The sequence below is a fragment of the Enoplosus armatus genome, chromosome 13 (genome assembly GCF_043641665.1).
Source record: "Enoplosus armatus isolate fEnoArm2 chromosome 13, fEnoArm2.hap1, whole genome shotgun sequence".
NCBI classification, from domain to species: domain Eukaryota; kingdom Metazoa; phylum Chordata; class Actinopteri; order Centrarchiformes; family Enoplosidae; genus Enoplosus; species Enoplosus armatus.
Genome location: NC_092192.1, coordinates 9,836,015 through 9,976,626, shown reverse-complemented (window position 1 = coordinate 9,976,626; position 140,612 = coordinate 9,836,015). Strand labels below are relative to the sequence as shown.

Genomic DNA, 140,612 nt, shown 5'->3' with positions numbered 1-140,612 from the left:
CACCTACAGTTAACACGCCTCATTAAATCTGCAATCTGTTTCTACAGGTCATGTTGTGGGTCCAGTTCTGTGCCATTCGTTCTGTAACAGTCAGGGCCTGCCGGACATCAGCTCTGCCCTGCAACACCCTCAACGACCAGCTCTACTCCTCTCGTATCTGATGGGACTGCTGCTGTTTCTGGTGCTACTCTTCCCGCTGACAGACACCCTCTTTTATGGTGCCATTCCTGTCTGCAGCCTGGCCCCCCCCCCAACATCTGTATGCTAGATTAAATTAAATGAAATATGCTCACGCTCTTAAAACTAGTTTTTTAAACTCTGGATTTCATTTTGGTTTTCAAATAAAAGGCTATTTTTATATAAAGAGTGTGTGTGCATGAGAAGCGAATGATTCTACCACTTCAGACATATCCTGCATGGTCAAAAATATTTCCTACTGTATTGAAACACAACACCAGTACAGCTTTCCCTGGCTGAGAGAGAGAGATATGTTCGTGTGTGTGGCAAAGAAAAACAGATGAACTGTGAAAGCGAATGAGTGAAAAGGGAAGGCGGTGGAGGAGACAGCAGCAGAGAAAGACACATATGCAGACAGGGAGAGAGAGACAGACAGAAACACAGACACAGAGGGCCAACACACACACAAAAGGAACAAACGTGGAGAGAGACAGCTATGTAAAGTCACATTGTAAGGACAAATAAGGCTATGAAGTCAGACTTGTGAGAAAAAACAGTTACAGCCAGAAGCGGCAAGAGCAATGCCAAAAGACTTGAAGAGAAAAGGAAAGATGGAAGAGGAGGATGGGGGGAAACGTTAGAGTGTCCCCGAGGAAATGTAGAATGTGGAGAAGCAGAGTTGCGGAGAAGAGAGGAGGTTCAGGGTCAGTGGAAATAGTGAAGGTTTGAGACTGAGAGGTGAAAGGTTGTGTCAGACGATTGAGATTTATGAGACAGACTGATGAGCTAATTGTAATAACATTGTTTACAAGCCACGAAAAGTAAATTCACATATACCTCTGCAGATGCACACAGCTGTAGACTATAGTTACACATGGTGTATTTCATTTCCCTGCATTTGACACACACAGATATTTTCATGTCTGATCTTGATATTTTAACGCATTGAGGGTTTCTAAACTCTTTGTGTAAGAGCCAGGCTAGCTGTTTCCCCCTGTTTCCTGTCTTTATGCTAAGCTAAGCTAACTGGCTGCTGGTTGTAGTTTCATATTTAGTGTACAGACATGAGAGTCATATAAATCTTCTATCTGAGTAAGCAAATAAGAGTATTTCCCAACATGTTCCTGTTCCTTGGACTTGTTGTATCTACAGGTATGGACCGAATTCTCCATGACTTCTAATATCAACTAACTCTGGTCACAAACTGGGCTTTATCTTCTGCTCAGTGCTGTGAAATGTGGGACAAGGTTAGGTTTATAGGGATTAAGGAGGGTTTTTTTTTTTTAAATCTTTATTTGTCCAAGGAGAGACTGCTGATTTGTCATCATGCTCCCTGTCTGCTTCGCTTTCATACATTTCAGCTCAGTCATACTTGGGATCTTTCCAGTACAACAAAGTCTTCAGCTGCTGGCTGCTGAGAGTTTGGGGATTTGGGGGACTTTGCTGCTGTGGATTAAGCTTGACAGCAGTTTTTTGCCAGAAGCAACTGTATTACCTGTTTACCTCCCCAGTGTTTTTCCCTGAGGATTACACTGAGATCAAATCTAACAACCTCCTATTTGGCGGCCACTGTCTGAGACTGCCAGGTGACCTTTGCCTCACAGTTGGAGATGTGAAATGAAGACAGCTGAATAATACAGAGCAAAGAAAGGCAGGCTGTTGTTCGACTTCATAAACTGGTCTGCAGAAGATTTTAGCATTGTGCTTAAGGAATGATTGAACTTCCTTTACTGATGCTGAGTCAGGCACTTGACTGTTTCTGCTTCTTTTTTTCAGAATAGCTGGTTTGCGAGAGGCACACCGTGAAAATTGAGGTCAGGTCACTTGAGGGATGTGGATGTGGGGTACAAAATGTGAAGTTTCAAGAGGAGAAGACCTGAGAGAATATGAGGAAATGGTGCAGAGAGAAGTCAGACGTGTGGTGGGTTATCTCAAAGGTCCCACACGTCTGACGCCTGTCTGTCTCTGATGCTCTGTCGAGGCTTTGTGTCCCGTCCCTTTCTTGTGAAGTCGTCATCCTACTGTTAATGCATTTACCATTACACACACACACTCTCTCTGGAGAAATATGACTGTATCATGAAAGACACTACAAAGAAGTGTAAGATGTCTGTGTGTATGTGCGTGGCCGTGTCTATGGAAAAGCTGAGCCTATCATCTGGTAAAGGAATAATCTGTCAGGAATTATCCTCTCCCAGTGCTCTCTCCATCTCTCTTTTCTGCCTCTCAGCAGTTTCTTAAACCTTAAACAGTTTTCTGGTGATTTTCTAGCAGAGTTTCTGTTTGTCTGAGGTTTGTTTATACATGTGTGATTCTTTATGCACAGGAAACTCCAATTGCAGTCCACACGATCATGCATGTGTGTCACCCGACCCTTTGCAAGTCAAGTTGCTCTTTTTTTTTTCCAAAGCTAAAAAATGCTTTTTGGACAGAGGGAGTTTGGTCACTGCAGTTTCCATCAGCAGCCATGTTTGTTTTAAACGTGCCATGTGACTTCTAACTGGAAATCCAGTAGCAGCTGTTCACACAATTTGTTTCCATTTCTTTGCCAGTTTAAAGAATGCAATGCAAGAATACTTAAACATGAGAATGACTTACATCTTGTTTTTCAGAAAGTAAGTAAATGAAGATACAAATTAGATTTTCCGAACGCTCCTCGTGCCCAGTTGGTTGGCAGTTTACAATCTGAAAATCTTAAATTGTTCCACTGGAGCTAATCAGTGGATAACAGTAGGAGGCTGTGTTTGTAGTGGGCAGCTCCCAGGTGTGAACATGAGTGAAACTGGGCATGAAGGAATGAGGACATGGCTGAAAAGCATGCTCAGTAAACTATTCCACGGTTAAATAAAGGTTAATAGAGGTCACCTGGCATATAGACACTACTTAGACATAGCTCCGATGCAGGGTCACCATCTACCTCTAAAAGTGTCTGAACTCTTCTGGTTGACGGTCGAGGTAACTGTAGACTTCAACTGGCAGGGAACTATTCCCTCTGGACTCAACCATTCGACAGCGACCCCAGTCTGCTCAGATATTTGTGGTGAAGATTTGTTGACAGTCTGGGTGTGGAAGGAGGGCATTCATGTCTGCTATGAAAGATGAAACATATGGACCTTGTAGAAGAAGCGGATAAAAGTATCGTCTCTTTCCTCCACTCCACAGAAATCACCAGGAATGCCTACACTCCATTATTTAACCACAAGGCCGCAGCTAATTGCTTCAGTGTGTTTGTGTGCGTGTGTGTGTGTGTGACATAAGATACTAGTGGTTGGGGAAAATGAACAACTGACGTGTCCTGCTGTATTTGATATGGTACAAAAACGCTTCAGTGGGCCTGAATGGTACAAGTCTATACTGCACTGACCCAAGACAACGAGGAACAATGCAGTTTCCTTGACATCAGCGTGGAAGCTCGGTGAGCTCGGGAGCAGTGGCAGTCCTATTTATTTGGCCTGAAAGTCAAGAAAAACATTTTAACTATCAAAGCAGAGGCAGAGAAAAGCATGACACTTAAAATGAATTAGTTTCCAGACTGCTGGTCCTGCACAGCCACACGAGTTAGACATCCACAAACGCTCATGTAGAAACTGAATGAAATATATTTTCCATATATGCAACTTTAATATAATGACATACAGTAGATTTAGCAATGTATTGGAATAACATACAACAACTAGTATTCTAAATGTATGCTGCGTTTTCACTACATTTAACACATTTATTTAAATCAAACAATTGAAGGTTGTTATATTTGTTGTATTCAATAACAAATTATTGTACAACAATGACAATGTACATTCATGACAAAATGCTATGGTGTAAAAAGAATCTTTTTCCTACATTTAATTATTCAGGGATTGTTCACTCTTTTTCAAGGACGCCCTGCTCACACAGTTACACATATTCTTAATCTGTTTTTGTGCATTTTTAGGGCCAGCGCCTAATCATTTCTGCCACTTTCCAAAACCGACAATCTAACATTCACATCCACATCAAGATTGGCCAAGTGTGCAGAGAACTTTTCTCTCTAGTTCTCTTTCAGTCTTTGCACAACCATTTCTGTAATTTTTCATGTAGCTGTAATCCCTATATTTAAATGGTCATTACAACCCCACTGTCTCTCTCTATGATGGCTGGCTCTTCACCCTTCCTCCGAGTGTGACCGTTCGTAAACAGTTTTGCTTTCCGGCATACGCTAGTCCTTTTCTAGCATAACCAGGCCCTTAGTCTTGTCAAATACATGTCACATGTTCTTTCAGTGAAGGTAAAGTGCCTAAAGTGTATAATCAATCCAGATACCAAAGCTTTAGTGGCCACCAAAGAACATCAAATCAAGAACAGCTATTCAGCTGCAAAAAAAATTGAATTAGTGGTTGAAGTGAAATGGAGAGGCTTTGGAGCTGGAAGGTACAGTTCAGCTGCTTGGAAGTCAGAATCTGAGAATGTATCAGAGCCAGTAATATTATGTGGCAAGTGGCTAGGAGTCAAGGAGGTAGAGAGTGACCTAGGAGGCAGGGAATATAAAATCAAGAGATCTGTATGTTCCATTAGAAGTCTTTGGGTTGAGAGATAGAGCAGCTTGGAGGCACTGTAAGTACAATAATGCAAAAGGGAAGAATTAGGAGTGCACGACTATGGAAAGGAGAAGTTTTGTCTGTTCTATCAATTACATTTCTGGTATGTGTCTCAGGGGGGCGTGGCTGTCTGAGCAGGAGGAGGGGTCAACCAGCCTGAATGATAGAATAAACAGAGAAAGAGTGGGAGGTTTGGGGTGAAAGCTGGGGTTCTGGAGAACTAGCGAGACTAAAAGAGAAGAGGGGTGAGGAGGAGCAAGGAGAAGATAAGGAAAGGGAGGAGAGCAAGAGGATGCAAGAAAGGAGAGGAGGGACGGGGGGTGAAAGAATAATAAGGAAAGGGAGAGAGGAGACAGAGGAGAGGGGAGGATGGGGGTGGTCCAAGAAAAAGAAAATCAGAGGAAGACAGGAGGAGAATGAGGGATGAGGAGGAGGAGGAGGAAAAGGAGGAGGAGAAGGGGGTGGGGAACCAAAAGGCTCTTTAGGTTCTCCGGGATCCTGAGGTTTTATGTTTGTTCTCCCTCTAGTTCTGATGGTTGTTACATAACTGGAAAAGACTGCTGAATAGTTAGACTGTATATATTCTGTCTGCCAAAACCAACACGCCTCACAGCCAGCCCGACTCATCTGCCGAACACGGAGCACACACAGGCTCCGACACACATTGTTGCAGCTAATAATGGATCCATCTACACATGCCGCATGACTTTTCCATCTCATCATCCTGCGTTAGGAAGAGACAGCGAGTGAAACTTTGCTGTCAATTTCCAAAGTTTTTGTTTCCGCGCCAGACATAGAGGAAAGTTGCAGCATATAATAATGACATCAAGCTGCCTAAATTGTGTTGTGGCAGGTCACACTTTCCACTCAGAAAAAGCGTGATGAGCATTTATGTGAAGGGCTATTGTTTGCCAAAGCACTTTTCCACTTACGCTGCTTAGATTGTTCAACAATTCAGCCTGTTTGTGTGTGGTAGACCTTAATTTACAGTCTCTCGCCCAGTTGTTTGTCCCCGGCAGCTTTAAATCTGTAACATCAGAATCACAGCTATTGGCTTTCTTCAGTATTCTTTGGCTTTGCTTGCCGCATAGCTACAAGGAAAAAGAAAAAGATCTTATTTTTCTTTGGAAGATCCAAACTCAGCCTTTGACTTTGCACCAGATGTACCATTCATGGCGGACGGATCATGTGACGGCAGCGGAGGTACCCCCAGTCCGCACTCCTGCTCCCCAGCTACTGAGAGGTCAGGCTGATGCACATCTGGCATTTCCTGTTTCCTCTCCTCCATATGCCCTCGAGTAATAGCCACACACACACACTGAAGCACACTTACACACACGCTTAGACATCTGTGCCCAAGTTATTGTATAACAGCATAAGTATGAACTCAAACACACACACACACACATATGCATGGTCCAACAGGTATTCCCGTTCCCTACTCAAATGTTTCCATTGGACTGTAAAAACTTCCAGCTGGTATGAACTTGGTAGAAAGACAGAAAGCAGAGAAGAGTGGGGGTGTTGGCAGAAAAAGAGAAAATAGAGTGAAGAGTGGTGGTAAAGACAGAGATTAAAAAAGAATGAGATTAAGAGAAATATATAACAATGAGAGGCTGACAGAGAAACAGGAGAAATAGACTGAGAGACAGAAGGTGGAAGAGAAGAAGAAGAAGAAGAAAAGAAGAAGAAGAAGAAGAAGAAGAAGAAGAAGATGAAGAAGAAGAAGAAGAAGAAGAAGAAGAAGAAGAAGAAGAAGAAGAAGAAGAAGAAGAAGAAGAAGAAAAGGGGGGAGACAATCTTTGCATCTCACAGAGCTGACAAACACTTTCCACTGCTGTGGATGCTGTGCAGCATGCACTACTTGAAGCTGTGAGTGTGTGTGTGTGTGTGTGTGTGTGTGTGTGTGTGTGTGTGTGTGTGTGTGAGAGAGTGCACGTGTGAGTCTGAAGCCATAGGCAAGATGGGGGGACAGAATGGTGCCGTATGGTTTTCATAACTCTCTGAGGGTTTTTCAATTCTGCTACCCCCCCCCCCCCAAACTTGTCAAACCCTCCAGCCTTCCCTTACATTATACACTCACACACTTTACCAGCCCCCTCTTCCAAAAACACACAATTCTTTTTCCTCTACGTAGCCTCCCCCCCTTTCCACCCTCCCCCATCTTTCTCTCTTTCTGAGGTTCAGTCAGAAAGCCCACTTTGCAGAGGCAAGAAAGCCCCAGCAGGATCAGATACAGGAGAGGGTTTCTGTCACTGAAGTTCATCAGATATATATGTGGACTCTATTTAACTCTTTTGGACTTAGCTGAAGGGCAGATTGCTCCATTCAACAATTTTGAACCCTGGACTCCACTGGTACTTCACTGGACTTTATTTTGGACTGTACTGGACTCAACTGGACTTTCTAGGAGATTCCACTGGACTGCATTGGTTTCTATTAGTTTTAAACAGGCTCTGTGAAATCTGCTTTAGTGTGGCAGCAGTGCTGACAGCTTGCTGGTGAATGGAGTTTGACCGATTCTGCACTGTAGGGCTATTTGTCTAAGGGTTTGGGCAATCCAAGGTAAATTAAGGTAATCCGATGTCAGTTTTGGATTTATCTGTCTCAGATTACTTTGAGTAAACTAGAATTAGACCAGATGATTTATTTAAATGCACTAACAGGATATTAAAAAATCAGCCAGATTTGGCAAGTTTGTTAAATTAATAAAAGTGGGTGAATTTGGGTCAGGTTTGCTTGAATAGGAGGTCAGAAAAAATTGTTATTGTCCTTTAGGTTATTTATTTTGACAGTAAGGTTGTGGTACTCATTTGAATGTTGGCTTAGTTTAAACCTCATATCTTGGTGGAGGATGCAAAAGACCAGCATGAGTCTCCTGTGTATCCTGTGGCTGCTGACGGTCTGTCTCGGTCCTGGAAGCCGAGGCCAGAGGCTGAGGGAGTCGGAGGGGGAGCAGGCAGCAGCCGGGGCTCAGCTGGCTGAAAGAGACGGACTCTGTCACCAGGAGGGATGCTACACTGTCTTCCTCCAGAAGAGAACCTTCAGGGAGGCTGGGCGGAGCTGCCGGGAGCGAGGTGGGACCCTGGCAACGATGCACACCGACGAGGCAGCGGGTGTGGTCCATGAGCTGCTGTCCGCCATTGAGGCACAGGGGACCAGATCAAGGCTTCGCCTCTGGATCGGGCTGCACAGACCACCACGCCAGTGTTCATCCACCCGACCACTAAGAGGATTCGTCTGGGTCACAGGCAAAGTCTCACCTTTTTGACATTTGACCTTTCAGTGTTCCTAATATTGAGCATCATCACCAAAGCAGCCATTTCATTGGATTTTAATATCCGATCTCAAAATTGCCCCCAAATAGGGAAAGGTACATAATGGTATGTTTTTTCTTACATTTAAGCATTAAAGTTTCCCTCCCCGAGTCAACTTTTTAAAGATCATTGCACTCAAAGCTAAGTTTTGGACTGTGATCTAATGGAAAATCTGTTGGCAAGTATAACGGCTTAATCTGTTCAAAAATTAATTAGTTAGTTAATTACCTACTTGACTGAATTGGTTCTGGCAGTGTCTGTAGCCTGACATATACAAAACTAAATGAACCAAAGCTAGATTTGGGCCTATTTTTTCAACTATATTGTTGTATCACCGGTCCACGTGTTCAACTAAAATCTATAGACTTTTGTTAACGTCATTAAAACAATGTGAATCAGTGATTACAGCCATTGGGCCTGCTTCAATGTTACTACTTCCACACACACATATCAGTTGTATCTAGAGTTTATGAATGAAATTTCAGATTGTGGGATTAAACCATTGTGCTGGCCCCCAACCCTTACCTGTCAGACTTTGGCACCCGGGCCAGCCTCCAGAGCTCTGCACTGACGGGATGGTTATTACATTAACTACTTTTGTTTCACAGAGACAGAGCTGGCGCGACAGGGGAAGTTCAATCCCCTTTTGACCTCACTGCTACCCCTCAGCCTGATTTAGTCATTACACAAACCTCGCCACTAAAAACCAGATGGGTTTTTTTATCACTCAAAGTGTTTGCTTTGGTCTTCTGTTAGAAAAGACTAAAAGATTAGATTTTCAAGAGTTATGTGGCCAGCTTACTTGTTTTTTCCATCTGCTGATGATGATTGAAAGCTATTTAAAGCGTTGGTTCACCCCCTGTTTCCTCACTTGTCCCTAGTGGTATCTAACGATGCGGATACCACTTTTTATTTTATTGTATTTAACCAGGGTTTGACATAGAGATTTTTTCCTACAACCCAATACAATTAATGTGAATGGAAGATTCTTTGTGGTGCCCACAGTATTGGAAAAGTACTTCAACAACAGTATGTCTTTCAAGAAATAATGCCCTGGTTGCTCTGTATAATCAGTTGTGGATGTGGCAACTCCTGTGCTGACTAGTGGCCCCCTCAAATATATTCAAACAGACAATAATGATGCAGATCCCTCTGCTCTTTTTGTTACAAACTGTATATTATTCACTGTGGGGGGATGTGCCATGCAGTGTCAAGTCTGCCAAATCACGGATAAAAGGGCATCTCGTCTGCAAAACTACAACCCCGATATTCCAAAGGCAAATCTTACCATTTCAATACAATTGCAACAACAATATGAGCAAGATAAAAGAGGTGTTTTCAAAGCCCTTATGTGTAGAATTTTAAAATATCTGACTTTGGCGTCCCCTAGTGGTAGTATCAAAAAAGACACTGTGGCAGACGGCAATGCAGGCTGCTACATCCCAGAAAAAATGACAATGAATGGGTTGACAGCAACACATAGACCGCACCAATCGTGTCTCATTTTTTTTCTACAAACAAACACTTTTGCCATCATAACAATTTAAAAGACAATACATTCTCATAAAATAATTCTACACATTCTTTAATCATGATCTTCAGATGTCTCATATACTGTAGATCTGAAAAAGCAAATTAAATACTCTGAGAGAAGTTGCATATAGTTAAAAATAAAAGAAGGAAACTAAAAACAGGGAATTTCTACTTTTACTGACCTGGTCCTTGTCTTTATTTTTCCAACAGGAGACCAGGATGGCCAGTTCACTAACTGGCTCCGTGAAGACAGCCCTGGGACTTGTGCGGCCCCTCGCTGTGTAGCCATGACCGTCCATACCTCTGAGAGTGGACGTGAGAGCAGTGACAACTTCCGGTGGCTTGATGGCTCCTGCGCACTGCCGTTGGACGGATTTGTTTGCCAGTACAACTACAAAGGAATGTGTCCACCACTGGAGGACGAGGGTAGAGGTCCAGCGGTTTACACCACCCCATTTCACCTTGTCAGCACCCTGCTGACTCACGTGCCCTACGGGTCTGTAGCAGCTCTGTCATGCCCTGCAGACAGCTCAGACCCAGATGCTCGTGCTGAGCAAACAGTGCTGTGCATGGAGAGAGATGACGAGACAGTGGGTTGGTCCAGGGATGCCCCACTTTGCTCGTCCGGTGCAGCTCCACAGAACCAGGACTGGTGCAGCGGGGACCATGGATGTGAGCAGTACTGTCAGAATACAGACACAGACTACTATTGTTACTGCTCTGAGGGCTTTACGATAGATGAGGACGGGTACAGCTGCAAGCCTGACCCCCTGAGCCAAACGGACCCCCCTGAGTTATCCTCTGACTCCGCGGGTCCCACTGACCAGCCCCACATCAAAGACGTCTGTGTGGAGATGGGGTGTGAGTACGACTGTGTGGAGACACCTCGGGGCATCCGCTGCACATGCCCCCCAGGCTACCAAATGGGTCCAGATGGCCGCAGATGTTCTGATGTAGACGAATGTCGACAGCAACCATGTCCGCAACTCTGTGTCAACATCCCAGGCACCTTCCACTGCACCTGCAACCCCGGGTACCAGCCAGATGACGAGGGCGAGTGCATGGACATCGATGAGTGCCTCGATGAGGGTAGCTGCGAAGGCACTTGTGAAAACACAGTGGGGTCCTTCACATGCCTGTGTAACCCCGGGTATGAGTCGGGCAGTGAGGGAGAGTGTGTAGATGTAGATGAGTGTGTAGGGGAGTCGCCCTGCCAGCAGCAGTGTCTCAACTACATGGGAGGGTACCAGTGTTACTGTGACAATGGCTATGACCTGCAGTCAGATGGACTTACCTGCCAGCCTTCGCCTGACGATGAAGAATATTCCACTCTTACCCCTGACCCCAGTGACTCCGCTCACATACCTGACTTGGACCCTGACCACGATATTCCCTGGTCCACTTCATTCACCCCAGACCCAAACTTTGAAGCTGACACCAACTTTGACGTTGACTGGCTGACAGAAGCCCCTGAAGGACTCTCCCCTGACATGGCTCATGGGTCCGACAATCACCTGAACCAATGGGATGCCCTATCACCAAAGCGATATGAGACAGCTCCACCCACAACGCAAACAGACAACACAGGCAACGAAATTGATAATGAGGCTGAAGCTAAGAAAGGAGGTAGAGAAGCTAGTGGTGGGGTGGGAGCCGAGAATGTAAACGGGTCAGCCTCTGGGACTAGGGAGGGGGAGGGATCTAAGATGGATGGTACAGAGGATGTCAGTGGCATAGCAGAGGAAGGGGATGGATCTGATGCAGGTAAACGGAAGCATGACAAGAGCTGGCTATTGGTGGCCCTGCTGGTGCCTCTGTGTGTGTTCCTCGTAGTGATGCTGGCTCTGGGGATCGTCTACTGCACCAGCTGTGCTGTGGACAAGAGCCTGAGCTTCTCAGACTGCTATCGCTGGATTCTCCCTACGACGCCTCCTGTCAGGAGGGACGGCAAAACCCAAGCATAAACCCTAAAATAAACAAACACAGGTGCACGCACACTCACACAGATGTGCTGAATGCCCAGATGTCTGTTAACATTTCTCTTGTGGTGCAGGACTGGTCACTGAAACTACCATTTGGATATAGTACAGCTGACTGGCTCACCCATTCATCAAGGAAAACTTAATATTTTCTGTTGCACACCCTTTGTAAATAATTCACTTTCTCATCATGTTTTTAGACTTCAATAAAACCAATAAAGTGATGAAATACTGTGTGATTTGTAAGCGTATCAAGGTAATTATAGAAATGTCTAACAAGGGGATTATCAAATGAAAGTGTGTGTGGAAAGAATGTGTGGTTATGGTTTTATGGCACTATGACAAGTCAAGTCAATTTTATTTATACAGCCCAGTATCACAAATCACAAATTTGCCTCAGGGGGGCTTTACAATCTGTACAGCATATGGCCAAAAAAAACTAGACTTTGGTGATTTTCCAAAACCAAATTTTCACTTTCAACCAGAATACAAAGGGGGAGGGGAGGAGGAGGAGGAGGAGGAGGATGAGGAGGTTGGGAGGAGGAGACAGTTGAGGGGGGGAAAAGTTAACAGCTGCTTGCAGACCACGTTGCGCTGAGTATCACCTTGTGACGAGTGCCGGTTACTCCCCATATGCTTATTACCGATGTACAAGGTGTTACAGGTCCGTACGATGTTGAGATGTCTTCGGTTGTGGAAAAGGACGACGAGGATGGGATTCGAACCCACGCGTGCAGAGCACAATGGATTAGCAGTCCATCGCCTTAACCACTCGGCCACCTCGTCCCATACGCTGCAGTTTCGTAGATGTTGGTAATTATTTATGCCTGAATGGACAGCTTGTCATAAATCTTTTGTGTGTGGTGTTTCAGTCTAGTGTCCTAGTTTTAAACGTTCAGAGATCGTGCTTTTCAAGCTTCCTCTTGGTCAGAAAATGACGACGTGAAATGCTTGAAAAATCCGCCGCAGCTACTTTGTGATTGGTTACAATTTCTATCAACCACAATATACAATCCGTGATTGGTTGAGGGGCGGCTCTAATGTTGAATGAGTACAGGAAGTGTACAGCGTGAGACTGCAATTTGACGTTCGCTGGAGCTATTGAAGGAAATAAGGTAACAAGCTGTTGAGTTGGTATCCACCTTTTTACCTCCTGAAATGTAATACGTAGAAGCTAATCATTCATAGAAATGGGTCGCATAGTATTTGCGACTTAATATTTTGCTCACAGAAGTCGTGGCAGTGTGTTTAAATGCTCCCAAGCACTCAGCAACCGTCTTAGCATGCACGCTAGTAACGTTAGCTAACGTTAACGTTGAGGTAAGTTAGCGGTTTGCAGTAGCCTATAGACTAAACGTATTTCCAGTACTTAAACATGCAGTTTGCACTAACTTTGAAGGGGCACAAAAAGCGTGTAGCTTGTGGCATAAAGGCGCTTCACTTTAAGTTTTAAGTTTAATGGAAAGTGAAACAGTAAACTGGCTTCAGTAATTGTGAGTGGTTCCTCTTGAATCTGTGCCATGGTCGGTTATGATAGATCAAGGTTCAGGGACGAGCACCTGCTGTAATTTGAATAAACTTTTTGTAGGTTTTTGTCTTTGTCTGCAACCCAGGCTTACCTTTAACTTTTAACTTACCTTATCGTACTTAAACAATATCATAGACCTTTCATTACACTACACACCACTTCAATCACTGCACTTCCCACCCTTTGCTACTAGAACAAAGTATCTTAAAAAGATATAGGAAACAGCAGAATGCTATATCCAAATTGAATTGCCTTGACCAAGAATGCTAGGATGTGTTGTTCTTGCTGCTGTTTTATTTTTGTTCTAAGTTGTTTTTGTGACATGTCCCTTTGTCCTGTATATCATGCTGAAACACAAATAAAGTTTTCTTAACTTAACAAAACTAAGTTGTCAATAATTTTCATGATCAATTATTTAAGTATAAAAACTTTAGTTTCAGTACAACTGTTAAGTTGGTAAGTTAATAAATGAGCATTTGTGTGTTTGTACTTAGCTTAATCAGGTGTGCAAATCCTGGAACTCATTGTAAAAAAAAATGCTGTCAGTTCTAACTTGCAATTATTTTATTTCCTTATCCCACGCAGTACTCATCTTATTACTACCTCTCTTCTTTCATCTATATCTCCTCTCATTTCTTTGTCTTCCACCTCCCATTTACACTTCCTTACTTAATGTCCCCTACCTCATCTATTCCCCTCTTTTTCATTCTTTTCCCTTTCCCTCTCTTCGTTCAGTTCCTTATCATCAGTGTTAAACCTCAGACTAAAGATGGTGGACTCCCAGTACTACCTCCCAAATGACATTGGTATCTCTGCACTTGACTGTGGGGAGGCCTTCCGCTTGCTTTCGCCTGAGGAGAAGATGTACGCCCACTACCTGTCACGCGCCGCCTGGTACGTTACTGATCACAGGATGTAGCAAGTTCAAGTCAAGCACTATTGAAATCAATAGATGCTAAATGGAGTTACCTCTGTGAAAATGTATTTCTCACTCATTTTAAAGAATAAAGAGAACTGACACGCTGCTCACCAAAAATAACATTTGCTGTCTTAGGTATGGTGGTCTGGCAGTGTTGCTTCAGACCTCCCCAGAGTCTGCAAACATCTTTGTCTTGCTGCAGAAAATCTTCAGGAAGCAGACGCCTGCACAGCTGGAACAGGTCGCAACAGCAGCTGGACTCAGCTCTGAGGAGTACCAGGTACAGGTCTTTGTGTCTTTGACTGATTCTGGTTCTGTCTTGACTCACCTTTCACCCACAAACAATTGCAAACATGTGTAAAGATGTTCATTATGCCATTAACCAGATGAAAATTATTTTTATGATATTTTCTTGTATGTTATTTTAGGCCTTCTTGGTGTATGCAGCAGGTCTGTATGCCAACATGGGAAACTACAAGTCTTTTGGAGACACAAAGTTCATTCCAAATCTACCTAAGGTAAGGTGGCCTGCTGTGTCAGCTCAGATGCTTAACAGTTTTACAGGAGGTGGACACAATAAGATGAACACCTGTACAATTTAATGCAATCCGATACAACGCCATTTAAATATGGTCTCAAGAATTTCCACAGAGTTGAATCAACACTTCTCTTACACAGCATCACCATAAACACAATATGAATATTCGATTCTACAAGTTACTACTAATAAACTGACAATTCAGTGTATTGTGAGGTGCCCATGATCTGTAATGCTCCTTTACTGCTGCTGTGACATATTTTAAGATGTCTGCATCTGTGTTATGTTCACCCAGGACAAGCTGAAAGCTCTGGTGAGGGCCAGCCAGGCATTTCAGGAGCAGCCCACTGAGATGGAGGCTCTGTGGGACAGCTGCTCGTGTCTCATCTTCTCCCTGGAAGACAAACAGAAGCAGCTGGGGTTGGGCGACAAGGTGGGATCTTGTATCATTTGATGCAGAGTTCAGGTTAGCTTTGACAAAACTATTTTGTCTGGTAATATTTAATGACACATCCATCATGTTGCCAGGATTAGATAGATTTGACAAATGTTAAGAAGACATTTCTTATTCGCCATCATAAGTGCTGGTTTAGGACTGGAACGTTTTGTTCTCTTTTAAGTTACTTGTGTCCGATAAATTGAGTATTTTCAAGTAGCATGTCAAATGGTCTGCAGGTTGGTGTCTTTAGATTGGCCACCAACAACCCCAAACTTCCAGGGGGAACTACAGGTGATCCGGTACTGTGACCCCTATGAGAAAATACATGGCTCATGAAGTATTTTTGCTTTTCTTTTCTTCAGGGAATTACCACCTACTTCTCAGGAAACTGCTGTCTGGAGGATGCTGAGCTGGCTCAGAAGTTCCTTGACTCAAAAGTAAGCTGATTCACACCAAAAATAAATATTCTTATTTCCATTTTTCTTTCCCCAATCTCTGGTAATAACCTGTTTTTCCTTTTCTTCTGTACTCCATTCTGACATGTCATTCTCTTCCTCGTTGCACTGGATTTACTTATTTTTCTTAGTCTTCTCTCACCTCCTCCCTACATGTTGATAGTTCATCCTGTCTCTGTGTCTTTTCTCGCTCCTCCATTTATCTCTCAGATCACTTATTCTTAGCTGTGTTCTTGTGGTTTGTCTCTAGAAACTGTCTGCTTACAACACCCGTCTGTTTAAGAAGGACAATGGAGGTAAAGCCTGCTATGAGGTGCGCTTGGCTTCAGCTGTGCAGAAAGGTCAGAACTACAGTAAACTATGATTTATATGAGAACCAGAATGAGATTTATAAACATTTACAACAGCCATATTGCACTTGTGACAGATTTGGCATACATACTTTAATATGTATCACATGTCATGTAGATTCCACATGTTATGTTAAAAACATTCCAGCTTGTGAACTCAAATACATCATGATTACCATCTAATGGATGTTGAGAGATTTGTTTATGTAACCAATGTTGTTAACGATGCTACACAGTCAGCGATTAAAGCAAATGTACTTCACAGACTGTGCAGTGGATGGGGAATGCGAGTCATGCTGCGGCAACTTCAACTTTGAAGACAAAGAGTTCACTGTGAAGAGGGGAGACTATGCTCCTCTCATGGAGAAAGTCAGCTATTACCTCCAACAAGCACAGGTGAGAGCGAGGGATACGATACGTTAATGCAGAACTGTTTGGAACAGGAATAAAATCACCAACATATTAAGTTGATGGAGCAATATACATTTGTCAATTTTGCTGTAAAACATAAAGAAGTGTGCTGTAAAATAAATGTTAAGTTTTAGGAGAGGGAAGGTGAGAATGCAAAGATAGAGCCATATGTTTAGGAGGAGTGTGAATGAATGAGCTGATAACCTGAAAATAATCTTCCTGCCACAGTTCCACTCTTGAAAGTCTTGTTCTGTTTCCAAATACTTAACTCAGGCCTATGCTGCCAATGAGAACCAGAGAAAGATGCTCGAAGAGTACAGACGCAGCTTCACCTTTGGCTCGGTTGAAGCCCATAAAGAGGGCTCGCGCTACTGGATCAAAGACAAGGGACCAATTGTCGAGAGGTGAGCACACTCAAATCAACCAATCAAATGAACACATCGACTGTCCACAATGAAGGTTGTTCCATCATCCAGTACCTGCTTATTTAACACATTTGAATACTACTCTCTTGTGATAATCTCTGAAAACTTTCTCTTTATGCTCTTTACTCCTCGTTACTCCTTCACTCCCCCCTCCCTCTCTCCTTCTCTCAGTTATATAGGTTTCATAGAGAGCTACAGGGACCCATTTGGCTCCAGAGGAGAGTTTGAAGGTAACTACCACGGTGATCCAAAACAGTGATATTAACGTGTTTATTAGCTTGCAGGCTGCGATCCCATGTGCCTCTATAGGTTTTATCGCTTTGGTACAGAGCTGAAGACTATTAAGGGAAAAATTAACATTGTGATTGAGCTACTTAAAACCATTACTTAAGTAGATTATGTGCAGCTTTTAACTCCAGTAGGTAAATTGGGAAATAATGCATCATGTTAGCAGTGATCGCAGTGATTTTTAGAGGGACACAAACTGCAATGGAGGTTGTTTAATACTTGAAATGACACAATATTTCACTATTTAGCTGGTAGTCTGCTATCAATCCAGTCCATGGTCATGGTATTAATATACTTTCTGTACCCTCAAAGAATTAGGCTCATATGTGAATGCGTGTGTGTATATAAATAATTCAAATTACAGGAGGGTTTATATTTGTTTTTTGTTTCTGTCATTTCACTTCCTAACTTCGGGGTTGTGATGTCACCTCAAGGTTTCGTTGCGGTTGTGAACAAGGCGATGAGTGAGCGTTTTGGCAAACTGGTGAGCTCAGCAGAAGTCTTGCTCCCTGAGCTGCCTTGGCCCAGGGAGTTTGAGAAGGACACTTTCCTCAAACCTGACTTCACCTCGCTGGATGTCCTCACCTTCGCTGGGAGTGGAATACCAGCTGGCATCAACATCCCCAACTGTACGTATGCTGAGATGTGGACGTATACACTATGTCAAATTTAGCTGTTCAGTTGGTTTAAGTTTAAAATCTGTCTCACAGTATTACCCTTAAAAACAATGTTTGTGTGTTTCTGTGTGTAGATGATGACATCAGACAGTCAGAGGGCTTTAAAAACGTGTCGCTAGGCAACGTGCTGGCCGTAGCCTATGCTACACAAAAAGAAAAACTCACCTTCCTGGAGGAGGAGGACAAGGTAACGCGTGCTGCTTCCTGATTCTCTTACACGGCAGCTCTCTCACACACTGCCATAATTATACATTGCCACGTGTGTGTGTGTGGTTGGTTTTTTTTTTGCACTAGGATTTGTTTATCAAGTGGAAGGGACCATCATTCGAGGTGCAGGTTGGACTTCATGAACTGTTGGGCCATGGAAGTGGCAAGCTGTTTGTCAAGGTCAGTCAAACATACTGCTGCTGTACACTCATATAAGCACCAGAGAGCAATTAGCTGTGAGCAACCACAGTAATATTGAGTTTGAAAATATTTGCAATTAATCTGATATGATCTGTTGCCCTTTTACTTCCCTTGGTATGTCAGTAAAAAAATAATTTATGCAGTCAATATTCAAGGATTTAGATTTTGTTGATTTCTCCCTGTTAAAGTGTTTCATTTAAGAATCGTCAGTGAGGAAATCAAATCTGATTTGTGTTTGTTTTGCTTCATCTCTTCTTATAGGATGATAAGGGCAAGTTCAACTTTGACCAGAGCAAGGTGATGAACCCAGAGACTGGAGAGCCGGTGAGTTTGTTTGTGTGAAAACCTGTTTTTAATGTTGTCTTCAGTTGGCAAAAACAAACTGAAGGTATGAGTGTGTCTTTTAGGTGTCCAGTTGGTATCTGGGCAGCGAGACGTGGGATAGTAAGTTCTCAACGATTGCTTCCTCTTACGAAGAATGTCGCGCCGAGTGTGTCGGTCTCTACCTGTGTCTCAACAACCAAGCGCTCAGGTACGTCATGTTTTGCTTATAACCTACACACTCTGTCTATTTCTGTGAATTTGACATAGATAGTTACATATATTCATATAATGGAATGAAGTTCTTTAAAAACTATATGAACCCTGCATATGTGGCTCAGTAGATCTGTGTGAAGAATTCAAAATGAACAAACTCTGTTGCTGCTGTAATTTGCTATTAGATAGAAGTTTCTGAACGCTCTTGATTGGGGGGAAAAGTTCAACTTAATAGATGCAGATGTATTTTTTTTTTTTTACATAGTTAAGACTTCAAGATACATACAGAAATTTGTTATAGTCCAAAAATGTTGTTATAGACCCCCAAGTCTTCTAAATCCCAAACTTTCTTCAGCTGGGAGAACACTTTGTACGAAAACAACCCAAAGAGAGTGCATGTTTTCAGTTTGTTTGGGAGCCTTAATGAGCTGTTTAGTTCGCTTATACCTCTGGGCGGCTCTGTACAGGGGATGCTATGTTATTATTTGTGTCACACACAGTCTCACACTTTATTGATGACATTTTGGGGAAAATAATGAATGTTATTTAGGCAGTTTTAATGACATTTACTGGAATAGAGTGTTATTATTTCTGGTAAAGCTCACGTGATGTGTGGCCATGAGGGAGGCCAGCATGTTAACCTGTGTGTCTGTGTCTGTGTCTGTGTCTGTGTGTGTGTGTGTGTGTGTGTGTGTGTGTGTGTGTGTGTGTGTGTGTGTGTGGCAGTATTTTTGGCCATGAGGGCCAGGATGCGGAGGATGTGGTGTACATTAACTGGCTCAGCATGGTCAGAGCTGGACTGTTGGGCCTGGAGTTCTACACACCAGAGAGCAAGAGCTGGAGACAGGTAATCTGGCCGCTGTCCATAACATGCTGTCTATCTCACTCTTTACTTTGCAACATGTAGTAATGAATCATATAACTTTCATTTATACAGAACTTCAGAGATGCATGGTGTTGGGCGAACAGTGTTTACAAGACGAGTCAACATACAGACCATTAAGCATGTGTTTCTTACAACCTGACTGGCTCAGCTTTATGTATCTGTGTTGTTTTTATAATTCAGCTTATAGTAAGTCTGTCTGTGTTTATATAAGCGTCAGGAGATGTATACAGTGTACGTCACACGTATGCGTGTGTGTCTCAGGCTCACATGCAGGCTCGTTTCGTGATCCTGCGTGTTCTTCTGGAGGCCGGGGAAGGCCTGGTGGGCCTGGAGGAAGTGACGGGACAGGACGACAAGCCTGACGCTCGGATCACACTCGACCGAAGCAAGATCCACACTGTAGGCAAGAACGCCATCCACAGGTTCCTTCGTAAACTGCAGGTATTTCCACATTTCTGGCGGACAATTTCCCAGCAAGTACAACGTATTGAAGGAAATACTACAAATCCTGAAAATACATTGGAATCTGATAAAATGAAAACAACATACTGTAGATACATGTCACACTGGTCGTTATCTTTATTAAAATGATTTGATTAAAATGACAATTACTTGAACGTGCCCTGTGGAGTCTTTCACCCACCTCTATACCCAACATGTTGCTAACCTGATTCCATTGTTTTGTAGGTCTTCAAGTCAACCGCAGATGTGGAAGGAGGCAGGGCTCTCTATGACGGCTACTCCACTGTCAGCGACGCTGGTGCTCACAACTTCTTGCGTCTCCGGGAGACAGTACTGCTGAGGAAGGAAGCTCGTAAGATGTTTGTCCAGGCCAACTCCAGAGTCAGTGGTATGTATCTGTATCTGTACCTGTTATGGGGGTTAACACAGATGCACACATACAAACATGTGCACTCAAATCAGTCTTTACTCTGCCATTTAATTTCACGGCATCAGTTACATTACTGTGGTTTACGCTGCCAGCAGCACATTCACTAAAACAACAGAAATCCATTCGTCCTGATTATATTTCATGAAAAATATCTCTGTTCAACAAACGTCAAATGAATCAAAGCATGATTAGAGAGAACCAAAATACTTCTCCCCTTACCTTTCTGATATTGGAATTTGGGGGTGATGTGTCTGCCAATTTCAGCCAATCCCACATTTTCACTCATTTTACACAGTGATTGTCCAGCTGTGCAGAGATGACGAAGGAGCCAGGGTTTGAATATGTCTGTCAAGCTCTCTTTTTTGCATTTGTTTAACAACTATTTCTGTCACTTTTCATGTGAACAACACAATGAATGGCTTCCAGGAGAGACTGAAAATGAACGCATCTCTCCGCTATTTATGTCTCTCTTTAAACGTTTTTCTAGTGTGTTTTATCACAATGTTTAGTACATTGTCTCACTACCAGACTACAAACTGTAGCATTGCTCTCATACACAGTTACAGTTTGTGAATTTATCATCAGAACCCTGACATCTCTCATCATGTGGGGCAAATTTGCTGAACAGAAGGGTAATGTGACCGTATTTTCTAAAATGTGGCCATTAGGAACAGATATGAACTTTTTTTTCAACATGGTCTGACCACACGTCATACAAACTAGTTATTTTCTATTTTATAAGCTCTGAATTTATAATAGCACTACTTCATCAATACAATCAAAACAATAAATCACATTAAAAAAACCTTTTACTGTTACAAACTGCAATTGTAGACTGACTTAATTATTCATTTTGCGTCTGACTGTCTGTGTGTGTGGTTTCCAGGGGACAGCGCAGAGCTGGTGGAGTACGAAGGCAGCGCGGCAGGTTTGATTCGCTCCTTCACTGAACGCTTCCAGGACGACGCAGAGCAGCTGGAGGCTGACCTTTTGGAGATGAGCAAAAGAGACGGCCCCTGCTGGTGTTGATGGACGGATTATCTGCTCCTTTTTATAGGCTTCAAAAATACCAACCGAACCATATAACCTTTTCTTTAACCATTATGTGAGAGCAAACTGATTCTTAATGGATGTTAAAACACACAAAACTGCAAAATGATCCACGTCCTTTTTAGAGGACACTGAACAGACTAAAGTTTCATACTTCAAGTAAAGCCAAAAGACTAACAGATCTGCCAAAGACACCAGCCACAGTTTCTCCAGCCACGGTCCACTTTCAGGTCTGTCTTTGATAACAGGTTAAAAAACCAATAAATGAGCTGATACTTAACCACGCTATCACTCTTTTAGATGCATTTAGGAAACACATTTTTCTAATGAGAAGTATTAAACTATCGATTAACCCAACACTGCCTGACAATAAAAAATGGTTCCTGGGTATAAACGTGTGTAAGTGACTGTTAGTAGTTTTCAATTTCTGATCATGGCAAGGTCAAAAATTGACTTCAGATGTTCACAAAATGAACATTCTGACACGTCTTGAATGATGTCTATGAATTGATTTTCACAGTCAACTTTTGGCTTCTTCCATCTGTACAGCTTGTCCATTAAGATAAATGTTTGTTCAGTCTTGGGGTTGATGAGGATTTGACAGGTTAAGACTGTTAATTAGCTGCCATGACGGCTTGATGTTGACAGTAAGGCAAAATAATACATTGTGCTATTTTTTGTTTGCTAGGTTTGGAATGAAGAAGTCATGAATTAATTGACTATAAAATATTGCTGTGTCTGGAAGGCCTTAAAAATGGTGTATGTAAGAAATGTGGTGTTGAATCTGCACAAAAAAAATAAAAGTTTGATAAGATCTTAGCGAGGTTCTTTTTTCCGACCAGAACCGTAAGACAGTTGCTTTAATTTTTATGAAATTCACCCACAATCTGAGATGAGAGACATAAGAAACAGCCCTGATGATTGAAGTAGGACTTTTATCAGAAGAACACATGCTTAGTTGAAGTCTGAAGGTTTATATGTCAACATGTCTGCAGAGAAGAGTTCAATTCAGTCAGAAACTGAATTCTGTTAAATATATATCACAGTAGAACTTGAGAAAGTTTCAAGTCTGCAATTTAATTTTCAGAAAATACTGACATGAAAGGAAACAAATGGCTCGCTGTCAGGTAGGAAATCTGTTTGGGAATGCTTTAGAAAATGGTTGGCGATTGCACATAATAAAAAGTTAAAACAGGCAAAACAACTACTATCTGCATTAAAATGTTTGTTTTATAAAGCTTATTTAATTCAAATTCAGCTCTATTCTTAAATGATTTCATGGTAGGATGCTGTCACCATATCTACACTAAGTAACTCTACACAGTGCTTCATGATATCACATCATGTAATTCTGTTACAGTCTAAAATGTTTGTTCGCTAGAGGCTTGCACCGTTGTCCTGTTTGTGGGGTGAGTGAGGTGGAGTCTCTGCTGCTCCCTCTAGACTGCTGAAGGAGCTGCAGCTGTCTGTGTCATTTAGAGAAGCAGCATTCATCTGGAAGATCAGACCCCTTTCCTCATCCTCCCTCCTTTTGTGCAGTTCTTCATCATCTTCGTCCTCATATTCATCCGCACCTGCTCCCTCCTCCTCGGCCTCCCTCTCTGATCTCTGCTGATCTGGTCGTGAAGGAGCGGCAGGTGTGTGATAGGCCTGCTCCACCAGCTGAGCGAAGGATGGAGAGGTGAAAGGAGAGAGAGAGAAGGGGAGCTTAGGAGAAAGAGATGGGGACTGATAAGGCGAAAGAGAGGGCGAAGCACTGGGTGAGTCATATGGAGAGAGGGAAAAGGGAACCCGAGAAAGAGATGGGGACTGATAAGGCGAGGGAGAGGCAGAAGCACTGGGAGAGTCGTGGGGAGAGCGGGACGAAGATACTTTGGGGACAAGGGGAGGCGCAATGGGAGAAACAGATGGGGAGAGGTAAGGAGAGAGAGAGGGAGAAGCACTGGGAGAGTCATGAGGAGGCAGGGACGAAGATACTTTGGGGACAAGGGGAGGTGCAATGGGAGAAACAGATGGGGAGAGGTAAGGAGAGAGAGAGGGAGAAGCACCGGGAGAGTCATGAGGAGGGAGGGACGAAGATACTTTGGGGACAAGGGGAGGTGCAATGGGAGAAACAGATGGGGAGAGGTAAGGAGAGAGAGATGGAGGATGGGAGAAACTGATCATTGGAGAGGGCTGCATGTAGTCTGAGTCATCCGGAAGATGCTCCATTACTGTTGGTAGCTGAGCTGTAGCCTCCTCTCCCATGACTCCAGCTTTACTTTGGCCTGGTTCCACCAGTGTCAGAGGTTGGGGATGGGTGTCCTGAACTGTGGGATCAATCTGAGTGGCTTGATTTGGGTTCTCACCCTGTAACAGGCCCAGGCCTTCACCGGGATGGGTGGTTCCTTGTCCCCGTTTCCGGGCTTTACATCTTCCCTTGGTTTTGGGCATTAGAGGTGGTGGAGGAGGAGGAGCGAGCGGGGGCGACAGCAGGGTCGACGTCTCTGTGGAAAGCCGAACCTTGAGGCTGCGTTTGAACATGCGCCGTCTGGACAGAGCGTTCTGGGACTGCAGGAAAAGGGGGTTGATGAAACAGAGAGCGCCCTGGCCGGAGCCACAGTCCAGCTCTCCGGGGCTGCGCGTCGTGATCGGACAAAACTCATGGAACAGGGTGGGGTTGGCACCAGATTGCTTGGTGGCAGTGTCTGATTCAGGTCCAGTCTTGAGCTGGTTGTCTGAGTCGGGCTGGGGAGCTGAACCTGTCTGTGGGGCAGCAGAGGGCGGGGCTGAGGTTACAGGGTCTGGCTTCTTCTCCTTGTCCTTCTGGGGCTTAGGAGCCTCTCGCGGTCCACGGACATTTAGTTGGGAACTCCAGAATTCTATAAAACAATACAGATGGTTTTTTTTTCATTATGGTGAAACAGTGATTTACGCTTAATTGGTCCATTTTGAGCAATTACCATATATTCCTTTGTAATATTGATAATTTCATAAACTGTACAAAAATAATTAAAAATGACTATGAAATGAATTAATGCATTTAATACAAGAGTAAAAAATATTACCTTGACAACGTTTCAACTATCTTCTAAAAATTGTGTCATCCTTTTATCCAAAAAATGTTTTTAACTTAACTTGTTTAAAAGCAACCACCACACTTTACATGGTACATGTAAATGTATAACCCCCAAAAAACTTTTTTTAATATTGTTATTTTCTGTTTGATATTTTGAAATAAAGAGTATACTTCATGGAATATACTTTTGATTATAATTCATCAATAAAACTTAATTTCAACAAGTTTCTCTGTCTACTCATTCATCCTAAAAACAAAAATACCTACACACAAATATTCCCAGTGTTAATGTCTGTCAGCACTGGAGAGGTAATAACTGTATGTATAGTATGTGTGAGCCTTGCGTAAATAAATCCTTTAAGGTATGTATTTGAGGCTGAGGTTACAAAATCTGCTGTTCACCAACCTATTCCCATGTGTGAGATGGACTCGAGCTCTTTGTGGGACGTTGCCTTTGCAATGGCTTCAGGAAGCTCCAGAGGGAAGGGTAAGACATCCCTGACACACAGACGATACATAATAACAGTAGTTCGTGCAGATCAATAAATATTGACAGTGGTCAATCAAGAAAAGGAGGGGAAAGAACTGATAACATACTGTAGAGGAAGTGAAGGTAAAAGATCCCACAGGAGGCACAAGACAGCTGAGGAAAATGAGTGTGAGGAAGATTTTACCTGCTGACACAGTAGAAGGAAATGAGTCTCGGGAGATCTGGAAAGCTGATGGCTGAAGTCTCCAGAGACAGAGCTGTGAGGAAAATTCAAATGGAGGGGCAGAAGGGTTGTTAGTATCAACAATAGCATATGGTTGTGCTGCCTCTGGGGTAGATATTGTTTGCATATGAATATTAACATACTTTGAACATGGACACACTGAATGTTATATTCCTTTTGATTTGAAAGATAAATGTAATTACGTGTAAATACTCTGTAATACTGGAGCAAAGCTGTGTTAAAAGGGCTATACCAGTAGTTTTGCCATTTTATAAAGCGTACATACATTTAAATTGATTTTCTACATTCCAGGAACCCATTGGTTGCCATTTGATTCCAATCGGTTCAGCATTAAAATAAACAGAGCAGAGAAACCAGGACCAGTTACTGCACAATCTGTCAGCTACTTTATAAAATCGTTGGCAATTCTGTAAAGCACACATGAGTAGGGGTCAATGAACTGTAATAAGTATAGTAATTTAAACAGAGCTGTTTCAGCTTTGTACCTGTGGAAATCTGTTGAATTAAGCTCTTTGTTTTGCTTGGATAACCGAAGCAAAGTAAGTCTCTTATTTCCTGCAATTTCAACATGACAAGTAGCTAATCAGACCATTAAAACTCGTGAGGGTTCAGGAGTGTCTTACTCTTACTGGAGTGTTCCTCCCTGATTCCAAACTGCTGGACGAAGGACGGCACGCTGTCATCCGCCAAACGAACACACAGCACATTTCTCTGGGAGGTGCGAGACTTACGCACCAGGAAGGCCTGCAGGGCAACACAACTGACAATTGAGTGCTTGTGCGAGTGTGTAGGACATGGGAAGAGAAGGCAAGAGAGGTATATATGTGTAAGTCTGAGTGTATGTGGTTCTGACCCCTGGAGGCTCCCTCTGCATTATGTGCAGTGCAGTGGCAGGGTTGATTGACAGCTGAAGCCAGACAGGAACTGTGAGCAGGAGACGGTCCAGTACGCTGATGCTTCTCAGAGAGGCCCGTCCCCTTTGATGCCCCAAGAACTTGCGCTCTGACGGCTGGGTGGGCTCTGGGAAATCATACAGAGGTTCTTCTTGCTGTGCCATCTACACACACACACACACACACACACACACACGTACACACAAAAGTATACATGTGGTTATAACAGTAATTGTCCTATAACTGATCATGCACTATGGTGTACGCATGCTACAGGTGGTTATTATGTGTCCCTGTGGCTCCCATTCACAACAGGAAGATGGGTGGTATGGCTGCGCACACACATACACACCTGCGTAATAAATCTGCCTGGATTGGGATCAGCAAGTCTAGACTTGGTAAAGTGCAGCAGCTCAGACAGAGTTTAAATGAAATTCGGAAGGTATGGGAAACAAACTATAGACACACAAGCAACATAGACAAACGACACTTTCAATATTAAAAAATAAATACTGGTAATGATGTAGTTGGCTTAAGGCTGTCATTCTGAACATACAGAGCTATCTCCCTATCAAACCTGCCGCATTCCTGTAAACCTTGTACATTTCCTCTTCAAACTGTGCTGCACACACAGTCTTCAAGTCTACAATCACACAACTTCTTACATGTCCTTTAAACGTGTACTGCGCAATTCTCATTTTAACATTACCAGGCTCGTTGTTTTATCCCCTTCGGCTCCACTTTATGATGGCATGCTCCTTACTCCTTCCTTCAACTCCTCTTCGGCCTGTCATGACCTGTGTCTTTTCCAGATCCGGAGACGTCTCTCATGTTTGGCTCCTCCTCCCCTCCCACCTGATCTCACCTGGAAACACATGTGATCACACTGTGCGTCCTGGGCCGGAGCTAGACTCACGTGTCCGAAATTTGAACTTTTAGTATTGTGGTTATGCCTAACATTATGGCCGTAACAGGGCTAGCAGGGGTTTCATTTAAGTGTAATAGTAGTAGTGTAAGTTGTTAGTTTACAGCGGCCATCACAGATATAACCATCACAGTATTTATATTTATGTGCACATAGTGTACATAGCGGGTTCTCCCTAAGCACATACATTTACTACATTACTGCACAACCTGTGTTATATTTCATATTATATTTTATTCTTTTTGTATATATTATACATTTTTTCCAATATTCTTTTTCTCATTTCTCATTTACTTGTGTGCTCTTCCTTGGTACATATTTGTATGAGCATTGTTAAACTTAATTTCTCCTTTTCCACATACTATTATCAAGTATCTTAGGTCTAGCTAACTATACTTTCATTGGGAAACATCTCTAAGTCAAATAACCTTATGCCCAGAACATAACAAAAAAGATATCATGCGATGTGGTTTGAGAGCCGTACACTTGGTGGTCTGTGTAACTGTGGTGTGAAGAACCATCTTGTGCAAACCGGTGCAAACTTGATGAAACTGCGCCCCCATGGCTGCCAGAGCACCTCAAGAAACCGGAAGCGGATGTGAGGTTTGAAACACAGCTCCGAGACCGCGTTGGGTAAGAAGTCTATGTACTGTCATAATTCATTATGTTCACCTGTTTTGTAAAAGACTGAAAACGCGATATGATTGCCGGTAGTAAATATACTTTATCGTAGTTAATACCAGTGGTGGATCTCTAGCTTAAGCAAACGTTTTCAACCGCTTTTATAAAACCACCACGTTAGCGTTAGCTAGCTAGCTAGCTAGCTAGTTAGCTTAGCTAATGTTAGCTACGTCGTCAATGTTTGCGTTTAACAAAATGGCCAGTAGTGCCTGTACTTTTTACCTAACTGTTGGTCGTGTAATTGAGCCTACATTTTTTACCACATAACCAATATTATGTTACCATTTATGTATCGTTTATCTGGTATTAGCTAGCTAACCTAGCAGGTACACCGACTGCCTCTAACTTCATTGGATCGATTTTCGCCGCGAAAGTTAACGGGTTTATTAGCTTAGCCAGTAATACTTAACTAGCTAACGTCAATACGCTTCTTACACGATTTGTAAATTATAACCCCATCTAGCATTATCACTACGGCTGAATAAAATCAACTAAACCTATCAGCCAGTCGGGATTTTGCAAAAACGCGAGTTTTGTGTTGAGATTCACAAACTAACGTTAAAAAAATTAGCGTTACCCAGAGTATCACGCTTAATGAAAGCGTCCTGTTTACTGTTTTTTTGCAGATGCCTGGTTGATACAGAGATGAGCGGTGAGAACGTGAAGTTGTTTGTGGGGAACCTTCCTTTGGATGCAACTCACGACGAGCTAACGAAGCTCTTTGCTCCGTATGGAGAGATCAACACCTGCTCTTTGCTCAGACAATATGCCTTCGTTACCCTGAGGGGAGAGGGGGCAGCAGACAGGTATTCAACTTTTCATTACTATTATTAGATATTCTGAATGAATATTCTTGCATATCATGGGTGTAAAGTTATATGGTGATATAGCATGTTATATCTAAAACAGTTAAACAGGCAGTTTTTGCCTCTTTTGCTCATCAGGTTGCCATTATACCAGGCCAGGGGCTTTACTAAATTATTGTTAGTGAAATCAGTCCAGCCAGTCGGTTTTGTAATTTTTAACATACATAAAAGTTTATTCATCCCTAAGAAAATGTTGCTAATGATTCTTAGTATGAATAGGAAAATACATATGCACATATTATTCTGTATATATACTAACTATACATACATAGCTAAATATACATGTAGTGTAAAATCAAATGAAAATAGAAAACTATTTGTGTAGAGCACAGACAGGTGCAAATTACAAATGATGGTGTAAGTATCAAATAAAGTGCCAGGTATCATTTACTAGGTCATAAATTATGGGCAGTGAAAAACATTGTACAGAAAGGTAGAAAATGACAGTATTATTATGAACAAGCTACATAATAGTGGAAATTATGAAAACTTCACTGAAAGATGCATGTATGTGTTACAATGTGACAATATAATTAAGGAAAAATGTTATAGAAAGGTGAATCAGTGTTACTACATTACAAATGTTACAAGCATATAAATAATGGAGCATGTAAGGAAAGAAACGCTTAATTTAACGCCTAATATATGTTCATAACATTCGAGTGTAAGAGTTTGCCTTTGATTGAACCCAGAAATATCCTCAGCAGTTATCAGTGTGCAGCAGCCTGTTTACAAGTGAAAAAGCACACTGTGTGAGGTGTGAAAAACCTCAATTAGCTTTGAGCACTGTCTCTTACGCTACCAAAAGGCAACTAGAATTCTGATGATTGAAAAGATCAAACAACAAAATTATAGAATTTCATAAAGGTCTAAAGTTTGCATAAAAGAACTGACGGGCTTAGTGCTGGTGTATCTTAAAAACGGCATAACTTTTTAAAGGCTTTGTTTGGCTGAAAACAACTGGAAAAGAACTGGATCCCTGCAGAAAACTAGATTAGATCAAAGAGACTTTGGGTTCTTTTGTCTATTTAGAGTTTGATGCATGAAATTTCCAATGAAATCTAAAATCACTAGTAAAACAAAGACACTGGCAGCATTTGGCTGGTATTGTTTCATCTCTTCTATTCTATAAATTGTTTTATTCATTTTTAACCTCACCTAGTATCTGCAATATTAGTGTTAGTGTCGTCTGCTGTACACCGGATGGTGACTAAGATCATTCTTGTTCTCGCTCTCACAGGGCCATAAGGCATCTTGATGGCAAAGAGTACAGAGGCAGGCCCCTGGTGGTCGAGGAGTCTCGTGCCCGCCCACCCAACTCCACTAAAGTGTTTGTGGGGAACCTCAGCGCAACATGTTCAGCAGATGACTTGCACGGGCTCTTCTCAACCTTTGGAAGAGTTTTAGATTGTGATAAAGTCAAAGGTGAGTTAGAAAGCCTGTTGCCAATACTGACGGGACAGCACAAATAGGGAGTTTTCATTAGAGTTTGCAGAAGTCCTGCGAGAACAATTGCATCTTGATGAAGATCAAGTTTCAAGTGTTAAATGTTTGAAGTTAATAATGGCAAACAAAAAGTGAATTAATGACTCACACTAACACTGATGTCCCTGCTTCCTGTATACCCTACAGCTAGATTATGCTCAAATGTTGGCTATGCGTTTGTGCATATGGAGAGGAAGGAGGAGGCCCTGGCTGCTATTGATGCACTCAACGGGACCATGTACAAGAGCCGTCAGTTGGCCGTAGAGCTGTCCAAAGCCCAACCTTTGATCAACCAGATTGCAATGGCTGGAAATTTAGCCAACGCGGGCGGTGGTGTAGCAGCAGGTGGAGATGAAGGATCCATTAGTTTTTAAGTTTTTTGCATATAATTAAATGCTGAAAACAACCCATGTCCGTGTTCTCATCATGTTTTCTGCTTCCTTCTACCTGCAGGTGGCAGGGAGGGTCTTCTTCCAAGACCACCTCCATCACTAGAACATCACCAGAGTCAAGCAGCCGTGCTAGCAGCAGCTGCGGCCGCGGCGGCTGGACTACCCATACAAGTGAGATAATTCTCTAGCAGGACATCCACTATCTTGGGAAAACATGTAACTTATGATCTTTGAAAACTGAGACAGCTGTGGAAAAAAACCTCATGTTTCATCTGCCTTTGCAGGTTCAACAAAGTGTCCATAACTCATTCTACAACACCACATCCTTTGACCCCACCTACGCTGCTCTGAAGGGCATTACAAGCGCTAAAGGTGCAGATGGGGTGATATACGGCGCTCTTGCCAGCCAGGTGTATGGAGCCGTTGCTGACCAGGTGTACCAAGATATGGCCAATCACAATCCTGGACCCAGCGCTGTCGTTGAAGAAGTAGAGCCACAGACCGGACCAGATCCAACAACGCTTTTCGAGGCAGCAAGAGCCAAGTTCTTTCAGGAGGGACAGAAGGTCTTTTAACATTTATTTGAGTAAAAATGTATAATCTTCTTCTCCATGTATATTTTTGTGTGCCTTTTTCTATGTATGTTAACTGACATTGTGTCAATTAAAGGTTCTAGCAGAGCAGCAGGCAGGAAGAAAGGCAGCAGCTTCTTCAGATAACGAGCGGGACCGCAGCCCAATCCGCGGAAATCGAGCCCCCCTCCTCCCGGACCCTGTTCCGGGTTCCTTCGCTCAGATACGACCCAAACGCCGCGCCCTGCTGCCGACACCACCTGGAGCACCTGAAGAGCCCCCACCTGCCACCAACACTCCTGAAGGGTCAGATCCTGTTGCTAGGTACACATAACACATTTTAGTATGTGATGGAGGCAGAAGAAAATTAAGCTGCTGTTCTTCCAATAAGATGCCTTCTTCCACTAGCACATATAATGATAACAACTGCAACACTAATAATTTATTTACATTATTTATTTACAATATAGTTTATTTACAGTCAATGATTACAAAGTGCTTTACAAAAACATTAAACAATAAAGAAAACATCCACTTGTCTGTTATTTTATGTGAGATGTGATTTTTAATTTAGCTTTGTTTCTACTCTCCCCTCTTCAACTGTAAACTGCACTCCAGGTCGTACACAGAGTACTACCAGCAAATGCATCAATACCAACAGTATCAACAACAGTACCAGCAACAGTACCAGTACCTCCAGTATGCCTACACCAATCCTCCTCCTCCCCCGCCACCTCCTCCACCTCCACCGGCCACCACACAGGCACAGGCCTCAACCACGGCCACTGCACCCCCAGGGACATACTCGGCACCCCCGGCGTATGCCGCATCGGGAGCCTACCCACCGCCAGGAACATACGACACTTCGGGAAGTTATGACGCCTCATCCGGGAGCTACAACGCTTCATCTGGGAACTACAATGCCTCCTCAGGAAGCTATGACGCATCTGGAGGCTACGGGGCACCGGGAGCATATGATTCATCGGGAGCTTACGCAGCAGCGGGAAGCTACTCCACATCCACACCGTATGAGCAGACACCCGCACACGGGCAACCCATGCCCCAGCGCCATGATTACCCTTACCACACGCCAGAACCCCCTTATCGATAGTCCCACCCCCAAACACTCCTTCCACACTGCAGATGTGTGTGTGTGTGTGTGCGTGTGTGTGTGTGTGTGTGCGCGCGCATGTGTATTTACATAAGGGACAGTTTAAAGAGGGAAAATCAGAGAGGGCGCAAGGTTGTAATTTGAATGTGCTTTAAATCTGAAGCATCTCCCCCTCTCTCCATCTTAACCTAGTCTCTAACTAGCTTGGCTGTTGAGTTAAGTGGGTGGTTATATGAGTTAAGGTCTGTGGACAAGTGAAAATAAGTTGGACAGCTAATATTGGAATATTGTCAAGCATTCACAGTTTCTGTTAGGTGTTATAGAGACACAGCTGGTTCCTTGTTGAATGTTAAAGAGGCTTAAATGTTAGATTCAGAGGCCAGGGTAAGATCTCATAGAAGAAGCCCTTTGTTGCTGGATGAAGGCCTTTTATATACTCTACATAAAAATGCACGAAATATGGATTTCCTTGCAAAACTGCATAGAATAAAGCGGTTAAATTCATGACAGTAAATCGTAAAGTCAATTCATGTTTCAAGTAAAGTAAAAAAGAGTAAACTCATCTTGCAGTGATGGAGATTCAGGTCTGTAGGCACGTATTAACTATTTTAGAATATACATCCAAACCCACTTGTGTGGGCGTAGGAACACCCTGTGTGGAGTATGTAACAGGCCTCTGTTTGAATTTAGTTGCATTGACCCTTTTGTAACAGCCAGTCTGTTCTTCCAGACATTTAACCGCCTAATTGGTAATAAATGTCGACTAGAAGCAGAAATTGAGGGAGTGGAGAGTGTTTGTTAATCGACCAGACTGGTTTCACTGAGCTCACAGGTTTAGTGCTCATAAAGCAATTCACACTAATTTTTCCCCTTCTCAAGTTTGGATCTTAGAAATCGTTGATATGGCAAAAATCACAAATCGACATGTTGAAATTGAAGGTTAAACATGTCACTTAGTTTATGTTGCAACTCTGTTATCTCTTTATCATAAAGTGATTTTCCCTGCTGGCATTTAAGGTTTTCTTGAGCCTACCTGTTGTTTTCATGGTGTGAAGAGTGACCACAGAATACATTTGTTGTCCTCACAGGCCTTCCTGTTAAATTGGGAGAGTTTGCTTAATTTATGACGGATATTACCAGTTTGTGATTTATGTGTGCTTGAGGTTTCACAATTAGGAGATAGATCTTTTGACACAACTTCGATAACAACAGGGTAAAAATACTGTGCCGGTCCAAACATTTTCAGCAATTAACTTCTCTTGTAGCTCTTGTTCTCTTGTAGCGGTTAGCCATAATTTATCTTGTTTTCTTGCTTAGCCCAGGCTCTTTGTGTGACTCGAGGTCTACACAAACAAATCAAGGCGAAACAAACCGTTTCCCACTCTGAGGACTTAAATATATCTTGTCGAAGGTTGGTGTTTTCCTCTAAAACATTGCAACAGAATCCTTGTGTAATTTTGTAGTTATTCACCTTTCTTTCTTTCTTTCTTTCTTTCTTTCTTTCTTTCTTTCTTTCTTTCTTTCTTTCTTTCTTTCTTTCTTTCTTTCTTTCTTTCTTTCTTTCTTTCTTTCTTTCTTTCTTTCTTTCTTTCTTTCTTTCTTTCTTTCTTTCTTTCTTTCTTTCTTTCTTTCTTTCTTTCTTTCTTTCTTTCTTTCTTTCTAGTTCAGCTTTGTGTTGAATTGCTATCAGAGCTTCCTGTGTGAAAAGAAAGTTGAATGCGTCCACATCTTTAGGTCATTCTCAGTTGAACCCAGGTTTTTGATATTCTTTCAGACTGAAGAACAGTTGTTTTTTTGTTGGTTGTGTACACATTTGAATTTATAAAAGCCAGAGGAATGGCAGCATTGTTGGGCCAATGATGTTAAGCGAATCTGAGCATTATATATACTTAAATTTCCAATTGGGTTTTTGTAATTTTCTATCATTAGCTTTTTGTTCCAGTCTCAACAGCTGCTGTCATGCCTCTGCTCACATTGGAAACCATTGCTGATTTAGACATACTGTTGAAATACCAGAAATTGTACAATTTGGTACTCGTGTAAATACTTAAAACCTTATTTTACTGAAAAAGTAATGCCAACCAACATTTGGTTGAACGATAAGAATATTGACTGTTAATATTAAGATGAAGTGATTGTATTTCTTCCTAAACAGTTGGACATGGCGAAGAGACGATATGAAGTAGGGCAGTTGAGTCGTTGTACCGGCCTGTTTGTGTGGCAGTGGCTGAAAGGGATTACCGTCATGCTTGTAGCATGTAGTGAGTGTATGAACCAAACGCACCGTAAAGTCAGACATTTCATACGATTTTGAAATGCAGATCCTAAAAATTGGAGAAAACAGTGATTCACCTTTTGAGCTGAGAGCAGGTAGAAGTGTATTTTCCTCTAAATGCAGTGCAGTGGTGTGTTGATGTGTGTAGCGTAGGGTTATTGACTGAGTGGATATGAGGTGACAGTCTTGGTGCTGCAGGTGAACATGAAGGTTGTTTTGGATTTAGCAAAGGCTGCTGATTTTCCCGAGCAGCAGTGAGAAGGGCCGATGACCTTTTCCTTTTCCCTCTTCTGATATCACCAGGAACACACACCTCATTTTGACACAGGATCACTGGCTTTCTCTGCAGTCATACCACACCCAGACAACCCCACACTTGTATCTAGACGTATTTTAACTGGGTTCATTGCATTACTCACGTGCAAATGATACTAATGCACACCTGATTCCACCTGTATTTTATGACTTACAGCAGTTGTTCCGTTCGTGAATGTACCACACACTAGTTATTCATCTTATTTCTCATTCGCCACCTCAGTTGGTAGTGCTTTATTAGGTTTAAGTGACACATACCCTCTCTAAATTTCCACATTATTCCACCTTCTCCATGTGAACTGTTAGTTGCATGCCTTGTTGTTGCTGCTGCTCCAGCCACCTTCTTCCTCTTGCTGATTATTGCAGCTAGAGTGGGAGGGAGCCAAACTGAGCCCTTGCCCTGGACGTACGCCACACGCAGCTGTAGCGTGGGATGGGGAAAACAGCAGCGTTAGGCCTGAAAATGCTGTGGACGATGGGGTGTCCCCCCACTAAGGTAAACACTCAGACCACACACTCCTGCCCCTCCCTGAAACAAGTGTACACACTCACAAACACACACATACAGATACACCCAAGTCCATACTTCCTATTCCTTACCTGTCTTCAGGGATTTTTCTTTGTCAGGATCTCAGATTTTTTGGAAATGGATCCCCCATTCTTTTTTTAATGGGAGATTTTTCTGTTTTCAGGATTTTCCTGATCATATCCCTAATTTTTTCCCCCCAAGCATACTCTGCTCATACATTCCTGCTCCCAACATACTGACCGCTCACACACACAAGATTTGGAGGACACGTATACCGTCTTTAATCTAAATCTGAAGCAGTTGTGATGTTGTTAGTATATCCCGTATCTAACAGTCCGTCATTCAAGACTACCAGGCAATCACAGCCAGAGCTGGACGTGGAACATTTAGGTAGGATGGGTTGTTTTAGTTTTTGTAAATGCGCCCCTGGGGCCACTTCGGGGTTAAGTGCCTTGCTTAAGAGCACATCGGTAGGCCCTTCATTTCAGAGTTGAATAACCCGGCTCAGGATCGGTTGCTGGTTCAACGCTCGACTCCCCCCTCTCCCCTAAAACAACGATTTTTGATGCCACATTCAACTTGTATGAATGACAATGAACACAAATATAATCATTTTGTTTTAAATTACATTTTGTCCTATGTTCTTTGAAATGTTTAATTATCAATAAATGAATTTCAACTGAACCATAGCTTCTCTGTGTGAATATTTTAATAGTTTCCACTCTCACAACTGAGCTAATTTATGAATCAGTACTCAGGTACAAGCTAATTAATGTATTATTACTTATGAATGTGTTTGTTGAGTCACCAAATAACTATTAAGAGCTCAGCATCAGATGACGTTTTATTCCATTTTCTTCCAAAAACATCAACCTATGCTTTTCAAATAAAAACCAATAATTTGATAACAATCCAAACCTGTTGATAATTCAATCACTTTGATATACAAAAAAAGAAAATGAGAAGAAATTGAAGGTATGGAACCTCACTCCCTGCTAACAAGACTTTTTCATGGACACTGCTCAGTTTCATGCCCTCAACAACAATGAACAGTTTACAGATGGATACTAGAGTACTGAATGAGTGTAGTGAAGGCAGTATACACAATACTGAGGGTATACTGAGGTAATATAATGAGTAGGCCTATGGACGAAGGGTGGAGCATGAAACTGCATAGACATCATGCGCCTGTCACCGGCATAACGACATGGAAATGCAGTTTCTGTCCTGGTAACATGTAAGTCTGGTTTCCAGCCGCCAGATTAGTCCGTGAAGTAGCTTCAGTGATGAACACAAAGGTCTACTTTGTTAGTGATCCCTGTTGTAGTACCTGCAGACACTAAGTTGACTCAGTTAATGGTCTTGGGAGTCTTCAGTTATGCATAACATCTTGACTTAAGTTCACCTCCTCCTTGTTCTTTTTGTAAAGTTAGAGTGCAGGTAGAAGTATTGTGTGCGCTGACTATTTACGTAGATACCTTTTTTAAAGTCCTTTTTATTCAGCAAGAGGAACGCAATGTAAGAGAAAAGATTACTTTCTCTAACAGACTCACCTGTTGAAGCTGGTTTTCTCAAACTACTAAGTCTGAGAAACTGGTCTGAGGATGCTTTTAGGAAATCTGAGTACTTCATGTTTGCCTTTATAGCATTTATGCTGTGCCCCTTATATTGATTTAGCAGGGGAGATGAAAATTAAGCATGTCGTATTCTTGATAATTAAACTATACTACAAAAATGTACAGAGACATGACTGACAGACATGGGGAGACCACATTTTGTCGCAAATTTTACCCATCTGCACTTAAACAATGGGGATAAAAACAATATCATTGATCTCAAAACCCCTTGTCCAGGTCTGTACACCTTCTGGCTGAATTGTCTCAAAATAAAGTTGAAGCTTCTGGTGAATCTAAGCCTGGTTTCAGGAAACCAGTCCGTGCTTTAGAGGATGACTGGGAAAGAATAAGTCCAGTTGATGGCAACAGACAGGACAAGACTGGTCAAACACGTTAAAAACACCACACAATATGGACCAGACCAAACACATATTACAGTACTTTGACTTTCAATCACAACCTCCCATGATGCTGCTGGCATAGTATGAAAAAGGAGCGAGCATTCAAACACACGTATTGAAAATAGCAACGCTTTAATAAAGAGCGATTTTACAAGACTGCAATGTCTAGCTAGCTAGGTGATAACTGGCATTGACATCCATGGTGTTTTACAAAGATGCAGTTATGGTAACTAGGTTTGAAGTTTGATGGGTTACTTGCAAGTTGCATTTCTGCATGCGAGGCAGCCTTCAAACAGTTACAGACCCTACATTGTAAAACAGTTGATTATGAATGTCAATGAACGTTCATGTCAAGAGGTAAGTAAAAAATCTCATGGAGAAATTTCCTTAACATTTTCCAAACACACCGGTAAGTGAGAGTTCACACAATGGTCATGCTTTTACCGGGCACACAAGCCAATAAAAAGACGACACTTAATCATGCAAAAAAAAGACAGTTTCTTTGTCTCTAAAAATAAAAGAACAAAAAAATCCTTTTTGAGTTCTGATATCATCCATCCGTAGTGACCTTGAATAAGAAGAAGCTGCGCTTTGATGATGACTTTGGTGCAAAAAAATGTTCCTGTTTCGAAGAGGACAGACCCTGTCCTGTCCACTTCCTCGATGAAGACACTCTTGGTATAGACCAGTTGTGATAGTTTACCCATGAACCCACCCCCCAAACCCCACCCCTTTCCTCCTCGAGATGGACACAAACATCACAAACATCAAACCCGCCCACCCACCCATCCCTGGATGATGACACCTTCAAAATACAACCATTCAAACACAGATACAGCAATAAATTGTCCCACGTACAGTACGTCATCCAATGGGGCTTCGATCACTTTACAGAGAGCACGTCTAAAAACACATGAACGGCATTACCTATATACAGAGGACACAGTAACAGTCAGAGGTTGGCCCAGGATGGATCGAGCTGCGTCGTGGGAGTGAAGTGCACAATGAAAAGAGCATTCAGCTGACGGAGAAAGACAAACCACTGGAACGACGAGTAATGGAGGAGAGTGAAACGACAATTTTTCCAAAGGAGATATCCAAATGTCAGCTGGCGTCTTATTTAGAAACCTCAGAGAATATCTGCCTGCTTGGTGACGATTTCTAACACTGAAGTCTCGCTCTGCTGGTAGTAGAGTCGTAGCTGCAGGGAGATTGGTTTTTGCGTGGCCAGCAGTTACAGTTCAAGGGTGACGATACGATACGCCACCACACAGTCGCGATTCTCTGACGATTTTTGTTAGGAATCACCAGCATGTGCAGCTCCAGCTGTCTGGAGAGGTTTGAGATTCCAGGTCCGATGACTTGGGCCCTTTTTTCTTTTTTGCGTTTTTCGGCAGATGAGTGATCCTAGAGCCACCTTAATTTGATGTCGGGTTGTACAGACTGAGACACGGTCACAATAACACTCACTGCTAAGTTAGTACACGCTACCAGCTTTCATCTCTAACCGAGGAACATGACCCTGTTTATCTCTATGGGAAGGCATGTGCACACAAACACACATACAGTACATGTACATAGAACAGACAATCAATAGAAAACGACTTCATCCCCAATTGATTATTGCCCCTTTCAACTGTACATCCCAGCAATGATTTTAGGTTTTTGTGCAGCAGAGCGTTGTCCCCTCTTCGAAGGTTTGTGCTATATATATATATATATATCGTCTGTCTGTGGGTCTAACTTGACCTTGGCTCTGCCAGAAAAGCCACATTAACATTTAACGTCTCATTAAAGCCGTCCCGTCTCTGGCTGTCTGAATTAATCTGTATGTCGTCCCTACTGGCATTACTCCGGTCGTGATCGACAGACATTACCCTCAGTAGCTTTCAGGCAGTCTGGTCCTCATTTGACTCCCCCGACTGACCTTTAGCTGTCCTGTCCATAAATATTAACACTACATTAACAAACCCCCTCTGTGTTTTAGCAATGTCGTTAACTCCTCCGAGTGATGGTGAGACATATGCTGCGGCAAATACGCTTATCCAGTTCTTTTCTGGAGTGTAAAGGACTTCACAGGAGACTAATGTTGGACAGGACGAATGCTCAGGACATCATACCGTTTGGGAGTTAGACCATTTCTGATCGGCAAGACTGAGGATCGCCTCCTTACTAATATCCAGACGCCTCTCTATGTGGCTCTCAGTGCATTTTTCACTACTTTTAGAGCAGTACGGGTACAACAGAACAGGAGTTTGAACAGGTTATAAAACAAACGGGGAAAAAATAAAACATTCTGTACAGAAACCTGATGTGGACACACAAGAAGTACAACACTACAGCAGGAAACAGCTTCTAAACAGCCTACACAAGGGTGGAAAAGACGAGATTGTATGATATTGCACAGCTGTAGGGGAGCCAAAAAAAAGAACAAAATACACAGTGTGTACAGCACGTCCCCAAGTAGCAAAGTTAGTGTAAGAGGTTGGTTTACATCCAAATGCGATGCCTGGGTCTGGCTCAGTGCTTTCATCAGTTAGTTCCAGTGCAGTAACACATTGGTACCTGGCAACACAGTAATGACATCAGGTACCAAAAGAGAAACACGTACAGTACGTACCCTACACAGCCACGTCCATCCACACACATACACACAAGCGCGCCCGCTAAAATCTATCGTTCCACGCCGGATTCTTAATGTGAAGTTGGCAAGTAAGAACAAATGGAGCTCATAAAAGCATTCAAAACGGTAATGTTGATGCAGCACATTGAAATGTAGAAAAAGGGACACGCACACACGCATTCAAATCAATTACATCTGACATCAGGTGATGGATGACACGCAACCGGGAACCAATCTGAACAAGATGCTAAAATCCCCTACACAGACATACACCCTTGGCAAAGTTCACATTGAGTAAAGTGCCAGCAAACAATCCAATCAGAGAAAGAGACGCGTGTCCCCCCGAGTTTGATTCGGTTGTGGGATGGAGAGGGAAGTGGGTAAGTTTTTTATACAGGAAATTATTGGGATGAGGAGGTCAGGAGGTGGCAACAGAGCTTCTGCGCTTCCACAGAGCTGTCAGTCATCGCAGGTCGTAGTCGCCATTTGAATTGGCAAATCAAACAAGAGGATGAGTGGGACTGATGCGGAGCCTCTGGTGCCCCGGCATAATAGATTCAAAGACAGAGAGATCAGTAGCCACATGGAGAGAGGAGAGGAGATTAGAGAGTCAGGCGACATGGAAACAGACATTTCTTCTTTTATCCGTCCTCTGGTCCTCTCTCCGTCTTCCCCTCCCCTCCCTCTTCCTCTCTGTCCTCTTCTTTCTTCCTCTGGCACTGGATTTGGTTCTGGATTTGTTTTCTTCGACTCTTTCTCTCTCCATCTCTTTCCTCTCGCCTTCTCTCTCTCGGCTTTGCTGCCATGGTTACCACATCATCCCTACATGAAGTGCATCTGCAGAGGACGGAGGGGGGGGGGGGGCATGGAGAGTAATTTAGTTCAACAAAACACCTCATCAAGTGTTCAGGCATCTATTGACAAGCATATTACCTGCCGGTGTGCCAGGAAAACAGCTTCTCAGTATGCATTAGTGCTCGGTAAGCAATTATATTACACTGTTATGTTTTGAATAATTGGTCAAAACATACATGTTTGTTCTCCTGATAGTCTTGTAGCCGTACCAACTGATGACTACACGCTGTGAAAAACACTTTTTTATGTCACACTTGCTGGTCAATTTCAAAACGATCTGACAACATGATTCATCCTGCTTCTTGAAGGGTCCACAGCTTGAACGCTACTTATCAAATCGTTAAGAATAGCAATGAAAGAAGGCATCAATTACTCAAGAAGACTTGCAGACATGAAGCATACATGTTTTATATCAAGTTAGTCCAACACATTTCAGTCATTTTATGATGAAATCATTTAATTTACTCTTATTTGGTCTTCCCAGTTTTTCTCTACATTCCTTGCCTACTTCAGCTTCAGTTACTAATTTCCTACACTTCCCAGAAAAGTGTTCAACCACCAGATGATGACTATTGCTCCACAGCTACTACTTGCCTTTAAGATACACATCCACATAGAATAAAGAGCAGCACGTATCTATTTGGATTGTTTTCCCCCTCACACCGTCTTTATTGCCTCCTAAACATGTCAACATTTATAAAAGATGATTTCCTGAGAGATAGCTGAAAGTATTTTTTAGGCAAGTGCCTCACATTTATGTGTGCAAGTAGGAAAAAAAAGCTTCAGGTCATACTGATGTGTGTGGTGAGGTTAAAATGAAAGTGTTTCAGTAGCAACAGCTCGTAGCTCATAATGTCAAATAAACTAAGGTTTATGAAAAATTCTATTCTCGAAAATTGCTCTGTGTGTGATGTCAGATTAGTCTATAATTTGTCATGTATGTGTGGGACAAAGAAAAATACACAACGAAAATAAAAAAGGACACAGATATGCTGATGAAACACCACCAAACGCAATCTAACAGCATAACAGTATTAAAAAGGCAGATTGTTAAAGAAATAGTTTGACAATTTGTCAATTTGACATTATTTGCTGTCTTGCCAAGATTTACATGAAAAGCTTGATACCACTCTCATAAGGCTACAGCCAGCCGCCACTTAGCTTAGCTTAGCATAAAGACTGGAAACAGGGGAAACAGCTAGCCTGGCTCCGTCTACCAGCACCTCTAAAGCTCACCAATTCACGTGTTATATCTTGTCTCTTTAATCTGTACAAAAAGCAACGACAAGTTGTGGTTGAGGGCCAAGTCAGCTCTTTCCCCCTGTTTCCATTCTTTATGCTAAGCTAAGCCAAGATAACTATGCTGGCTGCTGCCTTACAGTATATTGAAAGGACAAATATGAGAGTGGTATCAATCTTCTCATCTAACTCAGCAAGAAAGGAAATAGGAAATGTCAGCATAGTCCTTTAACTACAGTATGTGGCATGTACTGTACACTAATAAATGTATGTCTGTGTGTGTGTGTGTGTGTGTGTGTGTGTGTGTGTGTGTGTGTGTGTGTGTGTGTGTGTTACCTGTGTCCCCGGGATGGGTCCAAAGGGATTGGTGGGTCTCAGGACAGGCTGGTTGTACATGACAGGCTGTGGGGGCATCATGGGAACGCCCCCCATCTGATGACTCATCTGAGGAGGGAGCTGGTCAGAGGACAGGTGAGTGCAGGTGGACACCAGGGAGAGAAAAAAAATATTTTAGATTTAGAGTAGATGAATTCCAGCAGAATGAATGATTTCTGAATGTATGACTGAGATTAGACTGGAAGATGCCGCTCTTTACCATTCCATACACAGGCACTTGGGGTGTCGTCATGGGAAAAGCCACTGGTGCTGGAGCCTGCACAGAAAAGGAACACAATAGACCACTTTCTGGCTGAGCTACAGTCTTTATCCTAAACATAATCCTGATACTGTCAGCTTTATGTCTAACCTGCCAAAGATGCCCCCCAAACAAAGACAGAAGTGCTTAGACTTTCTTAAACATTTGCATTTGTTTGCATGTGGCAAGACTGAGCTAATCTTGAGCAACAAAAAGAGGTGCAGCATTTAACAAGGTTGAATTTAGGGAGCAGATTGGCGGATGGTGATAACCACGAGGGATGAAACAACAATGCCAAGGCAGCACAATAAGCAAAATAATTCCCTTTTCTTCTGATAATTCATGTATCATCAACAATGCAAACTAATAATAAAAGTGCCACAAGCTTAGATTTTTAAAAAGCAAAGCAGGGAGGTTTCGGGAGAATGAAATCAGGTGCGGAAAGAAGTGAAGAAAGGTACTTACATAGCCAGTATAGATCATCCCATTCTGAGGTAGAGAAAAAGGGAGTTACAACAATAAAAAGCCAAGCTTGTGTCTTTTCTCTAAATGGGCAGAGACGATAAGTAAAAAGACCTTCGCCCATTCCTCATGTTCCAATCACTTCTACTTTCTATTGGAGTCGTGCCTCCGGCTTTCCGAGCCATTTGCTGAATAAATGAGCGGTTTGAGTTGAGAGGTCAATCAGTCGAAAATTAAAAGATGAAACCAGATTGAATGGAAGAGACGTGCGGATAATTAGAGTGGGACACAAAGGACGGAGGCACATTTGGGAGCTCCTTCAAAAGCCCTGAATGCAGCAGTAAAAGTTACGTTTGGCCAACAGGTATATTATATTATGAGTTTCAGTCCAGAATGAGATATCATATCATTAGGAGAAACTGACTTCACTGACAAAATGATGGATGGCACCTAATTAATATAATACAATGCGTCTTCAAAAGGTTTCTGCTAGAGTTCCCAGACAAAAAGCCCACATTTACATTTTTTAAGGCAAAACTCCAATCTGAGACTTTTCTGCTTTTTTCTGTTTTATATCATTATAAACTTAAATTCTTTGGATTTTGGACAAAACCGGCAGTTTGAAAACGACACCTTGGACTCCAGGAAACTGTGATGGACATTTTTCACTATTTTCTGATATTTTAGAGACTAATCAGTTAATTGAAAAAATAATCGTCTGATTTATCGATAATGAAAATAATTGTTAGTTGCAACAATAAAAAGATGACAGGGGCACTTAAAACTGTCATCTGTAAAGCCAATAACTGTAGACTTGAAGTTCAGGGACTCGGGGGTTCAAAGGTTTATTAATCTAAACTTTAAAGGTCCGGCACACCCACACAGGGGTTTTCTAATTACTCAATTAGACCTCTAGTCAGCGACGTGCCGCTCGTTACATGGCAGCAAAGGCAGTGAAACCCGCTTAAACGGAGTGCAGGTGGCACACGAGGCTGATGACTTTAATTTCAGCTTTCACAGAGACACAGAGACACTATGTTCCCCGACAACAAGTCGTGTGAAATACGGGCTTGTTGTTTGCACTGCTGTTTTTGTATATGTGGTATTTTACTTGCTGCACAGAGCAATGAAGTCAAGTCGGAATAAGTGGCACTGTCTTGAGTAGAGGTGTAATCAGGCAACATAAGTGAGTAAGTGAGTAAAAAAAACAAATATGTCCAGAACTTGAAGACCACGTGAATGTAGCTTTTAACTTACCATCTGAGGGATGGGCATGGGTGCAGGTGCCATGGGATGGGTGGTGTGAGTCCAGTTGGTGCTGGTGCACATGGTCTTCGACTGCCAGCCACTTCCTCCTGTTGGCTTCTTCTCTACCAGCTGACTCCACTGGAGCTCCGGCCTGATGCACACACACAAACACACACACACACAGTTTTTACAGGTAATGAAATAATATATAATTAACAGACGGCTGAGTCAAGACGTCAGGAAACTCGCACTCACTTTTTAGCTGGGTTCCCCCCAAACTGCAGATCTGAGAGAAGGAAAAAAAGCAATGTAACATCAGCTGAAAGGAAGCAACACAGCGAGACACGGTTAACGAAGCAATGACTGAATATGTATACTCACTACCAACGAGGTTGGCTAATGAAGAGTCCAAGTCATTGGGCAGCATTTTCCCAGAGTGCAATGGGGCTCCAGGGCTGTGAATGTGAGTGTGTGGGGCTGGCTTCAGCAGGTCACCTGACGTCCAAAGGTTACCATGGTAACATAAAGGAAGAAAAGAGGGGAAATGAGTCAAGAGAATGAAGCAACTGGACATCACTGTCACAGCGTATCCAGCTCTGAGCAGCGTGTGTTAGTGGGCATTTATTTGCATGCTTTGTTGTATGTTTGCATGATTATGTGTGTGTGTCTGGTTGTGTATGCGGGCTACCTCCCCAGGCATTGTTATTGTTGGGCACAGTGTGTGTGGTCTGGATGGGGGTGAAGTTAGGCTGCAGGGTGAACAGCTCACTGGTTAGGTTTGGCACACTGCAGGAAAGAAAATGAGAGAGGAGATTTTGTTTCTCATTTTATTTTTATGTAACCAGAAGAGATTATTCATTTACAATGACAGCCAGGAAAAAGGCCTCTTGTTGGACAACTGGGGTGAAGGGCTAAAATAAAAAACGAGAAAGACAAAACAGAAACCAATAAATACTGTAATATTGCACTTCAAGCTGGACAAACTAAACGTTAAGACTCACTGGTTGTTGACGGGTACGATGGGTGAGTTGGAGAAGAGATCTGTGGCCCCTCCGCTGCTGTTGGCACTGCCCACTGACTGGGTGCTGGGTGACACATTGGGTGTCTGAATGTCGATCACCTTGTGACCGTCCTCCTGCAGGGGAAGCATCAACAGTATAATAATAACATTTCCATGGTTTGTAAATATAACAGAAAACAGGATCTCTCATATTTAGTAGCGTAGCCATTCTAAATATTTCTAGTCCCTCTGCTTTTTATTTGTCCTGCTTCTATGCTTGACTGAAAAAAAAAATCCACTGCAGAGGCTCTTCAGATTGTAACTTCATTTTCATTCTCTGTGCAGCTCTGTACGCTACGGGCCAGCAGCTCGAGACAGACAGTGTATTTCGCTGTACTGCAGGATTAATGCACTTGTCCATTCAACAGTGTGGAGCACAAAAAGACTTGATGTACTGTTTTCTGCACAGTTCACATTCCAGTGTACTTTTTCTCACATAAAAGCAAAAAAACAGCTTATTTGTGGAAAGGTATGGGGTTCCACATTCAGTAGAGCATTGTTGGTGTGTAGTGTTAGCTGTCTAAACCTACCTATATGTGTATGTAAGCTACGAGTTTAAAAATGTCTTGCACATGTCTCGCCTTGTGTTGCTGCAGTCTGTTGTCTTCTGTCTTGTCGTCCATACGGCTGAGAGAGATCCCAGTGCTGGAGAGAGAGGACACCGCACTGGACAAGGTGCTGGATCTGAGGGTGACACACACACACACAAACATATTTCTGCAAAGCCTGCAGAATTGACACGGCTGCAATATTGCTTTGTTTTGTTTGTTTTGACTGAGTTGCACTTTATGGTGCTTTGTAACCTTTACTTTATTTTAACATGACTAAGAATCTGCAGCCACGCTAGCAGCTCTGTGAGGCTGTAATGCTCATTGTAAAGAAAACTGAACTGTCACAGAAACAAAGATTCATCCACTGGGGGCCATGACCGTCTGTACCAAATGTATTGGCAATCCATCCAATAACTTCAGTAATATTTCAGAATGCCATCTCCAAAGCAAGCTGCTAGCATGGCTAAAAGGTTTTCAACCAGTTATAGAAGTAATAGAGTATATAGAAATAGAAGTAGTTGAAGTACTTTTCATCTACTGGATGGGTTGCTATGAAATTTAGTTTGATTCTAAGATCCCGAGAACATTCATGATCCCAAGATGATGAATCCTAATGACTTTGGTGATCCCCTGACTTTTCCTCTCTTCCCCACCATGAGGTTGATACTTGTAGTTTTGAGAAAAATCTGGTACAGACACTCATGTTCCCCTCAGGATGAACTGTAATAACTTTGGTGATGGAGTTCTCATCTTGCGCCATCAACAAGTGAAAACTTTAATTGGTCTAATTCTTTAGTTAATGACCAAAAATAATGACATTCCCATCAGCCTCAGTTGTACTTTGTTTTTAGTGCCAACTAGCAAATGTTAGCATGCCAACACGCTACACTACCATGGTAAACATTACCTGCTAAACATCAGCATGTTAACATGCTGACACAAGCATTTAGCTCAAAGCACCACTGTGTCTAAATACAGCCTCACAGAACTGCTGCGGCAATAACACATAGTAATAATAATTGCAGTAGGACCAGCAGGAGTAGTAATAGTAGTACTGAGTGGCTGGTGCATCAGATCTGAGTATCTTTTTTGTGATCTGATCATACCTGCTGGCGGTGGAGAGGTCCTTGAGCTTCCTGCCCTCCAGAGAGGCTAGATGCTGCTCCAGAGCCTCCAGGAGAGAGCTGGGAGCCTGGGGGAGGGGGGGTAAATGGGGGGTGGGGTGGGGTTGACGGGGTAACATTAGAACCACAGCCAAGTGGACAAAACGGGACACACTGTTTTCTCTCACTCCCATCTCCTCACCTCCTCATTTTCTCTCACATTCGCACCGACACAAAGCAGCAGCAAAATTAAGACATCATCCTCAGATTCATTATCTACTCTACGACAGCTCTTTGTTCTTTTTTTTTGTTTTTTTTTTGCATTTGGTTTCATCAGGTTTGGTTGACCAGCATGCACACATCAGCCTCGGATCATGCAAGCGAGTCCACAGCGGGACTGACAGGTCAGGACAGAGCAGAGCATCGTCGCTGCAGGGCTCCGGAGTAGAAACACAACAAACACATTTCTGAACCGTCTAACGAGCCCATGCAGAGGCCAGCAGTGCACAAACGCTCCCATAAACACACACACTGACACACACGTACACATAAAGAAAATCACAGTCTAAAAATTAAGAGTTAACTCGTGGATTCCTCGTTAGGTTAAAAGTCAAATTAACGTTTTATTCATTTCATTTAGTTTGGAAATTAGGCAGCAACTAAAGAAAAGGAGCTAAGTACCAACATTTTATCCCACTGGAAGCCAAGGAAGTTAACTCCGTGAAATGTAAACGTCTGGTGAAAAACCAGGTATACACATTAAGCAGCTGGCCAGCACTCTTTATTAGAAAACAAAAAGGATGGATGGGTTCATTTTGACCACATGTGATACCACAGTTTTCATCGAGATCCTTACATTTCAGCACCAGAGAACACAATGCAAACACAACAAGCAAAGAAAAGATTTCTCATATACTTATTTTAAGGGGGAAAGAGAGTAAAATGCGAATTCTGGATATCCTTCGTCAGAGAAATCTAGAATATGCTAAAAGTTTAAAAGTAAAACAGACACATATCTAGAGCTCAGTATAGGCATGGGTCACTATGTTGTTGAATAAGGGCATATAAGGTCTTCATAAGCACTACAAACATGACATTAATTTAAATAAGTCAGCCCTTTTCAGTTTGTTACCTGATTTTTCACATTGTTAACATCCAATTATGTGTCCACTGAAAAGGAGAAGTTGCATTTGGGGCCTTTAGCATGATATGCAGTACTTATGATGGCATTATGTACACCTATCCAAGTCATATTTGCAGAAACCTATTTAATAAAAAACCATTCGCTGCTCTCCCCACAGCTAATGCAAAGGGACATAATCTTTTCAGGACAATGATTTGAACACTGCTTATATGGGCAAAACCCTATTTCATAAAGCTGTGCTGACTTATATGTATTATAAGCCTTTGAATGAAGAGACAAGCCTTGATATTTACACTGTGAAAATGCCAGAAAAGACTGCTGGAAAAATGCAGACAGATACTAAGCCCCGGTCATGGACATCTAAAATAGAAATATGCAGAAAAAGGCTAAAAAAAAAATTTGTTATTCAGCCGCATAAATGCTGCTTTCAAAATCTTACCTCAGAGTAAAATTTGTTCTGCAGTGATTCAGATAAGAATAAAATGAAATTCCTGCGCTAATGCTTAGAAATTGTGGGACAAGAAATGTGGTTCAAGGCTATTTGCAGGTCTTCATTTATTGTTTCCTCTCTATTCTAAACTCTGTTCAGAGAGAAAAGGAGAAAAGGCGAAGGAGTTAAGGAGAGTGAAGAAGAGAGGAGGAGGACGGGGCAGCTGCAGTGTGGGCAGGTCTGTAGGGTGAGTAGGGAACGGGAGCGTTTAGAATGAAGCATTATGGGATTGACTTGACGGATTTAAATACTGGTTGACTGACTGGTTGATTGACTGATTGAGATGAGATGTAGACTGACCTGTGTGAGATCGGGGCTGTCGCCCTGATCTATCCCAACTCGCTGTGTCACAAAAAAGGAGGGGAGGGGTAGGGGAGGGAGGAGGGAGGCAAAATAAAAAATAAACCAAATGTAATAATAAAACAAGGAATAAACCAAAAAACCCAACAGAGTAAAAAAAGGGAAGAGGCGTGTGAAGGAGGAAGAGGAGGAGGAGGAGGAGGAGGAGGAGGAGGGAGAAAGAAGAATCAAACCCAAGCATTCATTACTTCATGCAGTGGCTGGAAAGGAAAACAAATAAAAGACAACAGAGGAGGAGGGGAGGAGGGCGCATGCACACGCATACAAACACCTATATACACACAGTATATGTACACACACACACTTATAAGTACACACACACGCTGAGATCTGGAGACTGGTTTGAAATGAATGCTGAGCACACCGACTGATTGAACAGGCAGGGCGGAGAGGGCAGACAACAGGTCACGTGACTGCGAGGTAAGAAACATCCAAAAGGAAGACACTCAACTAATGTTGACTTTGAACAGAAGGACAAGGGAGGGACACAGATGACACACAAACAGACAAACACACATTTTGTTAGACAGGTAAAATGAATGGGTCCTTAAAGTCAACGTTAGTCTGTTTTGTTTTTTGTTTTTTGTTTTTGGATCGAGCGGCTGCACCCCAAACCTTCTTCCAAATGGGAACGAAACCAAGCAGAGAGAAAGCCTTTGAAGATGGCGCGTGGGAAAATGCTACGCAGTCTACAGAGGATACAACTGTTTATATTCACTGTCAAAGCCTAGCATGGACTGCAACTGTTAATTGGATAACAGCCATTATAAAGAAAATCCTTTTTTTTAAAAAGAAAATGGAGGAAATAAAATAAGAGGAAGAGGAGACAGAGATAGTGATAGAAAAAGAGCTTGCTTGGGCATGCAGTGCAGGCATGTGAACAGGCAGCACGCGAAGGGGTCCCTCAACTGGAAGCTCTACATGAGTGGCTCTCTGATAGGCTAAGACTCAGCCATTAATCATTGTCTTGGAGTAACCCCCTCCCCAGGTCAGGGCAAGAGTAGGACAGAAACAGGAGAAAATCTAGAGGCAAAAAAAGACTTGGAAGATTAAAGAGAAGAAGCCCCCCCCCCCCAGATACTGATCTACGGTCAGTTTCAGGTTTGGGAATATCGACCGTAAATCAGGATCCCGAGGGTAACAGTCAACAAGTCTGGAGCAAATCTCAACAGGTTAAAGTGGGTTTTCTCTGCAAATTCTTCTGAGAAAAGGGAGAAAATTATAAAAGAACATGGAGTTTATGTGTGGAGGAGAGGAGACCGTCGAGATTCGCTCCAGACAGATATTCTCGCCCCCTCTCTTGTTTCCTCTGTGGAGGAGCAGCACGACAAACAGACGTTACCTCTGCCACTTTGAGAAACTCGGACAGTTTGGTCATCCGGTTGAGGAAGGTCTTGTAGATCTCCAAAGCTTCTTTGCACTGGTTCTTCTTCATGTCAAAGTATTTCTCTGTGTGTCAGAAGCCCAGAATGAACATAGGATCAATATTTAGTCACAAATTAGGTAAAAATACGTAAATACTTGGTTAGGATTTATTTTAACCCACTTAGGTGCTAGACGATGATGTCAGAAAGCGTATACAATCACAAAAACTGCCTCTGGTTCTGATTTGATCTCTTTGGTTCTGATACCGGGTGCACATCTTGTGTCCATGCAGGCTGAAATAAATTCCACGTGGAGTCCCAGTTACTAACCATAGTTGAAGCATCTATCATTTTCTGTTGTGACTCTATTCTGTACACACGACATCTATTGCACGTCTGTCCACCCTGGGAGATCCCTCCTCTGCTGCTCTTCCTGAGGTTTATTCCATTTTTTCCCTGTTAAAGGTTTTTTTTCCCCTCATTTCAATCGAGGGTCTGAAGACAGAGGGTGTCGTAGATGTACAGATTGTAAAGCCCCCTGAGGTAAATTGTGATTTGTGATATTGGGCTATATAAATAAAATTGACTTGACTTGTTGAAGCACCTCGGATCAGGTCAATTAAGTATTGAATCATTTAATGAACTCGTCACTAAAGACTCACTCACTTATAGTCTTTAATTGGACTTTGAGAGACAGTCAGAGGAAAAAATTGATTTCCCCTTAAAGGAAGATTGAGTGGAGTCATAGTCTTGTGATCTCGACATCAGAGGCAGATTACTGCATAACCACCAAACGGACTCAATAGAGACTGACTCTGGTGTGGTGTATGTGTGGTGGTTTTACCCAGCATGTTGATGACCCCTTCGTTGTAAGCAGCAAACAGCCGTATGGAGTCTTTAAACAGCAACATGAAAGCTGTGTTGATCACTCCATTGGTCAGCTCGTTGGAGTTGGGCTGGAAACAGGAAAGAAAGACAGAAAGAAAAGAAAAACACTGAGATCAAGATACTGCAGTGACTTCCGCTGTCTTTTACTAACAAGTCTTTAAGTCAGTCATGTTTACCTGGAAGTCCAGCAGTGCATCCAGCTGGTTCTGAATGGTGGGCAGAGTCTTGATCAGCTTCTCTGTGTTCATGGTGCGCATCACACCGTCGGCCCTGGTAACAAACAAGAATACATGCACACAAACACGCATGCAACACACACACAGGACTTATCAGACCTGCAGACTGAAGTGCGTATGTGTGGAAGGAGGTCCTTTACAACCGAAAGGGGGGAAAATAACACCAGTACAGGCTCTTAGTGTGGATTAGGAACAGGAAACACATGTTGATTTGTTCATTTTGAAAGAAAAACAAACAAACAAAAGTTGAATTTATAAGCAAAAAAGGGACAAAACAGTGAGGTAGTTTGCCACTACAGCCTTATTTTGGTCTGGTGTGACCAGTAGCTTATGGTGGCTAATGTTAGCTAAATTGTTAGTTAACAAACTTTATAGGTGGACATTACTGGGTCTGACTTTATGACTCTTCTACTTGTGATAATGTTTAGCAAATTACATTTTAGCATTTAGCCTTTTTTAGCATTTACCATTAGGCTCACTTTAAGGAAAAATAGAAAATCTATCTGCTTTAACTGAAGTAGAGCATGGAAATAAAACTGCCATCTGCTGAAAAGTTGAAAATAATATTAACATCCTTTTTGGTTAAAAAGGCCCATAATTCTCCTCCATATGTAGAGTGTGTAGAGTTTGTTACCCTCTCTTCATCTTGGTGAAGTCCACTGCTGCTAGTCTGTAAGACATGGCTTTTTCATTCAGGTAGCGGCTGTAGCGTCTGATGAAAGTGGACATGTTATACCCTGGGGGGGACAAAGAGGGGGTGCTGCAGTTAGAGACTGATCACCTTGGCCTGTTCTCAAACCAGATTAAGAAGCCATAATCCCTTCCATATGAAGTGGACTAACTTCTCTATAAGCAATCTGATTTTCCGCAATGTGTCAAACTGGCCCTTACGCCATCTGACGTTGAGATTTATTTATTTTTATTCTCAAATATATTTAATAACAAAGTCACTGAGCATGTGTTTCCATTTTCAGTAACATGCAGCAGCTTCTTGTGCCAAACAAAAGGCACATTTGTCTGTAGCTTTTCAATCCTGGACCGTAGCCTTCCTTTGAAATGGTCTCATTGATAGAGTTACAGAGCCAGGGAGAGTCCGACATAAAGTCATTTTGTTAGACGTACAGCACTGCTGAGTATACAAACAGCCAAATGGCATTAAATCACCTTGTAGTGCAGCCTTATCTAGAAAGTTGTTGAGGTTGAAGAGCGTGTTTCTGGAGGCAAGGTACTGCATCAATCTCTGATGGAAAAGGACGGAGGAAAAAGAGTTAGTGACTTATCTCATGCTGTCAATATCAAGTCATGTCCACATAGACACAACAGCAAAGTGAAGAGTTCATTTGTAGACAGGAGATGCAGCTTTACAAGCATTTCACAGAGGCCGTGTTTGTTGACTTAAAGAGTCATGAAATGGAAACTTTGACTTCCTCGAAAACTGTAGCTGCCCTTTAGGTCAGGGCTTGACGCAGGTAACATAGGTGGAGTTAGCCGGTAAAATAGCAGATCACATGCTCCACAACAACCAGAAAGATGCAGAAAATCTAATGCCAAATACTGATAATGCAGCAGCTGCAGAACAGCAGTTTTACTTGTACATTTAACAACAACAATTCTTGCCAGGTTGGAGCAGGTCAACCAGCACATGTCGCGGCCCATTTTAGCATCGAGTGCTGACTCCAGCTACCCACACAAGTTTTGGCTCATCTTGCACAAGCATTAACAAAACTCCTGAGCAATAAAACTTCTTCCCCTGCTATCAATTTACAGAGCCTTTCTCTCTTTAAATGACGTCCCATTGGTTTGCAGTTTACAGCGGTCCCATTCCAGCACCCTGTTTTAACAGGAAATACATCACCTTACATTAAGGAAGTAAAGGTGCGGGGTCATGGGGCTTAAAACCTCACAATGTTTCTGTTTAGGTGAACAAAACATCATGTTACTACTCATGTTGCAAAAAGCTCTGTTGTTTGAGTACTTTGAGAGGGTCGGCGTGCCCGCTGTGATCTCTGCCACAGACTCCCTTTCTAGCCTGAGACGCTCATCATTTAACATATTTTTGTTGTTGCAAAAATGTTTTGGTTGTTGCTCTTGAAGTGTGAGCAGTGTCGGGAGTTGACTTCGTCCCGCCGGCCGTTGAAATGTCAACGGGGTACCTCATCACTCCTTGTCAGACACATGGAAGATACAGCTTCAAAGAAACTCGCTGAAAAGAGTTGGAGAGAAATTGCTACAACCTGGCGAGCAAAATGTCAGGACAGATCAACAACTCGAGCTAGCCGATTGGCAGAGGTTCACGTCGGTGTCTCTCTCATGTTTGTGTGTTTGGAGGCGCAGAGAGTATTAGATTGTACAAGAAATGTTTCATCCTTTTCTTGGCTCCTCATCATCATCATCGAGGGCTGAAAGTAACGATTATAACATTATTGATGAATCTGTCAATTTTCCAGATTAAAAGATGAATCATTTCGTCAATACAATTATGAAATATCAGAAGACAGAGAGAAATGCCAATCACAGGTTCCCAGGACCCAAGGTGTCTTCAGATTGCCTGTTTTGTCGACTGAAACCCAATTCAATTTACAATAACATAAAACAGTTGGGAAGCAGCGAATCCTCAAATTTACGAAGCTAGTTCCCTCAAGTGTTTGTCTTTTTGCTTAACAAAGGACTTAAATAATTAATAGATTATCTAAATTGTTGTTGATTGGTTTTCTGTAAACGTAACGTTTGTAACGTAAAAAGACATAACGTTTGTATGACTTTAACTCTCATCTGTAGCTTGTTTGAATGGAATTATTTCACCTTTCGTTATTTGTGACCTCAAAAAAATGAGAGAAAATCGATTGTGATGATAACTGACAAACTGCTTTCTTGTCATCATGAGAATTTGAAAATCAATCATCTTCGCGCCCTCTGGTCTTCCATACATTGGTGTGTTCAGCTCACCTCGTTGCCGTACATCATGAGGTGGTGTGTGGTGATGAGCGCTTTGAAAACCACTATCCAGCTGTTGCTGGCTGTGCGCTCCAGCAGTGTGTCTGCCAGGTGGGGGATGCTGACGTTCAGCTCATTGGTGCAGTGGATCAGGTCTGGAAGACACAAAAACAATAACATAAAACTCTCTGGACGTACAGAGAGAAGAGTATAAACAAGCAGTTATAGAAATAAGAGGGTAAAGTTGCAGGTTTGACTACTATCAACATTCATGTGTCCTTAAACTCAAATCCTGCCTGTTCAGGTACTGTAAGTCACTGTGAATAAAAGCACCTGCCACATGTCAAAATGATTACTTATATCCTTTGAGAGCTCACAGGTTGAGTAATTATGAATCGATGGAATGAGTGAACAACCACGATGTCTGCAGTCGTATCGACCGGTGCATTAATTTTGACTCACTCAATATCAGCACACAGATCAATGAACAAATGATTATTTAATAATGGAGACGTTATAGACAGATGAATCAGAACCGGGTGCTACTGTATCACAGAATCCATTATGTGGCTGTAATTCAACAGTGCTACCTACCTGCTCCACCAAAACGCCAATAAAAGAGCAACTCAGAAGATGGAAAGTTACATTACGAGGTCAGTCCTGTTCCACCACAGTCAACTCAAGGGACGAATAATTAAAAAAAACTGTCAATTGAATAGACTGATAATGAATAATGAGTTTTCTTCCAGGGCATCTTTGTTAGCGGTGGACTAAAGCTAAAGCTGGGTTGACCCCGGCGTTTACAACAATATGTCTCAAAAATAATTAAATGCAGATGATAGGTGACTCCTAATTCAGCAGTGAACTCTACACGTACAACTAGGACACATTGGTGGAAACACTGGCCTAAATTCTTTAAGGATTTCTCTGGTTTAAGATCAAAATGTGAAGTATGTTCTCCGTCTGTTTAATCTCAAAGATTTACTGACTCCTAGTTAAAGAACTAAGCATTACGGGGTTTTTTCTGTGAACATGACCTTGTGCGTTTCACAGTAAAACCCTTCATATAAATGGACTGTAGTGTGCACTCGCTGTATACTGGCTCTGTGTAATCTGTGCAGTGACATTCATTGGCAAGTTTAAGATGTTTTCCTGGATAAACGTATTACATTTTTCTCACTACTTTGCTCTGAAAATCCCTGTTTAGCTGAATAAACACAATGTTCCCAGTCGTACTTTAAAAACTGAGATTGTGCAGATAATAATATTGGTGTAAATCTAATTTAGTGATAGAACATTGGAACAAAGATGATAAAATAACACAGAAGGAATATATCACAAATGTGACCAGATGAGATGCAAACAAAGTAAAATATAAAAAACCTCTCATGTCAAAAACTTAAAAATCAAGATGAGAAGCAGCTTTACTTGAATTTGACAGCACAACAAGTAAAGTAGCTAAATTAAAAAGGCCCCGATGCAGAGTGAAACCACTGGGGGAGTGAGAGGAAGTGAACTTGTATTCAAAGACAGACAGAGAGAGAATTTGTGTGAGTTACTGCGAGAAAACTTCAGTCAGTTTGGTTTCTGAGGCAAACCCTTGGTCTGTTTCTTCCACAGGATCAGAGGTTATCAGGGTTTACTTGAAAGCTCTGTGATGTTTTCCCGCTGAAACGCTGGATACCAAAGAGTCCCAGTTGATATCACGGTTAAATGTTTAATGCATGTCAAAGGCACCCGGAGCACCCGCGATTCACCGCAGCTAATGCTTCAATCCTGTTCAGCTTGACTTTATTTTATGTTATTTTTGAGTGTGAAAACATCAGCGGCAGCAATGCGGCTTATAATGACTGTAACAATATTGATTATAGTCCGACTTTGCCTGTCTTTAAATATCACTGCAGTCAGACTGTCAGACTCTCACTTAGCGGCATTAACGTCATGACATTTGGTCTCCTGCGTTCCAAATATAAAAGTCTACTTCTAATAGCTGACAGTGGAGAGTGAAACAAACCCAGCACATGATTCCCAAACAAACACATTTTGAATTGAATTTTTGAAGCATATGTACCTGACTGCTATAAATCTGACCACTGAAGTACATAAAAATGGCTACAACCCTGGATTCTCCACTATTTATCCCTTTATCTCCTTCTTCTCTAATTAAATCTCAGGGCATTAATACCAAAACCGTACATGGTAATGGTAGAGTTCAGTCATGCTTTACACATTGTTAATGTTTTGTTTGTGCATTTCCTTCTGGCTCAATAGTTAATGAGACTTCATTGATTCCAACTAATTAATGTTTCTTGTCAAAAGTGAACACACACAAACACACCAGTAAGGTCGACGCGCAACACACTTTTAGCGTTACACTAGCGGGCGACCACTTTGGTCCAGACTGAAATATCTCAACAACTATTGGATGGATTACCATGAAATTTGGTACACACACACATTCATTCATTTTAACGACTTTTGTGATCCCTTCACTTTTTAATCTAGCGCCATTATATTATATTGGGAGGAAATATAAGGAAAGTAAGGAAATATTACATACTATAATACATTGCATACATAAAAATAGTACTGTAAAATCATTTAAATGTGCAGTTGGAATGTATTTCTGTATTATGTTTTCTATTCTGTTTACAGTTTGTTCAATTAACCAGCAAGAAAATGAGTCAAGAGTCTAAAACCATTCGAGTCTTAGGTCTATATTGGGCTCTGTTAGCTATCCGTCTTTAACGCTAGACAAGGACAGAATAATCAACATGTTAGCATTTAGCACAACGCACCACTGTGGCTAAGTACAGCCTCACAGGTTGTTTAAAGACACTATTTTACGTTTTGCAGAGTAATAGCAAAGCACTCATGCTTCTACTTCAGTACAATTACACCTAAATAAAAGAGCTTATTCAGTCAAATATCTCCATGCTGGGTGCCCCTCTTATGTATTCCTTCGGCGATCATACATCAGCTAGGATTTAATCATCGGTGTGTGACAGTGTAGATAGCCACAGGGATGTGATGAAGTATCGACTGTATGATTGCCAACTGGGATTATTGATAAGCTGCAGTCCACGCAGGATATAATGAACATCAATAACACAATTTAAAATATAAAACCAATGTCTTAAGGTATGTGTGACTGGAGGGACTTCTTCAGACAAAGACATTTACTGTAATGTAATAAAAACTTTATTCAAGATGTTTTAAGACCTCGGCTTCAGATAAAGGGAGTCATTTCAGGACCTGAAATTGCATTGAAATTTAAGGTCATCACACTGGTATTTCACTGGTATGAAATGCAATAAATTCTATTGGTGCGGCTTTATTGTAGTTTTTGTTATTCTCAACACCTTTTGTTATTTTTGCAAACATCTGCAATTCATAACTAGTACAGTCATGACACACAAACAAATCATATGCTGAATAACAAGTAACTGTGTTTTCTGGACAGAAGGTCATTTTTGGCCTGATTACTATTCTACGTGTGATGAATCTGGTCTCTATCGCCTCTCTCTACCATCTCAGCCATGCAGAATATTGCCTAGTGAAAGTGAGATCCCATTACTCCGTCTGTCATGCTCATCACTTGCTACGGGGTGGTAAATAATGAACATTGGCCGAATATATGTCACCAAACAGTCTGTCAAGGTCATGACACTACAAGAAAGAAAAAACAAATTAGATGAGACCTGCGTTTGCTCACTCTGAATAGCTTCAATGACCATCATTGCATTTGATTTATCACGTGTTCATCAGCAATTCGTCTTTTCTTCACACTGCGCCTGGCAAGGATGGATCAATAACAAGTTTAATAAATTTTAAAAGGTATCAAACCTCTCAGATTATGTAAATCCAGAACCACAGCCCAGGTGCAGAAACAGACAAACGTAGCCTAGGTTATCTGCAGTGGATATGACTTCAAACCCCACTGATGTGCTGCTTTGCTAGTATCCTCTGTTTCATTATATTTTATTCCTTTAGGCCCATTCTGTCACCCACATTGATTTTGTTCCATTTTCTGATGTCAGTCCTGCTGAGGGCTTTCATGCACCCTTCCATTACCTCAAAATACTGCCACTTTTTATGACCCTATTTAGGCAAGCAGAGTAAGAAAAGACCCTTAAATCCAACAGTGGTCTGTGTGAGTTGCACAAAGAGAGCGTGGGTCACACACATCTGAACACCTGGAGATCGACCCACAGTCTTGTACAGCTGACTCAGTTGAGTTCATTGCCTTTTCTTTGCATTGTTCTCCTCTCAGCCGGTCGAGGGATTCACTGACCTCCTGATCCCAAACACACTTCCTTCCTGTGTCTTTCCCCTAACCTTAAAAGTGCAGCCTCTGCACTCAATAAACGCCGGAGAGTCGTATGTTATATCATGTCCTGGATGGAGCAGAGGGGCCCCCTCTAAGAGGAAATAGAAAGTGTTTTATTGTGGAAGCTAGCTGTGTCTATTAGAACAGCTGCATCTGAATGGCTCAAAGTACAAAACATTCATTCAGCTAAAAATTCAATTCAAGCTTCCAGGGGGTGAATTGAGCCAGGCCTACAGTTTCTACTTCGGCACAGAGCTTTTTATTCCACTAATGATGAGAATAAGAGCCGGATCAGACCAAAACTGCCTCGTGTAACCCCCCTCGACCAGAATAAACCGACCCACTCTAAGAGAAACTTCATTGTCCTTGAGGCCGGTGGTATAAACCTCTTTATAATCCATTTGACAGATAAAAATTTGTCATGTAAATGCTCCGGTTCTATTTTTAGAAAATATGCTCTCACCCTTGAGTTACGTGACATTTAATAGTTTCTGAGAGACTCAGACTCGTGTCGGGTGCTGAAGGTGGACGACCTTCTACCATTTAATAACTGCAGGGGTGCCATGTTCTTATAAAACTGTGGCTTCTTATAAAACTGTGGCACAACAATAAACCAACAAACCACTTGATGCCCACTTGATGGTTATTTTCTTCAGCACTTATAACAATACTTTTCTTTAGGAATTAAAAATGTAATCTCAGTCAGTGTTAGTCAGCCAACGTACTGTAGAAATCCTCTAGTTTCCATCAGCCTCACATGTGGCTACAGCAGTATTACCACTGAAAACCTAAATAATTTGCTTTCACTGGTGGTCACCATCAAGATAAGGAAATCAAAGCAGCAGTGATTACCCAACGTTGCGATTCAAGGTTGACTTTTTTCATCGTAAGTGCATTTACAAACTTGCGTCTGGGCCTTCTCGGACACTTTGGTGGCCTTTTTTAGTGATAGTGATACCCCTAATTTAGATGTATCGTGTTGTGGCGCCCGGTGGCACATCTTGTGAGGGAGCCCAGAATTCCCAGTGTCACCTCTGCTGTGGACGCGACTGACTAATCCACTGCCAAACTTGCCGGCTGACTGGCTGGGTGTGTGGCTGGATGACTGACTCTCAGGCTGTTTGGCTACCCGCCTTGTTGTGTCTCTCAGACTGATTTATCCACATTTCCTCTTGATTAGCCATCTTGCCACCCCCCCCCCCCTCTCCCCCTCTCCTGTGTCTATGTCTGTCTGTCTGTCTTTCCTAGCTGCTTTCTGACTTGCCTGTGAGTGTAACTGGCAGCAGCATTGATTACGCCTGCTCTCCATCGATCATGTCAAGTAATTATAGTCAGGCAGAAAAGCCACCTAACCTAATAATCACTGGTAAAAATCTACATGTGAGGAATCCTCTTCCTCCATGTGTATATAATTGCTGCAGTTTGCACACACACAGGTAATTAGCAGAATGAGGAGATAAAGAATCTGTACTGACACCAGCATTGCTCTGCTTAAACGCCTCATTTTAACACCCACCAGCGGAGCCACAGCACACACACACCGACTCTCTCTCCTCCAGCACATCAGGACAGCAGGAACACACACACGTTAATGACAATAATGCACCAGAGGACATGACAGTGAACTTGAACGTGAAACTGTGGAAATGAAGGGAAAATGTTGATGGTGATGCTGCAGGAATAAAGCACACTCTGTACTGAAGTGTCTCCAGTTGCCGCTTGGTAGAGGCGTTAATAATGGATAGGCCTTACACTGTAAAGCGGCTGGTTGCAATATGATTAGCCTATAGCAGAGTGGCCTATTTCCCCTGAATGACATGCACTAACAGCACCTGGCTGATTGCCCCACGCCTTATATTAAAATGTACTGCCTGCATTAATGGCCGGACACGTTGCAAGTGTATCTGCTTTTCTGCGTAAATCCCATTTTAATCTAAGGGAATGTAATGGTGCCTAATTAAAGAGGCTGCAAACATAACCGGGCCGGATGAGGGAGAGAGAGAGGGGGGCGGGGAGGTGGTGGTGGTGGTGGGGGGGTGTTTATACAAGCTATCCTTTGTGAGGAAAGATGCTGGTAGCTTTGATGCATGCATGCTATCTATACAGTAAGCAGTGATGGTATGCTTAACCTACAGTCAAGGTGTTTCTTCTTGGGTCCGCTGACTTCATGCGTCGTGGCCTTGCAGACGGCTTTGCTGATGGCAGACCCGGTCATGCTGTGCTGCGCGGCGGCGATCCGGTCCGTCAAAGACTGTCCCGACATGTTACTGAGGAGGTGGTGGTGGTGGTGGACGAGGAGGCAGGCGGAGTGATGGTCGAGTCCGGGTGGGGGGATCCGGGGAGGACGATCAAAATGTCTTTAGCGGCAGGGAGGAGGGTAGTGCCCTCTGCGAGAATCGGCCGTCTGAGCAAGTGGAGGAGGAGGAGGAGGAGGAGGAGGACAGCAGCGTACACCGGCGAGGATCCGGTGGGAGAATTCATGCGGCGGCCAAATAAAACATAAGACGGTCACATCCAGGGAAGCATGGACTATTCAGTCGACGGCATCAGGATGAGCCAGCTGCAGAAATGAAATATTAGCCCCCCCCCAAAAAAAAAATCAGAGCATCAAACGCAGCTTTAGCAGGCTGTAATAATATAAGACAATGTAGGCTACAGTGAGCTGAAAGGTATCCCTGAAATAGCCGCTGAGATGCCGGCTGAATCCGAAATAACGATGGCAATAATCGAAAGACTACCGGTGATTATTATCACATCTATGCGGCATCCCCTATGACTGAAGACTCTTCAAAGACGATATGAACCAGCATTGTCCTTTCCCTTTTCCCCCCCTCTTCTTCGCCCGGTTTCTCCTCTGAATGTGCGCAGAGATCCGACCGCAAACACCCCTCTGATCCACACAGCACCCCGCGCTGGCTGCATCTACCCTCAGCCGCTTTTTTTTTTTTTTTTTTTTATCCCCCCCAGTCTTTTTAATCTTCTTACAAAAGGGTGTATTTCTGTGTTGAGGTTGCCGATAGGCCAATTCCGATTTTTTTTTCTTGTGTGTGTGTAAAATGGCAGTACATGAATCAGGTGACTGGGAAAGGAGGGCGATTGGGCCACTTCTCCGGGTCCGGGGGAGGGCATCTTAAAGCAGAAGGCTGCCCCCGGTTTTTCATGTCAAGGCAAGGCATCAGCTGGTTCATCACCTCGGTGCTCATGAGGAAGTGGGGGCTCAAGAGTGAGATGTGGAAACTCTCCCTGATTACCTGCTGTCCAATGAAATGTAGACACATAGGGAGGAAAACCCAACATCTACACATCATGATTCCTACTGTCTGTTGTAGCCTATTTTATAGTGATTTTTATGGCATTGCAGTATATTCCTATAAGACTCCCACAGTTTACAGTGATACCATAATGAAATCCCAGTAAACATAGCCTGTAACATGCCTGTGACGGTCCCCATATGGTGACATGTCTTGTGTTGCCTTATTCTATGATTTTACAGGAATGTTCCACTTCGTGTTCATTTGGTTCCAACAACATTCCCAGTATGTGTCTAATTGAGATTTCATGGTTAAGCAAACACCAGCAGGGAGCATTCAGTGATGGTTTATTTTAAAGACCAACATCTGAAGAGGGTTTTTAAAGGTTCTGGTAATGAGAAAATCATTTTCTATAGGAGCCACATCTTTTATTACAAGGAGTATTATTGGATTAGACAGTTAAAGACAAATTTACTGGGAAACTGTAAGGAAACGTTATTTGGAAACCTCATGGAAATGGTCTCTTAAACCTTTACTATATCTGTGAAATACTTGAGTGTATTTATACTCTTTTGAGGCATATGTGCAACCTCCTTCAGAAGAAAGTTGCCTTTTTTTTTAGTATGGCATAGGAGATACTGCTCTCTAGGACTGCAACTAACGATTATTTTCATTATCAATTGATCTGCTGATTATTTAGTTGCATTGATTAATTGTTTGGTCTGTAAAATGTCCGTTATAATTTCCTAAAACCCAAGGTGACATCTTCAAATGTCCTGTTTTGTCTGACCAACAGTTTAAAACCCTAGACCCAATTTGTTCCCCTCATGTATTAGCTATCCGAGTAGTTGGCGGGCTGCCATCTTTGTTTTGAATTCAGACAGAAACGTGCAACTTGGGAAATCGGTTAAAAATATATTTTTTTATCATACAGCAGACGGAGTACTTTTTCAACCAGATGGTTAAAAGAGTCTTTGAGGATTCTGGAAATACCTTCATTTTTAAACAAGCTTCAGGGGGTTTTCAAACATTGGAGGTTAATTATCTTTTAGAGAAACTGATGGTTTCCACTGTGACTCCAGTGTATGCTCAAACCATCCAAAAGATACCCAAGTTACCCACCCAAAGATATTCAGTTTACCATGATCAAAACAGAAGAAGCTGGAGCTATGGAATGTTTTTGCATTTATCTATAAAAAATTACTGAAACGATCGATTATAAATATAGTTGCCGATAATCCAATAATTGTTTCAGCCCTGTTGCTCTCTTTGTGAATCAAGTCAATGTCAAGATTTATTTGCAGATTTTGAGGGTGAAACGTGTTGACTTGAGCTGAGAGGATGTGACATGAATGAACAATGCTGCTGAAAACATACTACGTAGTGTACAGCATCACAAATGCATATTTTATTGCATGTAGTCTGGTCCACAGAGAATGCACTTACAAATGTGTTGCATTACAAGGCCAGGCTATTACACATCAAAGGGAGTGAAGTAAAATATAAAGCAAATGCCTAATTTGAAAACATGGAATTTCAAATAACACTCGAGGCAGACTCAACAAAGGCGGCTGTTCTGTCGTCCCTGCACTGAAAAGAGCAGCACATACCACGTTTCTGACTGCCAAGAAATTGATTTTCGGGTTGAATTTAACGCCTCATACCAACAATAGAGCCAATAGTTTGACAGTGAGTCAGGTTTGCTATCAAAGTTATTATATCTAGAGTGAAATATCCATCTTTTGAGGATGAAATGTCAACTGGTATAGACTTAAACCACACATACATACATGATGAAATGGAAATTAGTGCTTAACTATAAGGAGATGCTACTGTATATCATGAAAAGAGTATTGCTGGAAGAACCACAGATGTCGTAAAGTGGTTTACACTTTACTTCCGCTATTCCTAATTAAAGAGATTCTCACTCCCACTAATAGCTTTTAGGTGTTATCAACTCACTGAGCAGTCCATTTACTGGACATATCTTCGAAATTGACTCTTCTCCATTACCTCCACAACATTCATGTTTATTTCTGGCTACAAAGGATTCTTGTGTGTTTTTCTCGATTGCATGCCAAAAAACAGATTTTCCAGTCCTTTGGTTTATCATCCAATGTGAAAGAAAATGTCTTTACATATTAACAGGCCATTTATGAATATACAGGATGTATCCTGCTGTGTATTAATGTTACATAAAGGGATTAATATTACATAACGTGGGGAAATAGCTAGCTTTACATTTGCAGCTCTACAGGGAGGTTAAGTGACTGACTATGACTTGGCCAGGCACAGTAACTTCCTGGAGTCTCCTCTGGTTGTCTGGCAACTGCTCCGAGCCAAGAAATAGTCCCACACATAACGCTCGTAAAAAGGCGAATTGTTGTTTTTATGCTTAATTAAACAAACAAGATATGACGTGTTCATATGTGAGATTTAGAGGTGCTGGTAGATGGATTTTGTTTGGACAGAGCCAGGCTAGCTGTTTCCCCCTGTTTTCAGTCTTTATGCTAAGCTAAGCTAACCGACCGCTGGCTGTAGTTTTATATTAACGGAACAGATAAATCTTCTCATCCAGCTCTTTTTTTTTGTCAAACTACTATTTTAAAGGGCAGGAATGAATTCTCATGCTCAGTCTATAATAAACACATTAGATACATCTGAACAAATCTGAACGTAATTCTGCAGATTGAGCTGGAAGCCTGAATCTGCAGTCAAGTCATAGATCTCAGTCTCACTAAAGTGTGGGTGTGTTAGCTTTAGGTTCAAGCTCATCCTCAGCTTTCTCTGTATACCCTCCACAGGCTGCTGATTGTAATTCTGATGCTCGTTGTGATGCAGTGTTGATTAAACACTGGTAAAAATGCACCTTGTACAGTCAGCACTCATACAAGGCCCACAGTATGCATGAAATTAAGGACTCTGCAGACTTTTTCAGCATTTTTCAGTTTTAGCTGTTTTCATATCTCTTAAAGACTTCATTTTAGTCACTCTGACCTGACAGCAGACTGCGTGATGATGGGCTGAGGAAAAGTGCAAAGAATGTAAGAAGGCTTCATGATTTTAGTCTGTGTTCACACTACAGACAAAAGTGCCAAAGTTTTAGGAGCTGTCAGTTCAGACAAATGTCAAAGACACAATGTCAAATATGTTCAAAGCAACCACGAGAAGCATGTGTACAAAATAGGAGTCCATAGGAGGGACTGTAAGTTTATACTGATAATAGATATGAGTTACATCATAGAATGTAGCACAAAAAATGTGCAGTTTTCATGTGCAAATGTAATTACTTTAAAGACCTTTTTCATACCTCTAAAAGATAAAATAATACCGTACAATTTCTGTGGAGAAAAAAAAGCATGAAATAAACAAAAGTTTTACATAGCTGAGAAATATAAATCATAACCTATAACTAAAATATAAAAAATAAAAAGTTGACATATCAAGCTTTGTGTGCTAGATGTCATGTTGCCCTGCAGTGTGAACACAGCCCATGAACATTGGTACAAAGCTCTACCTGTTTTACATTTTCCTTCACTAATCACTGTAGCCTATGGTGATTTTTTTTACACACAGTCCCTGAGCCAAACTTATCTCTGTGGCCGTGGCCCCACAGCTGCTCACTTCCTGGTTTTCTGTGATTGGTCAGGAGTCACCATTTCATACATGACGAGCAGTTGACATGATCCTTCACGGTGTTGGTGTATCCAGACAGGACGAGGGAGCTGGGGTCTCGCTCTATCGTCGGGCTCTCCTCGTTGTTCAGGATGTGCTCTACCAAGCAGCGCGTTGCCTCCTCGATGTTTGCGTTTTCCTGAGGGAGGGAATAAAAGAAGACACCTGTGAAGAAATCCTGCACTTTCCTGCACACAGCCATAGTGGCCTTGCTCTAGGGATGGCACTGCCGTTCGATCGGTCCACCACTTTGGTCCAAACTGAAATATCTCAACGACCACTGAGTGGACTACCATTGATTTTTGTACAGACATTCCCAGAAGATGAGCTCACCTGACTTTTCATCTAGTGCCACCATGAGGTTGACATTTGTAGTTCAGAGTGAAATATCTTGGCATTCATCAGGTCAAAATTTCAATTTATCAGGTACTTTTGTTTATGACCAAACGCCTGCAAAAACAATGACATATCCATGAGCCTAGTGCTGAGTTTAGAGCTAATTAGCAAATGTTAGCATGCCAACAGGCTAAAACTAAGATAATGAACGTGGTAATCGTTATGCCTGCTAAACATCAGCATGGTAGCATTGTCATTGTGAGCATGTTAGCATGCTGATGTTAGTATTTGGCTCAAAGCACCGTTGTGTCTAAGTGCAGCCTCACAGAGCTGCTAGCATGGCGGTAGATACAATATACCGTTATGTACTGTTTGACCAAGACCTTTACTTTTACTGTTTGCCAGGTAAACAGGAATGTGTTTGCAGTGTGCAGTGTCACCTTTATGTTACACATTATTTCTGGGTACTGAGATGTAGAAATGTGCTGCCTGTTGTAGCCATTCGCCTAAGCTGTCCACGATTGTTTAATGCAACCTTTATCACAGTCAGAATGGAAAATACAACATATTAAAAAGTCTGATTTTGACTTAATTGACTATCTCCCTTTTCATTCTGACATTGCACACTAAACTAATGAGAAGCCAGGATGTCACACACCGTTAGAAACACTATTGTTTCTGTCCTGTCTGCTGAGCCTTCATGTTCACTAACTACACTACTAGCACCCTGGTGTGTAACTCATTAGAAGGGCTCTGGATGAGTGGAAAAAAACAGAGGGCCAATTCACACCAGACTGCAGACATTCCTCTATTTGTCTCTTGAGAGCACAGCAAATACTGTTTTCTAACATTTAGTGTTTGCGCGGTAATTTTCTGGATCATTTATTTTTACAGAGGGCTTCTGTTATCTAATAACATTACTGTTATTTTAGCCTGTCAAATGTGTAGTTAACCCAACTGTGTGGAGTATAGAGCAGATGACTATGATTCAGCGCCGAATTAATTATTTTAGTCTTTGCCTCAAGTCAAGCGCCTTTTCAACACAAGCACATTTAGGGGTTGAGCAAAAAAGCACTCTAACCTTTTATATTCCCGGCCCATATTTGGATAGAAATCACTAAATGATTTGTGAAAAAAGTGACTACCGCCTGAATCTAACTCCAAATGTTTTTTCCACTGATTTTACTTGTTCAGAAAGCTGCAGTAATTATCTCCAATGTTGCGCATCCACTGTCTCCCCTCTCGTACCTTTGCAGAGGTCTCGAACCAGCCAACAAAGCCATTCTCCCTGCAGAAGGAGTCAAGTTTGGGCTGCTGGGAACCCAGCTGGTCTGACTTATTGGCCAAGAGTACAGCTGGAACTGGCCTCCCATGGTTCAGGGTCACCTTAAGAGAGAAGAAAGACGGGTAACATGAGGGTTGTTCAAACTGTAATATCATGCAACTTACTTTTTGGGCTATTTAAAGTTTAAAACCCTACGAGAATTTGTTGTAAAAGTACGCTTGTATTATCTATCTTTAGGTATGTAGGGTATAACAAATCTAATCATGAGTGCAAGATACAAATTGTAAAGGTGTCAAGCTCGAAACGAGGAGAGCTCAGATTCAAGTTTTCACATATTTCTTTACATTTGATAGATTGTTAATATAATCATATTGATGATGGAGTCTTTAAGGCGTCAGTATGCTTCAACCGCAGTGCTTCTCGGATGGTAAAATAGCATCTGGAACCCCCTCCCCTCTCACCTTTTCTGATGTCATAACTCACAATTTCTGAAACTTTCCGAAGACAATAATACAACATGGACACCCACTTCATGCAGCGATTGGCCAGATAAATGAAGGTGAGAAAGTAAGCAGAGTTTAAACTTCATTCTCAAGCTGCATTTTTTCATTTTTCACACAATTACTTCCCTCACTTTTTGTGTGTACATGTGTACAACTGTTCTGACATGAGAAAGGTTTGAAGGGAAGGGGGTTTCAGACCCATCTGAACGCTTTAAGCAGTTCCAACGTAGTATCCTTTGACTCTTACTCCCTTTCAGTAGCATTACAGAGCAATCACAGACAAGTTGGGCTGGAAAACATGAAGGTGCTGCTGTGTGCAGGCTATTGATGTCACCTTACATAAATTTTGGGCATGCAATTACAACTACTTTTAAAGAGTCCTGCTCTTTGGAGCTGTCAACACACACTTGTGCTTCTGGCAGCTGTTAAATCCTTTCTTAATCCTGTCGCATAATCTCACTTGAATTTGTTCCTACAGTTAGAAAAGTAATGCACTCTGAATACTTTAATGACATTTTACAAATACAGTATGTGAAACCCAGACATTGAAATACTTCACTGAAAATTGAGGACATCTAGATTGAAATGTGGATAATGTATATGTGGCTTTGTGTGTTGTGAATTTTTACACCTCTGAAAGGGACAAAATGACAGGAGAGAAAGAAAGGTCTCAGTTTGAGCTTCTCCATTGGATGTTGACCAGAGGTGGGTCCACGTTAGACGTCTCACCTTCGAGTCCAGATCATCCTTCCACTTCAGCACGGCGTCAAACGTGGAGGCTCTCGTCACGTCAAACACCACCAGCGCTCCCACCGCCTCCCGGTAATAGACACGAGTCATGTTCCCATACCGCTCCTGTCCTGGGACGCATGGACAGCCATCAGACACACACATATTCATGTAAAGACACCTTTAAAGTCCGTGAAACTAAATCAACTCACAGCACGGTTTATTAGTGACAAATATTGGGAGTGTGAGTTTGTCTGTGTGTGTGTGTTTATTCTACAGTAGCTGCCATCATGTGACTGATATTATGAGCATGGGATCACTTGAGTCACAGCCAGGCACAAGATCTACATTCCTCAACCAGGCATGAAATGACAGGGAGGGACCCAGGCATCCAGTGGACAGACATGCTGTCACTGGGAGTTCACATCACTCACTGCAAAAATCTCCATCTTATAAAGTTATGCTTGTGTATCACTGAGTTGTAAAAGAATGTGTAATTTTTTGTATTCAAGTGAAGGAGTCTGTGTTATTCTGTCTTGTTTTAAGACAGTTGATTGTATTGAAAATCAGTTCATATATCTTACTGCACTGACAGAAAACAGGACTTTTAGGACTCACAAATTGCTTGATAAGTTGCAGATGTTTTGCAGTGCTGTCCAACAACCATTTTTCTCATGTTTAAATGTTTTTTTACAGGCTCCTTCTTTCCTACAACTGCCCTCAGATTGATTTTCACAAGCTTATTTCCAGAAGCAGCTTTAAGAACTTAACAGGTTTTCACAGCTGCTGAGGGTGAAACAAAAGGTTTTTGTTTCCAAAGATCCCAAAACACACACTCTCTCCTACAGAAAATAAATCCCAGTCCTGATCTACAGGCAGAGCTTTATAGTTTTAACAGTCACCTGATGCACAATAAGCCTGTAAACCAGGATGCATTACGTTAAAGTTTCACAGACCTGCTATGTCCCACAGCTGAAGCCGGATCACAGTGTCGTTGTCCCACTGCAGCACCTTCAGGGCGAAGTCCACCCCGATCGTGGCTCGGTAGTGCTGGGAGAAGATCTGATGGACGTACCGCTTGATGATGGACGTTTTTCCGACTCCCAAGTCCCCGATGACCAGGACTTTGAACAACAACTCCTGCTGCATGGCCGCAGCTCTGCAGAAAAACTACTCCTCAGTAGACCTTTGGAAACTTTACGAAGGATGCTGGTGCAGAGGAATCTCAACCAAACTGTAAACTATATTAAAGTTATGGACGGTAAAATAAATTGTATTAGGCTAGTAGAACATCTTCTTCCGTCCAATGCACTAAAAACAAACGTTATTATGATCCCAAGTCATCGAGATTTGCGAACGAAGCGGTCAAGATCTCCTGTGATCACCGCAGGCCACCAGTTTCATCACACAAGACAGTCTGGATCCGTTTACTTCACGGTCCACTCTCTGATCCTGTAACTCCAAGACCCTGTTAACTGCTGGTGCGTTTAAGCGGTCCTCGTAAAAGTCGGATTAAGAACCTGTAGTGCAGCAGAGGGGGTTTTCAGGCTCAGTAAGTAAAAGTATCAATACCACAGTACAAATGTACTCTGTTAGAGGTAATAGTCATTAAAATGTTAGTATGAGTAAAAGTAACTACAGACGTATTAGCAGCAAAATACTTAACGTATCAAAAGTAAAAACAGTCCTACTCATTATACAAAATGGCCCCATTCAGAGTTTCACACTATTATATTAACGTTACATTATTAGATTATTATTACATATGCATTAACATGTAAACAGCATTTCCCTTAACTAATGATAATATCTTAATCATCATATTTATATATGATCATTCATTATGTTTAGTTTGTAAAATCATTAATGTCTCTCTCCCATGGGTGGGGGTGGGGTTGGGATGGGATGTTGATTGATGTCATGTCTACTTCCTGGTAGTTTAGTAAAAAGAAGAAAAAAAGACTCGGTTGCTAATGTAACTACGTGTTGCTGGATGGTTTTTACACCAAAAATACCAAAATAATTGTGAACAATGTTGTAGGTTGATAATAATTTAAAAAACGAGACTAAACGAGTATATTCATGTCACGTCGTGATTACAGTTTTTTGTTCCTACAGCCTGTGAAGGCAGCAGCAGGACGCTGAGGATTACTGCTGCGCCGCTCTGTGTGCAGTTACGGTAATGGTGCTGATGAGGGCGAGGAGGAGGATGTGTGATGCTGCTGTTGTGTCCTGCTGCCATTTCATCCGCGGATCATCACGGAAACATCAACAGTCCTGCTCAAATTCACCCGCAGCTCGGATCATCTGTCGGTGTGCGCGCTCAACAGGCTGGTTTAAGCTTCAAAAACGGGTCAAACGTTGATGGTAGACAAGAGGCCTAGTTCATGTGATGCATGTTGTTGGTGCAGGTTATTCCTGTGAGCAATAACACGACCACTGCTGCTCTGGAGGATCCTTTTTAAAAGACATAATCACCGATATGGGGTTTGCTTTTTATAGGTACTGAGCTCTTAACTTTAAGGTAGGTCATTATTTACTTTTTTATTAGGTTGTTGTGCTGATTCTTAATCATTAAAGTAAATAATACTCAAACTGGCATTAGGCTAAGTGGGCTGGGCCTCATGATCCAAACAATTCACTCATCATTTTCTATGAACTTTGTGGGATATCTTATTAGGAGTGTGGCTGGAGGCCTACTAGGAAGCAGTGTCAAGTATCTACTATCAACTAGCAGCCATGTTTAGCAGCTATCTCTTCTTTAAGCTTATATTTGGCTAGCTTCAAGGCCTCATTGTGTGTTATTGCTGTATAACAATCAGTCTACTATCCACATGGGGGCTGACTACGCCAATGTTTATTGAGTTGGAGAGGAGTGGCCTCCCCCTCCCCTCCTTTCCCCTCAAATTAGATCACCCAACTGTAAATCACATGGACGCTGCTGAGGTGATTTGAGCCTGTTACGCTCTCCTCATGATGGGTGCCACAGTACTAAAGAATGATCCATGCGGTCAACGCAGTCAGTGGATTGAATGCACATTTGTGTTTAATCTGTTTAAACACATCCTTTGTTGTTTTGTCTCATTTATTGCCATTTTCCGTTTGAAATGTGTGACAAAAGACATCATGTTAGGATTCTACGTAATGTGGTTTCCTGCGATTTCATGTGTGGAAAAAAGATCTACAAATGAAGCATTAGTTCATATTTGTCCTAATTTACTCTTCCAGGGACTGATCTTGTTCTGGAGGAAAAACTGCAGCTGCAAGGTCAAGACAAGACCGTGTTTTAGATTTCATATTTTGTGAATATCATTGCTTTATCAACATTATATCAGCATCTCTAGCTAATAAAGCTCAATCTTCATTTCATTTTCATTTCAGTTTAGTTATTTCCTCAAAAGATTAGATGATTAGATGAACTGGTCAAGACAATCTAATATGGATTAGAGCTGAAACAATTCATTGATAGTAAACTCAGTATCTTTTGGTATTTGTCGGACAAAACAAGACATTTGAAGCCCGAATATGGATGATATTACTGAGTGAATGATTTTATTTTGTCACAGATTTTATTCTGGTGAGACATGGAGACAATATGGCTTTATCAGTTTCGTCTCATCGTCATCGGAGACTCCACGGTGGGCAAGTCGTGTCTGATCCGGAGGTTCACAGAGGGCCGCTTCGCCCAGGTGTCAGACCCGACGGTCGGGGTGGACTTCTTCTCCCGTCTGGTGGAGATCGAGCCGGGCAAAAGAATCAAACTACAGATCTGGGACACTGCAGGACAGGAGAGGTTCAGGTGAAGACAGGACGCTTTCTTTCTCTGTTCATCCACAAAACGGCATCTTGAGACATTAAACAGAAGTCACACAGATCTCTGCTGCTTATGTTTCAGGGCTTTTTTTCCTGCGTGTGTTTTAAGGTGACAAGCTTCTTTATCATGATCAACATGGGCTCTGTGGTTTATTTTGAGACACTGGTGATTGTCAATAATAATTAAACCACTGAATCCGCAGCTGAAAATAGTCCCCAACAAATGCTGTATTTACTCCTGTTTGAATAACGTTTACTAAAAACGACTGTGCCTGACTGATTTAAGAGATAAAAAAATGAGTATACATTCATGACCAGTTTTAACAATTTATATCTTCAAAAGTAACAAATGGACTTGGGGTAAGAGCCACAGACAGGGGAGGGAAGTCATAATTCTTAACTCTGTTTAAATATGCTTTTTTGTGATTTGGGTGAAGTGACCATTATTGAATTCGATGTGTGTATCCACAGCAGTTCAGACTGTGGCTGCAGCCCAGTCACCCCAGGAAATACATTCATATTGGATGAATCTGCAGCACATGATTTCCATCCGGCGCCATCCATCCAAGTAGTTAGCTCTTTATGTAGTGAAACAGAGAGGTTAGGGTGGTGGATAAGTGTGTAGACATTTGACTTTCATGCAGAAGACCAGAGTTTCCATTCCGTCACTATTACAATCTTTCACGAACCTTAACCAAGTGATTTAGTTGCCCAACTAACAACCTCTTAACCATAGTTAAAGGATATGGCTGGCAATATACTTCATATTGTTATTGCCAACAAATCCCATGAAAAGACCAAAAACAATGTATTAGTTCGTTTCTCAGTACTTGTGTGGCTCTCAGCCCATTGGTTCCTACTGAAGACATAAATCTTTCAAAGCAGGTCATCGATTTATATATTTGTTTAATTTGGTGGGGACTATTTCCTGTGGCGGGTTAGTGAGAAGGATGGTGTATGTTGCATCAAATTAAAAATAAACTACAGTGGCCGTGTTGGAACATATCACCCAGTGGCTCATTGATGTGACTTGTTAGTGGGATCAATTCATTGTTGGTTTTGGGCTTTTCATGGAATTTGTGGACAATAAGAAAAATTCACAGTCTATCTACTTATCTGTCCAGGTCTATCACCAGAGCTTACTACCGTAACTCAGTGGGCGGACTCTTGCTCTTCGACATCACAAACCGCCGCTCCTTCCAGAACGTCCACAACTGGCTGGAGGAGGCCCAGAGCCACGTCCAGCCGCACAGCATCGTCTTCCTGCTGGTGGGTCACAAGTGTGACCTGGAGGCCCAGCGTCAGGTGACCCAGCAGGAGGCGGAGAAGCTGGCAGGCGCCTTCAGGATGCGCTACGTGGAGACATCGGCACGAGAGGCTATCAACGTGGAGAAGGTGCGGATGAGATTTTGACTTTTTCATCGCAGATACGTGATAATCTGTGATTCTCTTATTGTGTGTTTGGCTTCATCAGCTTCAAGGCAACTTCTGAAACAAATCTTGTGGCCTTTCTCAAAGGATGGAGTTGCTCAGTTCAGTTGTCAAGGAGATGGTTATTTGTTATCATGTGGCCTAAGTAAGACATTTATGCTATCACATTGATGTAATTGCACCATACTGATATTTAAAAATACTATACTTTCTGTAATGTGTACTTTGACGTACCCGTGTACCTGGACTGTACAAAAATGATGATGAGGAGGGCTAAACTCTATGTTTCACTTTTTTAAAAAGCAAAGCCCTCCCCAGAGTTATTGTAGTTTCCTTTGGGTTCATTTTTCCATTTTTAACTGAAAGTACACAAAGAATTTAAGATGGCTTACTTCAGTTTAAAGCTTAAAATGTTAATGGCATGATAATTTTCACAGAGCTCAATAGAAGTGGAATTAGCAATTAGCAAAATTATGGCAAACATAACTAAATGATGCATCCTGTTTACAGAATATTCCCGGCTTTCCTTATTTTCGAACCAAGAGCTGTCATCGACACATTTTACTGTAACGTAGTGCAACTTCCTGTTAAGATGCAGAATAAAATGCCCTTAATGCCTTTTGCCAAATGAACATTTCTATGACCGTTTATGATCCTTCACAATCTGGTTTTGTTTCCTTTTCATAAGGCGTTTGTGGATCTGACCAAGGACATCTTTGAGCTGGTGCGGAGCGGGGACATCAAGATCCAGGATGGGTGGGAGGGAGTCAAGAGTGGATTTGTCCCCAACACCGTTCATTCCTCTGAGGAGGTCGCCAAGGGCAGCCGGCAGTGCTTCTGCTGATTCACCTGGGTGCAGCATGTGGGGTGGCAGGTGGTAATACTTCAGTGGACTCCATCTGCAGGAGAGCTCTCTGGCCTTGGCTGCACTCAGGCCAGTGTTTTTGGGGGACTCGTAATATTTCCCTGCTCAGTTACACACTTTACTTCTATATATAAGACACTGTTTTAGCCTGTTTATGGCTCCAAACTTAACGACACTTTGTCGATGTTCCTTACAGGCGTAGAAGCACAAGAAGCATCCTAACCCCCTCACTGTTGTGTGTGCATGTGTGTGTGTGACTGTAATAATCCTGCGGTCTTTGCAGCTTTACTGCACTTTCGGCCTTTCCTGATGTGTACAGTTATACTCCAGTGGCCAGTTATGTTGTAGGCGCACATCTCTTAAAAGACTGATAACTGTCCCTGTAGTGTGTTTATGCTCATGCTAATTTAAATCTGAATCAGTGATGCCAAGACTGAGCCACGCCTCTTCCTTTTCATGCATAATACTCAGAATATGTTTCAACCTTGTACAGACAATATTCAGTGAGAGCGATGAGACAGAAAGAGTACTGCACTGAGTGGAAGATAATGAACTCAAATGGAACCAAAGTTTGAGATACTGACTCTGTCATGTTTGTTTGTCTGACTGCGACCTGCTGACGACTGCTGGAGAAAGAGTTTGCACTGTGAAAATGTCCTCTGGAACATTTGCTGTTTGCTGAAAGGAAAAGCTACTGTAGCTGCTCACTGATAGCCATTATAACTTCATCACTACAAGGATTTTCTTTTTTTATCAATATGGTAAGTACCCAGCTGTGTTTACTACTCTGTGTTGGTTTACTGGTGAGAACAGTTAAGCCTTTTGTATGGAACCCCAAAGTGTTCAATATTAAATAAATACAGGAAGACATTTTGAAATAAATAATCATATGAATAAATTGTGTAAAATATATAAATTAACCAACAATTCATTCAGCTAATTCCACCATTCTTATTCTAATTTTTTATTTTTATTTTCAAACGTCTGTTTTTATTTCATAATGGCATTTTTCCTCAATAACGATTTATTTCACATCACATTTTATCATTATGTGACAGTCTTTCTGTGTGGTTTCCATCAGGAGCTAGCTAACAATGCTAACACTATCTTTTCCTTTTGATGCTGAGTAATAATTTAAGCTTTAGGCTTGGTAGTTAGGTAGCACGTGCCGCCTTGATAAGCTAAGCTAAGCTATAGCTTTAGTTACTGAGTCTGTATACTCTAGCTAAGAGAAGCTAACTGGCTAAATTTGATAGCAGTTGTTGAGCTAGCTTAAGAGAGGCAGGGGGAATGTGATTGGCTGAAAGGTGAGGGGTCGGTGACAACATCACTGTCATGAAAAGTGACATTAGGAAATAAAAAGTGCTGTAAAATGAAACTGTAATTGAGAAAAAAATGTCTATGAAATATAAACATACTTTTGAAAAGGGCATTTTGAAATAATAAATATATATTATGAAATAAAATTCATATAACTCCAATGAGACTGATATCTGAAAACTATTTTAAAAATATTGTTTGATTTATACATTTTATGCAATTGATTCATGTAATTATTTATGTCATGATTACTAATTAATTTATTAAATATTGAACACTTTGGGACTCCATACATTTTGTTTGAATATGAAGCCTGCTCTTAAACATTACACGACACCTTCAGGTCATAATCTCTTCTCACACACAATCTATTTATAGATTACATCCATATTTATAATCAATGCATGCCTCCATTTTAACTCAAATTTTCCAAAGAAAGAAACGTATTTTTATTTTTGATAAAAATGTAAATAGCCATTTCACTCAATAGCCGTACTGGAAACTCATCAGAAGGTGTAGAATTAATGAAGTGTCTATGTTGTGTATCTGGGTCTATGACAAAAAACATTGACAGTGAAGAAATTCGGATTATTTGAACCCACCTGCAATTACACAGACTTCAGGTCAGAATGGTGGCATTAATATTGATTAATTCATTCAACAGTTTAGAAAAGGTGAGTGAGTTCATTTATCTGAAGTGTGCAGTGGAAGTGTCTCTTTCGAGTGCCTTTTGGAGGAAAGAAGCCTAAACACACGCAATCAACTTCCTGTTCATACAAACAACTGTGTGAATATTAAAATCTAAACTGTAAGGTGGCGGGAAACACATTGGTATCACATGTACGCAACCTGTAAATAATTTATTTGAAACCAAACCCTGACAAAGTTGACTGTTCGATGTTGTTGTGTCTCTGGGATTATTATAGCACAAGTGTCATCAATAAATAAATGCCTGGAGACATTAATAAAGATTTGCCTTGTGCAAAGATTGGAGGTACGCTGCTCTTTGTACCATTAAACTGTCATAATGTTGGGTCACATGCAGCAATGGGTCATGGCCACATCATGACCAGATTGATGTAACGTGGTGTCCGGCCACTAGAGGGCAGCCTTACTGTGTGGAAGAGGGAGGTGGAATGTAACTAAGTACATATTTGATGCTTTTCCTTTTAATTATTTTAATTTATTTGAATAATTGTAAGGTTTTTCTGGCTTTTTTTGAGATTTTTCTGCATTGAGAACTTTTACTTTTAATACTTTAAGTACATTATCCTGATGATACTGACATACTTTTACTTTGCATTTTCAATGCAGGACTTGTTTTGTTTTTTACGGTGTGGTATTAGTGCTTTTACTTATGTAAACGATCTGAATAATTCCTCCAGCACTGGTGGCAAAACTGTGGCCCATTCCTACGAAACCTTCAAAAAAAAAAAAAAAAAAAACTTAAACAAAATTTAAAACCACTAATATTTGCAACAATAAACACATTTGGAACATGATGTGTGGGGATTGATGAAGGTGTACGTGGGTTCAGTTGACAGGGCCGGGGGAGCACCTTAGACCGAAAAGGTTGGGAACCACTGCCTTAGGCTGTCTTGACTTAGGTAATGACACAGGGACACGTCAATTTGTTATTTACTCTGGTAAAACAAAGTTGTGAGTGATGGCCTTTTGTTGCATAAATGACTGTTGCTGTGTTCTTCTCCATAAAATATTGTGGTGATTGTTCTTAGTGTTTTAGAAAGTGGACTAAAGCAATTGAATAAAATCTAAAACTGCTAAAACCAACAACATAATTAGAGATGGGGATGTAGATGAATTCTGAGTAGAGATTAATGCAGTCCTGTCGCTGAAGGATTTATGTCAGAAGTTGCAAAGTTAGTAAAACAGCCCGAGGGTACGGACGACTTGTAAACAACACAGATGATAGTGTTAACATATGCAAGTGAGTCACCGGTTACTCACAGAAAAACTGGTAAAAGGTTGCTTCAACAGCCTCTGGCATGCAGCTCATACTGAGAAAACGTCTCCATCTTTCTTTCAATAACTGAAGAGTCACATAAAACACAGAGACGTTCCAGCTGCCATAAGCATGAATTATTTTTTATTAAAAAAAACCAAAAAAAAAAACAAAACACTGAAAATACAGTTCATTTTATACATGACAGCCATATGTACAGGATATAAAACAGAATGACAAACATACATCATTGCTGTTTATGTGATAGCACTGAGAGGGGAGATAGTATAGATTTGTTAAAAAAGGCACAAGGGCTGGATATGAGCTAAGACCTCACAACACATAACCTTTTAATGTTAAATTAACTCTTCACTGGGGTCCATCACTGGCAGGCAAGCAAGAGTTTAAATCTCCAGTGAAAGAGAGCAACTCATGAAGTATTTGAATAGACCGAGACGCAGCCGGACTCTTGCTTTTTTTTTTTTTTTTTTTTTTTTTTTTTTTTAAACCAGCCCTGGTGCCTTCCTCAGGCAGACGGATGATTCTTTAGGCACCAGTTTATTGATTCATGTCGTCTAGAAACACTGGCTGAACCCAAATCTACCTTTACTGTACCCTCCCTTCTCCTCAAAGAGATATGTCAAGCTCTGACATGAGCTTTTTCTACGCAGAAACAGTGAAGATGCTATAAGCATCTGCAGAAATGATTTAATAGTGCATCCACCAGGAGCATTTTATTTGAAAAAGGGGACTAGGATTTGTATAGTTTGGATTTCAGCAGCATCAATTGTCAAATGAAATGCCTTCAAGTGTAATTTACAAAAGAAAAAAACATCTCTTACCAAATTATACTTAAGTCATATTTAAAGAAAGTATGTTTTTATAATTTACAGCATTATAGAAATAAAGATATACTTTTAAACAAATACTGTACATTCTACAGTAAAACACTCAACTAGAACAACAAAAAGAACATGTTATTAATAATAAGTTATGTTGACTCCATCGGACTGGGGTAAAAACACAATTAGACAATTACACAATTTAGAGACCAACTTTTAGTGGTCATTCTTTGTTTTGGAAAGCCCAAGTTTCCAAAAACACGTTCATTTGGTCAGGAATATCACAATTTGCAACAAAGAATTTTTTTTTTTTTAAAAAGGGGAAAAACAAAAAACATTGTGGAAGCAACAAGGGAGACCAAGAATATCAGCACACTAAAAACTGTACATGTAACGATTAAAATACATCTAAAAAGCATATTAGTTGATTGAGACTGATATGAAATGGCAAAAGAAAGCTATCCCACATAAACAATACTATAAACATTTAAATATTAACAGCTTTATCAGAGAAAGTAAATAAAAGTAGAAAAAAATAAAATAATAAGTTGAATAAAATAAAAGTGACAGACAGACAAAGCTGCCAAGAACAAGTTTCAATTGAAACTCAACAAGAACCTTGGTGAAGTCTTTTCACAAGGAAAAAAAAAAAAAAGAAGGTGAATAAGATATATTTTAGTGGCGATGAAAGACGGGCCTTTATTCTGAAAGAGACCCCCAGCTCCCAGACACCAAGGTGGATCCGACAGAGGTGGACAGATGTTGATTAGAAACAACCACTCATACTGTATTGACTCAATGTTTAAAATAATGCAATGTGATTAATAAGCTTGTTAAGTGCAAATCTATCAACCTCCTCAGATCTGCAAACATATCTGGGTACAGCCGTGCAAAGCGTTTGAAGCAGACAGGTGCGAGTATGTAAATGAAATTTGGAAACATTAACTAGATGAATAATTTAAAAATTCATACAGATCTCTCCATGCTTACGTTGTTTTGAACTCTTCTATCCAACCAAATATGGTCAAATGCGTGTATGAAAGTATGTTTGAGTTTACACTATAGCAAATACCAGAAAACACAGCAGGGATGAAATCTTATAACTCCTGCTTTCTTTTACGTTTTTTGCTCAAATTTATGGATTTCAAGGCCCTTTTTAGGTTGAAAAGTAGTTTGTTGCAAGTTTTGGCTGTTAAAAGCTTTTTCCAAACCATTTTAGTCATCTGGTTTAAGGTTATACAAAGGCCACAAAATGCCTGCACATATATATGCAAGACAAAAACACAACATGGATAATTAACGATAAGCAACTAATATCCATTTTAAAAAAGGGGCTGTGTACACATACTGTATGGCTGTACATCTCTGGGAGCAGGGGGGCACAAAGGCGATAGTGTGTTTAAAAAGTCCTCTGTAAACGCTCTCAGCAGTCTCAGATGCTGAACCGTGTGGACATGTCGACCATGTACTACTGACCTAATTGCACCGAGGCCCTGACTGACGCTGTAAACCACACAGCTTCAATGCTACCCTGTTTACACACAAACACACAGGCTGGTGCAATAAACTAAACGTGCTAACCCTACCGAAAGCTACTCATGTTTAGCTCACTGATCCAAGCGTACTGACGATCGTAAACTCACTGGCTCAAGTCATATGTTTTTTTAAACGATGCAGACAGCAGTCCTTATTCACCTCTAGTGGCCACGTGGCTCCACACACAGCTACAGCGCACCAACAACGGAGATGGAGCAAAGACGAAAACAGTTAAAAGTGTAACATTCTTCCAGTTAACGGCTTCAGATTACAGAAAACTTCATGGAGGAGCAACTCTTTGTTAGTTAGGTCCATTCAACGCGTGTGTTATAGGCAGATCTCCAGAGGGCTAAGGCTAAGAACAAACAGACAGATTAAAGACAGACACATGGGCCAGAAAGTGGCTCTGTCACAGTGTCTAGCCATCAAGTTAATCAGCCTCCAAGTCAGAGGTAAGATGTGTGTGGTGTTTTCTTGCCTCTTCTTCCTTTTAGACCCAGAGCTGCGTTCCAGGCCGCCTACACTGCAGCAGTTCCATCAGACTGCCAAAGTGAGTGTAGATGCTCTGCAACACTCCCCAGGTCTACGTCAGTCTGTATCAGGGGCTGCCTGCTTCCATGTCGCTGTCATCGGGAGCGCCTTTGTAAATCGGGCTCTTGGTCTGCCTTGCAGGCTCGTATTTGCGCGGGGTTGACCTGTTGGCAGCTTCACTGCTGTTCTTAATACCGTAGAAGAAGTAGATGGCGAAACCTGGGAAGGGAGGAGAGAGTTAGCAGTTACAAAAACAGTTGCATGAAAGTGTGGCACTAGAAATGAAAAAAAACGCTGCAATTAGTAATGTTCAAACTGTACCGATTAACATCCAGACGGCGAAGCGGCACCATGTACCCATGTCCAGCTGCATCATGAGGTAGATGTTGACGAAAACACTGAACAGGGGCAACCAGGGAAGCAGAGGGACCTTGAGAGGACAGAGAAATGCGTGGTGAGGGTGTGAAAAAAAAGTCAGCATTACTACATTTTAAATCAGTGTGCCAGTAAATAAGTCGGCAGCTGAGAGGCTTCGATGCGTACATCAGCGTAATAATGCCAAAGACTCTTTGGTCCAGTTCTGAGGGTTTGATCATTACCTTGAAGGTGAGGGCCTCTTTGCTCTCAGGCTGCCTGAAGATGATGACGACACAGACGGCACAGAGCAGAGTCAAAATGACACACGGCACCACAACGCTTGCCTGTCCGGCCAGCAGCTCTGTGAGACAGTTGGCCAGGATAATACACAGTACAGTGATGAGAACCGCTGCAGGGAAGAAGAAAGAAGGAGAAAGGGTTACCTTTATTACCGTACATTTGTCGTATTCGTTGTTAAAAAGAACACATTTATCAGCCAACAACAAGTGCCATCTTTAGCCTTTTCTCAGACATACTTACAAATAATTGCAGTGGTAGCGTAGACAATCATCCCAGAGATCTGTGTCGGGGTCTTTCCACTCGGGCAGAAGAGCAGCTTGGCGGTGAAGCTCTCTCTGCATGGCTTCTCCATGCCGTACTCGTCGCCGCTGTCCCCTCCACTTACGGCCACCTTCTCCCCTTCCACCAGCTCCACCAGCTTCTCCGTCTGGCTGGACGAACTCAGGGAGCCTGGCTGGTACCTGTGGAGGGAGGGAAGTGTGTCAGAGTGAAAAAAAAGAAGAAGAGGGAACTGACTAGAAAAGTATAGCTAGAAAATAGCTAGAAATATTCGCTGCTTACAAATAAAGGCTTTCATAAAAATGGATGTACATTCTTCTGCAAAACATGCTGTTAGTTCTGTTTAACAAGTCCAATAAAACTTGTGCTTTAGCTGTACACAGATTGTGATAAAACTATGCTTTTAAACTGGCTTCATGGGTACTGGGCAATGACATTAGTACAGCAGCTGCTAGAGAGCACTTAACACATGATTACAACTTCAGAAGACTTAATAACAGAGATAAAAGGGGCTTACCTGAGGATGAGGACACAGATGGCCACCAAAGAGTACGCCAACAGGGTTCCAATAGACATGAGGTCGACCAGAGCTGCCAGGTCAAACAGGAAGGCCATCAGAGCTGTAAGGAGAAGCAAAACCAGTTTTCTTAGAAAGTTTACACTGTAACCCATCTCTGATTGTCAGAAAGTCACAAAGATATATTTTAGGCTGTGACCCTGGCATGGGGTAGACACAGCAAAGACAGCCTCTGTTGGCCTGAAGCAATGAACATACAGGACAAGAAAGATACAAAGATAAAAGGAAAAAGGAGGAAAAAACGACACGAAAAATAGACAAAGAGAGCTTACCTGCAACGATGCCCGACACAATGGTAGCCAGGAGGGGAGTCTTTGTGCGAACGTTCATCCTGGACAGAATACGGAACAGCAGCCCGTCCTCTGCCATGGCATAAATAACACGGGGCATGGGGAACATGGAGCCTAGGAGACTGAGATAAGACCAATAGTTAGTATTATGCTTCGATATTAAAAGCTTTACAGTATTATGTAAAGAAACATATCAAGAAAACAGTCTCCTCCCTTACCTGGTAGACAGAGCGCAGAGAGAGCCCACAGCCACGATGTATCTGGCAGGAGCCCAGCCGACGTGGGTGAAGGCCTCGGGCAGAGGACTCTGGGTGTTCAGCTGGTAGTACGGCATCATCAGGGTTAGAGCGGCAGACACACCGAAGTAGGCGAAAAAGCAGATCAGCAGTGAGGCCACGATGCCGATAGGTATGGAACGCATGGGGTTCTTTGCTTCCTCGCCTGAGGACAACACGGGAAAAGAAACAAAAAAAAGAGGATTAACTGATAAGAAGTGTTCACAGGAGACATGGGGAACAGACAACCAATCATGTATTGCAACAGGTGAGATTTGATGTCTCTCGCAGTCCCCTAAAAAGTTACATAACAGGGGCTGCGTCAGATCCCTGCACTGTTTGAAGATGATGTTGCAATATCTCCGATGTACTTATGTAATGTTTGAATGGAACAACCAATCATCAAAAAGTAGTTCCAGTCTTGTGTGTGTGCTATCCAAACATTTGTGCACATCTGACCGTAAAAGGTCAACAAGTTCCCCGTGTCACAGAAGACACAAAACTGCATATTGACACAAGAAAGACGAGTCTTTGGGGAAACAGTCACAGAGAGAAGCACTTGTCAAACAAGAAACTCAGTAACCGTAAATAAATAAACAAATAAACCTCTGAGCAAGCAAAAGCACACAAGATCCTGACTGTATGCATCGGTGTGACTTATAGTTGCACAGTCGTAACCTTCCCCTGGGATGTTGTTTATAACGATGATCTATGTATCATCAGTATATGTCAGAAAGAGCATTTATCATGGAAATATTAAAACCACTCACTTGTTGTGGCGATGCAGTCAAAGCCCACAAAGGCGTAGAAGCAGGTGGCAGCACCAGACAGGACTCCAGTGAGGCCAAACGGAGCAAAACCACCCACACCAAACTCCTCCTCAACTCTGAGTGGCGGAAGAAGAGAGACACACAGTTTAACAATCAAACACAGATGAGACAGTAAAACTAAAGTTCATTTGCTGACAGAGGCGGCTGTCAATTACTGACTTCGGAAGCCTGCTGCTGTTGGTGTGATTTATGAAGCTGATGTAGTCTTCCTCCGTCAGGTTCCAGTTGTTTGTGTCCCCCTTTACAAAGCCAGAGATGATAACGAAGCCCAGAACCACCAGATTGATGCCCGTGAAGATCTTGTTCACCAGCGCCGACTCGTTCACGCCGAAGGCCAGAAGTCCTGAGGGCACAAAGTACAGGAAGAGGGGAGAGGATAGGAAGGGAAGGGAGAGAAGAGAGATTTAATATTTCAGCACCAATAACAACATGTCCTGCTATGTGGGTGGATGTGTTCGTACTTCATTATTTCCAACATAACCATCAGTCAGCGACACCAATCCACCAATTATTTCTTTCTAACACAGCTACTGGCATGCCACACTAGCTGCAATATTAGTGTGACAACTGTTCTGGTTGTTATGCAATGTTTTTAATGAAAAGCTAACAATGGCCATGTTAACATGGGCTGCAGTAAAAAAAAGTAAAAAAAAACATAAGATTACAGAAAAGTGCATGAATAAGAAATGCATTTTCTTCTTTCCCTATTGTATCAATCATCTCACAATCTCTCATTTATCCTGTAACCCCCAGAGAAGATCCCGACCCCGACGCTGGGAACCACTGAGCATCAGAATCAGAATCAGAATCAGAAATACTTTATTGATCCCCGGGGGGAAATTGTACAGCACCGGTGCTCCCATTCCAGAGTAGGAAAATAGCATAATTTAGAACTAAAGGTATGTACAAAATATAAAAATAAGAAATAGAAAATAAAAAATATACACATTTACAGTATTTAAGTGAAGTGAGGTAACTGTAACCGGCTGCATGCACGTCGGCGCATGCGCTCATCATAACGGCTGATGACGAGCAGGGCTAACTCACCAGTGAGCAGCAGAATGAGGATGAGGGCGAACAGGTCCGGGTACTCTGCCAGCACCCCCCCTGGCACCTTCATTGTCATGGAGGCTTTAAAGAAGTCGGAGATCTTTTGCTCAACCAGGTTGTCAAAGGTTGAGCTCCATGCCCGGGCCACACTGGCCGTACCTAAAAGGAGAAGACAGAAACTTAAATAAGTCAACAATGTGGCGACGGGAAGTGACTTATTCATTCCATGGTTCTCTATATTCTTACGTGGGATTTTAGCAGTTAAAAATGTATTAAACTGATTTGTGTTGTTGCTACAGCAAACACATCGTAAAAAGCACTACAACAACTCTGCTGAAACTTTAGAAAGCTCACCTATCACATAGGAGAGGATGAGGTTCCACCCTGTGATGAAGGCCCAGATTTCTCCAACCGTCACGTAGCTGTAAAGGTACGCAGAGCCTGTTTTGGGGACACGGGCACCAAATTCTGCGTAGCACAGGCCGGCCAACATGGAGGACAGAGCAGCAATGAGGAAGCAGAGGACAATGGCGGGTCCTGCCTTCTCTCGGGCGACCTCGCCAGCGAGGACATAGACACCGGCGCCGAGCGTGGAGCCCACCCCCAAGGCAATGAGGTCCAGGGTGGACAGGCAGCGGGCAAATTGGGACTCCTCACTAGAGCAGTTTAATGTCCGGCGACGCAGCAAGACTTTGCCAAAGTTGGACAGCTTGGTGGCCATATTTGCTGTGACTGTGTGTGGGCGCTGAACCAGGCTATGTGTTTTAAATCCTTCTAGTGTGGGTGTGTGATTGACACAGCTTAAACAGAACACGTGTGACTGGACTGAGAGTAGAAGTACTTTGAGCAGATGGGTAGGTAAACCAAGTACTTGTTTATTATTGGTCCTTTAGGTGTGTTGCAACAGCCACTCGAGCACACAGAACAGGAAGTGGCACGTCTGTGGTCACAGTATTTCACAGCAGCAGATTAGGACCTGTGAGAGAACACGACAAGAAAACAAGAGCTCAAAACAAGGAACCATTCAGTAACTGCCAAAGCTTACATGTCACACAGTTGTGGGATTATAGCATCTTTTCTTTTCAACAGTGAACACTTTCAAGGAAAGGCGCAACGTGTTCCCTCCCACCCGGGCTGTACAAATCAACATGACAACTTGGTAGCATAGTTTGTCAAGTTTATTTGTATGGTCTGATATCATACACATGTCTCAATATGGTTTAGGTGCATTTCAGGTGAACGCAGGTAGCACCAGAGATGTTGGAAACTTCTCTGGAATATTCTCCTCCTCTTCAGTATAAAAAAGAGATCAGTCAGCAGGTTTAGAGAGACAATAAAAAATACACACTTCACTACATGTGAAGCCGTACAAATACCAGTTATGTAATTTCCCGGAATTCATACCTCCACCTCTTACAGCGTAGTAACATATCATGAGACGCAGTGGGGCACAAAGACAAAAGAAAACCTAGCGCTATCCTACTAGGCTTAAATCTAATCTTAATTTTGCCTCGACAAATAAACCCACCATAGTACACACCCATATAAAAACAAAAGAACACCTAGCTTAATTCCTCACCAATCCCTTACTGCGAGAAAGGGCACGCCACTACTTGTGTTATGTTTTTCCAGCAGATAGAGGCCGACAGGGAGAAGCCTGGGAAAGCCAGTGGCGGTGGAAGTAAGCTAATATCAACAAGAGAGAGGAGGACAGTGTGAACCAGCAGCTCGATAAGGTGAACCAGTGGCACTGGGAGAAGGTGGATGTACAGATGAAATACACTGCATCTATGAAAACTAACCCTTACCCTATATAAAAACCACAAGGAAAAGGCTTTCATATATATTTCTGATATCTAGATCTACAATCTAAGCGAGTGACTGCGGTAAAAATAATGTGAACCTAACAAACTTGTGGCAGTGTGATAATAGTTACTGTTCCTTTAAATCGAAATGCAGTGCGTAGTTGTATTGATTACTGTCCCATGCATTATCAATGATTTAAAACGAAAAACGCAGGCAAAACCATCCTCAAGGACAACGGCAACACATTTTTACGTCACTACTAACAAGCTTTTCAAGTTCGGGAAAGGGTGAATGATAAGGATTACACAAGTTTCTGCAAAACACTTGCACACACACACACAGGAAAAGTTCATAACAGGCCAAGGACGCATAGCACAGTACAGTACATCTCGCCAGGACAGATACGACGTTTTTCTGTTTGTCTTTGGCGGCGGTGAGATTCCTGGACGGATGAACACACACGGGCAGACTTCACATAAATCACTCAAATCAAATTTAAAAATTGAGGGCAGTTGTGTGACACTTGAGTGACTCAAACAATGTCAACAACACAAACACACTCCATAGAGAAATGTTGGGTGTGAAACGTGGACCAGGTCCAACGACATAAAAGTTATTTGAGGCAGTGGACGCTACGATCAGGATGGGAAACTTTAAAATGTGAACATCTACCAGGACTGACAGAGAAATGTTTAAATTCACCAGCCACTCAAGAGTAAACTTCCCACCCTGGCTACTATATTCAACTACATTGCTTAGTGCCATTCAAGACTTTAACGTTTGGATTTGTAGAGGTGATATGGAAAATGTTTATCTGTTGTTACATCATATTTTTTTACTCCATGCTGTGGGCTGTGGAGAGAGAAATCCTGGCGCTTAAACAGGTTAGACTGGTGGGTTTACTGCTCTGTGTTGTGTAGCTGCTCCTGCTAGGCTTGTTTAAATGAACACATATGAAAATACAATAGATTATGTAACTCTTACATACCTTTCCACAGTAAATAACTTCTTTTGACAGAAAGAAGGAGCCAAGACTCATCGTGCTGTACGTCCTTGACTCGGTGCTTTTTGGAAAGGGACCGCAATTTTAATTATGAAGAGCCACAGTGCAATGCTGAGACCAAATCTTTGCACATAGAGAGTGTGTGTGAATGAGTGAGTGTGAATGTCTGTCATTAACAATACAGCATTTGTCTTGGTCAAAATAGCAGTGCATCGTGTGTTATCTTACTCCATGTTTTAACACATTTTTTTTTTTAATTGTGGCGTGTGATATCCAAGTTTGATTACTTCCCACTTTCTGCAGCATCACAGGGATTATTTAGCCTTTTACAGTACAGTAATACAGTAACTGTTTGAATTGAAATGTAAAATGTCTGAAACGCATTATTATTTGAGGTAATACATGTTGGCACATGCAAGTCATGCAAAGCCATGCTTCTAATGCCAAGGGCAAGGAATGTTTATCTTATCTGCAAATACTACACTATTTTTATGACTACTACAACTACCATAGCCATGACTAACCATTAACAGTTTAGTAAAAAGGGCCCATGACAATGGTTAACTTCATAAATCATAAAATAACTCCACTAGCCTGAAAAGGGGAATACACACAAGGATCAGATTTTTAGCAAATCAAAAAGGCTGAACTCCGCTGACTGGTATCAGTATTCAGTGGGACCGCATTGCAATTTTTCCAATAAGAGGCTTGAAGTCAGGATTCAGGGTGCAGAGCAGCGTCAAAGGCAACGTTGCACCGAGTCTGAAGCTATTATTGCAACGACACCCGATTCCTCCGTGTGAGTGCTGAGAAGGCGGACAGGCGTTTCAGGTCTGTCAGTCACTTCAACGGTCAGACAGCAAAGAGAAGAAGTGAAACACTAACCCAGCAACAAAAACCAGGCCGACTGCGTGGCACAGTGTGGATGTGAGAGTGTGGTCGTCTACCTGGATCAAAAATGCCTTTTCATACTCATTAAATGGGTGAAAACATAGATGAGGAGGCAAAGAGTGCCAATAGTAAAACTACTCTCTGTTGTGCTGAAGTTTTTTTTTCTTATCTTGTGTCTAGTTAAAAAGGTTCTGCTTCAGGTTGAACATGCTTGCTCCCCTTTTCCACTTCAGGAACTTAATGAAACATAAAGCTGTTGGCACCAATTTTGCTTTTATTTCTATTGTGCATTTTCACACTTTGGGGAAATCCAAGAATTACATTTATCCCTGCTCAGGAGGTCACACAAATTTAACTTCCAGGTACTTTCAGGTGGCGGTGGTGAAAAGATGGAAGCTGGAATCAGGCGTAAGAAAGGAAAACATGTATCAAATGATACTGCAGCGTGGATACACCTCACAGCAAAACAGTTGTAGGAAAAATTAGGATTATTAAAAAATTAATAATCAAAGACACGACATGCCTAGTGGCACAATATACAAAACACAAAGTGGTCAGACAGCGTTTTGGGTTACTAACTAGTTTGTATTTCTGGTACATAAAATGCAATGAGAAAGCAAAGAGACCTAGCGCCACAACCTCACAAAGTTCACAAGTTCAGTTTATGGTCACACAGTGCGTTTTTAAAAAGGAAAAGCTGTAGATTATGTTATGGTCTAATTTTGGCCTGTTCCTCTTCATAGCACACAGGATATAAGCCCTCACAATGTTTCAGTACAATGACAATATTCTATTAATACCATAAAAACAACATAACCTATTTAATCAAAGCACTTCTAGTCTTACCATTTCAAAAGAGAATATCCTGCCTAGTACAGTTAAGTGTTGGGAGAAAAAAGACAAACACTGTCAAACAATGAAATAAAAACAGCAGAGAGCACCCGACAACCGCAACAATAAACATTCAGCCCTCTGAAGACTGATGGGAAACTGGTATATGGTGGACAGCTCCCACTCCCTACTTGGTGTGACATTCCAGTAGCATTTTCCATCGCACACCAGGAACTGAGATCTGAGAGTGTCAATGTTGTGTCAATAAACATTTATTGCTAAACTACTGTGCCCAGCTGGCTGTGATCTCCTCGGGGGTTCGCCCAGCACCGCACATACCTTCACTAAGCAGGACAAAAGGTGCGTAAGTGAAACTACGTGAAAGATGTAAAACACCCAGAGAACCTGACAGTGGGACAGCCTTTCAAAGCAAGACTTTCTTTCGTGTCCGCGGACTAAGTTGTGGCACAGTTCCCACCTTAATGTTACAAAAAAATGCAGACCTGCTTGCTGTGTGACCTCACTTAAGGGTGGTCTCATTAAAGCGATGCTAGAGGCACCTTCACCCTAGCCGATGCCTCCGTCACGTCAGCTAGTTGCTAATCTTTTCCTTGTGGTTTTCACGAGGGTGCCCTGTGCGTAAGTAGGGCAGATTTATGCCAGTTTGCACAGAGAGGTGTGGCTCAAAAAAGAAAAAAGACAGTCTGCAAGCTCCACTACATAACAGCCCACACACACCCACATGAAAGGACTCGTGTGCTACCTGCAGCCATTTTATGTTCCTGTCACACATGACTTTAAGTGTGAACAAGGAAGATAAATTGATTTCTTTCGTATTCTAGTTTACTAGAATACACCACCACAGTATTTATCTTGGCGGACTATGAGCAACAACTGAGAGTGCTCCGGTTACAACAGGCTTCAGGGATAATGGTCCTGTTACTTGACTTAGCATTGCTGCAACTGCTGCCACGGACTCTAAGAGGATTATTAGGAGAAGTAACAAACCTGCTAACCTCATTATAGCTTGTTGCTTCTACCCATATAAACAGCGCATGGCTTTGTTTTGACCGCGCCACCATTGACAACAACAACAACAACAAAGCTCTATGGTCATTTGACCAGACCCGCAATGTTATTTCTGCTACATCATAGTAGCATTAACATCTAATATCTAATTATTCATCGCACAAAAGGTACCTTGCCTTTAGCCACAAAGTTCTTCACAAATCTGCTCCCAGGTTAAAACAAAAACATGAATTATTGCAAAATTCTGAACCTCACAGTCCTGATATCAGTCTCAAATTCAGAAATGTAATTTTTTGTTTTGTATTAAATTCTAGGCACCTGAAGCTTTTGTCTCAAGAGTAAAAAATAAAACTTGTCATTTAAAAAGGGGTAATATATAGATATATTCAAATATTTACCTGTACACGTGCGTGTATTGTGTAAACATGATGTATGTAAACTCAGATGTTAATTTGCATTTTGTATTTCTTGTCTTATTCTCAAAATGTGCATGGAAATGCTGTTTACAGTTTAGATTGATTGAAAACCCTGTATCCTGTTCTTAGTGAAGTGTACAGTAATTTGTGGGGCCAGCAGCTGAACAAAGGGAACACCGTGTTCAGTGCCCTGCAGGGCTAAACATCCATTGAAAGGAGTAAATGTGACCTTGCATAACAACCCTGGAAGGCACCCCGTATCATGACTGGCTGTACAGAGACAGTGAACCATTCTTCAGGTCTCACACAATGGTCTTCCAGGTGTTTGAAGTTATGAATGGTACGTCTTTTGAGCCAGAAATATATGTTTGTATGTGTAAGGTACACTGTAGTTTTACAGAAAGGCAGTACGTGTTTTTGTTAGTGTGTGTGTGTGTGTGTGTGTGTGTGTAAACTCGTGTGCAAAGTATGTGTGGACAGACCGACCACTGAGATTGAACCGAACGACCCTTTAAGTCACCTGGCTGCAAACCACCACTCCTGCCAAAAACTGCTCTCGCTGTGAGATGGAATGTGACAAATTAACAATCTGTCCACTTTCCCATAACCAGAAGTACAAATCTACACATCATAAAAGATAACCTGACAGCCAGGATGTGGCAACCAAGCTGCACCACAGCACGGGTCAGAAAGGATGAGGACACGACAGCAGTGTTCAATGTAATTTTTCCCTTCAAGTATTTAATTGTGCTCCAAAAAATTGGAAACCAGGTTACCGCATTCCTCAGCTTCTCCCAGATCATCTATACACAATTAAAACACAAAAAAAATCTCAACACAAGACACAGACATTTAACCAAATCTGCCAATTTGTCATATCAAAATCTTGACTTGATCATTTTAGATGCTAAAATGCACCGAGAACATCAGACGCAGACCCTCATGTGAAGGCTGGTTGCTTCAAGGAGGTGGCGCTGAATGACACACTAATTAATTTCATGCCTGAAGATGGGCTTGTGCCCGAAACATCACGTGGTGGTACAGCGTAATAAATGTTCATGGGAGCATTATCTAGTGTGCGGACTTACATATAATTCTTCCCATGCACCCCTCATCCATCACGTTTGGATGTGCATGCTTTTGTAAACTTTTTGCGCAACATCACTATTCCGCCATTTAACTAGAAATAACTTATTAGGCATGTCACATCTCACTCAGTAATCCCAAGAGGTAGGATTGCTCAAGAGGATGTAACAATTGCAGTGCAACAGGCCTCCTCCTACAGTACACATTTACTATAATGTTGTTATAGGCTTAATTACAACTTGGCGATTGCGGACACAATAATGTACCGAGCACTCACACATTGACACACTATTCCTGGTTAATTGCATATCTGGTAAAATGGTCATAAATGGTATGGAAATGCTCAAGGAGGGTGTTAACAGTTACAGTACAATAGATGCCCAACACAGACTATTGTGCTTTTATGCTTAGGTGCCAGTTTATTATTAGGTGTGTCTTGCTCAAACTAACACCACAGCCCTGCAGCAAATTTTACCTTCATGAAAGTTGAAGTTTTTGTTGAAAATCAGAGGTGTGTCTAGTATTTAGTCTAAACCCAGTGATGTAACGATATATCCCAGTTTAATGCAATACAATTTAACAGCACTAAAATTACCATAAAGTTGGATCAACCGCTCTCAAAAAACTTAACATTACAATCTTCACGGTAGGATTTATTGCAGGGTTTTTGTATTAGACTGCATTATTATTGAGTATTATTAAGAGGTAGGCAACTATATATGTACTACATCCCCCCTAGAGTACACCAATAAAAATAATATGATGTGTTTTAAGGTGTTCATGTGCAAACATGCAGATACTACGGGCAATATGGGCATGTTGTTGCAGCTCAACTCAATAATAAAGAAATTAACAATCTGTATCTGCAGCAATGACAGGCTGTGACATGCCATGACAACACTTGACAAATCCAGCCTTTCATTTGGCGGTCAGGTGTTTTGTCTTTTGCTGTGTTGAGCTGAAATTGTAAATTAATCCTGGATTTCAAGAATGTAACGTGGCATGTGGATGCCTGGTTTGTCCAGCTACCTCTCCACTCCGCCTCACCCCATCAAACCACCTGACCATCGCCAAGCAGGTTCGAGTCACATTACACATCTCTCTGTTCACCGCCACCACAAAAATGTCATTACGGCTGATACAAGCGTGGTAACACCCTAAACCCAGACAGTGTTTCCGTGCACATTTCCCGGAAGATGAATCACTTTGATGGCAGTCGCGGATGTTGGACTGTTAAAGCTATATCAACGGACACTCAAAATAGCCTTACTTGCGAGCCGTGCCGACCAAACTGAGCGATGTTCAGCTGTCCTTCTAGCGGAAAGTCCGTATGTCAGGCACCGAAACACCAGCTAGCTACGTGGCTCCTGTTGGCTCTCGCGTGGTGCTAATGCTGCCTTCAGAGATTACGGAAACATCGTATTTGCATAGTGTACACACACAACTCGTGCTTCTGTCGCTTGTCTTGAGCACGATTTTAGCAGTCACAGATGATAGCCTTCGTAATTGAATTTAAAAGCGATGAGTCAATTTCGTGTCAGTATTTAGAGATGTAGCTTGTATATTCACGTGAGCATTGCATTACCGAAATTCTGCGCTTTTGAGGGGTCTTTGAAAGCAGCATAACGATCATCCCACGCCTTGGTAGCACGCCCTACTAGCGGGGTGAGCTAGCCGGCTCGGGCCAAAACAATGAATGAAAACCCCGAGTGCTAACACGGAAAAGTGTCGTGCCGTGTGTTTAAAAAATAGAAACCAGTTTACACATGTCCCCACAATGGTCACCTCTCATTAAGTGTCCCGTTTCCACTTTGTTTTGGTTTCCCGTGTACGCAATTGACTCCCCGAGTCCCCGCTCAAAATGAGCAATAAAAGCCGCCTTACAAAGTGTAAACTACTGAGAATAAACTGTACACGTGTGTATAGAAACATTCTTCGTTTGTTCTCAAACATGAAACACAAAGTGAAGATGAGGAACGTTATATTCTTTTTAAACATTAGTGTGCAGATACAACTGACAACACACGAGGGGGGATTGCATCAGTCCTTCTACGAGTATAGTAGTAAGTACGCGATACAAGCGGAACAAATGTCGTTAACGTTACACACCTATTCGATAAAAAAAATTAATTACTTTGTTGTATCAATGAAACACGATTTAAGGCAGTACCTTTAATGTCTTCTGGTAGATTATGGTCAAAGGGCGCAGACGGAAGAGTAGAGATGCTGTTGCCGTGGTCGCTGATGAAATATCCCGCTCGGTCGTGAGTGCGTGAGGTTTTCACCAGCTGGGAGGGGCGGGAAGTATAAACAAACTGACGCACCCTGGAGGTGGAGCTCTCCACTCATGAATGGAAGAATAGACGTAAGAGATCTTTTCCTCTCTGATAAGGTTGCAGTGCACTGGTCAACATATAGGAGAGCTAGAGACGAAGAAGAAAAAGACATGACTTCAAAATGTTTGAGACCGAAAGTGCACGCATGTGAGAGAAAGGTATGTGCTGTGATGTGTCGTGTGTGTGTGTGTGTGTGTGTGCTCGCGTGCTTTCCCGTAGTAGGAATGCCCATATATGGAGACCGAGCGTCAGTTTTCTCCCCCCGCTGACAGCTATGTATAGGCCCTGGCTCCAGTCTCTACACTATATCCGCTGTCGCTTTGTTCCACAGATTAAAAGAAAAGGAGGGAAAAACCAAAGCATTTCTTTCATGTGCATTTGCACTCAGTGACCTGAGAATGCTGGAGGGTCAGTGGTGGTGTCAAACCATGTCATTTTCAGCATTTTATCCCTGTGTCACCGACTGACTGAAGGCCCCATCATGCAAAGTCTCATCCCGAATCTGGCCTGGGTATGATGAAATTCTGTGACGTCTTACACCTGAATGAGGGGCCATAAAAATGTAAGACCCATTTCAAAACGATGCAGTCTGATGCAACTCAAACACTATATGGCATCATGGTTTCCAACAAAAAATGTACTACTGAATATAGCCTGACCATAATATTTTTGAGACGGATAACTTACATTTGGTTTTTAAAGAATACAGAATATGTATGGACGGACATTTTGCAGTTGAAAAATAAACTTGATATAAGATAAATAAAATGATGTCATGGCAACAGTGATCTCCTTCAATTCCCTTCTTAAAACATACTGCTATCGGAGAGTCTTTCCTGATTTTACTTGTGCTTTAATTTTCTTTGCATCATTTTTTGACTCGCCTGTTTTATTTTGCTGCCTTTATGAAGCCCTTTATGAAGCCCTTTGTAAAGTGGATTTTGAAAAGTGCTTTATAAATAAAGATTATTATTATCACTATTTCTTGACTACCTAAAACATTCTCATCACGAGGTACATTTAGTAGCATATGATCGTATCACACCATCTTGTAGATCACATTTACATTTTTCTGAGCACTTTGAGGACTTGTCATCCATGTTGGCTTGAGATTGAAAGTTAATTCTCGACTTTGGGAACAGTAGTCGACAAAACAATCTCATCACAAGGCAACATCTGCTAAGGACATCTGTCCAAGGTCAGCCTCTTCCTCTAAAATAACTGAAATATTCAAACATGTCTTTTATGGCTGCCATCAATAAACCATTACACATGGAGGAACTATAGGTTCACACTAAACCTATATTTTTATACCTGAGCTGTGGATCAAACCCTACAGAGATCATGTTCATGGACCGGGGTCACATAACCTGTGTTGAACAATTGTTTGTCCAAGGTCCTTGTTGTGGAAAAGGATGTGTCAGTACTGGACTTGCTAAACTAGCACAAGGTGTCTCCTTTTTTCTCAGAATCACCCCGCAGTTTTTGCAACGATGGTTACAGGCGTACTTTCTGTATTATTAATGAGCACAGTCATTCAGACTTAGTTGGGATGTGTTGCAAGACAGTGAAATGGAATGGAGAAATTTGTGATTTCATGTAAAATGTATAAATAATTTTTATTTAAGATTTTTTTTCCCCTGAAGAATCTATTCTATAACAGAGTCTTTGCTGACAAGATCAAACTAAAAAATGTAATATAAAATAAATCAAACTATGTTATGGCATCACTGTCTCTTGACTACAGAAAACATTTGTTGACAAAACAATCTCATCACAACGTCCATTTAGTAGCTGTTCTCAGCATTTGATCGTACAACACCATGTTGTAGATGCTCAAATTTTCATTTTTCTGAGCACTGTGAGGACTTGTCATCCATGTTGGCTTGAGATTGAAAGTTAATTATTGACTTTGGGAACAATAGTTGACAAAACAAAATCAAATGTCAACTAACTAGCTTTTTCAGAGCTTTCAACCGCATCTCACGGTCTTCATCAGCAAATGGAGCTGCCTCAGGTCAGCTGAGTCATTGAAAACCTGTTCTAGTCAACATCAGTACACCACTGCACAGTAGTTTTCTCTCTGGAGGTTCACCGGTTTAAAAACTCCCCTTATTATACAATTTTCCGCTTTTACTTACCTTAAGTAGCTTTAAGGTTGTTAAAATCATCTTATTCCACTGTCTGACGTATTTTGTATTGGCTTCCATTGCCATCAATAAACCATTATACATGTAGGAACTATAGGTTCACACTAAACCTATGGTAATGTATCAGAACTTATTAAATCACTTTTGTTCACCTTTTTATACCTGAGCTGTGGATCAAACCCACATTACTCCTGTAGAGATCTGGGTCGTGGGCCGAGGTCACATAACCCGTGTTGAGCCATTGATACCTATGGAAAATATGTTTGAATGTCTGGACTGGATGCATCAGTCCTGGACTTGCTATTTTTGCGCTGATGGTTGCAGATGTACTTTCATTATTAACTAGTACAGTCATACAGAGTTCATATGTTGCAAGACAAATAAAGGGAATACAACATTTCAAAACAGGATGTTGATTGATTTCAAAATCTGCCCTGTGGGCCCTTGTTGACCCCCTGTTTGACTTGGTTAAACGCTTTTTTGTTTTTAGGAAAATGCACCATGTACATTTTGACCTAACTCTTCTACAAAGCAAAGAGAAATTAAGGGCCATACTGACTTTTGAAACAGGGTAATCTGTGTTTGAGAAAAGGTGTGTGCAAGCCAAGCCATTGAAATGAAATCAAATGCTCTTTCTTTACTGTTCAGTTGTTGTTGGTTATTGTGACTTCTTTTCTTTTTATGTGTAAAGGTTTGGATTTCTTTTTTACTGTTTCTGTTCCTGGGAAAGTCTGAAAGTATTTTTTTTCTCGCCTTGGACTATAACCAGAGGTAACTTTAGATAAAATGGATTTGTAAATTGCATTTTCTCCCTCTCCACCCATCGCTCTGTGTCCGATGGTACTATAGTAGCCACTCGTCTCACCTTTTGTCCTTGCCCAGTCACACTGCTTTGGGTTGCTCTTTCAATTTACTTCCACTTTATCAAGCTAACCCAACTGGGTGTCTCTGCAAACACAGCAAGCGTCATGGCTGCACACTGGGCTCCAGTGTTAGAACGGCTAACAAAACACCACCTAATCTCTGCCTTGGCCCACTGTGCCCATCCTGTCTGCCCACTTTCATTACTCAGGATGAGGCCAGCACATCAAAGCTCACTAGTTTTGTAGGTCACAGCGCTCACTGATGAGGAAGGTCAGGGTCGGTGCATGTGTCCCAGGCTTCCTATGCATTTTTTTATTTTATTGTTCATTATGTTTTTGTTTCACTGGATTTCAAGTATTATTAATCTCTATTTACTAGATTACTCTTCACAACCATTTTAACACTACATGTGAATGGTGAGCTGTAATTTAAGATGTAGCATAGAACAGCATTTGTTTACTTCTAACTACTCATACATACACACATATTGCATGTTTGTGTCATCCTGTAAGAGGGATCCCAACTCAGTTGCTCTTCTGGAGGTTTCTTACTTTTTATGGGTGCAACACAGGTACTGAACTGTATGAAGTGCAACTCTGTGTAAATCTATTGTTTATGATTCCTTCTTCAAATTCATGTGGAAGCCACAATTGGATCCAATTACAGTCACGTCTACTTTGGATCACCTGCAGGTCAAGATCTACATCACAAGATCACTATTCTGGGACAACTTTAATCCACCTGTGGCCAGAATTCCTCTTCCCCTGTTAATCCCTGTATTTCCTGAAGGAGAACTACAACAAGAAAAAAGATTAGAGGACTTTAAGGATTCATGTTTAGTGAAACAAAAAGACCTAGTGTTGCCACTGAAGTGCCACAACTTCCTTGCTTCCTTCCTGCCACATAAGCTGTATTCTTCATTTACTTCACGACAACAGTGCTCAGGGTAAATCTTTTTGTTTATTATGCATAAATCCTGTTTATGAACACTATAAAAGGTGTGTTTTCCTTATTGATGTGTTTGTCAAATATAAAGTTCAGTAACACATTGCTGCTTATAACGAATGGGAACAACCCGGAAAGTGGAGCGTGTCACACCAATGCATTACTCTGGTGGTCAAAGCAGCTAAACACAAAGCGCTCAAATATTTCAGTTTTTTAGGGACTGTACAAAAAATATTCAGCGGGAAGAGGGGGTCAGAAAGAAGGAAAAGAGAGAGGGTATGATGTGTGCACACAAGATAAAAAATATCACCTTATGGGATTTTAGAGGCTCTGTAATGGTCTAACCTTTTTAGAGAGCGGGGGAGGATGTTAAATTTTTTGGGTTATTCTCTCAATTAATAAATTAAAAGGTTTGTCTATATATTTTTTTCAAAGTCAAGGAGAGAGTTCAAAGAACATTAAGACATTAATAACAGTGGAGACAAAGTGAAACATAATGCTTAGCCACCAGGGCTATGTTCCCCTATATGCAGTATAAGCAAGTGCAATGGGCCCCCCCAACTACCAGGGGAGCCCTGTGCGGTGGTGTTTTGTTGTTGTTTTTCTTTTAGCTCAACTCTATATTGTGCTTTGTGTTTATAAAAAGCTTTATAGTATGCCTAGACATTCATCTTCGTTCAGGATATCAAAATGACTGGGGCTCTTCAGTCCCTTACTAACCAGTCCACCAGTAAAAAACTATTTTAAACAATGTTTAAAATGCAGTGAAATCTTCATGTACAAGTTGTAAGACTTATGCAAAATTTCCTCCAAAAATTATATTCAAAGTTCTCAACCCCTTCTTGTCCTTTTCCCATTTAATTCACCCAGATCCCATGACTCTCTGATCTGTCTAAATGCTTCTCAGTGTTATGCACTAATCACAAACTGAAAGGTGAGTTTAAGTGATTTTGCTTCCGTTTCTCCTCTTTAAAACTGAAAAGAGACATGCAGACATGACACAGCAGGCAGCAGGAAATTTAATTGGTGGACAGAATTAACAAGGAAGTTCCCTCGTCACCCATTGTGGAACTGCAATGATAACATGTATTAATACACTTCACAATAATATTGATAGAAAGAATTAAACAGCTGAAAATAAGTGCAGAATAAGCCTTATATCAGATCAATAAACCAGATGCTGATTACGCCTTTAAACAATGAAATATTGTTCATATAATGAACCTCTTGTCACAGTGCTTAGATATGGTTATTTACCTAACTGAACATTCCCAATAGCTGATTTGACAACATACAGCCAATGTGTAGGCATGAGGATGTAACTAAGACAGCAAAGTTAAAACGATTAATCATGAAACAATCCTGTCTAAGATCATGTCCAGAACATAAAACTCAGGGGGAAATATATTGACAGGAATGACATGTCACTGTCTTTTTCATGATGCTACATGTTGCTTGACTTTGGGAGGTTATCATCAAAATCACATCTCCGCTAGCGAAAGAAAACACTAATCAAAGCAGGAAATTACCCTCATTTTAAACTTGATCGAATCAATTAAAAAGACATTCAGAAAACATAATAATCATTGTAAAAAAAAATCTATCTATGACAAAAGGATATATGGAACATGTTTTCTTTTTCACTGATTACTGAATCCAAATAATGTACATACAATATGTGGAATGACTGAATAAAGACACGACATCAAACAATTTATAGATTGGATCTCTTTAAGTTTCGTCCAGGAGCAATAGTTGTTTTTCCTACACCGTTGATACTTATCAGTTCTGACATTTCCACTGGCTTTGTAATGACGTGATGTAGAAATAAATGTACATGGGGCAGGTGCAGCAGTCTGTATTGTCTTTGCCATAAGAGAGAGAAAGAGACACACAGTAAACATGAGAAATCATTTACAGACATGTTCAAGCTTTAAGTGGATGCGGTCAATGCTGTGAGTCTCTTTGAACACAATCTACACTGACTTATGTAATGGCACAATATTACAATATCATTCACACAAAATATCACAATATGAGAGTCCATACTGTACAACAGCCCTCTCTTTTTCAACTACTAATCTTAACTCAAATAAACAAATTCATGTTTCATACTTCTGCAGGAAAAACAAATATGCAGACAGAATGAATATCCGGACTTTAGCAATACACTCATTCAGTACCCTAGATGTTTTGCAAGTGTCATTAATTCCTGGAATAAAACCAGACATGCTGACTCCTGCTCTGTCGGAGTGGCGTCAATTCCATTTTTAATTTAGCCACGTCAGGAGGTGGAGTAGAGGTCATTACTCAAACCACATGAAAACATGTTTCTTAAACAGATCTCTGCCTCTATTAATGCATTTAGATTGACAATATTTATAATTGACTCTCATTCAATCAGGCAGACAGGTAAAAGAAATGACGGCAGCTCTAATACGAGCTAAACATGGCGCATTACACAGATCCGCATGCAGTTTTCATGTCACGGTGTCAGAACTGAACAGACATTCCCTGAGCTGAGGGGTTACTGCGCATCAGACTTCACCAATAAGCATCATGCAATGCAATGCAGATGTTTGTATCACTAATGTGTCATGTCAATTTCACGTTGTTTTTTTTTTTTATATGCCATGATGCTATTCATGTGTTTCAAGACTTGAATGTGACAAATATGCACATGCAAACTGTGTCTAATGAACTGTTGACGTTGGTAGACTCAGATGCAAGAGACAGGTGTAACTTATAACGTAACATAATAATGCAGTATATATATATTAATATTTACTTGGTGGCAGAATTAACCACTTTGTTTTTCAGACATAGGCTTATCCATGTCTGAAAAAAAAAATTGAATTTAGGGCAAATAAAAGATCTGAATCAACAGACTGAACAACATGATGGTGATCAGAGGGATGTAAAAGTAGTATAAGTTGTCAGCGAGACCGACACACATGTATTTGCAAAGAAAGCGTGCAAGTTTGCCATGCAGCAAATGATTAGTGTGGTTGATAATGACAATGTATCAGAATTAGTTTGGACAGAAATAGCTCAAGAATAGCTCTAGTCATGGTCGATGAACAGTACTTATTCCCATTAAACAATAGTTCACATAACTCAAAACACTAGTGGAGGTTTGTGTTTCCACTGATACTGGTGGACTGAGGAAGTTCTGCAAACCAGTTGCTGTGAAACAGTTGATGAACACTATCACACTCATTACCAATTAGAAACTTTTAGTTTTTACATTCACGTTTCTCTACATGCTAGATAATGGGTAAAGCAAAACTGGCTTGCTGAATGTTCTTTCCTCTGCACACACACTATGGTTACTCCAACATTTTTTGGGAATAACTGGTTATTTTATTAGACAACCAGGGGACTATGTGTAGCACATTTACAAGGTAAAATGACACATTGCAATCAGATAATTTACATTAGCATTGTTTTACTCAAGTATTTGTGAACTATGGCCTTTGGTCTTCACAGTGCCCATGCAGCCCCCTTTCCCTTCCAGAAAGCTCTTAGAAGCGGGATAAAATAAAGCAAACTTACTTCATTCATACCTAAAAAACAAAACAAAAAGAGAACAAAACAGGATCAGAACTCTGATTTTACAGTCTGCATTATTTTACACATTAGTGCCAACACTCTTATTTAGACATTATTCTACTTTATTCACATTATATTACAATCATTAATATATAACACTCATTGGGGAATTACTGAATGTATCACATATTATTTTCATTCTTGAAAATTGTGATTAAGAGCCAAATCTTCACGATACAACTACAGAGGGGTGCTTCCCTTATTGTACAGTTATAAAACAAATGCACAGGGAAGAGAGGAGTCACAGAGTTGTTTGAAACATTATCAACATGTCCTGATGTATAGTAGAAGAACATACTGCAACCCCAAGATGAAATGAAAATGACTTTACAATGATATATATATAGAGTGAGAGAAAGAGAGAGAGACAGATACAGCAGAAAAACAGACAAAGAGATTGAGAGATTGAAGACAGGAAGGAAGAGGAAGGCATAACAGTCCAATCTACACCCCAGAGTTTAACCCCCACCCGCCCCCCTTCCTCAATAACCCTAGTGTCATACTTTTCCAGGAATGTAGTTACGGTCAATGCTTTCCTCTTGCAGAAACATGTGAAGACAGCGCTCGTTCTGGGCCAAGGGGTGACCTGCAATTCTACAGAAACACACACACAGACGGACAACAGACAAAAATTCACTCAATTCAAATGCTTTTCATGGAGGCTGGTGAAATGCAACTGTGGATTAGCGAGCTGACGCACAGACGCAGATTAGGTTAAGCCTTGTGTAGGGCTAGACATTTTTGGCAATGTCTGGTAGTCTTGTAGCTCCTTTGTCAGCAAGCCATTACAATTCCAAACTCGTATTTACCACATGAACACATCTTCATGTGACAAAAATGTTAGCTCAGTTTGCACCGAAAAACACAACGTTTGTATTTTAATTCAGGGCTGTTGAACTGACTGACTTGTTGATGAACTGTTCCAGTCCCGATCGCCGCTCCTCAATGAAGGACTCCTCAAAAAGGCCCTCATCTCCGCGGAATGGCAACTGTCTCTTCAGGGCTTTGCCCGGCAGAGAGGGTACTACAATCTGAAGGTGCCGTGGGTCAACACAAACGATAGGAAAGATGAGAAATATGCCACAAACATATGAAATCCAAAGTCAAAACTGAGATTCAGCCAAGCAATAAACTTATTTAGGATGGCAGTGTCGAGGCATGTAAACTCTGAACTAACTCAGCACAGTTAATAAGGACACCCCGACAACACTAAAGACAAAACATACAGTGCAATCCTACTGCTTACTTTATGTGATATTATCTATGTAGGATTACAGTTTCCCCCCTGTAACACTAACATAGCCACTCATCGGATCATTGTAACTATTAGTTTGCAGCAGCCAGCCTGCTTAAATCATAAGCCTGAAATACACCATTATTGCTCACTCACCTTACTGTCTCTTTCCAGCTCATTCTTTAACCACTCAAAGTCACTGTATCTTCTTCTCACACAGGAATCCTTCAGTTTGAAAATGGGAAGGTTTGTCTACACAAAGAAGAAAAAAACACAACAGCACTTGATTTAACCTAAATTCAATCATTTGCAAATGTTGGAAAGAGAGAACAAGGTCTGCTAAACAATTGGCAGCTATCATGAGTGCTGAAGGTATTGTGGAAGTACCTCAAGAGAAAAAGGTGTTGTGTGACAAATACAAATATCTCTTACCACCATCATTTTACTAAATTGTTGGCATGAAAGTCATCAGTAAGACCAGCACGCTAGTTTGAGAATGCAGTCCCTTTTCTGTGTAAACCTCTACCGTTTTATTATTGGTTAATCGTTTAGTTTACAGAATGTCGGCAAATGAGAAATTACCAGAGTGCAATGTGTCGTCTTAGAATTGCTTGTTATGTTACAGTCCAAAACCCAAAGATATACAATTTACAATTAGCTATTTAGAAAGCTACAAATCCTCACATTGAGGCATCGAAATTGTGTCAATTGATTTACTGTCAATAAATTTATGGATTAATTGTTTTAACTGGCCATAAATAATTGAAGGAGATTAAATGAATGTTCTGTGCATAAATATTTAAAGGTTAAATGATTATTAAGCGTATTCACAGAACACTGAAAAGTTTTCAGTTTGATTAAAAAGGCAGATTCTGTGTGCAATTGACACCAATTTATGAAGTGATTCATTCATTTAAGTATCTTCAATGTTTCAGTGGTTGTAGAATGGGTGATCCGTTTGCATGAGGTTCCCATGATTCACTGCTGTGGACAATGCTATCCTGTGAAGGTTGGCGTATGTCAACTAGACTGATCTGGTTTGTTTAGGTTTGTCTTTAATTGTGAAACAGCACTGGCTATGCAACTTCACAAAAACTAGTCAACCCCACCTCTGACCCATGAAACTGTCACACAGGGTAATACACCTGCATGAGTCTATGAATGTCCAAAAAAGCCATTCAGATGGTGAAAACAGTAACTTCTTCGTATTATGGTGAGCACCCTCTCCCAGGAGACAGCCACAAACACCACAGAAACAAAGATCTGTAGCCAAGGCAAGCCCATTAAATAGAAATTACGCAATAACAGTGTTAGCATAAGCTTCCTGTCTTTACACTTAGTAAAGCTGTGTCAGTGATTTTCTATACCTCACGCTGACAAACTTAACTGCCAGTCTACTGGAGGGGGAAGTTAAACTCACTACTCCGCTTACTACAACCACAGTTATTATTTGATTATTGATCATTATAAGTATCGTATAACAACCGATAAATTAAACGTAATTTACTTTATTCCATTTCTCCCGTTTCCATAAAATCAACGACATTGTTAGCATTCCTCATTTAGCTAACGTTACAGTATTAACTTCTGTTTTGTTTGTCGACAAACGTACTTGGCATTACACATCTGTATTGGCGGGCAGTGTTAAATTAGTCCTCATTTTCTTGACAACGAAAGTCTAAGTTCAAGTAGCGGTTAGCTTCACGGTGTCTGCTGGGACTCCCTCTTTTCCAACTGTCCTTATGTTTCATCCCGTTTCACTGGATTTAAAGCTAACTAGCTACATAGCAGTTACTTTAAGGCACATTTAGCTTAGTTAGTTATCTATAACGTTAACTTTACACCAGTGACATGGCTTAAAACTGTAAATATGCTTTCACCATGTATGCTGGAAGTCGTTGATATGTCCACGAAACATGCCAACCTAAATGCTAACTACATCATGCAATCTCTGGCAAAACCACAAGCCAGGCCTCGGACAATCCTCGGTCCTTGATTTTTACTGGCACGCCATCTTGAGCCACTCCAGGCGCCTAACGTCAACGTCACAACCTCGTCCCTGGATTGACTTCGGCACAGCGGCTAAACATGCTAACTGGCTAGCAAAAACACTGTAATTACCAGTTAGCTTAGCGAATAAAAGCTAACGCTGCAACAAGGTGTTTTCGGCTTGCGGTTCGGACACCTACCCGCATGCGAACTTCGTAAGTTGTGTAACGGTTCCGTCCAACTCCAACGATTTGTGGATCATAAACGTCTATTTCCAGAAAATTGCTGGGGGGGCCGTAAGCATCCGTCAGGTCCTGGGGCTTGGAATTCAACCGGCGAGTGTCGGCCACCGAAGGATCTGACATTTTGTCGGGTGGTAGTTTTTGGACGACCAACGGCGAATTAGCGTCAAACCAACTAAATGCACAGTAAAGTCTTAAATCTCATCTGAAGACATCAATTGATTACGATAGCTGATCGGTTCAGCTAGGGAAGTAGCTGACTTGTGTCTCTCTCTTCTTGCGGGGGCCAGCCGCCCTGCGCCCTACCCTTCTTGAATCTGAAAAATGCGTTGCTCAGTTCCGTACTGTGTGGGACACTGCACTCCCTCTAACGGACAAGGAGATAACTGGACAGGGCAGACTGAACTAGGTTACCTTAATATCAAACGTTGCAGTTGTACAATTCATGTAACAGAGCTTTTGACGGAAATAAACATGTATATTTATTTATCAAAAAACAGAAAGATATAGCAAGGACGAACAGCTGAGTCAGTCTTGGTTATTATGTCAGATATACTGGATGGAGGACACAAACACTAAAATACAAGTAGGTCACAAAAACAAAAACGTCCCACCAAATTGAAAAAGTGCATTCAAAGATATTAAGATAGGTTACATTCGAAATTATATGAAAATAATACAAACATTATGAGGCTGGGATGAAACTATTCTATTAGTATTGAAATTATCACCACATGAGACTATATAATGTAATATAGTGGTGTCACTTTCTAATGAGACACCTTTTATTACAGGGTTTATAAGAAGTAACTAATGGCTTAATTAATGCTTAATAAATGATTTACTAATGCTTTATTGGAAGACCTTAATAAGAAAACATTTTGGGTTGCCAGGTTGTGAAAACTCCCTTTGGCTGGTGTTTAGCCTTTCATTTAGGTAATAATGCAGTTATAAATATAATAAGCCATTAATAGATCCTAATGGATTTCTCGCTTTCTAATAAGTCATTCAGTTTGCATTTAGAAATGTTGATAAGTTGTTAAGAAATAGATTTTGGTCTATTGTAGATATAGCATTAGTAAGTGATTGTTTTTAACCATTAATAAAGCCAAAAGTTTATGAGTTACATCTTATATTTATGTGTCTATTTGGATGAACATGTTGTTATTTAAGCATGTGGGCTTGTTTCATTACATAATGTCTTACAAAAGGTTAAATATGAAAAATATACATGAAAAAATATAAATGAAAAATCAACACATATATCAATACACATCAATATTGCCAAGCTGGATTTAGGCAGCAGAATAAAACTTCAAAATGGCAGATAAAGAAAAATGACCTGAATGAAGCAAAAAGTCAGTGATTTTACAAAATGTATCATGCTGTAAAGAATGAAGTCCTGCTTGTCATTTAGTAATTTTAGTGTGAACGGAGCTGCTCTGGTGAAGTTACATTCCCTGTTATCAGTGACACAACAATGAGGCTCAGTCGTGTGAAATATTTGTCTCATAATAAACTTTATGTTTGAGAAATAACTGATATGTGCTGAGTTTTTAGGACTTTTACTGCTGCTTAAACTAGAGATTGTAAGGAATGAGAGAAAGTGGATGCTTTAAATACCTTTTGTCTGATATGTGAGGGGAACTTCAGTTTGTTGTCCAAGTGTAGTGAAATGTACAGACCACTGATGAAGGGAAAACTCTGCGGTACAGTAAATATTGGTGCCTCAGAGTGGTTGACAAGTCCTTAATATATGTTTTAGATAAAAGAGATTTTAAATTGTCCTGAGTTTATTTTTTTACCTTTAGCTACTGCATCAGGTTGTTGGTATCCTAAAACATTAATAGCTTTAATTTATGCTTTTAAGTGCCTCAAACGGATATCTGGTTTCTTATCATGAGGGGAGCCATGAGGCCATACATCATTAACCCATGCAGGAGATGTATCGGTATTACGAAATTCTGGATTGTAAAGTTTCGGAGAACGAAACCCTGACCGAGATGCCTCCTAAACCTGCTCTGCCTCCTCGGATAAGATGAGAACCGTGGAGGTGGAAGAGGAGCAGGGGATAGACAGGTCTGGCTCGTCCACAGGGACGGAGGCGGAGCAGTCAGTTTGGTCAGTGGTGACAGAGAAGGTGGAGCTGCCAGAGCTTTCGTTGTCAGACTGGGAGACATGGCAGTACTCGCGGACAGGACAGGCGAGCTCATTGTAGTTAGTCTTAAAACTCTCTTTCAGGCCTTTGGAGAGCTGAAGCCAATCCTTTAAAAAAAGAAAACAATGTATGACTTGTTTTGTAGTCACCTGACATGATTGTACATTTCTGTCACTCACTGTTCCACATAATGGGCTTCCATCAGTTGAATATGAGCATTGTGGATATTTATATATATTTATATATATACTAAAAGATTGAGTATGAATAAAAACATTTTGTGTGACCGGGAATATCACAAAAACCGCACAGAGATTTGGATGCTACTAACCTTGATGTCGGTAGGGATCAGGGATGGCTTGGGAACGATGAGGAGGATTCTGATCCTGTATGGGAGGAAGGCACATTGTCACTCTCAGATGATCTTATTAACAGCTCATATACATTACTTTTGTTTCCTGTAGCTAGAATACAAAATATTACCTCTTACATCTCAAATGATTGAAAAAATTAGTGAAAAGTGAGGAAATAGGTACACATTGCTGATACTCTGTGGCTACACTATAACCATAACACTGCCCCTATTTACATATGACATATGGGCCAACCCACCTTTCATGGTGCATCAACATCATGACCATGAGGATGAGGGTGATGGCACCCACCACACACAGCACTGGGGTCCACACAGACATTGAACCATCCACTGGATTAGGGTCTGTCAGGGGGAGAGAGAGGTGGATTGTAATTGCAGATGCTTATTGTTAAAACCGCCATTGATGTTTAATCATGTTTGCTATCTTGAAAATATATTTCAAATTAATGGAGGACATTATGTAGGTCAAATAACCCTGTGCAGATTTAAAGGGAAATAAGTATGTTTTTTACCGCCCCATCGCCGATACCGACCATTGTATACTGTAAATGGGCTGATTTTTATGAGATAGGATAACTATTGCTGGCTCCTCAAGTATTCCTGGCTTTGAAAAGTAACAACTTGTATTGTGTTTGGGAACTAACAAAGAAGAGTTCATACCTCTACCAACACTAGGCATCATTGTCAAAATGCTAAAGTTGGAATTCATCAAAAGACCTTAAATCAGAATATGTGCATTTGTGAACAGATTTAAGCTTTCTATCTGATAATTAGTGTAGCGTCGCACAGCCATTCAGAGCCATCTTTTTTAGTGGCCATGCCCGTTGCCCCTCTATAACTGTATGATGTTTTGGACATCTATTGAATGTTTCTATGGGTTGCCAGTACAAGTCAGTGAATACTTAATTGTCTCAGTACAAGCTCCTGTAAATTTCTGTATATCCAGACATTTTGTAATTTTACCCGTGCTGTTGTTGGATCCCCAGGCCACAGGCTCACTCCAGTCACTCCAGAATAAAGACTCTCCACAGTTGTTCCCCACTCTGCTCCGCACTTGCAGCTCATACCGGGAACTGCTGGAGGGCAAGTTGATGCAGTAATTCGGCCTCCCAATACTGACCTTAGAAGTCTGTGGACAGCAGGATGGAGTTGAGTAAGGAGATGGGCAGAAGACAAAAAAAGATAATGAAGCAAAGAATGAAAAAGGAGGATGAGAGATTGACAGATCTCTTGTCCCTTCTGATTGCCTACCTCCCAGTTCTTGTTGTTGGTTCTGAAGCGAACCTCACTCTCCACACACTTTGCAGCAGTCTGGTTCCAGTAGAACCACAGGTTAGAGTCGGATTCATTCTGGACAGTCAGATGGGTTGGTGGATTTAACTTGACTGGAGACGACAGACCATTCAATGATAGAGAATATACAATGTGATGACAAGGTAATAGGGCAGACATATACATATCCTAATACTAAATACTAGCATTGTTTTTTCTTTCCTGGAAAATGATTATATGTTTTAAGTTAAAGTTGTGCTGCACCAGTAGGTGTAACAAACCATCTCTCCTTCTTTAATTGGTTTACTAGTTTGAATAGTTACTCCCAATGTTACGTTCCCCAGTAAATAAGCATACCTTTTGATTTAAGATCATGATCCTTCAGGTAACTGTTGTTGCCATGTACCAGTTTGGTGTAAAATGTGTTGAACCTGTTGACTGGGTTGTCATAGGGCCCGTTACATCCAGTGTTTGTGCTGCTCTCTGACAGATAGGTGGTACACTCGCTGATTTCTTTGACACTGTGGAACCTGTACAGAAATCACAATTTAGTCATTCGCACTTAATCATTAGGTCATCTGCGTCGGGAACATTGGAGATTTGTTTATTAGGCAACATAAAAGGCCACATATCCTCTCAACCCGGGTACAAGCCTAGCTAAACATATTCCGGTATAACAAGTTATACTTTTCTTGGTGATGATTTCACAGATTATTTCTCTGTAATTTGCGACATTTAGATACCAGGGCCCATATTTATCAAACTAAAGTCAGAGTCATTCTATCAGAGACAAGGATTTACCCTAAACCTGCCACATGTTCATTCTTTAAGAAAAACAACTTACTTTTAGTACTCAGTGATTTGCTATTCAGCAAAACATGTAATTTTCTAAAATGTTAATTGAATTTGTGTGAAATCTTTATGTCACCAGTAGCAATTAACATGTTGAATTAACAACAATGGAAACATACAAAAATAAATAAATAAACTGGAGCAGAAAAGAAAGGTACATCAGAGAATTTAATACCACACTGACAGTTGCAGACCATGAGCTTTATCTGTTTGTTAGGGTTACTGTCACTAATTACGAACCCGCTGTAGAAGGTGTAATTGACCTCTGGAGTCCCCTGCTTATTCCAGGAACAGTGAACATATTCCAGATTCACCACCAAACAGTCCACATCTGTCAGAGACACAAGAGGGGTGAGACCAACATAAAGAAAATTAAACAACAGGGTCACACATGTGTATAGTATAGACTAATAGTGTCCATCCACTCACACACACACACACACAATAAGGAAATGGAGGCACAATGACGTGATGAGGGGAATTTACACAAAAGCCACATAATCAAGGAAGTAAGGCTTTACTTTAAACTGAATAATTCAATTTGATGAAACAAGTGATTTTTTATTTACAATATTATGGCTTGATCATATTTCAAAGCAGTTGTGCCATTCCCCCCTTTCTAATCTAGATTTTTAGGGGAAGTTATCAAAAGTACAGATATAATCACTCGTACATTATGTACATAGTAAAGATGTTTGTTATTATGGATTTTTAACTAAAACTATAGATATAAAAATTACAAAAAAAAAACAAGTGAGCTACTTCATATCATGATAACCAAATGTAAAACAATATGATTAGATCTGCCCTTCAGCAAATTGAATAACTGCTCAGACACACCCAAATAGGCTAGAAACAGTTATTATTAGTATCATTATTTGCCTATAATTCAAATGTTTAAATTGTTTAAATGTTCTTACCAGGTGGTTCTTTGGCAAACACATGCCCTGTCAGACAGAGAAGCAGAAGCAGTTTGTTCAGCATCGTGGCATACAGAAACAGGATGCTTTCAGCATGGGCGCAGTTTGACTTCTGAGTATCGATGCATATTCAATTTCACTTTGCTGCTCCTGACGTGACTCTTGTGGGTTTTAGTTCCTGTCACAGAAACTGTAGAGATAGTGGGCTATAACTCAAGATGGCAGTTAGGCCTTATGTTGTATGGCTGTAGTGTAAAAGAACACATAGACAATCTGTTAAACAAAACAACAACAAAAAAATGAATATAGGTGAAACCACACACTACGTTTACTTTGTCATCAGTGGCAATCACAGGACACACACAACTGTGAACATTTCTAACGTGTCATTTTTAGTCACTTATTACAGTTTTCCAAGAGCTGCAAAGTGTCTGCAATAGAAATTTGCTTTCCTGCCATTTAAGGAAGTGATCTGAGGTGGTAATCTCTATAAACAGATTATCTGCACATGAATGCAGAGTTGCTGAGGTGGAGGCAGAAATCATGGATGTCTTAAAATGTGGGGGAGTGTATTGAATACAGTGTGATGACACGGGAGGTAGGGCAGCAATTACTGGCATTAAACAAACTCTGATAAAGCCCTACAGGAACTACAATTATAAATTAATATCTATGTATTGGATTGACACATTCCTGATTTGCAAACTTGAACAGCTTTAAATGTCAGATAATGAAGTCAGAACATTTTGTTGTTGATGTCTCCAAGTCACCATCAAATGAAAAAGGACTTTTTCTTCACATTGTTGACATAATTTAATTTACACATTCCTAGTAGAGCTGTTTAGGAACATACAGAGATGTGTCCTTTGTTTTGGCTTTTCCTTTTTTTAATATTTGGTGTGTTATGTGTATGTTGTTTATGACAGAATCTAATCAAATCAAAATGTGCACAAAAAGGTTTTGAATTTAAATAAAATTGGTTACGTGGACAGTGTATCTGTGTTGCATCATGTCCACTCTTTTAACAACAATTAGGAGCTAAAATGTATGCACTGTGAAATCAGATATGGGTGTCACTTTCTGTGTGTGCTGCTCCAAATTTGAGATGTGTGGGTTTAGTTTCCTGTCAGGAAACTGCTTCAGTAGCTCAAACTGCTACTGCTTCAAAAATAAAGATTGAGACATCTGAAGTGTGCACAAACATGAGTAATTTAAGACATACTGACTACCTATCTTTTAGTAATCTGTATTACATGCTGTACAATTCTGAGTAGCTAATCCTTCCAATAACTGAGTAAGTGATGACTAAGACTCCTGTTTTGTTAATTTAACATATCTATTGGTATATTTTGGGTGTAGCTTTCAAGAAATAATAAGTGAATAATAGAACAGAGCACATGCAAAAACACTTTTGTTTACCTCAGATGGCATGCTTACGACTTGTAAGCTTATCAAAATCAAACCCAAAATTCTGATCTCAGTCCGTTCTGTCCAAATGTCATAATATACTATTTTAAAATCATAACTGCATTGTGAAATTTGCTTTGTAATATGTCCCAGAACACAAACAAATTTGCCAGTGACCTTTTGCTAACTATCAACCCCCACATCTGTGATGCTTCAGCTCATTTCCAGTTAATCGGAGAGGGTTTTTTTGTGTGATAATGACTGTGCTTTCATTGCTCATATGGGTTTTTTCTTTACATAGAAGTTGCAAAGGCATTTTTGCTCATCTCTGACTGATACTGTCTCTGTGTAGCCACACACCGTCCAGTTACTAATTCATCAGTTGTGAATAATTACATGGTCAAATGAAATACTTTGAAATTAAAAATATTTAGAAATGTAAACATGCTAGTACTTTTTGAAAAGAATGAAACTGAGGCTGAAACTATATGTTAATATTTATAGTGCATCAAAGGTTATTAAAAAGCCTCCTGGTGCTAAATACCCTCTGATGAATCGGATGTATGATGGTGCATAGACTTCTGCGGCATAGTCAAGACCATCATAGCTGCATTCAAGTAATAAGTAAAGACCAGAAATCAAGTTAAAAATCAATACAATGACCAAGTGGGTGAGCAAGTATTAGAGGAGCATTAGACCAATATTTAAATATTTGAGTAGTAGTTGGCTGTCGTTGAAGCAAACAAAGCTACCAAGTTTTTTTCTCCTTAGAGATCATCTTACATATAAACAAATTAAACAATTTAAATTTATGACAGGCAGAGCAAACAACAATAATAATCTCAGTTCATCTAAACATCCAAGTGAAGTCTATTTTACGTAACCTCTTTAGCTGCATCTTAAAACCTTTTGTCATAGATTCTTGAGATATAAAGCATGGCAAACTGCTCCTGTAACATATGGATCTATTAGTTGTACCTTTACTGTTTTTTTTCGTAGCACTGGTCTTTGGTTGAGGTAGCGCAATATCAACCTCCCTCACCAGCCTTGTTTGATAAGTGTGTGTATTTCCAGAAAGTAATATTTTCAAATACAAACAATATGGTTGTTTCAAAACTCTTATATTTCTTAACAAAGTGAATAAACTACATCTGAACCTATCATCAACCTTCAGCCATGTGAGATAAACTTGCTCTAAATGAACTAATCGTGCTGCTCTATTCCGCACTAACTGAAGCTTTTCCAGCCTTTTTTTTGGCAGCACCTGACCAGATTACCAAGCAGTAATCCAGATGAGACAATGCTGCCATACATTATGGCTTGTATCACCCGCAAGGTGCAATTTGGACTAAGAAGTGAAGTAAATATGGTATTTACTTTTATTTACAGAGAAAACATCAACTTTCCAAAACATGACAATCAAGAAAAAAACCTCAAAATTAGACCTAAGAAGACCCTTGTTAGGCTTTGCTGTGAATGTGATTCTGTATGTGTGAGTGAAGGAGTGCATGTGTGTGATGGTTATGTGATTAGGCCTATAAGCCAGCTTCCTTCTGTGAAATAATACTTTTTCTTGCAGATGAGACTTGCATGGCTACTCGAATGATCAATTGTGGAAGCATGTCAATAAACAAACTCAAAGCGCATGTGAAAAAGATTCAAAAAAGAAATGAGAAAGTTGTCCTTTTAAACAAAAGTGTGAGTGAGACATGCTTCATTTAAGGTTGTGGTAATGGACAACCGCCTTATATTATAAACACAATACATTTCATAACTGCATTCAGTATGATCTGTAGGTGTAATGATTATATAGTCTATATTAAATTCACACAAGATATAGGTGTATAATGAATAATTTCAGCACCTTGTCATTCTTTTTCTATATCCATTTTATTTCACCTATATTAACTATTTGTTTTATTGTTTCTTTGCTTTTATTTTTAGTATTTCCTTTTAGTGTATTTCATTGCGAAATCTTGTTGCGTAATGGCAACAAACCTGAACCTTCCAACACCATGACGGGTCGCTGTTGGTCTCTGGATCACCACTAGTCATAGGGTGGCTTTTATTTTGAAGGATCGGAAGTTCCAGTGTTTTGATAACGGCTGCGGAAGAAGCTGGCATTTGCTCTCGTCTCGCCGATTTCTCGTCCAAGCAGGAGTTTCCCATCAAAACCGATACCAATTTAAACGACAAATGTAACCGTTTCACAGAAAGCCACAATGGGATTTACACTGAGACGCTTTCTTGGTGTTAAACCGTCGAAAGCGCTCCTGTTGTTGCCTTTTCTGTTGACATTCTTGCTCGTTGGAAGCCAAGGCGAGAGCAATGCGATGGACAACGTCGCAACGGAGAGGCTGGCTGAGGAAAGCCACCGACAGGACAGTGCCAATCTACTCATATTTATAATGCTCTTAACGCTCACCATTTTAACTATATGGCTGTTCAAACACCGGCGGTTTAGGTTCCTGCACGAAACAGGACTTGCCATGATCTATGGTAAGACCACTAACGATAGCTTAACGTTAATGTCAATCAGTTAACTTAAGTTAGCGTCAATGCTAGCTGGCTATGATGCCGTTAGCTCCTCAAACTAAAACAGTAAGCTAATTTGACAGCTCATTCTCAGGTTTCAGGGTACATGGGGGACACTCCCTGGGAGATATCAGCATACTGTCACTACTGGGAGTAAGAAATAGTATTTATCCATTATTATCTGCTCTGTCGATATTAAATAGTAGTGTTAGGATGTCTTCTGTCAGCTGTCAAATTAACAATAGATTATAAGGTAATATTGGTAACAGATTAAAATGGTTGGAAAATATAAGATATTAAAGTAGGTAGGAAAAAGCATCTCATCATCCCCTGTAACTGCTCATTCACCTGAACCATCATCACCTGCATTTCCAGTGTGCAGTGAGAAGCTGCTTTGATGAACCGGTTGAATAGATCGTCTTTTCTTTTGCAATAAAGCCCATCCCTGTCAGAATAATGAACTTGGTCCAATTAATATTTGATTTTTTTTTTTTTAAGACCCCAATCTAATTTATTTTATTTAGGACACAAATAATTAAAAGCAGGCGTTTTAAATAGAAGCTCACCCTACCCTCAGTGTCCTCCTTTAAAAGACTCTTTTAATTAGTTTTTGTGATTATGTATTTTTTATTTTTTGTCTGAAGCACTTTGTAAACTTGTTTTTGAAAAGTACTATATAAATAAAGGATATTATTATTATTGTATACTACAGATCCTTGGCTAACTGCTCCCTCTCTCCTCTTCTCCTCCTCCCTGAAGGCCTATTGGTGGGTGTGATCCTGCGGTTCGGCGTCCATGTGCCTCAGAGCATGAGTGACGTGATCCTCAGCTGCGCTGTCAACGCCAGTCCCGCTACTCTGCTGGTCAACGTCAGCGGGCGATTCTACGAGTACACTCTGAAGGGGGAAGTCAGCCGGGGAAAAGGTCACCAAGTGCAGGACGACGAGATGCTGAGAAAGGCAAGGGGATGAATAGATGGAAGATTGAGTGGAGAGTGCAAGGGATTGTTGGTGTGCCGCTCTCACCCAGCATATCAAATTATCAGTTGGCAGGTGCCGAATGGCAGAAAAAATGTGTCTTATGGATAAATTGATGAGGACTTGTCAGTACCTGAGATGATAACTCTCAAAGTCTGTGATTAAATACAGTTGGGTTTTGTCTGTGTCACTGTACATAGTGTGATAAACAACCTCTGACTTATATCTAAACATAACATCTGTATAAACATGTTGGCAGGTAAATTATGTTAATTGAATTTGACACATGGGGAATTCAGTGCTTGAAAATAGATTCATAACGTCTTATAATGTAAAACTGTCTTCAGGTGACCTTTGACCCAGAAGTGTTTTTCAACATTTTGCTGCCTCCCATCATCTTCCACGCCGGTTACAGTCTGAAAAGGGTAAGAGGGTTAAAAGGATTTATGATACACTAATTATGTAAATTAATGATTCAGATCTTTTCACAAATTAGATTATTATTTATAGGCCTTGTTATTGTCTGGAGTATATTGCCATGCATCCCAATGCAATGTAAAGGTTTTTACATGTGATCACATATAAGTTTGCCACACATTTGCCAAACATTGAGATAATATTTTTATGATTATTGTGATATTTGTGTATATATTGCTCCAGCCTAAATACTAGTATTAGACAGGCTCTGTTCTAATAAATCTGTGTCCTTGTCTGTCTCAGAGACATTTCTTCAGGAACATCGGCTCCATCTTGGCCTATGCTTTCATGGGAACAGTTGTATCCTGCTTTGTTATTGGGTAAGTCATTAGGTCATCTGTGAAATTACATCAGGATGTTCAAATTTGTTTTTGTTTTTACCACTATGCCTTGCACTCAGACTCAAATACAGATTGAAGATTTTGCCTAATTTTACCTGGGCAAGCAGTGCCAATGTCCTTTATGACTTGTATACACCCCTCTTTCCTCTCTCCTAGGCTGATCATGTATGGCATTGTGTCCTTCATGAAAGTGGTGGGCCAGCTTGGGGGAGACTTTTACTTTACTGACTGTCTCTTCTTTGGGGCCATCGTTTCGGCAACAGACCCAGGTAGGTAGTGCCATAAAATAGAGATATATGGATAAAGAAAAATCACAAGTGGAACAAAATCTAATTAGAATCTAAGACATAAAATAGTGCAGCACCTAAAATGTAGGAATAAAATATAATAAATATAAAATTAAATATAAAGTAAGATGTAATACTGTGGTAGCCTTGTGACTAATAGTAAAATATATAAACTGTAATGTAAACAGGTTGTGCAGTAATGTAATATGTATATGCATTTAAATATGTATATACGTAGTAAGATAGATAGCATTCTCTGCTCCTGTCCTGATGTGTATTATATGTGTAATGTGATATTTCTGTGTTTTTTCCTCCACAGTGACGGTGCTGGCTATCTTCAATGAGCTAAAGGTAGATGTGGACCTGTATGCTTTACTCTTTGGGGAGAGTGTTCTCAATGATGCGGTGGCCATCGTCCTCTCTTCGTAAGCATTCATTACACACTGCAGAAATAGCTATATAGATACACACACACACACACACACACACACACACACACACACACACAGCAACAGTATTTTCCACTTCTGTTTCACCAAAGCAAGAGTAGTTCAACATTAAAGGATATGTTAACATTTTTTCAGGTCTGTCTCAAAACAGTACTTTTCAAGAGTAATTTGTTGCCTTCCCCTGGTCCATACTGTCAGTGAATAGATCACTTTTTATGTTCAGTTCAGTTGAAGCTCATGTGAGGCTCCAGCAGTCTGAGTTAGATTAGATCAATCAAGTGGGTATTTTTGCAAAGTTACTTGCTTTTTGGTGTAAAATTAAGCCTTTTGTTTTCCTATACAGTATTTCCTGAGGGATAGTAAAAAAAAAAAAAATTTAAAAAGAGGGACGACAGTAACTTTAATTCTGGCTGTTAAAGAGTCTGTGGATTTCATTCCCCATCACTTAAATTAGAATTGATGTTGTCACTGATATTTTCATGTCCAGTATGGACGGGAGAAACAAATTCATTCAACATACATACATCCCCATACATGTATTGTTTTAAGACAACCTTGACAAAATGTGTTCCTATCTTTCAATTTCTAGCTCTGTGTTAATGACCTGCACTGTGACGAGGCTAATTGTGACAAATTCAGCTTTTTGTGTTGTACATTGCACATGAATGGACTTTAATCATACTAACATCGGTCCCTGTCATTTCACTGCTTGCCTTCCTTCACCCATCCGTGTCATTCATCACCCACCTGTACGTATGTATGCAGTGTTCTCCTCCGCTTGGAGAAGCAGGGTAGGCAGGGGGCTGGAGCTGTGCTCTCCCCACGAGACAATGACACAGTCTGGCCCAAGTGGGCGGAGGACGGGCTGGGAGGAAACCAGACAGTGACTCCCCGGTGGGTGGGTGGGTGGGCTGTTTTGCGTGATTGTGCTGGCAGAGTTATAGTGTTAGAACCTGATCATCTCAACTCAGTGGATGTGATGCAGATCTTTTACTTAAAATGTAGCCTTGAACCCCACCCATTAGGATGATCACTGTCTCCCCTACACCCCGCTGCCACTGCAACCCTTTCATATGCATTCCTTGGACCACTTGTCTGTTTTCTCTATGCTCTGTAGTCCCTGCAAATGACCAGAAAATACTGCTTTTTCATTAAAGTTTTGGTAATCCGTGTGTGTAAAAGGTTTATTACTGCTGAAGTTTAGTGCTGGTGACTTGCTTTGTTGGTCTTGAGGTAATTTAGGCACTATTCCTCATAAAGGGGTAGCACCTGAATTGGCCGTTTCTGCACTAAGAGTAGCACTCTTATTGGATATCAACCAAATGGTGTTGAGAGATCCAAGATCCAATTAGAATGACGCATGTAAGCACCCTAACCTCCTCCCCTTTTATGACTGTAAAACCCAACTCCAGTCCATGTGTGTGAAGTCCTTGTTACTGTTTTGAAAGGCCAACCAACTTCCTCTAAATTTATACAATGATAACAATATCAGCCATTATTGGATTTGGGTTGCTGCAGGTTTGACTTGATGCCTGACTTAATCTTGAAAATCTCTCTGTTTCTGTGTGAGCATGTGTTTAACATTTTACCAGTTCCCCTTCCTGGATTCTTAGTAAGTGCCCTTTTCGTTTTTTCCATGTAAATGTTTTTATTTGCATTGTACTCTCTGTCTATCTGCCCTTCAGCTCCATTGTGGCGTACCAGCCTGCGGGAGACAACAGCCACAGCTTTGAGGCCATGGCTTTGTTGAAATCCTTCGGCATCTTCCTGGGCGTCTTCAGTGGATCCTTTGCTCTTGGGGTGGCCACAGGAGTCATGACTGCTCTCATATCCTTGCACTTGTTGCTTACCATCACATCATATGCATTTATATTTACTGGCATGCATTAGTAGCAACAGAATGGGCAGCTTCGAGTCCTTTTTGACTTATTCATTCATTCATTCAACCTTTATTTATACTCGAGAGATCATTTAGAACCTGAAAAGCTGTTGTGGCTACTTACTTATATGGCCTTATTTGTTTTATTTCATCTCTTCAGATTGTCTCGTTTTACCAAGGCGATGTCTTCATCTGCATTTATGTCTGTGTTTCTGCTGCAGGTCGACTGTGTGCGACGATGTGCCACCTCTTGTTTTGCTCCTTGACTTTCAGTTTTCATCACGTGACCAAGTTCACTAAGCTGAGAGATTTCCCCTTGCTGGAGACCGCTCTCTTTTTCCTCATGTCCTGGAGCACCTTTCTATTGGCTGAGGCCTGCGGGTTCACAGGTACACCTACACACAGTGTGAATTTCAGCATCTCATTTTGACTTAGTGTTAGTCTTAGGATTTTGAATTGAATTGCTTGTAATTAATGACATTTTAGTTGGTCTAATTGTAGTTATGTATTTTTGATTTTTTATTCTACTCTGAAATATTTACAGTGACCTTTTATCAAGCACCCAGATTATCTGTTTTTTTTCTTACGAAGTTCAAACTGTCACTTAAAAATGATGACTCTGTAATTAGTATGGTAAGAATGGATGAATCATTCACACGAGGGTAAATTAAAACATGAAACCAAATGAAACACACCCTCAACCTCCATGATATGACATGTTGATGTCGGTTTATCACCGTAATGGATACATTACATTACGTTAGACGTGTTGTTCTTGTGTCTCTTGTCAGACTAGCCTTGGCTAGTCAGACTAGCCTTGGCTAGTCTGACAAGGCAATGTTTTCCTGTTCATACAATTAACTGCCCGTTAGTACCCTTTTCACATTATCGTTTATCGTGAAGTTTTTATTTTAAAATTGTAATACATTTAACCACAGTGTTTTTTTTGCCATGGTTTATTTTTATGTTTTTGCCACTTGAAAACGAGATGTTAATGAATAATAATAATAATTAAAGGAAAAGTCAGACAATATTTTATATTTTTACTATGGTCAACAAATCCCATGAAAAGACCAGAACCAACAAAGTGTTTCTGTGTCAATACTTTCTGAAACATTGGTTCTTCTTCAAATACATAGTTTCATTTAAAAAAAATGCTCAGTAATTTTTTAAAACTGCTGGTCACTGTAGTTTTAGCAAACTGTACTCAAACAGAAGTAATTAGTGGTTTAGTGGTTTTGTTGGGGACTTATTAGTAGGATCAAGTCATTGTTGGTTTTGGTCTTTTCATGGGATAACAAAAACATAGAATATCACCAGGCTTACTCTTTAAAGCTGATTTTTTAAAATGCGACTTGGTCCCCTCCAGTAAAATGTAATTGAATGTTCTTTCAGTAATGAAGTAAGATCTGTGTATCTTTGATTTTATTCAGGCGTGGTGGCTGTGCTGTTCTGTGGGATCACTCAGGCTCACTACACCTTCAACAATCTCTCCCCTGACTCTCAGGACAGGACCAAACAGGTGATTCTATCTTTAAACAGCTTTTTCATTGCTCACTAACAAACAGTATACATTTAGCCAAGAAAAATACTGCTACTACTCCTAATAATATTGACGATAATACATACCTTTTATTTGTATAAAGGTTCAAGAGAATCATTACAGATTACAGAGAAATACCTTGAATGAAAATACTCAGAAAAGAGGAAACATCTGTGCTTCTTTGGCAATACTACAAACATCAGCTATATTTTTGTTAAGTCGCAGAAAGTTCTTAGAAATCCACAAGCTGAGGTCACGCACTGAAGTAAAGAGCTGATAGTCGTTATGGCAGCAGGTCCTACAAACAAATATAGCTCTGTGTCTTCTGGGTACTTTTGAAAATATATGTTTTTAATAGCACCAGCTAATGGAAGCATATAGAGGCTAATTAACACTGACCCCAGCACCCTACCGAATCACCACACGACATGGTAAGATGTTTGTGGACACGAGTTTGTGGCACAGCTCTGTGTTTCTGATGGGTTAGATAGGATCTGAACTATCTGTATCAACAGATAGCAACAAATACCATACCAATACCATTACCATTTATGTCAACATCCAGCTGGCATTTTTCTGAAGGCTGTACACTTATATGACTTGGCAGTAAACATGAATGAGCAATATAGTATATTGATATTTTACTGTTTGCTGTAAACATGTGTTTTCTTTATTGGAAACTATAATCAATAAGGAATTAGAAATGTTGGTATGAAATCTGGTTCCTTGTTTTTAGTCCTATCATCAAGATTTTATGGTGTGCAAGAACATTTTTGAAGTTAAGCAGTTACTCAATGTGTAACACATTTTTCTCTGTACATGTAACAATATAGGTAACATTTTACACGACAGAAAGTTCAGTTTACATGCAGTTTGTTTACATTATTTATTTGATCTCTTTCCTGTCAGTTGTTCGAGCTGCTGAACTTCCTGGCAGAGAACTTCATTTTCTCCTACATGGGTCTGACTCTCTTCTCCTTCCAGTCACATGTCTTCAACCCTATGTTCATCATTGGGGCCTTTGTATCCTTTACTAAACGATCAAAGGCTTCCTGGATGCTCCAGAGATGATGGGCTATCTGACGAAGAAAGTTGTTCCACTTGTTGTTCTTTTTGGCTCCCATGAATATAGGAAATGATGCCACAGTTCTTGTGGTTAAGTATCTATAATATAAGACTATTAGAGTCCACATAACACGTTCACCCTGAGGCTACACCTGTCTGCATCAGTTATACTCCACTATATTTAAATACATCATGATACTACTGTGGCCAATGCAGATAATAATACATTGTATTCATACAGTAGATGTATTTTAAATGGTATTTTATTTAGTGCTTCGGGGAGCCCAAGAATAACAGAACTAGCAAACACATTTAATAGGCAGATTTTTCAAACGTGAGATGGAATTTCCAAATTGCCATCTACCCACGATTATTTTCCATGCCAGCTTGCCCGTGCTGCATTCCTTTGCAGTGTATTGCGTCCTTGACCTCCATGCGTTGCATAGGTGGCGGTGTTTCTGGGCAGGGCGGCAAACATCTACCCTTTGTCCTTCCTGCTCAACCTGGGACGCAAGAACAAGATCGGATCTAACTTCCAGCATGTCATGATGTTTGCAGGTAAGTGGCTGAGACAGTAAAGTCTCTGTCGTCAGCTCTGCTTCTCGGCTGGGACCTGGCTGCCTTTAATATGAACCGTCAGTGGAACGGAGCCGGTAATTTAGAAAAACATGAGCCTAGATAATGGTGTATTACAGTCTCCTTCTAGACCAACAACACTCCTACTCAGATACAGTATTGTTATGAATAACAGCCCCTACGCCAGCTGACATTTACTGTTGAAACTGGCTAATAATAGAAATCCCCTACATGTCTCTGCACTTAATGTTTCTTTGCGTCTGAACCCACAGGGTCATTTCCTTTTATTATGCAGAACATTTAAACCTTTTGTGTTTTGTTGAAGCTTGAATATGACTGATTAGCACTGTTACATGTTATGGTGTTTGAGGCCTTTACCACCAGCCTTGAGAGGGAAAAAACACCCACATCAGCACAGTGTGAAGGATGAGCTTGCCAACAAATATGCAGTAGTTAGGAAAAAATGAACCAGCAACATGAATGAAGTTAAACATATTTTGCGGCTTTTCTGTAATGATAAAAAAATGTGCATGCTGCCTCACTCTAGGTCTCTCTCTCACGCTGTCTTTTGGTGAAACACACAACCACATTCTGTTTCTCGTTCTCACACTGTTCGTCTCCTCCAGGTCTGCGTGGGGCGATGACCTTTGCTCTTTCTATCCGAGACACAGCGACTTACGCCCGTCAGATGATGTTTTCCACCACCCTCCTAATTGTCTTCTTCACTGTCTGGATCTGTGGAGGGGGCACCACGCCCATGCTTACCTTCATGAGCATACCGTAAGGCTGTTCATTTATTCATGCGCATTTCTCTTTCTGTTTGAGTGTGTTTAATCACATTTGCTACCCTTTTCTCTCTCAGGGTGGGTGTGGACTCTGATCAAGACAACTCTGTAAGTAATTAGTGTAGATTGAAATCTCTTGTTTTTGAAATTTTGAAAATTTGAAAATTATTTTTTGGAAGTAAAAATAATAATGAAGCAGTAATTACAAATGTTCTGCTTAACAGAGTTCAGCGGTGTTGGATGGCTCACAGCGAAGGAACACCAAACATGAGAGCGCCTGGCCCTTCAGGATCTGGTATAACTTTGACCACAAGTATCCTTTGAGCCATGGACCACATATCAAAGATCCTGTGTTTGGAAGTGTGGATGCTAGATTCGGCTTTGGACACCAGAGGGTGCTCTTTACAAACTGTAAGAAATATACAGCAGTAGATTCATCTTTCTGTACAGGTGGTTTACAAAGTATTGTCCGGCATCAAACACAACATAGTACAGGTTCAATACAATAGTCCTTGACCAAGCTTGTTCTCCAGCTACCTGAAGCCCCTCCTGACCCACAGCGGTCCTCCTCTCACTGCTACTCTGCCTGCTTGTTGTGGACCGCTGGCTCGATGCCTGACCAGCCCACAGGCCTATGAGGTTTGGACACGCAGCCTAATGTAATACTGTTAAAGTAGCACAATGAGTAACTTCTTGACCATCTGAAGCACATGTATATTCACAGATATGATAGTGTCATTCATGAGTTTGATAATTTTGTGTTTCTTTACGAATTGTTATTTGAAATATATACAGATTTTACAGAATTTAAGATGAACAGCAATTAACTTTGAAACTCATTCATTCTTCTTCATTCCATTTGCTTTTCTTCTTTCCCCACACCAGAACGAAGGCCAGCTCCACGACGACGACTCTGACTTCATCTTGAATGATGCCAGCGTAAGCTCCATGTACGCCGACGTCACAGTCAGCACGGACGCATCCGGATCCCACACCATCAACCGCAAGCGCTCCTCCAGCAGCGGCGGCGTGGGCGGCCCTTCTGATGAAGGCCTGGATCACGAGCTCGCCTTGGCGGAACACGAAGTGGCGATCAGGGGAACCCGCCTGGTCCTGCCCATGGATGACCCGGTGGAGCCCCCGATCACCGTCACCCTGCCCCCACCACCCTCCCCGCCGCGCTCTGACCCTCGCAGGCACAGACTGTAAGAAGGCGTACCTGGTCAGGACGCACTTTGTTTTTTTCAACTTCAAAAATCACAAATTGTCTAACTGGATTTCACAAGAAAATATAAACTGTTAGTTGATTTGTTTGGATTTTTGATTGAAATGACAAAGCTTTTACAGTAAGAGTCATATAAAAGCACCACCACCTGTTTAACATGGTTTTAAAATAACAAACTTGAGGCGTCCTTGATTTAACTTGATTTAATTACCAGAATCTTGAATGCACTACATGTAAGGTAAGGTAAGGTACTGTAAATCAAGTGCACCTCAAGTTTAAAGGTTACTTTGTACTACTGTGGTGATATGCCAGTGCTGTTATCTATGCTCTCTAAAAGCCCCAACTCCCTCTGGCTGTGTGGGGCAATCCCTCAACGTTTCATATGCAGTTTACTCTTTTCTCTGTGGTGAAGTTGCTCTTGGCAACAGGGCCTGTGTATGTCTAGCTTCCTTCAAGTATGTGTAAGGTGACCTACAGTAACTAACATTTAGGGCAGTTCACTTTGTGTGGTGTTAAAGAGCATTTACACTACAGTTACATCACTAATCTCACGTATCCATCCACAGACTGGTGAGTGTCTGGTGTGTTTGTCTCCCTCTTAAAGTTCATTGGATAAGATTGTAAGTAGATACTAAAAGGCCAAAAACAAAAATGACCAAAAGACTCCCACAACAGAGCCCAGGAGCATCTCCATGATCTCAAGAAGGAAGAAGGAAGAAGGAGGCAGGCATCTTCACGGGCTGCCTGCCTCCTTCTCTTCTTTTCACTTTTTCATTTATTTATTTAACAAAAATGACTTATTTATACAATGACTTATTTATTATTTATTTATTGTTTTGTAGTGTGACATTAGTGATTTTCTTGCCCTGTTCAAAAATAGGACTGCTCGGTGGTGAAAGGCAGTTGTTAAGCACCTTTTCCAAAAGAAAGCACTACAACTCTTCCCACACGGGGTACACTGTACTGTAGGGAAGTCACGAGGGAGGTGGATATTCATTTGAGGAGTTCTCCTTATTTACAATGTGTGCATGTTAAAATATCTCCTTCCTTTTTCTGTAGCTGATCCTTTGACTTTATACTTGGATACTAGAGCTTCCCTGTGTGTGCATTTTACAAATGTGTGTGTGTGTGTGTGTGGTTGATGTCAGAATGAAATTGTCCAAATCTACTGACTGATGGTTATTAGGGCTAATGTCTGTTTCTGGGTGTTGTGTCATCATCTGGTTTAATCTTCTCTCTCTAAAAAAAAAAAAGAACAGAAAAAGTAACTGCCGTGTCTTTGTGATGTTGTATCATCAAAGACGACTCTGAGGGCTGGCTGAACTGTTTTGAATTAAAGTGCCTATTCAGAAATTCAATTACTTAAATGTAGATTTGTACATATTTTGATTTGCTAATGTGCAGTAAGATGATCTTTCTTGGTTTTTATATGACACTAAACCCTTTGATTGCTGTTGAATACTGTATTCCCAGTTATAATTGGGCCATTAGGTGACTGCCTGTAGTGTAACTATTTGTTTTTGGTGTATTCAAAGATGGAGAGCCCATTACTACTTTCATTAATTGGAAATAACAAGTATCATATATATTTTATCAGATATAATCTTTTTCCGAACAATGTAAAAATGCATACTTTATCAAAAAGTATATGTGGCATTTTAAAATGAAACAATTAGGGATCTGAATTTGAATGCAACAAGAACCTGGCGATCTCTTTTAGGCCTTTTATTTGCCAGTAAGGTCAATGGAAAGATACTACTACACTTTTTACCGATGCAGTGTTTGTCTTTTTCGCTCCTTGTTTGGCAACTAAGCTTGTCTGTTCAGTTCCCGCCTCAGTGAGATTTTGCACTGAGGCATCTCCTTAGTTAACCGAGGCCCTTGTCTGTCCTGTTTTCTGGTGGAGGTAGAACTTAATTCCTGTCACATTTACAAATGTAATTGTTTGTTTTAATTGTGTCAAGCTGCACGAGTTGTCTTTTTGATCTTCAAGCAGTATTCTTAATATGAGTTTCTGCATAATCATCCAGAGATATGGAAATGAGTTAATTAGCATTTTGTTCTTTCAGTAAGGTACCCTTTGATTTTCATTTGTTGTTTAAATGTGATTGAACCATAAAAAAACACACTGTTTATATGGGGATTTTGAAGAAACAGTAATCTTACAATATAGCAACCAGACCTAAAACTAAAACTCTGAACATGTTTATGTTTCTACGGTTTGTAGAAACTGTTGTATATGTGAAAAGTACACCTGCAATAGGTCTATATGTGAATGTTTTTAAAATGTGAAGTTATGTTGAGGGGGATTGATTGAATAATTTCCCCCGGTGTAATCCTGAAGTTATTAACAGTGTCTCCTTGGACATCTTGCAAGTGTTCTAGAAGAAAATAAAAACAATTCTTGAAAATGACATGTCTTTGCTTTTTAAAATTAATATAATTCATATTATACTTCTATATCATTAGGCTACCAAAGGAATCTCAATATTTATTTCATTTTCCATCTCTTCATTGATTTAGTCATTCATGCTTCAAAATTCTTACTTTTCGTATTGATACTGAAGTACAATTTCCTCTTCTGATGAAGACTGATGAAGCCTGAGATGCAGTTGAGAGCTGAGAGCTCTGGAAAAAGTTACCAAGTGGACATTGAGTTTATATTGTTTTTTGTATAATCCAAGTTCAAGAACCTCCACGCTCCATTTTTTGCTTGTTTTACCTTCCCTTAAATTATGTCCGCAACAACAAATACTCTGGTAGCACTAACATTATCTCAAACTAGGTCATATAACGAGGCTGCGGTCTTTTTGGTTTATTTCTTAGTTTTATTTTGAAGGTAAATTCACTCCGCTTCTTGTCGGACGTCACGGTCACGCACTTATTTTGAAGGTAAAACATCGCATTTCCGGTATGAGTCTGGTTGTTTGTGTGTCTCTTGACGCAGCCGCACATTGCTGTGCTTATAACGTGTGAGGGTCTCGTTAAAGCGGAGTTCCGCTGCCTCCACACAGTTCAGAGAGCACAGCTCATCCGCGCCGCAGACCCGGTAAGCTGACTGAAGATGATATTACTGCACACAGTCTAACCAAACCTCGTTCTTCTAAAACCTGTTTTTAGACACACCCGACCAGTTACTGCAGGGATGGTTTTTTTTATAGTTTGCACTTGAGTATGCAGGTTATATGACGCCTGATGAAATTGTCGCCAAACTCCGAGCCCGCACTTGCATTTTTTATTAGTCCATTAGTGTTAATATAGTAAAGGTATTGATTTGAATGAATGATCACCGATACAGTATATGTCCCACTAACAAATGTACAGTAGCATGTAACTCTCTTCCTCTTTCACACACCTTATGATTTCATACACTTTTCACTTCACAAAGCAGTAGTTTGATGTCCGGAGAGGAAACAAGCCTTAAAGTTGTCTGGGGCGTTGGCTGTCTGTCTGTCTGTCTGTCTCTCTCTGTAAATGTGTGTGTGTGTGTGTGTGTGTGTGTGAGAGAGAGCTACAGTTACATGCTGACTTGTGGAAGCCTGGGCTGCTCCTGAAATCTGTTTCCAGTTAGGAACCCTCCTTTTTTTCACTCAGTGATGGAACCGCTGAGGCAAAAAAATGCATCACAGAGGTCAATTAAAATTCCTGTACTTCTATTTTTCATTGTCCTGTGTGTGTGTGTGTGTGTGTGTGTGTGTGTTCATATGTAAGTGATGCACATGGCTTCAGTGTTGGTTCTGCCAGCTATTGTTATTCTGCATGAGGTTATGAAGTAAATTCAGGATCCATGTGTGCCACTGACCTCTTTCTCCCTCTCACACACACACGTTTAGGGTGTAACAGATCTCATATGACAGACTGTGTTACTGCAAGACTTCAAGATATGGGAATAAAACTCTGATTATTCATAAATTGATGGAGGAAAAAAAAGAAAATTTGTATGTTAAATGACCCCAAAACAAGACTGTAAGACTGAAAGTGTTACAGAAGGAAACATCATGTTGGACATTGTGAAATAATGCCTTCATAGATGTTGCAACTAGAGTACAATGTCATCTTAGCATCACATTTTTTGGATATAGGCTTGTGAATGTGTGTCATATGGAAGTACTTGCAGTATATCTAACACACAAACAGTAAGTAAACCAAGACCCGTCTGTGTGACTGACCTTTCGCTGCCTCACACACACACACACACACACACACACACCAGAAGGCAGTAAGGAGTTTCTAGTTTGATTCGAAGCCGGTGCCTGCATGTTAAAGAAATTACCATGAGCTCAGTCCCGTAAAATACATCACAGGCTCATAAAACTTTATGCAATTTGTCTGACTGCATGTCATGGTAACTCCCTGTTGTGTTTTGCCTGTTGTGATTTTAATAGGATAGAATGTGAATGGGATAACGTTTTTTTCTTTTTTCATTGATCCCCAATGGTAGACTTGAGTTTTTTAGTAGAGTTTTTAATGGAGTTCTGCAGTCTTAGTGCCCCGACAACATGAAGGTGAAATAGGTTTTGATTGAGAAACTTGGCAGTGTGTTATCTATGACCTGCAGCCATTAAAGCCTGTTGTGATGTGTTTGGGTGCGCTGACATTAGTCAGCGATTGTGAAATTGACAGAAAAAAAAGCTTTTGTGTTATGTGAATATGAAAGAAAGGAAGCAAAGATAGATAGAATATTCTTTGGGCATCTAAGCCTTGAAGCGTGTCTACGAGGCAGCAGCTGTTACAGATTAATGTTACAGATGTGTTTGGATTTAAAGTTATAGTTCGGTATCTTGGGAGATACACTTATTATTTTAGTTACCTGAGAGGATCAATGCCGTTCTCATATCTGTCCGATAAATATGAAGCTACAGCCAGGAGATGGTTAGCTTAGCTTAGCATAAAGATTTGAAGCATGGGGAAACAGCTAGTCTGGCTCTGTGAAAAGGAAACAAAAAACCCTCTTTTAATAGCAGCTCTTAAGCCCACTAATTAACACATTATATCTCGTTCGTTCAATCCGTGCAAAAATGGCAAGTTGTGTTTCACAGGGAGGTTATGTGCCGGACTATTTCTTGGCTGGGAGCAGTGACTTCCTGGAGTCTTGTCACTGTGAGGTTGGCAGGCAACCAGCGGCGACTGGTAAAACCACAACAATTTTTACGCTTTGGTTTTCGTACAGATTATGCAAACAAGATATAACATGGTCAATAATGAGCTTTAGAGATGCTGATTGGCAAATTTTGTTTCCTTTTCACAGAGCCAGGCTAGCTGTTTCCCCCTGTTTCCAGTCTTTATGCTAAGCTAAGTCTCGTGGCTGTAGCTTCATATTTAACGCACAGACATGTGAGTGGTATTGACCTTCTCTTGGCAAGAAAGCAAATAAACATATATGTGTTAGACAGCGATCCCAACCACCATCATCAAAACACCAAATGAGTGAACATCTTTTGTGAGAATCGTGTTTCATCCCTTCAGTAGAGTTAGAGAGTAAAATCTATGCCAAGGAATACTGATGTTGTTCTGGAGACTCGTGGTGCCCCGACTTCTTACTACGACACTTGACTCTGTTGGTTTTTCCTTTAATTTGGCACCCATCTGTGAGTTTACTCAGCCTTGTGGTTTAACAGTTAAATTGATGGTAAATGATCTAATGTTTGGTCCCCTGAAGGGAAATTTATATATATTTTTAAACAGAAATAGTTATGTTTGGCATTCGTTTAGAAACGGCTCAGTTCAAGTGAGGGTTTTGTGCGGTCATTGTTAGGTGAACAATCTGGAAGAATAGTTAGAAACTGAGATTTGCAGGGATTTTGTTGGTTGGAGATTTATGAAGGGTGATTGGAACAGTCTGGAAGCAAACAAGCCCTCAAGACAGCACTGAGGGCTTAAATGTCCCATTAGATCATTCTAACATTAAATTTTACCGTTAGCGTCGGAGCTTCAGTGGTGCTCCAACAGGACTGTTGTGGTGCCAATGTGGGGAGCACACACACACACACACACACACACACACACACACCATGTCATAGATATTCATGGAAATGTAAATTGGTCATAGACGGCTGCTGCTGCTGAAGGTTTCTAGTTTTGTCAGCTGCTCTGCTCTGAAAGACGTCTCAGTTACTGAATCGAGGGAAAGGAGAGAACAGAGGACGAGTGCAGAAACAGAAGGAGTGCTTAACTCAGATGAAGAGAGGAGGTTGAAGTACAGCTAACCAGCCACTTCTGGTAAAACCATCATGCCTGTCCTGTTGAAGCGGGACATGCTGCGTTTCTTCGACCTCGCTCTACACGACTCAGATCTGTTGTATCGGCTTTACTCCTCCGTCTGGAATGTGGCTCACCGCAGCCAAATAAAACAATTATATTTCTTTGTAGGCTGATGTGGAGCACAAATGTTTAGCTGGACTCGCTGCTCAGTTTCAAATACTGATGTGTATTTATTTTTCGAGGTAGTATGACTGGAATTGGGGGTGGGAATGCTCCCAGTGTGATGTTGGTGCAGTTGGGCCATAATGTGGGAGATACAGATCTTTAAAGCTGCTCTTATCAGTATTTTTATATTACTAACGGGTCCAATGACTATGTGTTAGGTGAAAGGCGTCACTCATTGTGACGAACCCACAGAGAACCAGGCAGCTGTTTTCAGTGAAAAGGCGCCGATACACAGTGGAGCATTTAGCAGCCAAAGAGCCACATATGAACGTTAATATTGTTCTGTGTCTGCTACAGGCCACTGTTTGCTAACATGTTGGACAGGTGATAATATGTAAATGTTGTGTTTACGGTTAGTTGCAGGTTTAGAATTAAGGTTTTCTATTTCGTCATTTTGTGACTGCAATTTAGACACACACCAGAGGAGCTTAACTCACTTCTGTCAGTTTGTGGTAGTTTTATCGATATTTGTATAGACACACAGTCGACTAGTTTGTGAACATTACGGCCTGTTTATAAAGGCAGCCTGTTACTCACAGGTCTTGGTAATGCAATGCATTCTGGTCTTTTGAGGCTTTTGTTGGTTCAGACATTGATGCATCTCTTCTTCTCCTGAAATGGATTTCTTCTGAATCTAAAAGGCTCTGGCTGCGTCATTCTGAAAGACAAAAAGAAAGTAAAACTTACTTACAGCTGGATATTTTCACCCTTTTAAACTAATTTCAAGGTGCAACATGCAGTAAATATCTTAAGATTATGTAATTTCATTTAGAGCTGCAACAATTAGTTAAAAAAAGAATCGATTCGTCAAAGGAAAGAAAATGATTCAGCATCAAATTCTGTTGGTGAAGTCATTTATCAAACACAAATGCCAAAAGTGCCCTGGTCCTAGCTTCTCAAATGTTGATATCTGCACTTTTTTCTTTAGTCGTCTATGATCGGAAATTGATTCTTTAGGTTTTGAACTGTTGGTGGGACATAAGCAATTTGCAGACATCATTCTGGGATCTAGAACATTTTTATGGGCATTTTTCACTATTTTCTGACATTTTGTAGATCAAAAGATAACTGAATTGAGAAAATAATTGACAGATTAATCAACAATGACAATAATTGTTCGTTGCAGCCTTAATTTCATTTTTATTTAGCTTGCTCTTTGTGAGAGTAAAACGAACTAACCCAACCATCACTGTCGTTGCTCATGACTTTAAAATTAAAAGCCAGTACAGCTTATTTCATTCCTAATTTATAAATCTACATTACAATCACACTAGGAGGAAAGTTCTCTGAATAAAGAGGATCATTATGAAGCTTCAACACAGCTCAGATGTGGGTTGCAGCTCAGGACTAAGATGAATTAAACATAAACATAAAATTTAAAATTAACATTTTGTACATTCAGAGTTCCAACACTAATCTATTTTGAAACCACCAGGAAGTCCCATTAAGAGAGATTTTCTACTGGAGTCTCTAGAGCCAGAGAGTCTTCAAAGGCAGGTCTGCATGGTCATGAGGTCACACCTGCAGCACACCCTGCATGTAACAGTTAAGTTCAGCCAGGGTTTATGGTATGTGAATCTGTAGGCATCAAGGAGACGTTAATGTAAACACAGTTAGTAATAGCCAGTACGTTAGAGAGACTGTGTGTGTGTGTGTGTGTGTGTGTGTGTGTGGACTGTGCCAACTTCACCGTTCTGATGGAGACTTCCTGTTTCTCAGTTTTCCACTACATTCTTCAGCGATAAGCTCATGCCAACACACACACACACACACACACACACACACACACAGATGGCGGGTACAAGCAGACACTCTCTCACTATTTTAGTTTGTCTGGTCATGTTTGTCCCGGCTGTTCCTCTCTTGCTCTCTCTCTCTCTCTCTCTCTCTCTCTCTCTCTCTCTCTCTCTCTCTCTCTCTTTCTTTCTTGTTGTCGTCCATGTGTTTTAAACGTGTGCGTGATTTTCCTCTCGTCCACATGACATGATGTCACCTCTCTGTGCTTTATTTTTACACCACAGACCTCCAACCACCGTGTACTAGGTTTAGACTTCTGAGGAGCAGCACTGAGCTGTAATTGTTACAGTCAGGTGGCTGAAACTTTGACACAATTTAAAAACTAAATCACTGGAAGTTTTGAAATCTTTTAAACAGAGTGTCTCCAGACTTGATGACCCAACCTTGCAAATGCACAGTTTACTCCTGTTTGAGTTGATTCGTTGTCAATAAGGAAAATGCAGAATAACGGCAGTCTTAACCATTACATGCCTTACATGAACCAAAAATGAAATCTTAACCATGAAATGTGACGGTTTTCTCTGCAGGATCCAGAAATGGGAAGTGTGTCCCCATGATGTGACTTTCTGAACAGATTTACGTCCCCATGATGTGATTAATACAAGAACACACACACAGAGTTGTCCTTGGCTGCGGCGCTGCCTTCCAGCCCGGCCTCCAGCTTCGACTGCGTGACACAACTTAATTGCACATTTAAACAGTTTCCATGGCGATCAAACAAAGAGTTTAGCATTGGCAGCTCAATTACAAGAAAATGATGTATATGTGCTGTCGTGCCATAACACAGCGGGAATATTTATTGCAGAAAAACAAAGTAAAGACATGCAGCAACAGTGTCCTCAGAGCCGTCTGACGTCAGTGTAATCTGATTTATTTTCTTCCAACCTGTGTGGATACTGGCTCGCTTCCTGTCGGCCATTGTTCGCCTCCCATCAGATAACATTTTCATGATGATGGCAGCCAAGCGCTGTTATTGTCTGCTCTACGGCCTCAGACCTACACAGTACTTCATGTGGCTGTGGACCACGCGTACCAAGCTCTCTACCAAGATTGCCAGTGCAGTTTTGAGGAAAAACAAGAAAAGAGAAACTCAGAAATATATATATGAATTCGTATTAGTTTAGGGAGAGGCAGGAAGTAAAATAGAAGATAACAGGCGATTATACCAGACGTTACCTTTGTCTTCCAGTGAAGATGGATGAGTAACCTCACCCAGTCAACAAATAAACCAGCTGCTGGTTTTTCCATTAATAAGTAATGAGTTAGCAGGTCACTGAAAGGAAGATATATGTCCGCTCCGCATGATGTCGGTGTCAGTCTGTAGCTTTATTGTCCGTTGAGGAGAAAATACCACAAAATAAGTTATTTAATCAGATTTATTAACTGTAGCACCTTTGACCTCAGACACGTATATCTCTGTCAAACAGCCGCCTGACTCTGGCTGACAAACTGAAATGTGTGAAAGTCTCTTAACCCTAAGATGGACTGTTTAATCTATCTTTTACTGACTGTATGTTGTGTTATCAGCTGCTGGTATGAATCTGTTTCCTCCATGACCACATAAAACTATGTGTAGATACGACATTAAAATATTGTCTTCATTATCTGATGGGCTTAGAGAGTTTAAGGGTGACATGATGCCTTGAATGCTGTTTTGGAGGCTTTTCCGCTCTGAGAAAAATAAAATACCCTTCAAAATGGTTAAATTAAAAGACATTTAAGGCTCATCATTCGTTCAGTTTGTACCATCGTCTCCCTGGATTTTTAGGCAGAAACGTCTTTTGCTTTTGAGAAATTTGTTTAGTTTCCTGCTGCCAGATGACACTGTTCAGAGCAATTTACAGCAAATAAGGTCATCTGGTGATGAGTAAGGGTCAGCATCTCAACAACGTCTCATTACATTTAATACACACGTTCATGTTCCCCTCAGAATGAATTATTATAACGTCTGTGATCCCCCGACTTCACATCTAGGGCCATCATCTGGTCAAAATTTCTATTCCTGCATAGTACCAGCATGTTAGCGTTGTCATTTGTGAGCATGTTAGTATTTCTAGTACTTCTTTTTGAATTAAACTACAGAACTGAAAAAATATATAAATAACATTGAATATTGGCACAACATACAGTGTGTTGTATAACAGCTGTGAGAAACCAAAAAAGGAGAGACTATTGGGACAAATATGAAGGTCATGACTCCCAGATCTTTACTCAGACCCCAAACTTATTTTTAACCCAAAACCTTTGCATAATGATTTCTAGATTTAAAAAAAAAAAAGGTTTCCGTGGCAGGATTTTAAAACTTGGTAGTACAAGTCCTTGACATGAAGATCATGTTACAACTACCTACAACTGCCTCCGTCCACCTGTAACTGAAAAAGATGATTTCACCATATTTGTCTCCCTTCCAAAAGCATCAGAATCTGTATCAACATTAACAAACCCATATCTGTCGGCCTTTGCCTACAAAAATAAATCCCTGACCCGTCTGTGGTTTTTTGCTGAGAGTTCAAGGAAAGTCACAAGAAAAGGGAGGATTTGAATGTTTGTGAACGCAGCCTAAACTCGTGGTTAGCGTCAGTCCTTAGCCAAAACCAGAACTTCCTCATGAACCGGTGCTGACTCAGTGCTATAGTTTGTGGTTTTGGCGGTTTGCTAGGGAGTGGTCTGTGTAAGAGGTGGAGTGTGTGTGTGTGTGTGTGTGTGTGTGTGGAGGTTCTGTCAAAGACTTGTCAATGATCCAGATCTCACCACATTAGTCATACCAGGCATTCCTTCATGTGTTCACCTCACTGTGCAGACACACACACACACACACACACACACAGCTCTGTTGCGGAGAATTCCTTGCGGTCGGCCAGCGTGAACTTGATGTGGGGAATAACTGAGTGAACAGACTTCAGCCATCTCTTCCTGCGCATTTCTGAGTGTTTGTGTAGCCGTGATTCTGCCATCATGTTGTGTGTTAGTCACCCTGTAATCACAGCTCTGTGACCGGAGTTATGGTGATCAACGTGGTGATTTTGGTTCTATGTTTAGAAAGTTTATAAGTGTTGTGTTTTAGGGAGAAACGATTTTTGGACTGTTGTGTGAGAAATCAGTTACATAAGGATGCTGAAGACGCAGTTATGATTGAATAATCAGGCGCAGTTTTGTATCTTCATTTAATGGGAAGGTGGACAGTAATGAGTTGGACTTGGACTTGTGGTGGAAGAATTGTTTAGATTTGTTACTTAAGTAAAACTACCAATACTACAATATAATAAAACAAAACAAATTACAAGTAAAAATGCTGCATTCAAAACCTTACAGAAGTCATATAAGCTTAATATACGTAAAGTATCAAAAGTAAAAGTGCTCATTATGCAGAAAACTGGCCCACGTGAGAGTGATATTATTGTATGTTATATTATTGAAACGTTAATACTAATTTATTAATGTGTTAGCAGCACAATCATCAGATTACAACTTGTGTTGTTGGTCACTTGTTTTCCTCTTATTGACCAAGTTATCGTTCGTATGAGCCGTTTTAATCAGGCAGAGATGACATGTATGAGTGAGGAGAACCGTATCACACACAGAGTACATAAGCACTGTAACACGAACAAACACACAGGTGGACAAACAGAAACGCAGATATGTGCACCTGGTTGCTATGCTTTTACACTAAACAAATATTTCAGTGGCACTGTTTCTGTGTCAGAGAGGGTGATGAAAGGCATCTCATTAGATTACTTTATTATTTGAAACCCTTTTCTGTGTCTTCAGTGTATCAACAGCGCCCCCATGTGGTGGTTTTAAGTCTTCAATCTGAATACGTGGTTGTGAGAAAGATGTGAAACTCACAGTGACTGAGAGCAGCTGATGTTAAAAAACATGGCGCACTAAAATTCACAAAAACAATGCATTGACATTTACACGCAGCTATAAAGTGACAGAAAGACCAAACCTTAGTAGTTCAGCTTCTGATTTCTTTCTTGATCTCGTCTCATTTCCACCGGCTGCTCAAGCAGCACATGAAGCTCCCTGCAACTCAGAACAAGAACAAATGATTAGTCGATTTATCATTTCCTTTATCACAGAAAATGAATTATCAATAATTTTGATAATAAATGTGTGCAATTGTGAAAATAATTGTTTGTTGCCGCCATAACAGCATCATTTTTAATGACTATAATAAGTTTTACCTCTCCTGTCTTCTTGCTGTATTGTTGTAGTTCTGAGTCTAACTCGGAGTGACGATGGCAGACAGCTCGCACTGTTTCTACTGTCGGGAGGACCTCGGGGGGAAGAGGTTCGTCCGCAACGAAGGCAAGCCGGTGTGCGTCCGCTGCCACACCAAGTTCTGCGCCAACTCCTGCGCCGAGTGCCATCGACCCATCCCTCTGGAATCAAAGGTGTGTGATCTGATCAGGTCCGTCCAGTGTCACAGTCTATTTTCCCTCCGCCTCTCGTCAAACTCTCCCCGTTTCTTCCCTCCACCAGGAGCTCAGCCATAAGGGCCGGTACTGGCATGAGGAGTGTTTCCGCTGTGTGAAGTGTTACAAGCCTCTGGCCAAGGAGCCCTTCAGTACCAAGGACGACCGCATCATGTGTGGGAAGTGTTGCTCCAGAGAGGATGCTCCACGCTGCCACGGCTGCTATAAACAAATACTGGCTGGTAAGACAATCAACTTCAAACCCTGATTTTGTACTGACAGCAGAGAAGCACCGTACTGACGGGGTTTGGGGAAACTGGCCCATGAGTCAACTTCCTGAAGTTATAAGATTACTAAAGAAAAACGTTTAATTTACCCTGTAAAAACATTTAAGAACAGATAATAAAAAAAAATTCTAAAGAATTTAACTTTCTACATACATTTACATACAATTATTAGAGGATTGATTTTAGGGTTGCAACTAACGATTACTTTCAGAATTCCTTTGTCTGAAAATGCACATTATTATTTCCCCACAGTGGCATTTTTGAATAGCTTGATTTGTTCAAACAAAACTCAAAAGTATTCACTTTACAATGACATCAAACAGAGAAAAGCTGTAGCTATAATAATTGCACCAAAACCTTGTAAAAACCCAATGACGTTTTATTTTGAAATCGAGCCACCGCCATGTTTGACTCACTTAAACCAGTGAAATAGTTACTATTTCTCATATTGAGCTTTATAGGCGGGCTGACCTAATATCTCCCCATCTCTCATCTCCTGCAGGCACAGAGAGTGTGGAGTACAAAGGGAACTCGTGGCACGATGAGTGTTTCACCTGCTGCAGCTGTAAACGACCAATAGGATCCCAGAGTTTCCTCTCCAAGGGAGACGGCATTTACTGCAACCCCTGCTACGACAAGAAGTTTGCCAAACACTGTGTCTGCTGCAAAAAGGTTTTGTTTTTGTGTTTTTAAACAAGGACCAGACCTTCCTCATTCTACCTGTGTACATGACAAACCCTTTCAGACAGTACATGAAGATCACAAGGTTGTATTTTTAAGACTAGAATATTAAGGTGAAGGGAGGTTAAAATTTAAGAGGTTGGTAAGAACTTTATGGCCTAACATTTCTTTTACGATCCCTATATTTTGAGATAAACACGATGGTAATACTTGTGTTCGCACACTTAGCTCTTCTCGTCCATCTGTCTCCAGCCTATAACCTCTGGAGGAGTAAACTACCAGGACCAGCCGTGGCACAGCCACTGTTTTGTGTGCAGCTCCTGCTCAAAGCCTCTGGCAGGGTCGAGTTTCACCAACCACCAGGACCAGGTCTTCTGCGTCGACTGCTACAAGACCTCTGTGGCAAAGAAATGCAGCGGCTGCCAAAACCCCATCACAGGTTGCTTTAAATTAAAACTGAAGATTATGTTGTTGGAAAACACAAGTGAAAAAACTGTCAGGCAAACAAACAGTGGCTAAAATCTGCGTACACTGATTTATCGTTTATAGTCAGAGCTACTAATCTAGTCAAAAATATTAAAAGGAAAAGCATCCGACCACGGTCCCCATGGATCAGTGGTGTGGTCACATGTTCCAGTGGCACAAGCATCTTGCACCAGGACTTCATAAGTGATAGTCAGATCCCAGTTTAGGGTCTGGAGCCTCTGAATGAGGATGCATTGATAACACACACACTATATCCATTAAATCTGAGTTTAATTACCTTAGGCACTCATTTGTTTAGACTTGCCTTTGTGTAATGTTTCTATTTATTTCTATTTTATGGTGTTTTATGTTTGTACGTTTGTTGGTTGCCTTGTTTCTTTTGTGAAGCACTTTGTGATGTCTGTGCTCATGAAAGGTGGCATACGAATAAAGTGACTCACTCACGTATCATGAAGCACCAAATTGGATACATAGGAGCCGTTAGAAAAAATCAGAGGTTCCCAGTCATAATGTTGACGTGAATGCTTTTTACATGTTGGAAACTGGTTGTTACTGTGATATGAACGCAGCTTCAACCCTGTGGCTCCTCTCCAAATCAGACAGTCCATCGAACGTTCACTTGTTGTCCAGAAGGTTCGAAGGTTGGAGTAGCATTTCTAGGCCTGAGTGTGGTGAAGAAGGAAGAAACTAAAGTGGCAGATAACTAACTCTCCTCTTCTCTGCTCTCAGGTTTTGGTAAAGGAGTGAACGTGGTGAACTATGAGGGCAGCTCCTGGCATGAATACTGCTTCAACTGTAAGAGATGCTCCCTCAGTCTGTCCAACAAGCGTTTCGTGGCCAACGGGAGAGACATCCTCTGCGCCGACTGCGGCAACAAGTAGAGATGGAGAGCTCGGCCACCGTCTAACTGCGTGTATTCGTTTTTTTGTTTCTGAAGGCCAGAGTCCATTTCAATATTCTGTTTGATAGAGTTTCTGAGCGATAACCCACAAAGTGATGGAAACATTGGGACAAAAATGTAATTTGTGTCCGATGCTGCATGCTGACACTAAAACATACTGTGTGCTGAGTGACGGCAGTGACTCGCTTTATGCTGTATGTGATTCTGGAAGTCATGTCAAGTGTTTTCATTTTGTTTTCTTACACAAGATAATGCCACCACAGATTTTCTTATGAGCTGACAGTTGTGAGAGTCACCACTTTCACTCAACACATCGTATGCATCGTGTATTTTTTAAAGTTGAGAAATCAGTGTTGTTATGTTGCAATTTGGTGACATAAATTAAAAATAAATAGGTGAATCTGGATCATTTAATTGTATTTCTTTCATCTTCTTTTAGCACAACAATAACTGCTTTTTTTTAAGTGGCATTAATGTCTTGTTTTTCTATTTTTGAAAGCCAATATTTTCCTATGACCATAGCTCACATATAAAAGTGATTTTTTTTAAATAACCAAAGTGATATCTATATTTGTAATTGCTATTTGCCAGTGGATTCCTATGCTTATTGTATATTTTAAGTAAATAAACTTTTATGCACTTTTCTTAACCATTTTGCCTCCAAGGAAAGAGGAAATTTAAATATCAAATTGGAATATATGCAAACTGCATGCCTTGATGTGTTGCTAAAACGAAATAAACTTTCTACAAAACTGAGCATTTGTTTTATTGACTTAACATTGTTAATGCTGACAGCAATTTGCCATTACTACCATTACCGTTACATGTAGATAAAGACAGAATTATAAAAGGGACATGACCTTTTTTATGATTTGTGGAAATGAGAGCTGTTTAAAATATATTCCCTGTATAAAAGGAAGTGCAGCAACAAGCCTTTTCTGGAGGCTGTTGACAGAAAAGAATTAAGGTTTTACTATAATTCTTGGAAAGAGAAATCAATTACTTAATTAACTGTCTGGTAAGATGATATTGAACACGTACAAACCCTTTTTCTCTCTCTCTTGTATCTCTCACCTGCATACATAATTACATAACTGGACCAATCACAGCAAGAATACACTGCTCTCCACTCCTCACAGGTCATACCGTCTTCGTCTGCAGAGACAGGTTTGTGGTTCATCTTGTGCTCCGGCTCAGAGCTTGATGTCTGAAACCAACGAGGCACTTTGAAGCCCTTTGCAGTACCACGTATCGCTGCTTTTG

At 41.0% G+C, this 140,612-nt stretch overlaps 13 protein-coding genes and 1 non-coding gene across 22 annotated transcripts in view; 7 read left to right on the top strand and 7 right to left on the bottom strand.

The window, feature by feature from the left end:
- Nucleotides 1–268, top strand: part of LOC139295298 (CAAX prenyl protease 2-like) — a 1,607-nt gene extending 1,339 nt beyond the window's left edge. The window contains exon 6 of the mRNA XM_070917466.1: nt 48–268. Within this exon, the coding sequence (XP_070773567.1) occupies nt 48–268 (221 nt within the window). The remainder of the gene's footprint in view (nt 1–47) is intronic.
- Nucleotides 269–7,620: 7,352 nt separating this feature from the next.
- On the top strand, nt 7,621–11,565 carry LOC139295436 (complement component C1q receptor-like). The gene is made up of 2 exons (XM_070917627.1): nt 7,621–8,002; nt 9,812–11,565. Exons 1-2 carry the CDS (start codon nt 7,621–7,623, stop codon nt 11,563–11,565), a joined length of 2,136 nt encoding a protein of 711 aa, XP_070773728.1.
- Nucleotides 11,566–12,284: 719 nt separating this feature from the next.
- Nucleotides 12,285–12,366, bottom strand: trnas-gcu (transfer RNA serine (anticodon GCU)). The gene has a single exon. It is a non-coding gene; the product is annotated as a tRNA-Ser (tRNA).
- A 300-nt stretch (nt 12,367–12,666) lies between these two features.
- On the top strand, nt 12,667–22,168 carry dpp3 (dipeptidyl-peptidase 3). Its single transcript, XM_070917250.1, has 19 exons — nt 12,667–12,695; nt 13,844–14,002; nt 14,163–14,307; nt 14,456–14,545; nt 14,861–14,998; nt 15,367–15,441; nt 15,710–15,800; nt 16,075–16,205; nt 16,494–16,624; nt 16,817–16,875; nt 17,368–17,562; nt 17,685–17,797; nt 17,905–17,997; nt 18,280–18,342; nt 18,426–18,550; nt 19,282–19,402; nt 19,703–19,882; nt 20,129–20,291; nt 21,220–22,168. The coding sequence occupies exons 2-19, from the start codon at nt 13,878–13,880 to the stop codon at nt 21,360–21,362; spliced, it is 2,181 nt and encodes a 726-aa protein (XP_070773351.1). The 5' UTR covers nt 12,667–12,695; nt 13,844–13,877; the 3' UTR covers nt 21,363–22,168.
- Nucleotides 22,169–22,463: 295 nt separating this feature from the next.
- Nucleotides 22,464–26,875, bottom strand: LOC139295616 (ras and Rab interactor 2-like). Of its 2 annotated transcripts, none has more exons than XM_070917829.1 (6): nt 26,778–26,875; nt 26,029–26,232; nt 25,799–25,919; nt 25,116–25,188; nt 24,848–24,939; nt 22,464–24,244 (listed from the first exon to the last, which is right to left on the bottom strand). In XM_070917829.1, the coding sequence occupies exons 2-6, from the start codon at nt 26,230–26,232 to the stop codon at nt 22,761–22,763; spliced, it is 1,974 nt and encodes a 657-aa protein (XP_070773930.1). In that variant the 5' UTR covers nt 26,778–26,875; the 3' UTR covers nt 22,464–22,760. The 2 variants fall into 2 exon arrangements, with proteins under 2 accessions (XP_070773930.1, XP_070773931.1); XM_070917830.1 differs by having other exon boundaries at nt 25,805–25,919.
- A 1,444-nt stretch (nt 26,876–28,319) lies between these two features.
- On the top strand, nt 28,320–32,100 carry rbm14a (RNA binding motif protein 14a). Its single transcript, XM_070917934.1, has 7 exons — nt 28,320–28,480; nt 29,781–29,965; nt 30,173–30,370; nt 30,479–30,588; nt 30,702–30,983; nt 31,087–31,313; nt 31,608–32,100. Exons 1-7 carry the CDS (start codon nt 28,320–28,322, stop codon nt 32,098–32,100), a joined length of 1,656 nt encoding a protein of 551 aa, XP_070774035.1.
- A 6,265-nt stretch (nt 32,101–38,365) lies between these two features.
- Nucleotides 38,366–61,020, bottom strand: LOC139295435 (phosphatidylinositol-binding clathrin assembly protein-like). Its single transcript, XM_070917626.1, has 19 exons — nt 60,891–61,020; nt 54,440–54,582; nt 52,658–52,733; nt 52,128–52,230; nt 51,434–51,527; nt 51,214–51,325; nt 50,348–50,454; nt 48,946–48,987; nt 47,015–47,100; nt 45,939–46,041; nt 45,299–45,432; nt 44,986–45,083; nt 44,679–44,792; nt 44,553–44,583; nt 44,307–44,448; nt 43,053–43,076; nt 42,549–42,605; nt 42,290–42,409; nt 38,366–38,437 (listed from the first exon to the last, which is right to left on the bottom strand). Exons 1-19 carry the CDS (start codon nt 61,018–61,020, stop codon nt 38,366–38,368), a joined length of 1,788 nt encoding a protein of 595 aa, XP_070773727.1.
- Nucleotides 61,021–65,660: 4,640 nt separating this feature from the next.
- LOC139295346 (ras-related protein Rab-32-like) lies at nt 65,661–69,685 on the bottom strand. The gene is made up of 4 exons (XM_070917524.1): nt 69,493–69,685; nt 68,537–68,667; nt 67,268–67,405; nt 65,661–65,822 (listed from the first exon to the last, which is right to left on the bottom strand). Exons 1-4 carry the CDS (start codon nt 69,683–69,685, stop codon nt 65,661–65,663), a joined length of 624 nt encoding a protein of 207 aa, XP_070773625.1.
- A 2,435-nt stretch (nt 69,686–72,120) lies between these two features.
- On the top strand, nt 72,121–74,624 carry LOC139294855 (ras-related protein Rab-39B-like). The gene is made up of 3 exons (XM_070916806.1): nt 72,121–72,335; nt 73,474–73,744; nt 74,469–74,624. The coding sequence occupies exons 1-3, from the start codon at nt 72,121–72,123 to the stop codon at nt 74,622–74,624; spliced, it is 642 nt and encodes a 213-aa protein (XP_070772907.1).
- Nucleotides 74,625–79,309: 4,685 nt separating this feature from the next.
- slc7a3a (solute carrier family 7 member 3a) lies at nt 79,310–94,092 on the bottom strand. The gene is made up of 12 exons (XM_070917112.1): nt 94,028–94,092; nt 85,150–85,771; nt 84,793–84,954; nt 83,905–84,088; nt 83,686–83,801; nt 82,859–83,081; nt 82,623–82,762; nt 82,291–82,393; nt 81,735–81,955; nt 81,437–81,603; nt 81,159–81,267; nt 79,310–81,056 (listed from the first exon to the last, which is right to left on the bottom strand). Exons 2-12 carry the CDS (start codon nt 85,514–85,516, stop codon nt 80,905–80,907), a joined length of 1,944 nt encoding a protein of 647 aa, XP_070773213.1. The 5' UTR covers nt 85,517–85,771; nt 94,028–94,092; the 3' UTR covers nt 79,310–80,904.
- Nucleotides 94,093–96,365: 2,273 nt separating this feature from the next.
- Nucleotides 96,366–105,525, bottom strand: snx12 (sorting nexin 12). 7 transcript variants are annotated; one of them, XM_070917118.1, is made up of 5 exons: nt 105,188–105,525; nt 103,155–103,250; nt 102,671–102,795; nt 102,266–102,358; nt 96,366–96,387 (listed from the first exon to the last, which is right to left on the bottom strand). In XM_070917118.1, exons 1-5 carry the CDS (start codon nt 105,350–105,352, stop codon nt 96,366–96,368), a joined length of 501 nt encoding a protein of 166 aa, XP_070773219.1. In that variant the 5' UTR covers nt 105,353–105,525. The 7 variants fall into 7 exon arrangements, with proteins under 7 accessions (XP_070773219.1, XP_070773217.1, XP_070773218.1 ...); XM_070917116.1 differs by lacking the exon at nt 96,366–96,387 and adding an exon at nt 99,154–100,017 and having other exon boundaries at nt 102,268–102,358; XM_070917117.1 differs by lacking the exon at nt 96,366–96,387 and adding an exon at nt 101,460–101,718 and having other exon boundaries at nt 102,268–102,358.
- A 1,714-nt stretch (nt 105,526–107,239) lies between these two features.
- Nucleotides 107,240–110,871, bottom strand: LOC139295046 (cytokine receptor common subunit gamma-like). The gene is made up of 8 exons (XM_070917114.1): nt 110,808–110,871; nt 110,128–110,218; nt 109,393–109,565; nt 109,015–109,148; nt 108,727–108,892; nt 108,000–108,105; nt 107,719–107,773; nt 107,240–107,494 (listed from the first exon to the last, which is right to left on the bottom strand). The coding sequence occupies exons 1-8, from the start codon at nt 110,869–110,871 to the stop codon at nt 107,240–107,242; spliced, it is 1,044 nt and encodes a 347-aa protein (XP_070773215.1).
- A 3,676-nt stretch (nt 110,872–114,547) lies between these two features.
- Nucleotides 114,548–124,337, top strand: LOC139295045 (sodium/hydrogen exchanger 6-like). Its single transcript, XM_070917113.1, has 16 exons — nt 114,548–114,713; nt 115,509–115,708; nt 116,074–116,151; nt 116,447–116,523; nt 116,701–116,813; nt 117,151–117,256; nt 118,966–119,107; nt 119,443–119,548; nt 120,593–120,681; nt 121,612–121,725; nt 122,214–122,325; nt 122,970–123,123; nt 123,206–123,240; nt 123,360–123,441; nt 123,662–123,767; nt 124,014–124,337. The coding sequence occupies exons 1-16, from the start codon at nt 114,548–114,550 to the stop codon at nt 124,335–124,337; spliced, it is 2,004 nt and encodes a 667-aa protein (XP_070773214.1).
- A 2,991-nt stretch (nt 124,338–127,328) lies between these two features.
- LOC139295047 (four and a half LIM domains protein 1-like) lies at nt 127,329–140,105 on the top strand. 2 transcript variants are annotated; one of them, XM_070917115.1, is made up of 6 exons: nt 127,329–127,402; nt 136,794–136,973; nt 137,062–137,236; nt 137,784–137,953; nt 138,215–138,401; nt 139,178–140,105. In XM_070917115.1, exons 2-6 carry the CDS (start codon nt 136,818–136,820, stop codon nt 139,327–139,329), a joined length of 840 nt encoding a protein of 279 aa, XP_070773216.1. In that variant the 5' UTR covers nt 127,329–127,402; nt 136,794–136,817; the 3' UTR covers nt 139,330–140,105. The 2 variants fall into 2 exon arrangements, 1 of the variants encoding a protein (XP_070773216.1); XR_011598421.1 differs by lacking the exon at nt 139,178–140,105 and having other exon boundaries at nt 137,784–138,100; nt 138,215–138,243.
- Nucleotides 140,106–140,612: the final 507 nt, after the last annotated feature.

Bases quoted from the DNA above. Each gene is read 5' to 3' on its own strand.
- snx12 (XM_070917116.1), bottom strand. From the start codon at position 105,352: ATGTCAGATCCTTCGGTGGCCGACACTCGCCGGTTGAATTCCAAGCCC. The intron at 103,251-105,187 runs GTAGGTGTCCGA...TTCTTTGTGTAG, and splicing joins CTTACGAAGTTCGCATGCGG to ACAAACCTTCCCATTTTCAA. The intron at 102,359-102,670 runs GTCAGTCAGTTC...GTGTTTCTGTAG, and splicing joins CTGGAACAGTTCATCAACAA to AATTGCAGGTCACCCCTTGG.
- LOC139295435 (XM_070917626.1), bottom strand. From the start codon at position 61,020: ATGTCGGGACAGTCTTTGACGGACCGGATCGCCGCCGCGCAGCACAGC. The intron at 52,734-54,439 runs GTGAGCTGAACA...CTTTTCCATCAG, and splicing joins TCATGATGTACGGCAACGAG to AGATTGATGCAGTACCTTGC. The intron at 52,231-52,657 runs GTGATTTAATGC...TGTCCCCCCCAG, and splicing joins AGATAAGGCTGCACTACAAG to GGTATAACATGTCCACTTTC.
- dpp3 (XM_070917250.1), top strand. From the start codon at position 13,878: ATGGTGGACTCCCAGTACTACCTCCCAAATGACATTGGTATCTCTGCA. The intron at 14,999-15,366 runs GTGGGATCTTGT...TCTTTTCTTCAG, and splicing joins AGCTGGGGTTGGGCGACAAG to GGAATTACCACCTACTTCTC. The intron at 18,343-18,425 runs GTGAGTTTGTTT...TGTGTCTTTTAG, and splicing joins ACCCAGAGACTGGAGAGCCG to GTGTCCAGTTGGTATCTGGG.
- rbm14a (XM_070917934.1), top strand. From the start codon at position 28,320: ATGAGCGGTGAGAACGTGAAGTTGTTTGTGGGGAACCTTCCTTTGGAT. The intron at 28,481-29,780 runs GTATTCAACTTT...TCGCTCTCACAG, and splicing joins GGAGAGGGGGCAGCAGACAG to GGCCATAAGGCATCTTGATG. The intron at 31,314-31,607 runs GTACACATAACA...ACTGCACTCCAG, and splicing joins GGGTCAGATCCTGTTGCTAG to GTCGTACACAGAGTACTACC.
- LOC139295616 (XM_070917829.1), bottom strand. From the start codon at position 26,232: ATGGCACAGCAAGAAGAACCTCTGTATGATTTCCCAGAGCCCACCCAG. The intron at 25,189-25,798 runs GTAAGACACTCC...TTTTCCTCACAG, and splicing joins GGAGGAACACTCCAGTAAGA to CTCTGTCTCTGGAGACTTCA. The intron at 24,940-25,115 runs GTAAAATCTTCC...TCTGTGTGTCAG, and splicing joins TCCTTCTACTGTGTCAGCAG to GGATGTCTTACCCTTCCCTC.
- slc7a3a (XM_070917112.1), bottom strand. From the start codon at position 85,516: ATGGCCACCAAGCTGTCCAACTTTGGCAAAGTCTTGCTGCGTCGCCGG. The intron at 84,955-85,149 runs GTGAGCTTTCTA...TTCTCCTTTTAG, and splicing joins CATCCTCTCCTATGTGATAG to GTACGGCCAGTGTGGCCCGG. The intron at 83,802-83,904 runs GTCAGTAATTGA...TCCGCCACTCAG, and splicing joins AACAGCAGCAGGCTTCCGAA to AGTTGAGGAGGAGTTTGGTG.
- LOC139295046 (XM_070917114.1), bottom strand. From the start codon at position 110,871: ATGCTGAACAAACTGCTTCTGCTTCTCTGTCTGACAGGGCATGTGTTT. The intron at 109,566-110,127 runs GTTCGTAATTAG...ATTTCTGTACAG, and splicing joins AATTACACCTTCTACAGCGG to GTTCCACAGTGTCAAAGAAA. The intron at 108,106-108,726 runs GTAAAATTACAA...TCCCCCTGACAG, and splicing joins GGGATCCAACAACAGCACGG to ACCCTAATCCAGTGGATGGT.
- LOC139294855 (XM_070916806.1), top strand. From the start codon at position 72,121: ATGGAGACAATATGGCTTTATCAGTTTCGTCTCATCGTCATCGGAGAC. The intron at 72,336-73,473 runs GTGAAGACAGGA...TTATCTGTCCAG, and splicing joins GCAGGACAGGAGAGGTTCAG to GTCTATCACCAGAGCTTACT. The intron at 73,745-74,468 runs GTGCGGATGAGA...CCTTTTCATAAG, and splicing joins AGGCTATCAACGTGGAGAAG to GCGTTTGTGGATCTGACCAA.
- LOC139295047 (XM_070917115.1), top strand. From the start codon at position 136,818: ATGGCAGACAGCTCGCACTGTTTCTACTGTCGGGAGGACCTCGGGGGG. The intron at 137,237-137,783 runs GTAAGACAATCA...CATCTCCTGCAG, and splicing joins CTATAAACAAATACTGGCTG to GCACAGAGAGTGTGGAGTAC. The intron at 138,402-139,177 runs GTTGCTTTAAAT...CTCTGCTCTCAG, and splicing joins CTGCCAAAACCCCATCACAG to GTTTTGGTAAAGGAGTGAAC.
- LOC139295045 (XM_070917113.1), top strand. From the start codon at position 114,548: ATGGACAACGTCGCAACGGAGAGGCTGGCTGAGGAAAGCCACCGACAG. The intron at 114,714-115,508 runs GTAAGACCACTA...TCCTCCCTGAAG, and splicing joins AGGACTTGCCATGATCTATG to GCCTATTGGTGGGTGTGATC. The intron at 121,726-122,213 runs GTATCCTTTACT...TGCGTTGCATAG, and splicing joins TGTTCATCATTGGGGCCTTT to GTGGCGGTGTTTCTGGGCAG.
- LOC139295436 (XM_070917627.1), top strand. From the start codon at position 7,621: ATGAGTCTCCTGTGTATCCTGTGGCTGCTGACGGTCTGTCTCGGTCCT. The intron at 8,003-9,811 runs GCAAAGTCTCAC...TTTTTCCAACAG, and splicing joins AGGATTCGTCTGGGTCACAG to GAGACCAGGATGGCCAGTTC.
- LOC139295346 (XM_070917524.1), bottom strand. From the start codon at position 69,685: ATGCAGCAGGAGTTGTTGTTCAAAGTCCTGGTCATCGGGGACTTGGGA. The intron at 68,668-69,492 runs GTCTGTGAAACT...CATGCGTCCCAG, and splicing joins TCAGCTGTGGGACATAGCAG to GACAGGAGCGGTATGGGAAC. The intron at 65,823-67,267 runs GTACGAGAGGGG...TCCCTCCCTCAG, and splicing joins GGTTCGAGACCTCTGCAAAG to GAAAACGCAAACATCGAGGA.